The sequence below is a fragment of the Entelurus aequoreus genome, linkage group LG07 (genome assembly GCF_033978785.1).
Source record: "Entelurus aequoreus isolate RoL-2023_Sb linkage group LG07, RoL_Eaeq_v1.1, whole genome shotgun sequence".
Taxonomy (NCBI): domain Eukaryota; kingdom Metazoa; phylum Chordata; class Actinopteri; order Syngnathiformes; family Syngnathidae; genus Entelurus; species Entelurus aequoreus.
This window is the reverse complement of record NC_084737.1, coordinates 11,435,540-11,579,718: the sequence shown is the minus strand read 5'-3', so window position 1 is coordinate 11,579,718 and position 144,179 is coordinate 11,435,540. Positions and strand designations below refer to the sequence as shown.

Sequence of the window (144,179 nt, the reverse complement as noted above, 5' to 3'; positions counted from 1 at the left end):
AAGTAAATGTATTTTTTTTTATTGTAAAGAATAATAAATACATTTTAATTTAATTCTTCATTTTAGCTTCTGTTTTTTTGACGAAGAATATTTGTGAAATATTTCTTCAAACTTATTATGATTAAAATTCAAAAAAATTATTCTGGCAAATCTAGAAAATCTGTAGAATCAAATTTAAATCTTATTTCAAAGTCTTTTGAATTTCTTTTAAAATGTTTGTTCTGGAAAATCTAGAAGAAATAATGATTTGTCTTTATTAGAAATATAGCTTGGTCCCATTTGTTATATATTCTAACAAAGTGCAGATTGGATTTTAACCTATTTAAAACATGTCATCAAAATTCTAAAATTAATCTTAATCAGGAAAAATTACTAATGATGTTCCATAAATTCTTTTTTAAATTTTTTCCAAAAGATTCGAATTAGCTAGTTTTTCTCTTCTTTTTTTCGGTTGAATTTAGAATTTTAAAGAGTCGAAATTGAAGATGAACTATGTTTAAAAATGTAATTGCCATTTTTTTCGTGTTTTCTCCTCTTTTAAACCGTTCAATTAAGTGTAAATATCATTAATTATTAATAATAACATAGAGTTAAAGGTAAATTGAGCAAATTGGCAATTTCTGGCAATTTATTTAAGTGTGTATCAAACTGGTAGCCCTTCGCATTAATCAGTACCCAAGAAGTAGCTCTTGGTTTCAAAAAGGTTGGTGACCCCTGATTTAAAGACTCTTACTTGCATGTCGTCTCCTGTCTCTTGCGTCTTCAGGTCACAACTACTGCAGCGATGCGTGTTCATGACAAAATGGCTCGTTTCAAAGTACCACAAATATAAAGGGTCACGCAACAGAGTCCGAACACGAGGACGTGAGGTATTTGTATCAAGATAAGCCAGCGCAGGAGCCGTTGCCATGAACACTGGAGTAATGTAGTAAACAAGTTCAATAGTTTTTTGTTGTAAATGTTGGTCCTAAATTGGCTGTTGATATCCCAGACAATGGAGTTACAAAATCAACTATTGAACAGAATTCTTCGTCATTCTTCCTCTCAGCTACAAATGAGCAGGAAGTGACAAACATTGCGCGGAAGTGTAAAAGTAAGTGCTCCACTGACTGCCATGATATCAACATGATATTGGTTCAAAAAGTTATACTTGTCAGAGTTGTCCCTGACAGTTTTTTCTCTGTTTGTTGTATTTCCTGTCAGCACTCTTATTTTGGTTCAGTTCCCTGTTTGTCTCTCTGAGCGCTGTCCCCTCAGCTGTGGCTGATTGGCACCGGGCCACACCTGGTGCCAATCAGCCAGCTGCTATTTATACCTGCCCTGCCCTCCAGTCACTGCTGGATTATTCAAAACAAAATTGTTGTTAAAAGCGGTCACCAAACATCAAACATTATCTCCTATGAGCGCGTTTGTCGTTTCGGCTTCAAACTACTACAGGAGAGAGATTGAACCCTTCGGATTAAAAGTTGACGGAAGAGTTTAGGTAAGTGCTACTGTTTTGATTTTACGCGCCTTCAAAGAAAACAACCACTGTGCCGCAGCACCTAGGAAAAAAACACAGACACAACTTCCTCTAACTCCCAGTACGAATATCGTAGAGACATGAAACAAAAACCTCTATGTAGGTCTCACTCAGGACTACCACTGGACAAAAGTATTGGGACACTTAGGACTAGTTAGGGTCCGCACAGGACCATTGTCAAAAGGAATCCCAAAGGGAGTCCTTTTGCAATGGGACGAAAGGACCCTATTGAATTTGTAAGGTTTTATTATTATTTCTTTATTATTATTCCGCACCGTTGCGCACTACTTTTCCCCCCCTTAACATGCTTCAAAACTCACCAAATTTTTTACACACATACAACAACTGAGACAGCACACTTTAGTCAAAAAACCAAACCCCAAAAATCAAAATTGCGCTCCAGCGCCCCCTAGGAAAAAACAAACTTCCTGTAACTCCCACTAGGAAGGTCGTAGAGACATGAAACAAAAACCTGTATGTAGGTCTCCATTTTAGACAAAAATGTACTAAAAACACTCCTTTTTACGTCTTTGACCTCTAATTTGACCCCCTTAAAATACTTCAAAACTCACCAAACTTCTTACACACATTGGGACAGTTGGAAATTGCGATCTAAAAAAAAAAAACGAACCCCAAAACTCAAAATTGCGCTCAATTTTTGAATAAAACAGAGAAAAAACTGCTTCTCAGAGGAAAACTCAGACAAAACTGCTTGTAACTTCCGGTAGGAACGTCTTAGAGACATGAAACAAATACCTCTATGTAGGTCTCACCTAGAAGTACATTTTATAGATTGACATCCTCAGCAAAAATCAACAGGAAGTTTGCAATCACTCCTTCAAAACAAAATTTTTGTTAAAAGCGGTCACCAAACATCAAACATTATCTCCTCTGAGCGCGTTTGTCTTTTCGGCTTCAAACTACTACAGGAGAGAGATTGAACCCTTCTGATTAAAAGTTGACGGAAGAGTTTAGGTAAGTGCTAGCGTTTTGATTTTACGAGCCTTCAAAGAACCACTGCGCTGATGCTGCTCCGTTGCTGTGATTTTACGCGCCTTCAAAGAAAACAACCACTGTGCCGCAGCACCTAGGAAAAAATCACAGACACAACTTCCTCTAACTCCCAGTACGAATATCGTAGAGACATGAAACAAAAACCTCTATGTAGGTCTCACTCAGGACTACCACTGGACAAAAGTATTGGGACACTTAGGACTAGTAAGGGTCCGCACAGGACCATTGTCAAAGGAATCCCAAAGGGAGTCCTTTTGCAATGGGACGAAAGGACCCTATTGAATTTGTAAGGTTTTATTATTATTTCTTTATTATTATTCCGCACTACTACTACTTTTCCCCCCTTAACATGCTTCAAAACTCACCAAACTTTAGTCAAAAAACCAAACCCCAAAAATCAAAATTGCGCTCTAGCGCCCCCTAGGAAAAAACAAACTTCCTGTAACTCCCACTAGGAAGGTCGTAGAGACATGAAACAAAAACCTGTATGTAGGTCTCACTTAGACCTACAATTTATAATGACACATCCTCGGGCAAAAACCAACAGGAAGTTGGCAATTTCCCATTTTAGACAAAAATGTACTAAAAACACTCCTTTTTACGTCTTTGACCTCTAATTTGACCCCCTTAAAATACTTCAAAACTCACCAAACTTCTTACACACATTGGGACAGTTGGAAATTGCGATCTAAAAAAAAAAACCGAACCCCAAAACTCAAAATTGCAATCAATTTTTGAATAAAACAGAGAAAAAAACTGCTTCTCAGAGGAAAACTCAGACAAAACTGCTTGTAACTTCCGGTAGGAACGTCTTAGAGACATGAAACAAATACCTCTATGTAGGTCTCACTCAGGACTACCACTGGACAAAAGTATTGGGACACTTAGGACTAGTTAGGGTCCGCACAGGACCATTGTCAAAAGGAATCCCAAAGGGAGTCCTTTTGCAATGGGACGAAAGGACCCTATTGAATTTGTAAGGTTTTATTATTACTTCTTTATTATTATTCCGCACCGTTGCGCACTACTTTTCCCCCCTTAACATGCTTCAAAACTCACCAAATTTTTTACACACATACAACAACTGAGACAGCACACTTTAGTCAAAAAACCAAACCCCAAAAATCAAAATTGCGCTCTAGCGCCCCCTAGGAAAAAACAAACTTCCTGTAACTCCCACTAGGAAGGTCGTAGAGACATGAAACAAAAACCTGTATGTAGGTCTCACTTAGACCTACAATTTATAATGACACATCCTCGGGCAAAAACCAACAGAAGGTTGGCAATTTCCCATTTTAGACAAAAATGTACTAAAAACACTCCTTTTTACGTCTTTGACCTCTAATTTGACCCCCTTAAAATACTTCAAAACTCACCAAACTTCTTACACACATTGGGACAGTTGGAAATTGCGATCTAAAAAAAAAAAAACCGAACCCCAAAACTCAAAATTGCGCTCAATTTTTGAATAAAACAGAGAAAAAACTGCTTCTCAGAGGAAAACTCAGACAAAACTGCTTGTAACTTCCGGTAGGAACGTCTTAGAGACATGAAACAAATACCTCTATGTAGGTCTCACTCAGGACTACCACTGGACAAAAGTATTGGGACACTTAGGACTAGTTAGGGTCCGCACAGGACCATTGTCGAAAGGAATCCCAAAGGGAGTCCTTTTGAAATGGGACGAAAGGACCCTATTGAATTTGTAAGGTTTTATTATTATTTCTTTATTATTATTCCGCACCGTTGCGCACTACTTTTCCCCCCTTAACATGCTTCAAAACTCACCAAATTTTTTACACACATACAACAAAAAACCAAACCCCAAAAATCAAAATTGCGCTCTAGCGCCCCCTAGGAAAAAACAAAAACAAACTGCCTGTAACTCCCACTAGGAAGGTCGTAGAGACATGAAACAAAAACCTGTATGTAGGTCTCACTTAGACCTACAATTTATAATGACACATCCTCGGGCAAAAACCAACATGAAGTTGGCAATTTCCCATTTTACACAAAAATCTACTAAAAACACTCCTTTTTACGTCTTTGACCTCTAATTTGACCCCCTTAAAATACTTCAAAACTCACCAAACTTCTTACACACATTGGGACAGTTGGAAATTGCGATCTAAAAAAAAAAACGAACCCCAAAACTCAAAATTGCGCTCAATTTTTGAATAAAACAGAGAAAAAACTGCTTCTCAGAGGAAAACTCAGACAAAACTGCTTGTAACTTCCGGTAGGAACGTCTTAGAGACATGAAACAAATACCTCTATGTAGGTCTCACTCAGGACTATCACTGGACAAAAGTATTGGGACACCTAGGACTAGCACCAGCCAAAATGCGGACCCGACCAACGCTGCTTGCAGCTTTAATTTATACTTGTCTTTGTAGCTCTGTCTACTTCTGTCCTCTCTGCTCGTTTCTTGCCACGTGAGTTTTGTTTATTCGTGTCACAGTAAGTGTTTTTGTTTCTTGTCCATAGTTTAGCTTTTGTGCTAGTTTCTGTTCCTAGCCAAGTTTGTTCTCCGCCTTGTGCGCGCCTTTTGTTTGTACCCTTTTGTTTGTTTTTTGGTTATAGAGTTGAATTAAATCATGTTTCCTCGCACAATGCCTGCCGCCTTCTCTGCATCTTGGGGTTTGTCACCAACAAACTCTGACAATACTGAATATTGTAAAACCCCTGACTTATATATAGGGATGATGTTTGATAAGAAATTATCGAGTTCGAGCCTATTATCGAATCCTATTATCGAACCGATTCCTTATCGATTCTCTTATCGAGTCCAGATAGGTTGTTGTATATGGGAAAAAAAACAATATTTGGTGTAACAAATCACTTCACATTCTCTACTGCTCGCTACTATAGTATTACCATATCTGAGTTATTGTGCAGAAATGTGGGGAAATTACTACAAATGTGCGCTGCACTTGTAGTAATTTCCCCACATTTCTGCACAATAACTCAGATATGGTCATACTATAGTAGCGAGCAGTAGAGAATGTGAAGTGATTTTGTTACAAAAAAGATCAATTAGACTGATACATAATGTTGGATATAGAGAACATACAAACACTTTATTTATTGAGTCAAAAATATTAAAGTTCGATGATTTGGTAAAATTGCAAACAGCTAAAATGATGTGGAATTAAATGATGGAATGGATAAAGTAAAGAAGTTAAACATTGTACTGATATGATCCAGTTTAAAGGCCTACTGAAATGAATTTTTTTTAATTTAAACGGGGATAGCAGATCCATTCTATGTGTCATACTTGATCATTTCGCGATATTGCCATATTTTTGCTGAAAGGATTTAGTAGAGAACAACGACGATAAAGTTCGCAACTTTTGGTCGCTGATAAAAAAAAGCCTTGCCTGTACCGGAAGTAGCGTGACGTCACAGATTGAAGGGCTCCTCACATTTCCCCATTGTTTACACCAGCAGCGAGAGCGATTCAGACCGAAAAAGCGACGATTACCCCATTAATTTGAGCGAGGATGAAAGATTTGTGGATGAGGAAAGTGAGAGTGAAGGACTAGAGTGCAGTGCAGGACGTATCTTTTTTCGCTCTGACCCTAACTTAGGTACAAGGACTCATTGGATTCCACACTTTCTCCTTTTTCTATTGTGGATCACGGATTTGTATTTTAAACCACCTCGGATACTATATCCTCTTGAAAATGAGAGTCGAGAACGCGAAATGGACATTCACAGTGACTTTTATCTCCACGACAATACATCGGCGAAGCACTTTAGCTACGGAGCTAACGTGATAGCATCGTGCTTAAATGCAGATAGAAACAAAAGAAATAAACCCCTGACTGGAAGGATAGACAGAAGATCAACAATACTACCAAACTCTGGACCTGTAACTACACGGTTAATGCTGTACCGCCTGGCAAAGCCTAGCAATGCTATTGCTAACGACGCCATTGAAGCTAACTTAGCTACGGGACCTCGACAGAGCTATGCTAAAAACATTAGCTATCCACCTACACCAGCCCTCATCTGCTCATCAACACCCGTGCTCACCTGCGTTCCAGCGATAGACGGCGCGACGAAGGACTTCACCCGATCATCGATGCGGTCGGCGGTTAGCGTCGGTTAGCACGTCTGCTATCCAACTCAAAGTCCGCCTGGTTGTGTTGCTGCAGCCAGCCGCTAATACACCGATCCCACCTACAGCTTTCTTCTTTGCAGTCTTCATTGTTCATTAAACAAATTGCAAAAGATTCACCAACACAGATGTCCAGAATACTGTGGAATTTTGCGATGAAAACAGAGCTTTTTGTATTGGATACAATACTTCCGCACACGCATACGTCATCATACATAGACGTTTTCAACCGGAAGTTTCGCGGGAAATTTAAAATTTCACTTTATAAGTTAACCCGGCCGTATTGGCATGTGTTGCAATGTTAAGATTTCATCATTGATATATAAACTATCAGACTGCGTGGTCGGTAGTAGTGGCTTTCAGTAGGCCTTTAAGAGGTTGTTCAAATGAATAGTGCTTACAAAGTACAAAGAAGAAGAATTATGAGAAATACTTTCAACCTTATTGAAAATAAGATATTCTTCATCTCAGTATATTAATAATGACTGAATTAATTAATTACATATTACCAAACTGTTGTATATACTAATTCACAGATATTTTATTATAAAAAGGTCAGTAAATGATGTATATATTTGTAAACGCTATGAAGTGGGAAAGGGGTAGGATTAAATAAGCTTTACTTCTTCCTACTCCTGTAAAGTGAAATGATATGAAACTGTGATGTATTATGATGTGGTCGGATCATGTTTTGTTTAGTTATGTTCTGTTAGTTTTGGACTTCCTTAGTTGTTTTGTGCACTTCGGGGGTTTGTTTTAGTCACCATGGTTACTTATGATTTTCCCCTGCCTTGTACGCGCACCTGTTGCTCATCAGAGACTCTATTTAAGCCTGCCTTTTCCGGTCACTCGTCGTGGCTTCATTGTTTGCATTTGCAACAATTCTGCTTTTCAAGCACACGATTACTGTGCTAAAGTTACCTTAGCTTCTAGTATTCCTGTGCTAAGTTTTTGCTTTAGCTAGGCTGACCATATTCTGAAATCCCAAAAAGAGGACACATATATGCGTGCCAAGGCGGGTAGCACGCTAGGTGAAAATTTACCAATGATACTTGAACTTGCTTTATAAATAATTTTTTTTTTTTAAATAAAGCATTTTGTCTCCTCTGTTGACAGCAGTGTTGGCGCTAGGAATTTTCAAAATGGGGTCCCAGGGACCCCATCAAGTCATAAAAATGGAGTCCCACAGTAAATTTTTTGGGTCCCACTTTTTTGTAAGCGTTTTGAAAACAAATGACAAATGTATGCATTATCCTGTTATATCTCACATTCTATATTGTGTTTTGGAAAAAGGTTGTCATAAACGTTACTTAATTCATTAAAAAAGATAATACAAAAGAAAACAAATGTGTATACATATGTAAATGTATTCCATACTTGCCAACCCTCCCGTTTTTAGCGGGAGAATCCCGGTATTCAGCGCCTCTCCCGACAACCTCCCGGCAGAGATTTTCTCCCGACAAACTCCCGGTATTCAGCCGGAGCTGGAGGCCACGCCCCCTCCGGCTCAATGCGGACCTGAGACTGAGTGAGGACAGCCTGTTGTCACGTCCGCTTTCCCACAATATAAACAGCTTGCCTGCCCAATGAACGGAGAAGTTAAACAGGACAATACTGCCATCTAATGGATAGCCACCAGAACACTGAAATTCAAGTTTTTTGTTTTTTTTCTATGTAAATAAAATAAAAAATAAAAAAATAAAAAATAAAAAAAAAAATATATATATATATATATATATATGAAATACTCGAGTTGGTGAATTCTAGCTGTAAATAACCACGCCCCCAAACCCCCCACCCCCCCCACCCCCGACCAAGTGACCAGATATACACGTTCCTGCTTTGCACACAGTGCATTCTGCTTCCCATGTGTCACGGCCAGGACGAAAACACGAATACTTTTCCCGCAAATCATCCGTGAAGTTGCATTTACTTTTCGGCATTTCTTGTTCTCATGTCTGTCTCCACTCACTAGCTCTCTCGCTCTGTGTCTCTGCCCCTCCCTCACGAATGTTGCTACGTGCGCGCACCTTCAGGTTTTTGTTTTTTTTAACCCCTTCTTAACTTAACCCTGGACGTACATTGAAAATACACGCAACCCTAATTCAAAATGCCGGACATTTGAGGCATTTAAGAAACCCCGCCCGGACAGCCCGGACACCCCCGCAAAAGAGGACATGTCCGGGGAAAAGAGGACGTATGGTCAGCCTACTTTAGCTTCTCGTGTGAACGGCACGCTTTCCTTTTGTTTCGTTCCTGTCTGTTGTAATGTGTATGATTTATGAGAAATCTGGAGCCGTCAGTTTTGCGTCCCGGGAACGAACCGCAGCACGCTGCACCCCACTGTGACAAATGACTGAGCTACGTGACGTCATTTCTTGTGATGTCCCACTGGGCATTTCTTGTCGGGATGAGATTCGTTCCCAGGGATTCGAATAAAGAACCAACTCTTTTTCTTTACTATAGTGGTCTCGAAAACGGGTACCGGTTCTCAAAAAGGGATTCGAGTCCGAGGACTCGGTTCTTTTCTTATCGAACAACCGGGAAAACCGGGTTCGAGCATCATCCCTACTTATATATGTAACCTATCATTCCAGACTGGCTGCTTTCCAAGTCAAATGAAAATGGCTGAGGTAACTCCGCTCTTCAAAAGTGACAGCAAACACGCTTTCACCAATTACAGACCAATCTCTCTTTTGCCTCAGTTCTCAAAAATCTTAGAGAAACTATTTAACTCTCGACTTGAATCTTTTCTTGAGAAGCATCATATAATCAATGACGGTCAGTATGGCTTTAGGTCCAAACGAACAACCTCAATGGCGATAAATAAGCTATTGAGGAAATGACTAATGCACTGGAGCATAAAAGATATGCAGTTGGTATTTTTATTGACCTAAAGAAAGCCTTTGATACCATTAATCATTCAATTCTACTAGATAAAATGGGAAGGTATGGAATTAGGGGGCTGGCTGGTGACTGGTTAAAAAGTTATTTAACAGGGAGGGTACAGTTTGTTAAAATGGGTCAATTTTTATCTGATACTCTTGGCATTGCTTGTGGTGTCCCCCAAGGGTCCGTGTTGGGGCCAAAACTGTTTAATGTATAAATTAATTATATGTTTAATACATGCAAAATACTGAAATTTATACTATTTGCAGACGACACAAATATATTCTACAGTAGTGATGACTATACTGAGCTCATAAATACTGTAAACACAGAACTAAACATAGTAAAAAAAAAAATGGATGGACACAAATAAATTATCTTTGAATATAAATAAAACTAAGATAGTGATGTTTGGAAATCGCAACGTAACGTCTGAACAGAAAATAAGTATTGATGGTACCCAAATTGGAATCGTAAATGAGAATACATTTTTGGGATTAATAATTGATAGTAAACTATCATGGAAACCTCATGTCAGACACATTAAAACACAAATCTCCAAAAGCCTATCCATTATAAACAAAGCAAAACTATACCTCAATGAAAATGCACTCCGTATTCTGTACTGCACCTTGGTACTTACATACTGTGTTGAAGTATGGGGGAATACTTACCACAACACAATTCATCCTCTGGTCATATTACAGAAAAGAGCAGTTCGGATCATTCACAACGTTGGTTATTTAGAACATACTCATAATCTGTTTATGCAATCAATGTTGCTCAAATTTGATGACCTTGTTAAATATAACACATTAATAATCTTATATAAAGCATTTAACAAATTATTGCCGCCTAATCTACAACGTTTTTTTATAAGACAAGTGCAGGCTCGTAACTTGAGATGCTTTGGAAATTATTATTGCCGAGAGCTCAAACCACTCGTAAACGTTTTTGTGTGTCTGTATGCGGAGTAAAACTATGGAACAAACTGGACTTACAACACAAGCAATGCCAAACTATTAATCCATTTAAACTATTATACAAACATGGGGTCTGGTTCAAATATAGATGTGAGGGTTTTTAATTAGGGTCCGCATGTACGAAGGACACTATTGAAATTGTAAGGTTTTATTATTACTATTATTATTATTATTCCGCAGCTTTGCGCATTACTTTGCCCCCTTAACATGCTTCAAAAATCACCAAATTTTACACACACATAGAAAAACGTGCCCCAAACACTTTAATAAAAAAACCTAACCCCAAAAATCAAAATTGCGCTCTAGCGCCCCCTAGGGAAAAAAAACATAAACAAACTGCCTTTAACTCCCACTAGGAAGGTCGTAGAGACATGAAACAAAAACTTCTATGTAGGTCTCACTTAGACCTACATTTCATAATTTCACATCCTCGGGCAAAAACCAACAGGAAGTTGGCAATTTCCCCTTCAAGACAAAAAATGACTAAAAACAGTCACTTTTGCCTCTTTGACCTGTAATTTGACCCCCTTAAAATACTTCAAAACTCACCAAACTTTTCACACACATCAGGACTGGTGGAAATTGCGATCTAATAAAAAAAAACGAACCCCAAAACTCAAAAATTGCGCTCTAATAAAACAGAGATAAAACTGCTCCTCAGAGGAAAACAGACAAAACTGCTTGTAACTTCCGGTAGGAACGTCTTAGAGACATGAAACAAAAACCTCTATGTAGGTCTCACTTAGACCTACATTTCATAGATTAAGACCCTTCAGCAAAAATCAACAGGAAGTTTGATATCCCCCCTTCAAAACAAATTATTTGTACAGATTGAACCCTTCTGATTAAAAGTTGACGAAAGAGTTTGGATAAGTGCTACGGTTTTGATTTTACGAGCCTTCAAAGAACCACTGCGCTGATGCTGCTCCGCTGCTGTTGTTTCAAGATGGCTGCTTAAAAGCAGAAAGCACCAGCGTGAGCACAGAATGCAGAGAAGGTAGGTACACTACACAAAAGTATTGGGACACCTAGGACTTACACTGGACAAAAGTATTGGGCAGTGGCGTGCAGTCACTAGAGGCAGGGGAAGCACGGCCTCACCTGCCATCATGGAAAGAAAAAAAAAAGTAAAAAGAAAAAAAATGTATTAAATTGTTATATGTATCCAGTGATTATACTAAAGTTATTTTCCATTTAACTTCACCAGTTTTAGATTATTTCTATTTTTATTTTCACATTTGCCGTTCAAATACTGAGAAGAGACGGTGGGTTGATCAGCAGCCAGTTGAGGCACGTCACTGATTTGTGCCTCAACATGGATTGTGCGCAATGACTCGGCTAACTGCTGGCCTGCTGTGCAGTGAGACTGTATTGCTATATGAATTATATTATACATTTCCATAGTTGAGTTAGCTGAGGTAAATAATGCACAGTGTATTTTGTCAACAACTGTATGTGTGTAACGTATTTCTTGTGCTGAGCGATCATAAAACTGGAGGCTCGTCTCATAACCCCGCCTCCTGGTGCCAAGCACCTCCGCCGCAGAATGCATCGCCCGACCAAAGCCCACACCCAAACCCTCCACGTGCAAGACCGAATCCACCCAAAAAAAGTCACTTAACAAGAAGCCAAAAAGTGCAAAAACAACAATGCTCGCGCGGCGGACACAACATTAGGTACACCTGCAGACTGCAGCGCGGATTTCATATTTCATTAATTCACAAACTCCTCCAACACGAACACCACTGCTTCCGCACTTATAAGTAAAGGTAAGACCATAATAAAGTTTTTTTTATTAAATGTGCTTTTTTTTGTGTGCTACAGTTTGTAAGTGTAAAGTTAAAGTTAAGTATATACCAATGATTGTCACACACACACTAGGTGTGGTGAAATTTGTCCTCTGCATTTGACCCATCCCCTTGTTCACCCCCTGGGAGGTGAGGGGAGCAGTGGGCAGCAGCGGCGCCGTGCCTGGGAATAATTTTTGGTGATTTAACCCCCAATTCCAACCCTTGATGCTGAGTGCCAAGCAGGGAAGAATGCTGGTATGAGCTTTTAAACATAACCCGTTAACTGCTGCCAATCAAATGGTGAATATGATACTCTTTAGGGTTCATATGTTTGTAAATCTGACTGTGATGAAGTCAGTGCCTCACCTGACATGAACCTCACCGCACGCCACTGGTATTGGGACACTTAGGACTAGCACCAGCCAAAGATGCGGGCCCGACCAACGCTTTAATTTGACCTGCTGCTATACCTGTGGCCATGAGAGTATTGTATTTCTTGCCTTCAAACAATCACACGGTAAACTAAATCTAAGACGGTGAATCTGAAAGTTGATGTCTTGTTGAGCTTTATTAGAGATGGAACGCACTAAAGAGAAAATGTTTTCCTCCCTTCAACACCAACCGGTTTGTTAATAGGTGCGTCATTTATTGGGTAAATGAGTCATGTTAAATGTCAGTAATTAGCTAAGGTGTGGTGGCCATTCCACTGTGGACTTTTTGATCAAGTTTGTCTGGCACATGACCTCACATGATAGTGTTTGCCTTCGCTCACATGGCCTCACACGGTTGTACGTTTTCATGTCTCAAAATGGAGGATTATATATATACTCCACAAGCTCAAAGACTTATCCAAACTAGACTTTCAGACAAAACAAAAGATGATCATACTTTGACAACAAAGTAAGTTTTACAAATAAAAGGTAAGACTATAAATATTTGTAGTGTTGTAAAAGTAGATAAATGTGACCAAGAAGTACAAACCCCGTTTCCATATGAGTTGGGAAATTGTGTTAGATGTAAATATAAACGGAATACAATGATTTGCAAATCATGTTCAACCCATATTCAATTGAATGCACTACAAAGACAACATATTTGATGTTCAAACTCATAAACTTTATTTATTTTTTTGCAAATAATAATTAACTTAGAATTTCATGGCTGCAACACGTGCCAAAGTAGTTGGGAAAGGGCATGTTCACCACTGTGTTACATGGCCTTTCCTTTTAACAACCCTCAGTAAACGTTTGGGAACTGAGGAGACACATTTTTGAAGCTTCTCAGGTGGAATTCTTTCCCATTCTTGCTTGATGTACAGCTTAAGTTGTTCAACAGTCCGGGGGTCTCCCTTGTGCTATTTTAGGCTTCATAATGCGCCACACATTTTCAATGGGAGACAGGTCTGGACTACAGGCAGGCCAGTCTAGTACCCGCACTCTTTTACTATGAAGCCACGTTGATGTAACACGTGGCTTGGCATTGTCTCGCTGAAATAAGCAGGGGCGTCCATGGTAACGTTGCTTGGATGGCAACATATGTTGCTCCAAAACCTGTATGTACCTTTCAGCATTAATGGCGCCTTCACAGATGTGTAAGTTACCCATGTCTTGGGCACTAATACACCCCCATACCATCTCACACTTTTACACTTTGCGCCTATAACAATCCGGATGGTTCTTTTCCTCTTTGGTCCGGAGGACACCGACGTCCACAGTTTCCAAAAACAATTTGAAATGTGGACTCCTCAGACCACAGAACACTTTTCCACTTTGTATCAGTCCATCTTAGATGAGCTCAGGCCCAGCGAAGCCGACGGCGTTTCTGGGTGTTGTTGATAAACGGTTTTCGCCTTGCATAGGAGAGTTTTAACTTGCACTTACAGATGTAGCGACCAACTGTAGTTACTGACAGTGGGTTTCTGAAGTGTTCCTGAGCCCATGTGGTGATATCCTTTACTTGACTTGAGGTCACAACTACCGCAGTGATGCGTGTTCATGACAAAACGTTTCGTTTTAAAAGTAACACATATATTAAAGGTCAGACAATACAGCCTGACCACGAGGGTGTGAGGTATTTGCGAGTGGCAATACTCATCAAGATGAGCCAGCGCAGGAGCCGTTGCCATGGACACTGGAGTCAAATGGGACAAGGACAACCCAACACCCCTTTGGAAAAGTATTTCAGTCCCGGGGAGAAGGAAGAGACAGACATTCTGCAAGGAGACATAGGTGGCCGGATGTCTTCTTTTCCCTACCTGTGGCCATGAGGGTGTTGTATTGCTTGCCTTCAAACAATCACACGGTAAACTAAATCTAAGACGGTGAATCTGAAAGTTGATGTCATGGTGAGCTTTATTAGATAATAAACAAACACGCTAAGGAGAAAAAGTTCTCCTCCCTTCAACACCAACCGATTCGTTACAGTAACAGGTAATTAATTTGGTAAATGAGGCACGATAAATGTCAGTAATTAGCTAAGGTGTGGTGGCCATTCCACTGTGGACTTTTTGTTCAAGTTTGTCTGGCACATGACCTCACATGATTGTGTTTGTCTTCTCTCACATGGCCTCACACAGTTGTACGTTTTCATGTCTCCTGATGACACAAAACAAAATTATGTTTTTTTAAATGCATTTTAGATATGACATTTTTGGTGGTGCAAACTTGAAAAAGTAAATGCAGAGATGCATCATGGGCCCATTTTTGTTCGGACTATTGTAAAAAAAAATTCTGGTACGCTTGGTGGTCAACACAGGAGCGGACAAACAAACAAAGGAAGGACAAAAGGAACGAACGAAGGACCCAACAAACGAAAGAAGGACCCAACAAATGAAAGAAGAACTCCAACAAATGAAAGAAGGATCCAACGAACGAAGGAAGGACCCAACAAACGAAAGAAGGACCCAACGAACGAAAGAAGGATCCAACAAACGAAAGAAGGATCCAACGAACGAAGGATCCAATGAACGAAGGATCCAACGAATGAAGGAAGGACCCAACAAATGAAAGAAGGACCGAACGAAAGAAGGATCCAACAAACGAAAGAAGGATCCAACGAACGAAGGATCCAACGAACGAAGGAAGGACCCAACAAATGAAAGAAGGACCCAACAAACGAAAGAAGGATCCAACAAACGAAAGAAGGATCCAACGAATGAAGGATCCAACGAACGAAGGATCCAACGAACAAAGGAAGGACCCAACAAATGAAAGAAGGACCCAACAAACGAAAGAAGGATCCAACAAACGAAAGAAGGATCCAACGAACGAAGGAAGGATCCAACGAACGAAGGAAGGACCCAACGAACGAAGGAAGGACCCAACGAACGAAAGAAGGACCCAACGAACGAAAGAAGGATCCAACAAACGAAAGAAGGATCCAACGAACTAAGGAAGGACCCAACAAATGAAAGAAGGACCCAACGAACGAAAGAAGGATCCAACAAACGAAAGAAGGACCCAACGAACGAAGGAAGGACCCAACGAATGAAAGAAGGACCCAACGAACGAAAGAAGGATCCAACAAACGAAAGAAGGATCCAACGAACGAAGGATCCAACGAACGAAGGATCCAACGAATGAAGGAAGGACCCAACAAATGAAAGAAGGACCGAACGAAAGAAGGATCCAACAAACGAAAGAAGGATCCAACGAACAAAGGATCCAACGAACGAAGGATCCAACGAACGAAGGAAGGACCCAACAAATGAAAGAAGGACCCAACAAACGAAAGAAGGATCCAACAAACGAAAGAAGGATCCAACGAACGAAGGAAGGATCCAACGAACGAAGGAAGGACCCAACGAACGAAAGAAGGACCCAACGAACGAAAGAAGGATCCAACAAACGAAAGAAGGATCCAACAAACGAAAGAAGGATCCAACAAACGAAAGAAGGATCCAACGAACGAAGGATCCAACGAATGAAGGATGGACCCAACAAACGAAAGAAGGACCCAACGAACGAAAGAAGGATCCAACAAACGAAAGAAGGATCCAACAAACGAAAGAAGGATCCAACAAACGAAAGAAGGATCCAACGAACGAAGGATCCAACAAACGAAAGAAGGATCCAACGAACGAAGGATCCAACGAACGAAAGAAGGACCCAACGAACGAAAGAAGGACCCAACGAACGAAAGAAGGATCCAACGAACGAAAGAAGGATCCAACGAACGAAAGAAGGATCCAACGAACGAAGGAACAAACGAAGGAACAAACAAAGGAATGAACCAACAAAGGAACAAACGAAGGAACAGCTTGCTTTCATTCAATGACATGACTAAACATTTTAGCTAGTGTTGATGTTATTGGAACACGGAGAACGTTTGCAATTAAATAAAAGATGAGTGAACATCCCAGTAAAGAAACTAAAGACTTTACAAACAAGTTGTAGCAACGTTCCCGACACAACACCCGCTGCATGTTTCCTCACATCATTAACTCGCAGTCACAGAAAAGTTAAGAAAATGAAAGCAACATCAAGTATTTTTCTCCGCGCACGCCGAGATTCTACACTATGGAAGTGGGACAAGGACAACCCAACACCCCTTTGGAAAAGTATTTCAGTCCCGGGGAGAAGGAAGAGACAGACATTCTGCAAGGAGACATAGGTGGCCGGATGTCTTCTTTTCCCTACCTGTGGCCATGAGGGTGTTGTATTGCTTGCCTTCAAACAATCACACGGTAAACTAAATCTAAGACGGTGAATCTGAAAGTTGATGTCATGGTGAGCTTTATTAGATAATAAACAAACACGCTAAGGAGAAAAAGTTCTCCTCCCTTCAACACCAACCGATTCGTTACAATAACAGGTATGTCATTAATTGGGTAAATGAGGCACGATAAATGTCAGTAATTAGCTAAGGTGTGGTGGCCATTCCACTGTGGACTTTTTGTTCAAGTTTGTCTGGCACATGACCTCACATGATTGTGTTTGCCTTCTCTCACATGGCCTCACACAGTTGTACGTTTTCATGTCTCCTGATGACACAAAACAAAATGATATTTTTTTAAATGCATTTTAGACATGACATTTTTGGTGGTGCAAACTTGAAAAAGTAAATGCAGAGATGCATCATGGGCCCATTTTTGTTCGGACTATTGTAAAAAAAAATTCTGGTACGCTTGGTGGTCAACACAGGAGCGGACAAACAAACAAAGGAAGGACAAAAGGAACGAACGAAGGACCCAACAAACGAAAGAAGGACCCAACAAATGAAAGAAGGATCCAACGAAGGAAGGAAGGACCCAACAAATGAAAGAAGGATCCAACGAACGAAGGAAGGACCCAACAAACGAAAGAAGGATCCAACGAATGAAGGAAGGACCCCACAAATGAAAGAAGGACCCAACGAACGAAGGAAGGACCCAACAAATGAAAGAAGGACCCAACGAACGAAAGAAGGATCCAACAAACGAAAGAAGGATCCAACGAACGAAGGATCCAACGAATGAAGGAAGGACCCAACAAATGAGAGAAGGACTGAACGAAAGAAGGATCCAACAAACGAAAGAAGGATCCAACGAACGAAGGATCCAACGAACGAAGGATCCAACGAACGAAGGATCCAACGAACGAAGGAAGGACCCAACAAATGAAAGAAGGACCCAACAAACGAAAGAAGGATCCAACAAACGAAAGAAGGATCCAACGAACGAAGGAAGGATCCAACGAACGAAGGAAGGACCCAACGAACGAAAGAAGGACCCAACGAACGAAAGAAGGATCCAACAAACGAAAGAAGGATCCAACAAACGAAAGAAGGATCCAACGAACGAAGGATCCAACGAACGAAGGATCCAACGAATGAAGGAAGGACCCAACAAATGAAAGAAGGACCGAACGAAAGAAGGATCCAACAAACGAAAGAAGGATCCAACGAACGAAGGATCCAACGAACGAAGGATCCAACGAACGAAGGAAGGACCCAACAAATGAAAGAAGGACCCAACAAACGAAAGAAGGATCCAACAAACGAAAGAAGGATCCAACGAACGAAGGAAGAATCCAACGAACGAAGGAAGGACCCAACGAACGAAGGAAGGACCCAACGAACGAAAGAAGGATCCAACAAACGAAAGAAGGATCCAACAAACGAAAGAAGGATCCAACGAACGAAGGATCCAACGAATGAAGGAAGGACCCAACAAACGAAAGAAGGACCCAACGAACGAAAGAAGGATCCAACAAACGAAAGAAGGATCCAACAAACGAAAGAAGGATCCAACAAACGAAAGAAGGATCCAACAAACGAAAGATGGATCCAACAAACGAAGGATCCAACAAACGAAAGAAGGATCCAACGAACGAAGGATCTAACGAACGAAGGATCCAACGAACGAAGGATCCAACGAACAAAGGATCCAACGAACGAAAGAAGGACCCAACGAACGAAAGAAGGACCCAACGAACGAAAGAAGGACTCAACGAACGAAAGAAGGACCCAACGAACGAAAGAAGGACCCAACGAACGAAAGAAGGACCCAACGAACGAAAGAAGGATCCAACGAACGAAAGAAGGATCCAACGAACGAAGGAACAAACAAAGGAATGAACCAACAAAGGAACGAACGAAGGAACCAACGAAGGAACAAACAAAGGAATGAACCAACAAAGGAACGAACGAAGGAACCAACGAACAAAGGAACAAACGAAGGAACAAACAAAGGAATAAACCAACAAAGGAACAAACGAAGGAACAGCTTGCATTCATTCAATGACATGACTAAACATTTTAGCTAGTGTTGATGTTATTGGAACACTGAGAACGTTTGCAATTAAATAAAAGATGAGTGAACATCCCAGTAAAGAAACTAAAGACTTTACAAACAAGTTGTAGCAACGTTCCCGACACAACACCCGCTGCATGTTTCCTCACATCATTAACTCGCAGTCACAGAAAAGTTAAGAAAATGAAAGCAACATCAAGTATTTTTCTCCGCGCACGCCGAGATTCTACACTATGGAAGTGAAGCGAGGGAAATAAAGTGAAACGAAGCGTTCGGCTCCGTTTAATAATCATTAATAAATGACGTTTTTTCGCTAATTAAAAATGTAAACGGAATTACTAAATGTCTGGAATTTTACCGCGGTTTATCATTATACTGTTTACCGTTACATACCTAGTTCTAACTTATATCTGACAGTAGACTCCATATGGAATCTGTCATGTCTGTGTGGTCATGTTTTGTTTTAGTCATGTCCTGTTTGGTTTTAGTCACTTAGTTCCTGCTTTTTCACACCCTCGTTTTGTTTCCATGGTTACCCATTAGTTTCACCTGTTCCACGTTTGGACTCACACACCTGTCACCAATCATGTCACTGTTATTTAAAGGCCTACCGAAATGAAATGTTTTTATTTAAACGGGGATAGCAGATCCATTCTATGTGTCATACTTGATCATTTCGCGATATTGCCATATTTTTGCTGAAAGGATTTAGTAGAGAACATCGACGATAAAGGTCGCAACTTTTGGTCGCTGATAAAAAAAAAAGCCTTGCCTGTACTGGAAGTAGCGTGACGTCACCAGAGGAAGGACTCCTCATATTCTACCATTGTTTTCAATGGGGCGAGAGAGATTCGGACAGAGAAATGAAAGATTTGTGGATGAGGAAAGTGAGAGTGAAGGACTAGAGAGGCAGTGCAGGACGTATCTTTTTTCGCTCTGACCGTAACTTAGGTACTAGGGTTCATTGGATTCCACACTTTCTCCTTTTTCTATTGTGGATCACGGATTTGTATTTTAAACCACCTCGGATACTATATCCTCTTGAAAATGAGAGTCGAGAACGCGAAATGGACATTCACAGTGACTTTTATCTCCACGACAATATATCGGCGAAACTCTTTAGCTACTGAGCTAACGTGATAGCATCTGGCTCAAATGCAGATAGAAACAAAATAAATAAATCCCTGACTGGAAGGATAGACAGAAAATCAACAATACTATTAGACCATGTACATGTAACTACACGGTTAATAATTCTTAGCCTGGCAAAGCTTAACAATGCTGTTGCTAACGACGCCATTGAAGCTAACTTAGCAACCGGACCTCACAGAGCTATTATAAAACATTAGCGCTCCACCTACGCCAGCCAGCCCTCATCTGCTCATCAACACCCGTTCTCACCTGTGTTCCAGCGATCGACGGCGCGACAAAGGACTTCACCCGATCATCCGTGCGGTCGGCGGCTAGCGTCGGCTAGCGCGTCTGCTACCCAAGTAAGTCCTCCTGGTTGTGTTGCTACAGCCAGCCGCAAATACACCGATCCCACCTACAACTTTCTTCTTTGCAGTCTCCATTGTTCATTAAACAAATTGCAAAAGATTCACCAACGCAGATGTCCAGTATACTGTGGAATTTTGAAATGAAAACAGACATTTTTTGTATTGGATTCAATGGTGTACCAATACTTCCGTTAATCTATTGACGTCACGCGCATACGTCATCATACATAGACGTTTTCAACCGGAAGTTTAGCGGGAAATTTAAAATTGCACTTTATAAGTATTGGCATGTGTTGCAATGTTAAGATTTCATCATTGATATATAAACTATCAGACTGCGTGGTCGGTAGTAGTGGCTTTCAGTAGGCCTTTAAGCCTGTCTTTTTCTGTTGGTCGGCTGGCGACATTAACTCTGTTTACCTCTGGCATTTTCATACCCTGCTTATTCCGTCGTTTATGCTTCTTGCCATGCCACGTATATTTTCGTTCTACTCATGTCACAGTAAGTGTTTATTTGTTTCACGTCCATAGTTTTTGCCCAAGTGCTAGTTTTGTTTTCTTAGCCAAGTTTGTACTTCCGCCTTCTGCGCGCCTTTTGTTTCGTTTGTTAGTGTAAAAATGAATAATGTCCTTACCTTCACGCCATGTCCACTCCAGCTTTTATTGCATCTGGGGAAAACAAACACCCCATAGTCCACGTTATGACAGAAGCACTTAAAACTACAAAAAAATATGGCTGGGAGATGACGCTGTCGAAGTGGAGGCACGTAAATAAGACGCGCCCACAAAACAGAAAGCGGCTTGAAGATGCTCTGCAAAACATAATCCATGCAACATTTTGACCACAGAACTACCATTTCATGTTATGTAGACCACAAGAAGTCTTTTACATCTGTGTACAGCTCTGGTAATGGGTACATTCGCACCCACCTGCACAAATGTACTTCAAAATGTAACAATCAAAATAAATATGACTTGTTTTTTGTTTACTAGGGCATGCATATATAATATGCATTAGTTTGACCATTTAAAATCAACGATAATAAAAAGGAGATGCTTGGAAATAGCATAAAAATGCCCCAAAAACTTGGAAAAACGCGATTCATAGCGTTACTTTTTGGTGTAACCATCATGAGCGTTCTGTTCAGGTATATTTCTTTTATATTTTGATAAATCAGCATATTTATGTATTACTAAATTTAAATAGGTATTGATCAATCTTTAAGCTGTGTGTATTTGATTTCAGTTTGCTTTTGACATCTTATTTAGAATTGTAGTTGAAACTTCTACAACCTTGTGTTGCGCTCATGATGGCGTAACCAAACTAGATTTCATTTAATGATCTTATTTTGAATATTTATTCCCTTTTTTACATTTAGTATATTTAAATATTCATTTATAAACATTGAATACATTTCAAATATCAATAAAATGCAATTGCCTTCATCTTATAGGGTAATGTTTAGTTACACCAAGTCATGAGCGTAACACTAAGCTTCATCACTTTGACTTGAAATATATCTCTAATTCTGGTGGTGTTTTATGCTTTTTTCTTTTTGGAACATGTACTATACATATAATACAATAAAGTCCCATATAAAATTATGTTTCTAGCAATACTTTAACTTTGCCTTTGAAAGTAACACTCCAATGTCCAAGTGGAGCTGTACACATCTACAAATCCCGTTTCCATATGAGTTGGGAAATTGTGTTAGATGTAAATATAAACGGAATACAATGATTTGCAAATCCTTTTCAACCCATATTCAGTTGAATGCACTACAAAGACAAGATATTTAAAGTTCAAACTCATAAACTTTATTTTTTTTTTGCAAATAATAATTAACTTAGAATTTCATGGCTACATTACATGCCAAAGTAGTTGGGAAAGGGCATGTTCACCACTGTGTTACATGGCCTTTCCTTTTAACAACCCCCAGTAAACATTTGGGAACTGAGGAGACACATTTTTGAAGCTTCTCAGGTGGAATTCTTTCCCATTCTTGCTTGATGTACAGCTTAAGTTGTTCAACAGTCCGGGGGTCTCCCTTGTGCTATTTTAGGCTTCATAATGCGCCACACATTTTCAATGGGAGACAGGTCTGGACTACAGGCAGGCCAGTCTAGTACCCGCACTCTTTTACTATGAAGCCACGTTGATGTAACACGTGGCTTGGCATTGTCTTGCTGAAATAAGCAGGGGCGTCCATGGTAACGTTGCTTGGATGGCAACATATGTTGCTCCAAAACCTGTATGTACCTTTCAGCATTAATGGCGCCTTCACAGATGTGTAAGTTACCCATGTCTTGGGCACTAATACACCCCCATACCATCACACATGCTGGCTTTTACACTTTGCGCCTAGAACAATCCGGATGGTTCTTTTCCTCTTTGGTCCGGAGGACACGACATCCACAGTTTCCAAAAACAATTTGAAATGTGGACTCGTCAGACCACAGAACACTTTTCCACTTTGTATCAGTCCATCTTAGATGAGCTCAGGCCCAGAGAAGCCGACGGCGTTTCTGGGTGTTGTTGATAAACGGTTTTCGCCTTGCATAGGAGAGTTTTAACTTGCACTTACAGATGTAGCGACCAACTGTAGTTACTGACAGTGGGTTTCTGAAGTGTTCCTGAGCCCATGTGGTGATATCCTTTACACACTGATGTCGCTTGTTGATGCAGTACAGCCTGAGGGATGGAAGGTCACGGGCTTAGCTGCTTACGTGCAGTGATTTCTCCAGACTCTCTGAACCCTTTGATGATATTACGGAGCGTAGATGGTGAAATCCCTAAATTCCTTGCAATAGCTGGTTGAGAAAGGTTTTTCTTCAACTGTTCAACAATTTGCTCACGCATTTGTTGACAAAGTGGTGACCCTCGCCCCATCCTTGTTTGTGAATGACTGAGCATTTCATGGAATCTACTTTTATACCCAATCATGGCACCCACCTGTTCCCAATTTGCCTGTTCACCTGTGGGATGTTCCAAATAAGTGTTTGATGAGCATTCCTCAACTTTATCAGTATTTATTGCCACCTTTCCCAACTTCTTTGTCACGAGTTGCTGGCATCAAATTCTAAAGTTAATGATTATTTGCACAAAAAAAAAAGTTTATGAGTTTGAACATCAAATATGTTGTCTTTGTAGCATATTCAACTGAATATGGGTTGAAAATGAATCATTGTATTCCGTTTATATTTACATCTAACACAATTTCCCAACTCATATGGAAACAGGGTTTGTAGAAACCCATCATAATATGACCACTTTAAGGTTTTTCAAACAACTGTTCACAATTGTGTTTGAGAAAGAAACCACAAACAATATTTCATTACTTATTATTTCCAAAACTTCCTCTTCACCTTAACCAACCTGTGTTTACATCCACTAGAGCACAATAATTACATGTCAGTGCCACACCCCACCGCAAGTTCCTGTTTCATGAATATCTTCGAGTTAACATTTTGAACTGCCGCTGTTTTAACTCAATTAATATAATTACATCTGACATTTAAAGTTCCTTTTTATTGTGGATAATTGTCCCATAAATAGCCTGCAAGACATTCCAGGGCTGTGTCAAGCTAGCATATAAAAGGATGGCTCGTTGTTGTCCTCAGTATCAAGCATCTTCACTGCAAAGGTAAGACGACAACTTTACATCTTACTTTTACATTTTTAATTCAACAATGTTTGTCTCTCATTGCTCAGATGGCATTTTCTCTTGGCGTCTTCCTCCTGTGTGCGATCTGTGGGGTGTTGACTCAACAGGTAAGTCCAAACCTCACCCGCTGACTTCAATAATCCAATGGTTGATGCAGTGTTGTGTTCGTGTTCGTGTTCGATGCAATGTTCTTTTCTTCTTTGCAGGCCAATGGTTGGTAGCTGTTACACCTGGACACTTTTTCCACATACTTCCTGTTCTTTTTCACATCAAATAACATTTGTGTTGCAGGTCAATACATCTACCAAATGGATCGCGAAAACTTTGCAGAGGCACAGGTACATGAAGATTTCTTTTAGAACCTTTATTTAACCAGATAAGAAAACCCATTGAGATCAAGATCTCTTTCACAAGGGTGACCTGGCCAAGAGGTCAACAGCACATGTCACAGAGCAGTTTCAAAATAAATACATTAAGACATACATTTTAAAATACATAAGAGAAGTGTAAAACAACAGAGATTGACATCTTTAAAAACACAGGCACTGTGCAAACGTCTCTCGCTGTTTGTCCCTCAGGACAGAACGGAAGGCTCCAAATGGAAGTAGTTCTGTAAGTTTCAGTTTCGTCTGCAATGCATTCCATGCCATAGGGGCAGCAATGCCAAAAGCTCTTTTGCCAAATTCAGTCCGTACATGAGGAACAGTTAAAACATACAAATTGTTAGAACGTAATGCGTAAGAGCTGCTTTTTCTTTGTAACAGAGTACACAAGTATGGAGGTATTCAACCTAAAAGAGCCTTATAAATTAAAGTCAGCCAATGTGTGTATCTGCGTGCACTCAATGAAGGTAAGTCTGACTTCATATACAGTTGACAATGGTGGGTGAGACTACGACAGCCAGTAACAAATCTTAGAGCTGAATGAAAAACAGTGTCCAAGGACTGGAGGCATTTAGATGAAGCACTAAAATAAAGCACGTCTCCATAATCAATTACAGGCAAGATAGTTGCTGTCACCAATTTCTTTCTGACTTTAAGAGAGAAGCAGTTTTTATTTCTAAAAAAGAAACCAAGCTTTACCCTAAGCTTAGAGACCAAGTTGTTAATATGAGCTTTAAATGAAAGCTCCTGATCAAGAGTAAAACCCATTGATTGATTGATTGAGACTTTTATTAGTAGGTTGCACAGTGAAGTACATATTCCGTACAATTGACCACTAAATGGTAACACCCGAATAAGTTTTTCAACTTGTTTAAGTCGGGGTCCACTTAAATTGATTCATGATACAGATATATACTATCATATATACTATCATCATAATACAGTCATCACACAAGATAATCACATTGAATTATTTACATTATTTACAATCAGGAGTGTGGAGGGGGGTGGGGTGGGGGGGTGGGGTGGGTGGGGATATGGACATCAAGTAGTGGACATAGAGAGAGAGAGAGAGAGAGAGAGAGAGAACAGAAGGCATAAGAAAAAGAATCTGCATTTGATTGTTTACATTTGATTATTAGCAATCCGGGGAGGGTGTTAGTTTAGGGTTGTAGCTGCCTGGAGGTGAACTTTTATAGCGGTTTTGAAGGAGGATAGAGATGCCCTTTCTTTTATACCTGTTGGGAGCGCATTCCACATTGATGTGGCATAGAAAGAGAATGAGTTAAGACCTTTGTTAGTTCGGAATCTGGGTTTAACGTGGTTAGTGGAGCACCCCCTGGTGTTGTGGTTATGGCGGTCATTTACGTTAAGGAAGTAGTTTGACATGTACTTCGGTATCAGGGAGGTGTAGCGGATTTTATAGACTAGGCTCAGTGCAAGTTGTTTAACTCTGTCCTCCACCTTGAGCCAGCCCACTTTAGAGAAGTGGGTAGGAGTGAGGTGGGATCTGGGGTGGAGGTCTAGAAGTAACCTGACTAGCTTGTTCTGAGATGTTTGGAGTTTAGATTTGAGGGTTTTGGAGGTGCTAGGGTACCAGGAGGTGCATGCGTAATCGAAAAAGGGTTGAACGAGAGTTCCCGCCAGAATCCTCAAGGTGCTTTTGTTGACCAGAGAGGAAATTCTGTAGAGAAATCTCGTTCGTTGGTTAACCTTTTTGATTACCTTGGTTGCCATTTTATCACAGGAAAGGTTAGCCTCTAGAATGGAACCTAGGTAGGTGACCTCATCTTTCCTGGTGATGACACTGTCACCTACTTTTATGGTGAAGTGATTGACTCTCTTAAGTTTGATGTGGGACCCAAACAGGATGGATTCTGTTTTACCCAAGTGGATGGATAGCTTGTTGTCAGCGAGCCAGGTGCAAGTTCTACACAGCTCAGCAGTACTTGTAATTTAAGACCTGCTCTATAGGGTTTCCATTTGATGTTACAATATTTGGAATATTTTCCAGTAGCACCCTTGAATGAGGAAAAAACCATTACCTTGCTTTTATCTGTATTTAAAACCAATTTAAGATCAAATAAGCGAGCCTGGATGACATCAAAAGCAGCTTGTAAAAACTCAAAAGCCTGAGTGATGAAGGTTGAACAGCAATAAATAATGGTGTCGTCGGCATAAAAATGGTACATTGCATTTGACAAATTATTACAAAGATTATTTATGTAGATAGAAAATAAAATGGGCCCCAGCACTGAGCCTTGTGGAACGCCTTTGGTAATGTCCAGTAATGAAGAGGTGGTCCCAGCCACCTGTACACGTTGTAAACCGTGCTAATAAGAGGATTCAGTTGGATGATCCTGTTTTGTACTTTGTCTCATCAGGAAAAATGCTCCGCTTTTGATGCCAGTCTGGTGTCATTCCACAATGACCCGGAATACCAACGCGTTCTTGAAGTGATCCGCGAAAATGAGGAAGAAGACTTCATAGGCCCCTGGATAGGACTCAATGACATCATCCAGGTGTGACCAGTAGCAAAGTCAACTGAAGGGGAAGAGTGGGTAGAGGCGGGACTGGGTGGTGGTCTGAGGTCAAGCTGATACGGTGGTGACTCTGCCAGCACCTGTGGCTTTCTGGTCTCGGGCTAGGCTGCTTTCACAAACTCCCTGGGCTTCAAGTTGCCCAGCTAGGGAAGGTCTGCTGGCTTTGCCTTGCCTTTAACCTGCATTGTCTTCAACATCTGTAGCAGGCTGTCCATCAGGTAGTGGGTGTGTCTGTCTTTGGCTTGTGTGCATTCTTGAGGCCTATTGCTGCCTCTGCTTTCATTGGTGTCTAGTCCAGGGTGCACAAAGTGGGCGCTGTCACGACAATTTTCTTCCCATTACAAAAACCTTCCTATGCCCCATTTACTTCCGGGGTCATTTCCTCTTACGTCATTTCCTCTTACGTCATTGACAGCGATCGATAGCACTGCCCGTCGTTGTTTTTTTTTGTTTTTTTTTTATAATATAGCGTTAACAAAACGTCTGTATTAATCGGACAAATTAACTTGAGGATATTCCTGACTGCACATTTGACTCGTGGACATATGCGGAAATAGTCAAGTCAAGTCAAGTCAAGTCAAGTCAAGTCAAGTCAAGTCAAGTCAAGTCAACTTTATTTATATAGCACATTTTCAACAACTTTTTAGATTGCACCAAAGTGCTTTACAGGTTAAAAAAGCATGGAGCAAACAAAAAAAAAACAACAAAAAAAAACAACAACAACAACAACAACAACAAAAAAAAACAAAAAAAAAAAAAAAAAAACTAAGCAAAACAAAAAACAAAAAAACAAAGAACATAAACAATAAGTGTGCTAAACAAGATAATGCAAATGCAATACGGTAAAAGGGGTCGAATAAAAATAAAATAATAATAATAATAAAAATGAATAACGGTGTACAATAAGTTAATTCATTATCAATCAACATTATCAAACTTTATTAAAACTAAATGTATTCGTTCAATTCAGTTTTTTTTTAGTTCTCTGTGTCAGTGAACTAAATTAAAATGACATGTATGTGCACATATGTACCTCAGTGACGTCAGATGACATTTAACATTATTATATATTGATTAATATTAGTGAAATGGTTTCAACAATAATGTTGATTTAAAGTACAGACATTTAACAATATTATATATTAATTAATATTTTTTGCACGTTACCACGAAGACAGAAGTTCCCAGCAGCGGCCCTAACACTCCGCTTGAAATGTTGCGAAGCCTGCTGGTGTTTGACATAAGTCCCCTGGGAAAGATAAAGACAAATATCATTCAGTGACACCACCATTTTCAGGAGATTTGGATTCTATCTCAGTGACACCACCATTTTCAGGAGATTTTTTTTTTTTTTTTTTTTTTTAACTTTTATTTATAAATGTCAACATTTCAACAATCAAATAAGTACAAAAATAGTACAAAACAGTACAAAAAGAATACAAAGCAGCGCCAGGGGGTTATAAATTCAAAGTAACTAAAATAGAATGCAAAAAAAAAACATATAGGAGATTTTTTTTTTATTTTTTTTTTTTTTTAAACTTTTATTTATAAATGTCAACATTTCAACAATCAAATAAGTACAACAATAGTACAAAACAGTACCCTGCTCCCCAATGCTTATATTCTAGCGCTGCATGAATGCTGCCAACACAACGGATACACTCTGACACTCTTTTGAGGGTGTAGATACCAAGTAAGGCGGTGACTCTTTTTTTAAAAGTGATTCAATGAAATGTGATTGTCTTCCAGGAGGGTACCTTTGTTTGGTATGATCCCCCACAACCAGACACACCTTATGACCCTAATGCCTTTGCTGACTTTGCTGTCACAGGCAATACTCAATTGAACAACTGTGTGTACATTGGAAATGGTATGAAGAACAAGAACTTAAACACCGGATATGATTGATAGAAGATTTCACAAGTTGTTTTGTTTACTTACAGATGGAATGGGGCACGCTGGTGACTGCAGTGTCCAGAGACCATTTATTTGTGCCTAAGATATATAGTCTAATCGACGACCTAACCATACCAGACATGAGCAAACTATGACTCTGCATGTCATATATTGGCCAATAAGCTTTTCAATCTTCTTTCATCATCTTTGACCGCCTTCAGCATTCAATGCTATTGAATAAATGGTTCCTGAAGCTGAAGCGCGGCGGCTGGGGTCTGCAGACTAGCGTGGTGGAGGACAGAAAAACAAGATTTCTGCGACAAAGTTCTGTAGAATATTTCCATTTTGTGGGACATTTGTGAGTTTGTTTTCTTGTTTGGCTGTGTTGTTTGTCACATTTTTGCTGTGTTTGTGCTTGATGGCAAAACATGTCTAGGAGGTCGTCACTTGATGTTCAATGTTTTATTGTTCATCTACACTCTGGGTGTCTTATTCAATAAAAACCTTTAAAATCCATTTTTTGTCTGTCATTACCGTATTTTTCGGACTATAAGTCGCTCCGGAGTACAAGTCGCACCGGCCGAAAATGCACAATAAAGAAGGAAAAAAAACATATGTACGTCGCACTGGAGTATAAGTCGCATTTTTGGGGGAAATTTATTTGACAAAAGCCAACACCAAGAATAGACATTTGAAAGGCAATTTAAAATAAAGAATAGTGAACAACAGGCTGAATAAGTGTACGTTATATGAGGCATAAATAACCAACTGAGAACGTGCCTGGTATGTTAACGTAACATATTATGGTAAGAGTCATTCAAATAACTATAACATATAGAACATGCTATACGTTTACCAAACAATCTGTCACTCCTAATCGCTAAATCCCATGAAATCTTATACGTCTAGTCTCTTACGTGAATGAGCTAAATAATATTATTTGATATTTTACGGTAATGTGTTAATAATTTCACACATAAGTCGCTCCTGCATATAAGTCACACCCCCGGCCAAACTATGAAAAAAACTGTGACTTATAGTCCGAGAAATACGGCATTTTTTTTTTCTGTCAAAATTTAAAAAACAAATACATTTAGTAAAACATTTTTATAATAAAATACGTATTTTATTTAAATCCATTTTTTCCAGGCTTTCGCAGGCCACATAAAATAATGTGGTGGGCTAGAACTGGCCCCCGGGCCTTGAGTTTAACACCTGTGTTATAGTGGCTGGTTCAATAATATAATTGGCATGATCAGATAATATCAAAGTTCAAAATATGCATTTTTTTTCTGTCAAAATTGAAAAAACAAATGCGTTTAGTAAAAAAAATGTATAATAAAATAAGTATTTTATTGAAATCCATTTTTTCCAGGCTTTAGCGGGCCACATAAAATAATGTGGCCCCCGGGCCTTGAGTTTAACACCTGTGTTATAGTGGCTGGTTTAATAATATAATTGGCATGATCAGATAATATCAAAGTTCAAAATATGCATTTTTTTTCTGTCAAAATTGAAAAAACAAATGCGTTTAGTAAAAAAAATGTATAATAAAATAAGTATTTTATTGAAATCCATTTTTTCCAGGCTTTAGCGGGCCACATAAAATAATGTGGCCCCCGGGCCTTGAGTTTAACACCTGTGTTATAGTGGCTGGTTTAATAATATAATTGGCATGATCAGATAATATTAATGTTTAAAATCTGCAATTTTTTTTCTGTCAAAATTTTTTTTTTAAATTAAATTTAGTAAAAAAAAATTATGATAAAAGCAGTATTTTATTGAAATCCATTTTTTCCAGGCTTTCGCGGGTCACATAAAATAATGTGGTGGGCCAGAACTGGCCCCCGGGCCTTGAGTTTAACACCTGTGTTATAGTGTCTGGTTTAATAATATAATTGTCATGATCAGATAATATTAAAGTTTAAAATATGAATTTTTTTTCTGTCAAAATTTAAAAAACAAATACATTTAGTAAAAACAAATTATAATAAAATAAGTATTTTATTGAAATCCATTTTTTCCAGGCTTTAGCGGGCCACATAAAATAATGTGGCCCCCGGGCCTTGAGTTTAACACCTGTGTTATAGTGGCTGGTTTAATAATATAATTGGCATGATCAGATAATATTAATGTTTAAAATATGCAATTTTTTTTTCTGTCAAAATTTTAAAAAAAAAATAAATTTAGTAAAAAAAAATTATAATAAAAGCAGTATTTTATTGAAATCCATTTTTTCCAGGCTTTCGCGGGCCACATAAAATAATGTGGTGGGCCAGAACTGGCCCCTGGGCCTTGAGTTTAACACCTGTGTTATAGTGTCTGGTTTAATAATATAATTGTCATGATCAGATAATATTAAAGTTTAAAATATGAATTTTTTTTCTGTCAAAATTTAAAAAACAAATACATTTAGTAAAAACAAATTATAATAAAATAAGTATTTTATTGAAATCCATTTTTTCCAGGCTTTAGCGGGCCACATAAAATAATGTGGCCCCCGGGCCTTGAGTTTAACACCAGTGTTATAGTGGCTGGTTTAATAATATAATTGGCATGATCAGATAATATTAATGTTTAAAATATGCAAAAAAAAATTCTGTCAAAATTTTAAAAAAAAATTACATTTAGTAAAAAAAAATTATAATAAAAGCAGTATTTTATTGAAATCCATTTTTTCCAGGCTTTCACGGGCCACATAAAATAATGTGGTGGGCTAGAACTGGCCCCCAGGCCTTGAGTTTAACACCTGTGTTATAGTGGCTGGTTCAATAATATAATTGGCATGATCAGATAATATCAAAGTTCAAAATATGCATTTTTTTTCTGTCAAAATTGAAAAAACAAATGCGTTTAGTAAAAAAAAAAAATAATAAAATAAGTATTTTATTGAAATCCATTTTTTCCAGGCTTTAGCGGGCCACATAAAATAATGTGGCCCCCGGGCCTTGAGTTTAACACCTGTGTTATAGTGGCTGGTTTAATAATATAATTGGCATGATCAGATAATATTAATGTTTAAAATATGCAATTTTTTTTTCTGTCAAAAATTTTTTTTTAAATTAAATTTAGTAAAAAAAAATTATAATAAAAGCAGTATTTTATTGAAATCCATTTTTTCCAGGCTTTCGCGGGCCACATAAAATAATGTGGTGGGCCAGAACTGGCCCCTGGGCCTTGAGTTTAACACCTGTGTTATAGTGTCTGGTTTAATAATATAATTGTCATGATCAGATAATATTAAAGTTTAAAATATGCAATTTTTTTCTGTCAAAATTGAAAAAACAAATGCGTTTAGTAAAAAAAATTTATAATAAAATAAGTATTTTATTGAAATCCATTTTTTCCAGGCTTTAGCGGGCCACATAAAATAATGTGGCCCCCGGGCCTTGAGTTTAACACCTGTGTTATAGTGGCTGGTTTAATAATATAATTGGCATGATCAGATAATATTAATGTTTAAAATATGCAAATTTTTTTTCTGTCAAAAATTTTTTTTTTAATTAAATTTAGTAAAAAAAAATTATAATAAAAGCAGTATTTTATTGAAATCCATTTTTTCCAGGCTTTCGCGGGCCACATAAAATAATGTGGTGGGCCAGAACTGGCCCCTGGGCCTTGAGTTTAACACCTGTGTTATAGTGTCTGGTTTAATAATATAATTGTCATGATCAGATAATATTAAAGTTTAAAATATGAATTTTTTTCTGTCAAAATTGAAAAAACAAATGCGTTTAGTAAAAAAAAAATATAATAAAATAAGTATTTTATTGAAATCCATTTTTTCCAGGCTTTAGCGGGCCACATAAAATAACGTGGCCCCCGGGCCTTGAGTTTAACACCTGTGTTATAGTGTCTGGTTTAATAATATAATTGTCATGATCAGATAATATTAAAGTTTAAAATATGCAATTTTTTTCTGTCAAAATTGAAAAAACAAATGCGTTTAGTAAAAAAAATTTATAATAAAATAAGTATTTTATTGAAATCCATTTTTTCCAGGCTTTAGCGGGCCACATAAAATAATGTGGCCCCCGGGCCTTGAGTTTAACACCTGTGTTATAGTGGCTGGTTTAATAATATAATTGGCATGATCAGATAATATTAATGTTTAAAATATGCAATTTTTTTTTCTGTCAAAATTTTAAAAAAAAAATAAATTTAGTAAAAAAAAATTATAATAAAAGCAGTATTTTATTGAAATCCATTTTTTCCAGGCTTTCGCGGGCCACATAAAATAATGTGGTGGGCCAGAACTGGCCCCTGGGCCTTGAGTTTAACACCTGTGTTATAGTGTCTGGTTTAATAATATAATTGTCATGATCAGATAATATTAAAGTTTAAAATATGAATTTTTTTCTGTCAAAATTGAAAAAACAAATGCGTTTAGTAAAAAAAAATTATAATAAAATAAGTATTTTATTGAAATCCATTTTTTCCAGGCTTTAGCGGGCCACATAAAATAACGTGGCCCCCGGGCCTTGAGTTTAACACCTGTGTTATAGTGGCTGGTTGATTTAAAGGGCTGATTGAAACAAATTCAAATGATGTGTTTTGGTGTCTGCTCCAAAATGATGTTTGCTTGTTCATTTAGGAAACATAATCACAATATTGCTTTTATGAAAAAAAATCTTGCGATGTGCATTTTCTTACGGCTGGAGCAGTTAGTGCCAGGCAAAAAAAGTGGTTTCTGTTGTAGATGCACTGCAGGAATGCTCTGAAAGAAGTACTACATGTCGGCTGCATGTTTCAAAACATAGCATGTACATGATTGTGTAGTAAATGAGTGTCTCCATGGTGAAAGCCGCGTAGTACACGCGAAAAACCTCATTTAAATAAGGCGGTCTGCACCAGTTATCAATTATACACACGTTATACACACTTTTGGATCTTAGTAGATCAAGTCCTAAAAGTGCGTGGTTCTATTTACATCTCTGGATGACTGTTGTTTCATGAGTGGGATTTGTCTCCATCTGGTGGCCAAGCAGCATTGGTTGAAACGCAAAGGATGCTCATCATCCTCCAGCAATCAGATAGTGATTTGCTGACACATTTGCCATAATGTTTTCATAAGTAGTGTGTCTTAAATGGGCGGATTATTATGACGCAGACAATTATGTCCGACATTAAGATTTGCCCCAGAAGGTGCGGTGACATCAATGGAGGTTTTCTCTTCTCATTATCCTCTCAGTTGACATTTATGAGGATTATTATTGATTGAATGAGCGTCTTCTAGTGTATGCTCCATAATGCTGAGATGATTGACAGCTGCTAGTCAACAATGTTATTTTTTCTTACATTAGTGCAGGGGTCAGCTCTTTAGTGCCGCCCTAGTGGCTCCCTGGAGAATAAAAAAAAAAAAGGATTGTTTTAGTATGTTTTTTGTTTGAGGACAAACATGACACAAACCTTTCCTGCGTGTTAGAACTACCACTGTTTAATGTTTGTGTGTATGCGTCACTGATGAGAGTGTTTGGTGAACATCGTTTTGTCCTACTAATTTCGGCGGTTCTTGAACTCACCATAGTGTGGACTGTGATGCAAACAGTTTGTTTACATGTCAAATCTTCCACTGCTTTGTCTCATTTTGTCCACCAAACGTTTTATGCTGCATGTGAATACACAAAGGCATATTTGGTCAGTGCATGACTGCAAGCTAATCCATGCTAACATGCTATTTAGGTCAGTGTTTTTCAACCACTGTGCCGCGGCACACTGATACAGTCTGGTGTGCCGTGGGAGATTATCTAATTTCACCTATTTGGGGTAAAACATATTTTTTTCAAACCAGTAATTATAGTCTGCAAATGATGCGTTGTTGTTGAGTGGTTGGTCGTTGCTGTCTAGAGCTTGGCAGAGTAAACGTGTAATACTCTTCCATATCAGTAGGTGGCGGTGGCGGCCGATAGTTAATTGCTTTGTAGATGTCGGAAACAGCGGGAGGCAGCGTGCAGGTAAAAAGGTATTTAATGCTTTAACAAAAAATAAACAAAAGGTAAGTGCCCCTAAGAAAAGGCATTGAAGCTTCGGTAAGGCTATGCAGAACAAAACTAAAACTGAACTGGCTACAAAGTAAACAAAAACAGAATGCTGGACGACAGCAAAGACTTACTGTGGAGAAAAGACGGCGTCCACAATGTACATCCGAACATGACATGACAATCAACAATGTCCCCACAAAGAAAGATAAAAACAAATGAAATATTCTTGATTGCTAAAACAAACCTGAACTATTGGAACAGTCAGATATCATTAATGCCTAGGGGTGTCAAATGTACGGCCCGAGGGCTGGATCAGGCCCGAGAACAGGTTTTATCCGTATAAAAATGAGGCAACATTTTTAAATGAAAAACTGCTGTTCTAAATGTGTCCACTAGAGGTTTCAATAGCAATTATTTGTATCTGTAGATGACTATGTAAAAAAAATTACACAATGTTAGTGCACCAGTCGAGGAAAATGAGCAAACTACATAAATAACATCCTGTAATTTGTTTTTGATATTATTTTTTTTATCTTGATAGATTGAAAATGAACACCAATGAGTTGACTGATGAACATTATCACATAATTTGTTCAGAAAGTATAAGTAACGAAAAATAAAGATAAAATCATATTTTAAAAAACAACAACATTACGATTTGTACATTTTCAGAATGTCCTCGTTCTATTTTTAAACAAAGAAAACAATCTGAAGTTGTCTTTATTTTTAAGTTATCGTGCCATGATTTCACCAGTCCGGACCACTTGTGAGTAGATTTTTCTCCATGTGCCCCCCCCCCCCCCCCCCCCCGATCTAAAATGAGTTTGACACCCCTGGCTTAATGCATTGAATTGTGCCCAAGGGTTGCTAGCTGGAGTCAAACCTTCCAACTTCTGCCACTAGAGTTCACCATACCATCGAAAATGCTAGTTGTTTATGTTTACCTTATGTTTTACCTTTTTTTTTTTTTTTTTTTAAAGGGACAGATTAACTCACTATATAATATTTCATCGTTTATAATGTCATGTTATTTTAAAAAAAATAAAAATAAATGAAGTATTACTACTGGAAGTAGTCATACCCTCAGTGGTGTGTTTGGGTGCCTTCGAGTGTTTTGGAATTCCAACTACTCAATACAACGTTGCCAATGCGAAGCTCGAAATATCACTGTAAATATTAATTTAATCGTTATTTTAATATGTATATTATTTTGCAGACGATGTATCGCCGAGAACGTCAAAAATCGAATAGAAATCAGATTGTGTAAGCGCCCGCATATTTATCCGCGTGGTCGTTTTCCCCACGACACGTGAAGGCAGCACCAGTGGCGGGCCAGTCCACAGACTGTCATGGCGTCGATGGAGTCCAAGCTCCGACGACAACGCATCAGGCACATCAAAGTTTCACCGACGCTCCATTTGTGAGGGTTCTGTTCGGACAAACCCTGAATATTTATGCGCTCCGGGCGACCACAAACGCCGGTAAGTTGTCTTTGAAGCTCCTTGTTTAGCCGCCTAATCTCCATAGGGAGAACACTGTAGTCGACACGACAGCAACCCGTTACAAGATTGGACCGGTGACGTCACAACATTGGATCGCTGACGTCACAGGCTCCGACACACGTTTTAAACTTATAACTAACATATAAACACAGCATATCTATATGACGTCACTAACCTTAAAACGCCTAATCAACGCTTAAACTGACAAATGTTTTTAAGCTACTTCAACTATGTTGATTATGTAGCTGTTTATTTCTCACTTTGTTCGAGCTACTCGTTGTGTTTGTGCTTTGAACTTTTTTATTCTATTTTTCACTCTTAACATGGAGGCGAATGTTTATTTTTGCGATGGACATGTATGGTTACCCTGCTGAAGGAAGAGGAATGACTGGAATGTGTCGCCACCACTCCTGGGTATGTGAGATGGAATGTTAATAATACACAATGTAAAGTTGGTCAAATGTGTCAAAAATGTCATATGGAACACCGTTAACATATATAAAGCACTGCAAACTAAAGCGGAAGGAGAGTTAAGCAAAAATATTTGTTAAGATACATACCATATTTTCCAGACCATAGGGCGCACCAGACTATAAGGCGCACTGCCGATGAACGGTCTATTTTTGATTTTTTTTTTTTTCATATATAATGCGCACCGGATTATAAGGCGCACCGACGATGAATGGTCTATTTTAGTTTTTTTTCATATATAAGGCGCACCGGACTATAAGGCGCACCGCCGATGAACAGTCTATTTTAGATTTTTATTTCATATATAAGACGCACCGGAGTATAAGGCGCACTGCCGATGAATGGTCTATTTTAGATTTTTTTTTCATATATAAGGCGCACCGGATTATAAGGTGCACTGCCGATGAATGGTCTATTTTAGATTTTTTTTTCATATATAAGGCGCACCGAATTATAAAGCGCACCGCCGGTGAATGGTCTGTTTGATTTTTTTTTTCATATATAATGCGCACCGGATTATAAGGCGCACCGGCGATGAATGGGCTGTTTTAGATTTTTTTCATATATAAGGCGCACCGGACTATAAGGCGCACTGCCGATGAATGGTCTATTTTAGATTTTTTTTTCATATATAAGGCGCACCGGACTATATGGCGCACTGCAGATGAATGGTCTATTTTAGATTTTTTTTTCATATATAAGGCGCACCGGATTATAAGGTGCACTGCCGATGAATGGTCTATTTCAGATTTTTTTTTCATATATAAGGCGCACCGAATTATAAAGCGCACCGCCGGTGAATGGTCTGTTTGATTTTTTTTTTCATATATAACGCGCACCGGATTATAAGGCGCACCGGCGATGAATGGTCTGTTTTAGATTTTTTTTCATATATAAGGCGCACCGGACTATAAGGCGCACTGCCGATAAATGGTGTATTTTAGATTTTTTTTCATATATAAGGCGCACCGGATTATAAGGTGCACTGCCGATGAATGGTCTATTTTAGATTTTTTTTTCATATATAAGGCGCACCGAATTATAAAGCGCACCGCCGGTGAATGGTCTATGTTTGATTTTTTTTTTCATATATAATGCGCACCGGATTATAAGGCGCACCGGCGATGAATGGTCTGTTTTAGATTTTTTTTCATATATAAGGCGCACCGGACTATAAGGCGCACTGCCGCTGAATGGTCTATTTTAGATTTTTATTTCATATATAAGACGCACCGGAGTATAAGGCGCACTGCCGATGAATGGTCTATTTTAGATTTTTTTTTCATATATAAGGCGCACCGGATTATAAAGTGCACTGCCGATGAATGGTCTATTTTAGATTTTTTTTTTCATATATAAGGCGCACCGAATTATAAAGCGCACCGCCGATGAATGGTCTATTTTTGATTTTTTTGCCCACATATAAGGCGCACCTGATTATAAAGCGCACTGCCGATGAATGGTCTATTTTAGATTTTTTTTTCATATATACAGCGCACTGGATTATAAGGTGCACTGCCGATGAATGGTCTATGTCAGATTTTTTTTTTCATATATAAGGCGCACTGAATTATAAAGCGCACCGCCGATGAATGGTCTATTTTTGATTTTTTCCCCCACATATAAGGCGCACTGCCGATGAATGGTCTATTTTTGATTTTTTTTTTCATATATAAAGCACACTGGATTATAAGGCGCACTGCCGATGAATGGTCTATTTTAGATTTGTTTTATATATAAGGTGCACTGGAGTATAGGGCGCATTAAAGGAGTCATGCTATTATTTATTTTTTTCTAAATGTAAAACACTTCCTTGTTTTCATATATAAAAGGTGCATCGGATTATAAGGCGCACTGTCGATGAATGGTCTATTTATTTATTTATTTTTCATATATAAGTCATTAAAGGGGTCATAAGGTTCCTCGGGTGAATAATGTAAACTCACTTTACCAGTACTTTTTAGCGCTTTAATGGTGAGTTTACTGACAGATATAAGAACTTTTACACTACTTTATATTAGAAATGGCAACAGCGGAGGATGAATGTCCCATAACAAGAAGATAGAGTAAAATAAGATTATTGACTACGGTTTCGGCATGGACTACAAAGGTGGACCTACGCAATTTTTCAGGATTTATGCAGATCCCAAATGCAGAGCAGCAGGTACCAGAATCTTTTGCATAATATTGCGAAACAAAACGCCAGATAATATGTCCTACCTTATACACACACCATAATAATGCTCCTATGTTGAAGCACAGTACAATCCATCAAGCGGTGCGGCTTCATAGCTTACCAATGTTGTACTAAAACATTTTGGTAGATTTCTGTAATGTTCTATATTTTCAATGGAACATATAAAATGTTGGTGTTGTTTACTTGAGTCATATTGCCGTCATATTGCAATCTACGCTTGTCTCTTATGTTTGACTGCCATCTACTGGTCACACTTATCATTACACCATGTACCAAATAACGTAGCTTCGAGGTCGGTAAGCAAATCCAGAATTATTCCGTACATAAGGTTATAAGGACCACTGTCAAGTTTTGAGAAAAAAATAGGATTTTAAGTGCACCTTGTAGTCCGGAAATTACGGTGATTAATTAATGAAAATATTAGAAGTAAAAATGCAATTTAAAGATAACATCTAAAAGCTCTGTATATCTAAAATATTGGAATATATAAACACATGTTATGAGAAGTGCTTCTCAATTATTTTCTGATATACTAGGAAGAAAAAAAACATTTGCCCCCCTCTCCACCGCAACTAAAAATAGTATAATTTTCTCTAAAAGTGTTATAAGTACACCTCTGCATAACAATGTATGCCTATTAACATGTTAACAAATGAAAGAAAACCAGAAAGAAATACAAATCATCTTATAACAAAGAATAACTTCATTAATATTGTTGAAATACAAATCATCTTATAACAAAGAATAACTTTATTAATATTGTTTTTTAGTTTGTAACAGAAAAGATTGAAGTGCATCAATTTGCCTGAAAAAAATAAAAATAATTTTGAACTGTGAAACATTTTGACCGACGAGAACCGATTGATATTGAAAATTTGAAAAAATAACATTGTTTGTTAGTCTGAATTTTTAAAACAATAAATATATAAAAACAAAAACAATTAAATACAAAAAATTAGCCTGAAGTTCAAAACAATTGTAATCCTTATTTAAACTATAAAAAGTTTTTCGACGGACTTGAACCATCTAATACTGAAAAATAAAATGCAATAAACTCAAAAGAATAACAAAACATACATTAATTCAGGAGCACAATATATATATATATATATATATATATATATATATATATATATATATATATATATATATATATATATATATATATATATATATATATATATATATATATATATATATATAATACGCTGTTCTACAAAATAAAAAAGAATAAAACAATTTGTCCTTTTTTTAAATGTATTCTTAAAATGAGGAAGTCAGGACTAAAGGACAAAGGACAAAGCTTTTCAAAGCAGGGTTTGAAGCATGATGCTGATAAAGCCTGTTCTCCGGTGTCTAACTGTGCCCCCTCCACTATTTGAGAAGAACTGATTTAAAGAAGTACTGTTAAAATTTGTAAAAGGTGCAAATAGAATATCTTTAAAAAGTTTTTTAATTTTACTAGAGTGGTACATACACTTAAGAGTGCCCCAACCTAAGAGGGTTTTTAGAGATTAAACCTGTGTTTCGACTAATTGTTATGCTTTAAATTGCAAGCAAAAAATGTTTGACAAGCAACCACGCCATTAGTTGGCGTAGCAAAAGCTGCGGATTGTGTGTTTGACGGAGAAGATAGACTTAGACTTCCTTTTTATTGTCATTCAAATTTGAACTTTACAGTACAGATACGAACGAAATTTCGTTACATTAGCTCATGGTAGTGCAGGATAAAAAAGCAATAAGGTGCATATATAAATAAATAAATAGGTTACTGTACAGATAAATATATTGCACTTTTTCATATGCATCCACGTTTATGGATGTATGTTATATTGTCTTTTATATTCCAGCGAGTTAATCCATTTTGGGGGGAGTTGAGGGGATTATTATGATGCGTTCAAGACTAAATGATATGAAAAGACAAAAATGATACTTTCTTAGTTAAATGTTGTACATTATTATTACATTACTTCATACAACTACTGTAGTTGTGTGTACGACATTCAATTGTATTGTTTTTCATACAATCATTCTTATGTGTTTTTCTTTTGTAAAGGCATGTTACATCTTAAAATGGTGCTGTTTTGTATCCTTCTACATACCGTAGGAAGATACAATAGCTCACCGGCGTCACAATGTAAACAAACACCATGGGTGGATCTACACCTGACATCCACTGTAATGATACCACGTACAGGAGCGTATCTAGTCGTTACTACCATGATTACATCAATATTTTTTATTGTCTCACAATCTTTTTTCTTTTTTTTAATATTCATATTATGTTTATTAAGTCAGGAAATATGTCCCTGGACACATGAGAACTTAAATTATGACCAATGTATGATCCTGTAACTACTTGGTATCGGATCGATACCCAAATGTGTGGTATCATCCAAAACTAATGTAAAGTATCCAAACAACAGAAGAATAAGTGATTATTACATTTGAACAGAAGTGCAGATAGAACATGTTAAAACAGAAAATAAGCAGACATTAACAGTAAATGAACAAGTAGATTAATAATCAATTTTTACAGCTTGTCCCTCATAATTTTGACAACATAGACTGATAAATGACACAATATGTTACTGCATACGTCAGCAGACTAATTATGAGCCTTTGTTTGTTTACTTACTACTAAAAGACAAGTTGTCTAGTATGTTCACTATTTTATTTAAGAACTAAATTGTTCTTCAATTGCAATAATAAACATATGTTTAATGTACCCTAAGATTTTTTGTTAATTCATAGCCAATAATGCCATTTCTTTGTGGTCCCCCTTTTTTAGAAAAGTACAGAAAAGTATCGAAATACATTTTGGTACCGGCACCGGTACTAAAATATTGTTATCGATAGAACCCTATATGACTTAGTTTAAGAAATCAAGATATAAAAACTGGACAACATAGTTATCATTGTCAACTCACTGTAACATGTTAAACACAAAAATGAGATTTATTAGAATAGAATGTCTTTTATTGTCACTATACACAGGTACAATGAGATTAGAAGCAAATCCAGTATCAGTGCGACAGTCTACAAAAATACAAAACATAGGAAGGAAAGGAAAGAGAGAGAGTGCAAAAGGAGGTAAGGTGCATAGTCCAGTCCTGAGAACGAATGTTCTGAATGTGTTGTTTAAATATTAAATATTATACTATATACATATATACTAGAGCTGTCCGATAATGTTTTTTTGCCAATATCCGATATTCCGATATTGTCCAACTCTTAATTACCGATTCCGATATCAACCGATACCGATATATACAGTCGTGGAATTAACACATTATTATGCCTGATTTTGTTGTGATGCCCCGCTGGATGCATTAAACAATATAACAAGGTTTTCCAAAATAAATCCACTCAAGTTATGGAAAAGAATGGCAACATGGCACTGCCATATTTATTATTGTAGTCACAAAGTGCATTATTTTTTTTAACATGCCTCAAAACAGCAGCTTGGAATTTGGGACATGCTCTCCCGGAGAGAGCATGAGGAGGTTGAGGTGGGCGGGGGTGTATATTGTAGCGTCCCGGAAGAGTTAGTGCTGCAAGGGGTTCTGGGTATTTGTTCTGTTGTGTTTATGTTGTGTTACGGTGCGGATGTTCTCCCGAATAGTGTTTGTCATTCTTGTTTGGTGTGGGTTCACAGTGTGGCGCATATTTGTAACAGTGTTAAAGTTGTTTATACGGTCAGCCTCAGTGTGACCTGTATGGCTGTTAACCAAGTATGCTTTGCATTCACTTGTGTGTGTGAAAAGCCGTAGATATTATTTGATTGGGCTGGCACGGAAATGCAGTGCCAGGGTTTCCCACACATTCATTTATTTGTGGCGGCCCGCCACGAAAGAATTACGTCCGCCACAAATAAAAAAATTTAAAAAATGTTTTTTTTTTGTTTTTTTTTTTTTTTTTGTTTTTTTTCTCTCCATCTTCTCAGGCAAATCATATAGTTGATGTAGATGCCCATATCGGCTGTTCACATTTACTTTACAAAAGAGAAGTGTAGGATACTTCTCTTGTTGCCTTATTTGTATTTGACTTTATTAAATATATTTATATTAGAAACACAACATGTGTATATAACAAAGGGTGCAAAGTCTGCAGGCAGTAGGAAACACATGGTTAAGTAAAGGGAGTAAAACTGATGGCAGTCTAAAGTTCAAGATTTTTGGAGCTCTTTGTTCAGTGGATCAGATGTTTGATGAAGCTCTGTGTCTATCTACTACCACTACTATTTTCTGTTTATTTGTTACTGACTGTGGCAGGACACCTCTGCCTCTGTTTCACTTTATGTTGCTGGTAAATAATATGGTTGTAGTAGTAGGCTAAAGTTAAATTATTTAGTATGCACTAATTAAAGGGGCAGAGCTTTAAGAGACATTTTACCTTTTATATTTTATAAGATATATTTTTTGTAAGAACCACAATTAATAAATATATTTCAGTGAATAACTTATTGTTCAAATCTGTATATAAATATGTACATAAAGTGTTGTAATTATATTGTAAAATGGATGGATGGACGTTTAAAACAAAACTGTTATTATTAATTAGTAAGTATACATTTTTTGAGCCTTTTTAGAGAAAATCAAATCATTGTAGTAAATTATGCAAATTATTCGATGATGTCATGGTGACCACGCCCATGGCCACGCCCCCACCGCCACAGGTATCTTGGCAGTTTATGGGAAACACTGAGTGCCTTTAAGGCACGCCCCCAATATTGTTGTCTGGGTGGAAATCGGGAGAAATTCGGGAGAATGGTTGCCCCGGGAGATTTTCGGGAGGGTCATTGAAATTCGGGAGTCTCCTGGGAAAATCGGGAGGGTTGGCAAGTGTGACTGCTCTGTACTTCTCCCTACGTCCGTGAACCACTCCGCACAGCGGCGTTTCAAAAAGTCATAACTTTTACTTTTTGAAACCGATACCGATCATTTCCGATATTACATTTTAAAGCATTTATCGGCCGATAATATCGGCAGTCCAATATTATCGGACACATCTATTTCAGACTGGGTGGAAAGTACAAATTGCACACAGAGAGGTGCTAAACTATCAAATCAGTGCCTATGGGAGTATTAACACATGAACATAAGGAACGAAAATTAGTAGCGTTGAGTACGGTGTTGATTCCTAGGTACCAAATGTGAAAGGTACCCATGGCCACTAATAATAATGCAAACATTGAGGATGAACCATGTGGCCTTGTGATGGTCTGCTTCAGTAGGAGATGAATGTCATGGAGTGTCTTTTTATGGCCAAGGTGGACTGCAGCTGTCGCCCCTGTGGCCGGTGTCCAGTGCAGCATAGAGCTCCGTACCCCACCCCCCCTTAATCTGACATCCCTTTTGCTCCCCCTGCAAGTGGTCATGAGGTGCTTTTCTATGTAACATGTCTGTGTTCAACATGGTTGTTAAAATGTCGCATAACATTTGTGCCGCAAAGCCATTCATTTTTTAAATCACATTCATCACACTTTTCAAAAGTATATTGCCGACTTTTTGACTCCCGAGTGATGCAATGGTCACCGACTGCATTTGGCTATACTGTAGCTCCTGGCTCCGTGTGTCGAATGTTTGGCTCCTTGGCTTGAAAGTGCCTCTCCCCGTAGCTCATGCGGACTAAGGCCCTGTTTACACTTACACTAAGGTTATCCAGGGTAAATCACACCTAACCTTATCCGTGTCCACACACCACAATGCCACCGTTTAAGACCCCCGCCCCCCTCCGTCCGCCAGCGCAACGCAACCTAATACACATGCACGGAAAATACCTGCTCAGTGGCCTAGTGGTTAGAGTCTCCGCCATGAGATAGGTAGGTCGTGAGTTCAAACCCCGGTCAAGTCATACCAAAGACTATAAAAATGGGACCCATTACCTCCCTGCTTGGCTCTCAGCATCAAGGGTTGGAATTGGGGGTTAAATCACCAAAAATGATTCCCGGGCGCGGCCACCGCTGCTGCTCACTGCTCCCCTCATCTCCCAGGGGGTGAACAAGGGGATGGGTCAAATGCAGAGGACAACTTTCACCACACCTAGTGTGTGTGTGACTATCATTGGTACTTTAACTTTAACTTTAAATGCACACGTCATAGTCACCTCCAGTGTTGCTTTGTATGTAAGTTCTTAAATGTAACTTATCTGAACAATATCCAGTTGTGGTATTTCAATTACCGTATTTTTCGGAGCATAAGTCGCTCCGGAGTATAAGTCGCACCGGCCGAAAATGCATAATAAAGAAGGAAAAAAACATATATAAGTCGCACTGGAGTATAAGTCGCATTTTTGGGGGGAAATTTATTTGATAAAAGCCAACACCAAGAATAGTGAAAGGCAATTTACAATAAATAAATAGTGAACAACAGGCTGAATAAGTGTACGTTATATGAGGCATAAATAACCAACTGAGAACGTGCCTGGTATGTTAACGTAACATATTATGGTAAGAGTCATTCAAATAACTATAACATATAGAACATGCTATACGTTTACCAAACAATCTGTCACTCCTAATCGCTAAATCCCATGAAATCTTTTACGTCTAGTCTCTTACGTGAATGAGATAAATAATATTATTTGATATTTTACGCTAATGTGTTAATAATTTCACACATAAGTCGCTCCTGAGTATAAGTCGCACCCCCGGCCAAACTATGAAAAAAACTGCGACTTACAGTCTGAAAAATACGGTAACTGGAATTCAGTGTGCTGTGGGGCCCTATTGTAGTGAATCACACCTGAGCCATCATAAATTAATAACATCTTTATATTAGACACGTAAACAATGTGATAAAGAACATTTTAAAACAATCAAACTAGGGATCTAGATATCTGGTCAGGACACTCCTCAGTCTTTTGCCTTCACCTTCATTGTCCGTTCGTTTTTGGTGACTTTATATACTCTGGACCTAGACGTTGAGTCCGCGACATACATGGCGGACAATAACCGATACAGTCTGCTTTGCCAGTCCAAATGCATTCGCCGTTTTCCGTAGTCTTCCCTCGTCGGCCAGGTAATACAAAGTACACGCTACCTTTTTTATCACATCTACGGACGCTCGCATTCTCGTTGTCTCTCCTTCGACAAATGGAAAACGTTTTTCGCTAAGTAGAATCACAGCTGACATTAGAAAGTTATCTTGCCGTCTGAGAAGTGTTGTATCTCAAATAGCTGCAATCGCTTTCTCATAAGGTATTCATGTGTGATTTCCACAAGCGTCTGTACATGTAGAAGAAGGAGAAACACGGGCATGTCTGGATGACTCGCCTCCATATTACCAGTGGTTAGCTCCGAGTTACGAAACCGCTTTATTATGACCCTGGCTGTGGCACGGTCTTTCTGGCGTTACTTCCTCTCCGAACTCAGTTTGTAAACGATCAGTGAGTCCATACAAAGCTAAGAGCCGGAGATTCAATAAATACACGGCGCACTTAGCCGTGTAAAAATTTGTCCGCGGAGGGGGACCTTAAAGACTGGTTTAGTGTGGCTGAAACAGGGCTTAGGCTAAATAATTATTCGTTTAAGGGGTTAAACTAGTGGTCCCCAACCACCGGTCCGTGACGCATTTGCTACCGGGCCGCACAGAAACAATAATTCATTTATAAACTACCACATTTTCTTCGAATTAACTTTCGCCTGTCCCACTAAACCCAACATTAAGCTTGTTAATAGATGTATATAGGGCTGGGCGATATATCGAATATAGTCGATATATCGCGGGTTTGTCTCTGTGCGATATAGAAAATGACTATATCGTGATATTGGAGTATACGTTCTCACGCAGTTGCTTTTAGCTGCGGGCATTACACTACAGGCGTTTTTCACTGTTTCTTGTCTCTCCTTCTCACAGAGACATAAAACAAGCGCACCTTCTTACATACGTCACAAACTGTCGCGCGCGCAACGTCATACGCCCTCGCGGAGCAGAGAGCTAGCGGCATGGGTAACGTTAGCTGTGGTGCGAGTGGTAATACGAGAGAGAGAAGGTGCGAATCTGGTAACAAATGAAGGAAGAATTAATTCCCAAGAAAAACAGCAGGGGGTCCATCGTCTGGCGGTGGTTTAGCTTCAAGCGGGAAGATGTTGAACAGACAACAGTAATATGTCAAGTGTGGGGCAAAAGGGTTGCTACAAAAAGTAGCATTACTGCTAATTTGTAGCATCATTTGAAAAAGTCACCCGCTAGAGAATGAAGAGTGCTTGAAACTCCGCATGTCAACATCTCCGGCCGGTGCCACACCCACAAAATGCCCAAGCAACCATTTTCACATCAACACTGTATGAAACAAATAGTCAACAACAGAAGGAGATAACATCCGCAGGAACCTACCACATAGCGAAGGACGTACACTATTTGATTTCCTATTATGCAGCTCATTTTTATTTGACACTTATTGAAATATCTTGTGTGACATCATGCACAAAAGTGCACTTTATTTGTTTTTAACTATTGTAGTGGCGTTCTGTACAAAAAGTGCACTTTAATTTAGTGTTGTTTTGATACGTCATCTTAGTGACATCATGCACAAAAGTGCACTTTATTTGTTTTAAACTATTGTAGTGGTGTTCTGTAAAAAAAAAAAGTGCACTTTAATTTGGTGTTGTTTAATAGGTCATCTTAGTGACGTCATGCACAAAAGTGCACTAATAGCTTGTTTTAAAATGTCTCTGACAATCTTGCACTTTCTGTTTTGGAAATGACATGAATGTTTGTGCCACTGCTTAATATTATAACTGTTTAATAAATACAGTTTTGGTAAATTGACTTAATTGTAGTTTCCCTCTCTGCATGAAAGTTTAAAATGAGTATATATTAATGCAGTATGAAGAAGAATGTTTTAATGTAGACACATAGAATCATCATACTGCTGTGATTATATGCATCAAGTGTTCATTCAAGGCTAAGGCAAAAATATCGAGATATATATCGTGTATCGTGACATGGCCTAAACATATCGAGATATTAATAAAAGGCCATATCGTCCAGCCCTATATGTATATTACACAGTGTTTCCCATAAACTGCCAAGACACCTGTGGCGGTGGGGGCGTGGCTATGGGCGTGGTCACTATGACATCATCGAGTAATTAGTAATAATTTACTACAATGATATGATTTTCTCTAAAAAGGCTAAAAAAATGTATACTTACTAATTAATAACAGTTTTGTTTTAAACGTCCATCCATCCATCCATTTTACAATATAATTACAATACTTTATGTACATATTTATATACAGATTTGAACAATAAGTTATTCACAGAAATATATTTATTAATTGTGGTTCTTACAAAAAATATATCTTATAAAATATAAAAGCTAAAATGTCTCTTAAAGCTCTGCCCCTTTAATTAGTGCATACTAAATAATTAAACTTTAGCCTACTACTACAACCATATTATTTACCAGCAACATAAAGTGAAACAGGCAGAGGTGTCCTGCCACAGTCAGTAACAAATAAACAGAAAACAGTAGTGGTCAAATACAAATAAGGCAACAAGAGAAGTATCCTACACTTCTCTTTTGTAAAGTAAATCTGAACAGCCTATATGAGCATCTCCATCAACTATATGATTTGCATGAGAAGCTGGACAGGACAAAAATAAATAAATAAAAATTATTATTTATTTTTATTTTATTTTATTTGTGGCGGACGTAATCCTTTCGTGGCGGGCCGCCACAAATAAATGAATGTGTGGGAAACACTGCTACAATTATTTTCTTATAGTACATTGGACATTGCACATTAATGGACATATCAAATGTTAATGTGCCAGATTGTAGCCAAAGGCTAATTTTTTTTACTGTTTTTATCCGGCATACGTAGAGAGCAGGTCCGTGAAAATAATGCATACATTAAACCGGTCCGTGGTGGAAAAAAGGTTGGGGAACCCTGGGTTAAACGACTTAGTGTAGACATAGCCTAACTAGTATAGCGGCTCGGTGGCTGAACCTTTTACCGCGGTTTATTGTTGTTTGTTTGTTTATTGAATGGATCCCCATTAGTTGACGCCAAGGCGACTGCTAGTCTTCCTAGGGTCCGTATAGGAGCATACAAAATAAAAATACAAAGAATACATGCATTACCAAACACATTTATCATTAATACAGTTACCGTTACATGTCTCGTTTCCTGGTAAAACTTCTATTTATGTCTGTTTACGTTTTCAGGTTGTTGCTGTCATGGATTGAAAATACAGTTTGTACTCCGTCATGGTCTATTTTCAGCTTGAGGACAATAACAAACTGCATGTGTACAGCTCAGACAGGGTGATTGCATCATTTCAGCACGGTGCGTCATGTATGTTATGTATTCACACCACCACACGCCTTCCTGTCCTTCAGAGCCATTCCAATTCATCAGTCAGTTCTCCTCCACCTGCTACCTCCCCAAATCATGTGTCTTTTCACACGGTCAAATAAATATAACAATAACCGTTCATCAAACAAATGCACCCTACACCTGTAGCTGACTGACCAATAGTTGGCAGATCATTTTAAGATGTGTTGTGAAGCCTGCTTTTTTAGCACGTGATAGGCGTGTACAAGCAAATAGGCAACCCTCTAGCTCAGGGGTGGGCGATTAATTTTTACCGGGGGCCGCATGAGCAACCCGAGCACTGCTGGAGGGCCACACCGACAATATTTCAATTCAATTTTGCTCAAATTATTTTTGATGTACCGTAAGATAAATAATAATAATAATAATTTCATTTAACCTAACTTAACTTTATACAAAAGCAGATGGCTTTTGATGGTTTTATTTTTAACACTGTCTTACACAACAGTTCCTGATGTATAATACAATGCAAAAATGTAAATTTCTGTCACTTTATCCTGCATCCTCTTTAAAAGTCCAACATTTTTCCCCGTCAGATTTGGACAACCATCTGTTGTCACACCTACCAGCTTGTCCCATTTCAGTCCTAACATGTCCAAACACACATTTACCTATGTGAACAAGTCATTACCTGTGGTTGTCTCTTTAATTGACTGCATGGCTGCCAGCTACTCCGTGATTTGAAAGTCTGCAGTTATCCCACGTAAGAAGATGAGCAGCTGGGCGGTGTCACGTACATCGCAGCTCTCATCCAAAGCCAGCGAAAAACAGTCTAAAAGTCGGCCGTTCTGTTCTTCAGCTGAAGCTTCAAGTTTCCAGCAATGGTCTCACAGGTTACACACGGACATACGCCCATAAATAACACTTTTCAAAATAAAAGCAGCACAGTTGTATTGCACGCACGACATAGATGTTTTTTTTAAATTTATTTTGTCATTTGTGATTGCCGCTGTTCACATTCACGCACAATCGCGCACGAGCATAGTCCACATGGAAGTAATACAAATAACGCTTTTCAAAACAAAAGCAGCACCGTTGTATTGCACACTCGACATAGATACTTTTTAAAATTTATTTTGTAATTTATGATTGGACGCACAAAGGGCCGGATGTGGCCCGCGGGCCGCAGAATGCCCAGGTCTGCTCTAGCTGCATACGTATGAGTTGTGATCTGTGGGTGCCGGTTTGTCCTTGCACAGAGCCGTTTGATCCTTGGCAGAGGTCCACGCGGGGCCGCGTTGTTGAAGCGCCGCTGTGCGGAATGCGGGCTGAGTCCCTCTGGCTGCAGACCAGCAACTTTATTACGCCCTTTTAAATCAAAACCCTGCGTGAGCGGATATAGCTGCTTATTTTCAGAGGAAATGATCTCCAAATGTTAACAAGGATCTGGTGTGAGTGTGATTAACGATGCCTCATGAGCTGGGGCTTTAAAATAAGTCTGTTTTTCTTTTAAGTCACTTCGTAGAAGTTTGAACCCCACTGTCAAAAAGTCTCCTATATTCATTTTCAAACTGACTACCGTATTTTCCGGACGAAAAGGCGCACTTAAAATCCTTTTTGCTAATGTAAGCAGTAAGTTTGGTTGAGCTTACCCACCTCGAAGCTATTTTATTTGGTAAATTGTGTAATGAAACCACAACCAAAATGGTTCCGTACATTAGGCGCACCAGGTTATAAGGCGCACTGTCGAGTTTTGAGAAAATGAAAGGATTTCAAGTAGCGCCTTATAGTCCGAAAAATACGGTACATTAATTTTTGTTCCCAAAAACACAATACACCCAACCACACCTAATTTTTTTGCAAATGTATTAAAACTCAAACACTAAAATAAGTTCAGTTCAGCTATATTGGTTGGTTTTCTGACATGGACTTGTTTCTTCAGCATTGTCCACACGTTTAAGTCAGGACTTTGGGAAGGCAATTCTAAAACCTTCATTCTAGCCTGATTTAGCCATTCCTTTACCACTTTTGAAGTGTGTTTGGGGGTCATTGTCTTGTTGGAACACCCAACTGCGCCCAAGACCCAACCTCCAGGCTGATGATTTTAGCTTGTCCTGAAGAATTTGGAGGAAATCCTTTATTTTTCATTGTCCCATTTACTCTCTGTAAAGCACCAGTTCCATTGGCAGCAAAACAGGCCCAGAGTATAATACTACCACCACCATGCTTGACGGTAGGAGTGGTGTTCCTGGGATTAAAGGCCTCTCCTTTTGTACTCCAAACATATTGCTGGGTATTGTGGCCAAATAGCTCAAATTTTGTTTCATCTGACCACAGAACTTTCCTCCAGAAGGGCTTATCTTTGTCCATGTGATGTCATCAGGATTCAGGATGCTTTATTATTGTCCATTCTTTAACATGTACAAGACACATAAGAACTGAAATTACATTTTTGGCACAGTCCCACTAAGAGCAGACATACGTTACAGGGAGACAAGAACAGGACCGCCAACGGATCAGCCACTTACGGCTACGGATGATGTTTGATAAGAAATAATCCGAGTTCGAGCCTATTATCGAATCCTCTTATCGAACCGATTCCTTATCGATTCTCTTATCGAATCCAGATAGGTTGTTGTATAGGGAAAAAAACACAATATTTGGTTTAACAAAAGCTCACTTTTATTTTATAAGAAAAACATAAAATAAATACATAAATATTGACTGTTACCCCCCTAAAAAAAAAATTGACTGTTGTTACCCAAAGTATATTAAGTGGGATTTTTCAGAAAAACTAATATATACAGTAACACAAAAACAACCTGTCTCTGTGAACACTATAGGTGTATAAATAAAAATATAGTGTTAAATAAAAGTCCCATGGGCACAAAACTGAAAAGAATACAGTTCTCCAAAAAGTGCACTTCTGCTGCTATTGGAACATACGAACTACACACACAGGCAGACAGCTAACAAACAATCCAAGACGTCTAATAAAGTTCCAAAGCAGATTAATCAATTTAGGCTCTTTATTTTTGTTAATCTTGCTTTGTCTTTTCCTATCTTTACTTTTGTCTTGCACTGGACTGTTATTTTTTTTTGTTTTAAACTGAAATACACACAATGACAAATGTATAAGCTATGTGATTCAATTAACATACTGAAATGGAATACACAATATGTAAATATTAGCTTCACACAAATATACAGTACTATCATCAAACAAATACTTCTGCGTGTTGAAACTATTTCGATGGTGGAAATACACGACTGGCAGCCATTTTAAGTCCTCAAAACATCCATTGAAACAGTGCACAAAAATCGTTTTTCAATAAACATCTTACTATCCAATTTAACCACTTCCCACCTTAATATTGAGTTACATAAACAAGTTAAACAGTTTACTTACAGACTTATCTTTTCCAAGGCTTGTAAGAGCTAACACAACTTGTCTACTTCTCAATGGTCTCATGAACTGAACTTACTCGCCAACCCGGAAGTGCCCAAACTATTGACGCGTAGTATTTTCATATCGCCACAAGGTGTCAGTAAGAGTCTACAATCAAATGGGCATAACATTGCCCATTTGGGATTCGTTCCCAGGGATTCGAATAAAGAACCAACTCTTTTTCTTTACTATAGTGGCCTCGATAACAGGAACCGGTTCTCAAAAAAGGGATTCGAGTCAATGGAATCGGTTATTTTCTTATCAAACAACCGGGAGAATCGGTTTCGAACATCATCCCTACTTACGGCGCTCTTTAAAAAAGGTGGGAAAAGGGTGATATTGGGAAAGGGGGGAAGAGTAAAAAATATCAGTCAAAGGCTGGACCCTCGGGATGGGGTCCAGACTGAGTCCAACGGAAAAAAACCTAATTTGCCATAGCACACATAAACAAGTTACATATAATCACAACAACTCTCAACAGAGGGGCGGGGGGAGTTGGGGCCCTGGAGGCCGGCCTGCTGCTATAAAGCACTACTCAGCCGTCCATCACCCCGAAGGGGAATCAAGCGGTGGTGAAGGCGTTGGGTGGGGGTGGGGTGTGTGTTTGTGTATATGCCCATAGTCTTTGGGTGTAGTGGTGCTGTGGGGGCATGGTTAAGAGGAGAGTATATTTACAGCTTGAATTCACCAACTCAAGTATTTCATATATATATATATATAAATACTTGACTTTCAGTGAATTCTAGCTATATATATATACCGTAATTTCCGGACTATAAGCCGCTACTTTTTCCCCTCGTTCTGGTCCCTGCGGCTTATACAAGGGTGCGGCTTATTTACGGCCTGTTCTTCTCCGACACCGGCGAAGAGGATTTCGGTGGTTTTAGTACGCAGGAGGAAGACGATGACACAATGATTAAAGACTGACTTTTCATATACCGGTAGGCTGGTTATTTTGATAACGTACAGGCGAGCACTTGGTAGTACTTTGCACCGTTGTATTATTTGTACTCTGCACGAATGCTGTTCGCCATGTCAAAGATGTGAAAGTTTGATTGAATGATTGAAAGATTTATTGTTAATAAATGGGACACTTTGCGTTCCCAAACAGTCCTCTCTGTCCCGACAATCCCCTCCGTGGTAGCAGGAACCCCTATATACTACGGTAATTACACATCAAAACCCTGCGGCTTATAGTCGGGTGCGGCTTATATATGGAGCAATCTGTATTTTCCCCTAAATTTAGCTGGTGCGGCTTATAGTCAGGTGCGGCTTATAGTCCGGAAATTACGGTATATATTTATTTTATTATATATATAAATAAAATAAATACTTGAATTTTAGTGTTCATTTATTTACACATATACACACACAACACTCATCTACTCATTGTTGTACTTGAAAGTACAATGCTTTGTTAAGGGTTGAATTGTCCATCCTCTTTCTATTCTCTGTCACTATTTTTCGAACCATACTGAACACCCTCTCTGATGATGCATTGCTGTGTGGCACGCACAAAAGTGCTTTCATCAAATGCACGAGAGTGTGGAATCTTCCATCTCTCCCTAGCATGGCCCAAAACCGGTCAATCCTTGCTTCCTGGGGAAGATCTTCCCTGGCAAGCAATTGGTACTCCAGTACTTGTACCCGGAGGCTGGTCAGGTCCAATCGCAGCTGCGGCAGACTTTTTTTTTTTGGGGCGTGGCCTCTAGCTCCGGCTGAATACCGGGAGTTTGTCGGGAGAAAATCTCTGTCGGGAGGTTGTCGGGAGAGGCGCTGAATATCGGGATTCTCCCGCTAAAAACGGGAGGGTTGGCAAGTATGCTGTATAGATCCTTCCACTTGGTCAATTGAAAAGTAGCTGGCCTACAGAAAGAGTGTGGGCACCCCTGGTCTACATATTTGAGGTCTAGCATCAGACCAACATGGACACCGTGAGTCAAAACAAAAAGCAGAACTAAGTATAAATAGAAAGTGTGCAGCATGCAGGTGTATTAAATGTCATTGCAGCTGTCACTTTGACTCTCGTTAATATTCATATGACCACATGCAACCAGGAAGTGGGCATGTTTTGGTGGGCTGCCTTGCTAATGGCGTCGAACATTATCCCGTTATCACTGATGCATTCCTTAGAGGAGGGTTGTACAGTCACTTCCCAGAGTGCCAGCTCACAACAAGCTAGGTGTTTTTCTCAAGACCCCCCCCCCTACTTTCACTGCAAATGGACACTTCTGGTTTATTTATAGTCTCAGTCAGCACATAAGCCAACTGTCTGTCTTCAACGTGGAAGGAAACTGCTCACATGGACTCAAGCTGGCCAGCCTTCTAGACTGTTCGTGGGTTACGGAAATTAACTGTTTGGATTAGTTTCTGCTTGATTTGGACTAACCGGGATGGGGCGTGGTGAGGAATCCCATTAACGTGTTGACTTTTGTGTCTAGATGTAAACGGCGTCCCCGAGCACAAGCGCTTGAGACTCCAGTCGAGATGGAGACGCCCGTCCTACAGACGCAGCCGTCCACCCTGCCATTTTTCGATACGGCCCACGCGTTCAACCTGCTGCGAGGGATCCACGAGCTCCGCGCCGAGAGAAAGTTTTTTGACGTGACTCTGTGCGCCGAGGGCCACGAGTTCCACTGCCACCGCACGGTCTTGGCGGCCGCCAGCACCTACTTCCGCGCCATGTTCGCCGGGACGCTGCGGGAGAGCGCCATGGACAGGGTGGTTCTGCACGAGGTCTCGGCTGAGCTTTTGGGACTGTTGGTGGACTTCTGCTACACGGGACGGGTCACGGTCACGCAGGACAACGTGGACCTCCTGCTGAAAACCGCGGATCTGTTTCAGTTCCCGTCGGTCAAGGAGGCCTGTTGCGCTTTCCTGGAACAACGTCTGGATGTTTCCAACTGCTTAGAAATCCAGGACTTTGCAGAGGCCTACGCTTGCCGAGAGCTGGCGGCCAGCGCTCGCGGATTTGTCCTGAAGAACTTAATGGATCTGGCCAAAGGGACCGACTTTAAACGCTTGCCTTGGAAGCGCCTGCTTGAGTTTGTGTCGGACGACGAGCTGTGCGTGGACAAAGAGGAGACGGTTTATCAGATCGCGGTGCGCTGGGTGAAGGCCGACCTCCAGCGGAGACTCCACTACTGGCCCGAGCTCCTCCAGCAGGTGCGGCTGCCTTTCGTCAGGAGGTTCTTCCTGTTGGCCCACGTGGAGAGCGACCCGCTGGTGTACCTGTCGCCGCCCTGCCTGCGCATGGTGAACGAGGCCCGCAGCTTCCAGTCCTGCGAGTACGACCGCCACGACAGGCCGTGTCGCCGCATGCGCCCACGGCCTTCCACGGGACTGGCCGAGATCCTGGTCGTGGTGGGAGGCTGCGACCAGGATTGTGACGAGCTGGTCACCGTCGATTGTTTCAACCCGCAGACAGGCCAGTGGCGCTACCTGGCCGAGTTCCCGGACCACCTGGGAGGAGGCTACAGTATAGCGGCCCTCGGGAGCGACATGTACGTTACTGGTAAGTCTCTCTGTCCTGACACAATCTTTGAAGTATTACTGCGATCACCTGGCAAGAGTCTGAACACAGATAACACAATTAGTCATGCAAAGGTACTCGGTAAAATACCGGACTGAATGGTCAGCCCTGCATGGGACAATATGGCTTTCTAGGCCGCGCACCTTGCTAGAGACATACGAGTGAAAGATCAAAATCGGATAAATCTGCCCTCAATCGGGACTCGCAAGTTCATACTTTGTGACTGAACTATTGGTTCAAACTGGAATTAATTTACCTACTAAAGTAATCGGAAGAAAAGCATTCTTTTAAAGCTATATGCAGGACAGGCCAAAAGTTTGGACACATTTTCTCATTCAATGCGTTTTCTTTATTTTCATGGCTATTTACATTGTACAGGGCTCGAATTTAAACAAGGCATGCGTGGCAACCGCCCTCGTCTTTCACCATAATGCCCCAAAAATTGACCAACATTTGCGGCAAGAACATGCCGTGACCTCTCTTGGCTTTTTACTTGTTAATGCAGTGTTTCCCATTAACTGCCAAGATACCTGTGGCGGTGGGGGCGTGGCTATGGGCGTGGTCACCATGACATTATCGAATAATTTGCATAATTTACTACAATGATATGATTTTCTCTAAAAAGGCTAAAAAAATGTATACTTACTAATTAATAACAGTTTTGTTTCAAACGTCCATCCATCCATCCATACATTCATTTTACAATATAATTACAACACTTTGTGTACATATTTATATAAAGATTTGAACAATAAGTTAATCACTGAAATATATTTATTAATCGTGGTTCTTACAAAAAATATATCTTCTAAAATATAAAAGCTAAAATGTCTCTTAAAGCTCTGCCCCTTTAATTAGTGCATACTAAATAATTTAACTTTAGCCTACTACTACAACCATATTATTTACCAGCAACATAAAGTGAAACAGAGGCAGAGGTGTCCTGCCACAGTCAGTAACAAATAAACAGAAAACAGTAGTGGTCAAATACAAATGAGGCAACAAGAGAAGTATCCTACACTTCTCTTTTGTAAAGTAAATCTGAACAGCCTATATGGGCATCTACATCAACTATATGATTTGCCTGAGAAGCTTGTCAGGACAACAACAAAAAAAAATAAAAATAATAATAATATATTTTTTTTATTTGTGGCGGACGTAATTCTTTCGTGGCGGGCCGCCACAAATAAATGAATGTGTGGGAAACACTGTAATGAACGAGGGACATAACGGTAAACGGTATAATGATATAATTCCCGACTGTTAGTAATACCGTCTTAATTTTTTAATTACCGAAAAACCGCTGCAGAGATTTCCCCTCGGAGTAAATGGAGCCAAGCGCTTGGTTTAACGTAATTTTCCCTCTCTTCCCGCTGTGTGTTTAGGAGCGCACTGCTGTGTTTAGATGGAGACAGGTGTGGACAATATAGGAGACGGACACACTTGTCCCCGAACTGAAAGTATACAGCGAAGGAAAAAACTATTTCATGTTTTGCAGCAGGCGTTGTGTTGTGAACGTTGTCACAACTAGTTTATAAAGTTATTTACTTGTTGACTTGGACGTTCACTCCTCCTTGATATAACTGCAAACTGTATCAGTGTTCAAATAACATCAATACTAGCTCAAATGTTTTGTCATCTCATCGAACTGAACGAAGGCTGTGAAGATTGCGTATTCGATGTGAGAGGTATCACTCCGGGTATTTTTTGTTGTTGCCCAAACTGTTGTACTGAAACACTGGGGAGACGTTGGAGAAGAACAAAGCTTGTTTATTAGACTTCATCTTCATTAGCCAAACTGCTTTGTGTTTTATTTTGATATCAAAAAGTAAACGCCATGTTTGTTTTACATCACTTGTTTTTTTCATGTCACAAATGTATTACTTCAAAAAGAATTCATGTGACATCATTTTGTTAATGTTTTATTGTGTACAGTTCATTCCTATGCGACATATTTCTGCTCAAACTCTTAATGGATCTGTCCCGATACAGCATCTACATGTACATATAAATGTACATAACTTAAATAAATAATAACAAAAGAACCTCCCTCTATCAAAATGTAAAAATAGAGATAAAGGCATCATGTAATGACAAAAAGCTGACAAGTTGATATTATTAAAGAATTAAAAAACCTAATATTTGTCTTTAAATAAATGGATAACTTTTATCTATAGTCTTATTTATTAGACATTACAAAATGACATGATGGTATTACGTTCACACCCCAACACCGCTTTACCTAACAATCATGATTTCAATATTGATAAGAATAATCTTAATTATTACTTTGGCCATAATTGGCAGCCCTAGATCTCATACATGAACACTATTTTTTATCTTTATGGACAAAAAGTGCAGTTACGTCTTATGGCCATCAGGTGCCATCTTTCAAAATTATATAATATATATATATATATATATATATATATATATATATATATATATATATATATATATATATATATATATATATATATATATATATATATATATACACACTACCGTTCAAAAGTTTGGGGTCACATTGAAATGTCCTTATTTTTGAAGGAAAAGCACTGTACTTTTCAATGAAGATAACTTTAAACTAGTCTTAACTTTAAAGAAATGCACTCTATACATTGCTAATGTGGTAAATGACTATTCTAGCTGCAAATGTCTGGTTTTTGGTGCAATATCTACATAGGTGTATAGAGGCCCATTTCCAGCAACTATCACTCCAGTGTTCTAATGGTACAATGTGTTTGCTCATTGGCTCAGAAGGCTAATTGATGATTAGAAAACCCTTGTGCAATCATGTTCACACATCTGAAAACAGTTTAGCTCGTTACAGAAGCTACAAAACTGACCTTCTTTTGAGCAGATTGAGTTTCTGGAGCATCACATTTGTGGGGTCAATTAAACGCTCAAAATGGCCAGAAAAAGAGAACTTTCATCTGAAACTCGACAGTCTATTCTTGTTCTTAGAAATGAAGGCTATTCCACAAAATTGTTTGGGTGACCCCGAACTTTTGAACGGTAGTGTGTGTATATATATATATATATATATATATATATATATACATATATATATATATATATATACACAGTACGTTAGGTCAGGAAAAAACACAGAGGCTATATCATCCCTACAAGCCTGTTTCGCAGGTTTATTTATTTACATAGGGATGATATAGCCTCTGTGTTTTTTCCTGACCTAACGTATATTCCGCTGTACCCCGGTATTGGGCGCTGTATAAAGTTAAAATTTGAGGCCTGTTTGTAGATAGTCACTGAAGGCATCAAATCTATGAATGAACACATGTGGTTATGTACTTAACAAAAAAAGGTGAAATCACTGAAAACATGTTTTATATTCTAGTTTCTTCAAAATAGCCACTCTTTGCTCTGATTACTTTTTTGCACACTCATGGCATTCTCTTGATGAGCTTAAATGCTGAAATGGTTTCCACTTCACAGGTGTGCCTTATCAGGGTTGATTAGTGGAATTTCTTGCTTTATCGATGGGGTCGGGACCATCGGTTGTGTTGGGAATGAGAAGGTGTGTCCAAACTTTTGGCCTGTACTGTATATATGCATTAAATCTTGTCTGATTATGGTCATCTTCACATTTTCAACGGTCGAGTCCCACAAAAACATCCTGATTTATTATTAGTGTGTGAAATCCAAAATGAAGAAGGTGCACACACACAAAGTTACAAACTAAACCAGCCACGATTCGTTTCAGCGTACTGTAAAATTTCCATCGCCTTGTAAATAAATAAACTGCAGGCTCTTTGTGGGCGATGGCGTCAAAGTGAAGCAGGACATGTTGTGCTGCCAAGACTTCCACCATGGCGGCCATCAAACCGCGTTTCCCTTCGGAGGAAACATCTCAAACCTTTTGCTGTGGACTCCTGCAGGACACTGATACTTTCACGTAACCGTAGCAGCTTTGGCTCGCTCCACCGCTCACTCAAATAACTGCAGGGTTACGTAACACACAAGTCAGTCTTATGGCGAAATACATATTTATTTTGGAACACTCCAAGCCCTACTAGCTTGCTGCCTAATCGGGCTGCCATAAACGGCAACTATTGAAGTACCGGTACTCCTGTTTCTATATGTACTTAATTAGGCACTATTTTATTACGCCCATTTATTTGCATGTAAGTAAAGTCAGCTCAGAGACTCAAACTTTTCTATTCTGCCAGTGTTCCCCCAAAAATATTTACAAAAAACAATGTTTTTTTTTATCTTAAGCTAACATGCTAATTTGCTAATAATTCATGTTTCAGCTACTATCTTTCCATAGTAAGTATGCTTCACAGTCGTCGTCGTTCCAGACTTGACCAATATAACTGAATTCCGCTAAGTAGGAGTTATTTATTAATCAAATATTTTCATATTTGGGTAATTAAAAAAACGTTTTTTTTTTGTTTACATTCTTAGGGCCCACTAGACATAAAATAACACCTATAGGGACCTTAAAGGCCTACTGAAATGAGATTTTCTTATTTAAACGGGGATAGCAGATCCATTCTATGTGTCATACTTGATCATTTCGCGATATTGCCATATTTTTGCTGAAAGGATTTAGTAGAGAACATCGACGATAAAGTTCGCAACTTTTGGTCGCTGATAAAAAAGCCTTACCTGTACCGGAAGTAGCGTGACGTCACAGGTTGTGGAGCTCCTCACATCTGCACATTGTTTACAATCATGGGCGCCAGCAGCGAGAGCGATTCGGACCGAGAAAGCGACGATTTCCCCATTAATTTGAGCGAGGATGAAAAATTTGTGGATGAGGAAAGTGAGAGTGAAGGACTATAGAGGGCAGTGGAAGCGATTCAGATAGGGAAGATGCTGTGAAGGCGGGTGGGACCTGATATTCAGCTGGGAATGACTAAAACAGTAAATAAACACAAGACATATATATACTCTATTAGCCACAACACAACCAGGCTTATATTTAATATGCCACAAATTAATCCCGCATAACAAACACCTCCCCCCTCCCGTCCATATAACCCGCCAATACAATTCAAACACCCGCACAACACACTCAATCCCACAGCCCAAAGTACCGTTCACCTCCGCAAAGTTCATACAGCACATACATTTCCCCAAAGTTACGTACGTGACATGCACATAGCGGCACGCACGTACGGGCAAGCGATCAAATGTTTGGAAGCCGCAGCTGCGTACTCACGGTACCGCGTATCCAACTCAAAGTCCTCCTGATAAGAGTCTCTGTTGTCCCAGGCCAATGGTAAAGCTTGACTGTTCATCGTTCGGGAATGTAAACAATGAAACACCGGCTACGTGTTTGTGTTGCTGCAGCCGGCCGCTAATACACCGCTTCCCACCTTCTTTGCTATCTCCATTGTTCATTAAACAAATTGCAAAAGATTCACCAACACAGATGTCCAGTATGCTGTGGAATTTTGCGATGAAAACAGACGACTTAATAGCTGGCCACAATGGTGTCCCAAAATGTCCGCTACAATCCGTGACGCCACGCGCAAACGTCATCATACCGTTTTCAGCAGGATATTTCGCAGGAAATTTAAAATTGCACTTTACTAATCTAACCCGGCCGTACTGGCATGTGTTGCAATGTTAAGATTTCATCATTGATATATAAACTATCAGACTGCGTGGTCGGTAGTAGTGGCTTTCAGTAGGCCTTTAACACTCCATTTACCCAATACAGTAGACACAATTAAAATAATACTTTCAATCAAAACCAATAATATACAGACAAATGTTCTTTCTAATTCACTAACAGGCCTCAAATTTTTACTTTTTAAGGTCAAGGCAAGTGTTGCCTTAAAGGAGGGCTCTAATTTTAGGGCACCAAGGCAAGTTAGAAGGGCACCAAGGCGAACATTATTTTCTTTCGAGGCAGGAGAACTTTATAAACAAGTTATGACAACGTTCACGACACATTGCCTGCTGCAAAACATCAAATTGTCTTCTCCTTCGCTGTATACTTTTAGTGTGGGGACAAGTGTCTCCAATATTGTCCACACCTGTCTCCATCTAAACACAGCAGTGCGCTCTTAAACACACGGCGGGAAGCGAGGGAAAATTAGGTTTAAACCAAGGGCCTGGCTCCGTTTACTCCGAGGGGAAATCTCCGCAGCAAAGTCGGTGTCGTTGGTCCGCCATGATTATTAACTTGTACTTTATTTGTCGCCATTGTCTTCTCCTTCGCTGTATACTTTTAGTGTGGGGACAAGTGTCTCCAATATTGTCCACACCTGTCTCCATCTAAACACAGCAGTGCGCTCTTAAACACACGGCGGGAAGCGAGGGAAAATGAGGTTAAACCAAGGGCCTGGCTCCGTTTACTCCGAGGGGAAATCTCCGCAGCAAAGTCGGTGTCGTTGGTCCGCCATGATTATTAACTTGTACTTTATTTGTCGCCATTGTCTTCTCCTTCGCTGCATACTTTTAGTGTGGGGACAAGTGTCTCCAATATTGTCCACACCTGTCTCCATCTAAACACAGCAGTGCGCTCTTAAACACACGGCGGGAAGCGAGGGAAAATGAGGTTAAACCAAGGGCCTGGCTCCGTTTACTCCGAGGGGAAATCTCCGCAGCAAAGTCGGTGTCGCTGGTCCGCCATGATTATTAACTTGTACTTTATTTGTCGCCAGGGAGACAAGGATTAGTGATTTGAGAAGTAGCTAAAACACTGCAGACTGCGGATGGACTTTATGCGCTAGTTAGCTAGCCATGTCTTAAAGCACCTCTTCCTGAGGGTGTTTCAGTGTTATAACTTCACCTTCATCTTTACTTTTTAAGCCAAAATGCGTCCGTTCTCCCTTTTCTGTCTACACACTGTGTCTGCTTGTAAGTACTCTGTGTGCGTGCGCTGCCGAACATGCTCCTCTGCTCGTAAAACCAGCAATGTCACCACATGACGACGCGCCGTCATGCCTGTTTATAAAAAAAAAAAAAGGGAGGGGTTGGGTGGACCGGTACTTTTTAGAGACGGTATAGTACCGAATATGATTAATCAGTATTGTGGTACTATACTAGTACCACAATACTAAGTCTGGTGCAGCTGTCTTTTTAATGTAACTGCACATTGTCCTTCAGATAAACAAACATTGAGTAGATAATCGTCTCACCATACGCTGTCGTGTCCTCCGCCAGGCGGTTCCGACGGGCCGCGCCTCTACGACGGCGTGTGGCGCTACAAGTCGAGCGTGAACGAGTGGACGGAGGTGTCGCCCATGCTGAAGGCGCGCGAGTACCACAGCTCGTGCGTGCTGAAGGGCCAGCTGCACGTGGTGGCGTCGGACAGCACCGAGCGCTACGACCACACGCTGGACTGCTGGGAGGCCCTGCCGCCCATGCTGCACGCCATGGACAACTGCTCCACCGCCACCTGCGGCGGGCGCCTCTACGCCATCGGCTGTCTGGCCGGGGAGGACACCATGGCCGTGCAGAGCTACGACCCGGACAGCAAGCGTTGGTCCATCGTCAATTGTGGACAGCTGCCGCCGTGGTCCTTCACCCCGAAAACGGTGACCCTCAACGGCCTCATCTTCTTCGTCAGGTGAGGACTGAGCTCGTTTACATGACAAAGGGCGGCTTTATACAAAACCAGTGAAGTTGGCACGTTGTGTAATTCGTAAAAAAAAAACAGAATACAAATCATTTTCAACCTATATTCAATTAAATAGACTGCAAAGACAAGATATTTCATGTTTACACTGAGAAACCGACATTTTTGTGCAAATAATCATTAACTTAGAATCTAATGGCGGCGGACACGACGTCCACAGTTTCCAAAAACCATTTGATATGTGGACTCGTCAGACCACAGAACACTTTTACCACTTTGCATCAGTCCATCTTAGATGAGCTCGGGCCCAGCGAAGCCGGCGGCGTTTCTGGGTGTTGTTGATAAAGTGGCGTTCGCTTTGCATAGTAGATGTCAGGTTCAAACCCCGATGACATCTATTAAACAGACAAGAAGCAAGGAATTAAACCGAGACAGGATTCAATTTAGCTCAATGCGGAGAAACGTCTGGGCTGTACTCTTGTAGAATAGAATAGAATAGAACATATCTCTATTGTCATTGTACATTGTGCAACAAAATTGTAAGCAAAACTAACTTAGTGCAAATTCATACTACATAAAAAAACATAAGAACGTAGATAAATAGATTAAAATACATAAAATACATAAAAAATACCAAGCTCACATGCACAGTCGTTATTGTCGTCTTGTGTTCAGCGACACTATTGCTCTCGGGTAAAAAGTGTTCTTAAGTCTGTTTGTCCGGCATTTTATTGTCCTGTATCTCCTGGCCGAGGGCAGCAGTTCAAAAAGTTTATGTCCAGGGTGAGATGGGTCCCTTATGATGTCCCTACAGTCTTCCACGACGCTCTGACAAGAGAATTCGACGCCTCCTCTTTTATTTGGACTTTCCCTGATTACATAGCATCAGCTGTTTCTAAAGGGAAGGGGGTCGTAAACAGCTGTTGTCTTTGGTTACAAGACAGTTGAAAGAAAAGATGCCTGGAGCTTGCGTCAGGTCCTGCTTCCTCTCCGCTTTGCAGATCTCGAGGAATTAAACAGAGACAGGATTCAATTTAGCTCAAAGCGGAGAAACGTCTGGGCTGTACTCTTGCACAGTCTTCCAACACGCTCTGACAAGAGAATTCGACACCTCCTCTTTTATTTGGACTTTCCCTGATTACATAGCATCAGTTGTTGTTAAAGGGAGGGGGGTCGTAAACAGCTGTTGCCTTCGGTCACAAGACAGTTCAAAGAAAAGATGCCTGGAGCTTGCGTCGGGTCCTACTTCCTCTCCACTTTGTAGATCTCGAGGAATTAAACAAAAACAGGATTCAATTTAGCTCATTGCGGAGAAATGTCTGGGCTGTACTCTTGTACAGTCTTCCACCACGCTCTGACAAGAGAATTTGACGCCTCCTCTTTTATTCGGACTTTCCCTGATTACATACCATCCGCTGTTTCTAAAGGGAGGGGGGTCGTAAACAGCTGTTGCCTTCGGTCACAAAACAGTTAAAAGTAAAGATGCCTGGAGCTTGCGTCGGGTCCTGCTTCCTTCTCCGCTTTGTAGATCTCGGGTCAAGACAAGATCTTCCCGTGGATCACATTAGATCAAAGAAACCGACACCTTCCTGTCGCTTCCCATCGTACACAGTGGAGTTTTTACAAGCTTTTTGCTTGGTAAGATCAAAGACAGCTTTTGTCATGGAAACACAACATTTGTGATAACTTAGATACAATTAATCTGACAGTAGAGTTTTAACTTGCACTTACAGATGTAGTGACCAACTGTAGTTACTGACAGTGGTTTTCTGAAGTGTTCCCGAGCCCATGTGGTGATATCCTTTACACACCGATGTCGCGTTTTGATGCAGTACTGCCTGAGCGATCCTAGGTGCGTAATATCATGGCTTACGTGCAGTGATTTCTCCAGATTCTCTGAACCTTTTGATGATATTACGGAGCGTCGATGGTGAAATCCCTAAATTCCTTGCAATAGCTGGTTGAGAAATGTTGCTCTTAAACAATTTGCTCACACATTTGTTGACAAAGTGGTGACCCTCGCCCCGTCCTTGTTTGTGAATGACTGAGCATTTCATGGAAGCTGCTTCTATACCCAATCATGGCACCCACCTGTTCCCAATTAGCCTGTTCACCTGTGGGATTTTCCAAATAAGTGTTTGATGAGCATTCCTCAATTTTCTCAGTCTTTTTTGCCACTCGTGCCAGCTTTTTGGAAACATGTTGCAGGCATCAAATTCCAAATGAGCTAATATTTGCAAAAAAATAACACATTTTTCCAGTTTGCACGTTAAATATCTTGTCTTTGCAGTCTATTCAATTGAAAATAAGTTGAAAAGGATTTGCAAATCATTGTATTCTCTTTTTATTCACCATTTACACAACGTGACAACTTCACTGCTTTTGGGTTTTGTATGTCTATTTTTTTTGGACAGGTGTGTGACGCATGTGTTTGTTGTAGGGATGACTCTGCAGATGTGGACGTTTATAACCCTCAGAAGAACGAGTGGGACAAGATCAGTCCAATGAACCAGGTATGTCTTCCACTTTCAGCATCCACTCAGCAAGGAAACTTGACATTCGTCCACTCCAGTCCTGAGAACATTTCTATCCACACCCGTGGAGTTAAAAACCCATTAAAAAAAATATCACATTTATCGTGAAGTCGGCCACTTTTACAACTAGGGATGATACTCGAAACCGGTTTTCCCGGTTGTTCGATAAGAAAATAACCGAGTCCTCTGACTCGAATCCCTTTTTGAGAACCGGTACCCGTTATCGAGACCACTATAGTAAAGAAAAAGAGTTGGTTCTTTATTCGAATCCCTGGGGCCAATCCCGTCCCGACCAGAAATGCCCCGTGAGACATCACAAGAAATGACGTCACGTAGCTCAGTCATTAGGCGCAGATAGCGAAAGCAGGAAAAAAATGCACCGGAAAAAGCGCTCCAAGGTGTAATAAAGTTCAAAACAAAAGGTATAATCCAATGAATAACTTTACTGAGAGATTTGAGCAGGGTACAAACACATGACGAACACTTTTACGACCAACCGGAAACATAGCAACCAGGCTAGCAACGCACCTCCTTTACGGCAGCTGTCGCAACGTTCTTAAATCAACCGCAGCACATACATATATATACAACATATCTCCCTTTTTTAACTTTCGTTTTTCTTTCCTAGTAAACAAAACAAAATCCCACTGTATATGTGTCGTCTGTCTAATTATAAATAATGCAGACGAGGCGTGTTGGTTGAGTTCTTGACGTTTACTTTCACAGCGTGCTCATAACCTCATTCTTAGCTGCCGGGTGGCGACATGCAACAACACTTTTCGGGGCTACCGCGCATGCTTGTCACTCCCGTTGCATGCTGGGTAGTGTAGTTGTTATATTCCCTAGCTCATAACATCACATATTCCCCCCTATAAAGAAATAATGTTAAGTCAATAAAATGTATTTCTTTTTTAAGCTTTAACTATTCATTTTTTAGCATTGTAACCACATTTGCAAACAACTTTTCTCTTAATAGAATTTTCCTTCAATAAAGAAATAAAGTGCAAAAATGTCAAAGCCTCATAACAAACAGTTATGTTCCAATAGCAGCAGAAGTGCACTTTTTGGAGAGCTGTATTATTTTCAGTTTTGTGCCCAAGGGATTGATTTTATTTAACACTATATTATTATTTATACACCTATAGTGATCACAGAGACAGGTTGTTTTTGTGTTACTGTATATATTTGTTTTACTTAAAAATCCCAGGTAACAACAGTCAATATTTATTTTTTTTATTTTTTTAGGGGGGTAACAGTCAATATTTATTTATTTATTAGATTTTATTTTTTTCTTATATAATAAAAGTGAGCTTTTGTTCAACCAAATATTGTGTGTTTTTTTCATATACAACAACCTATCTGGACTCGATAAGAGAATCGATAAAGAATCGGTTCGATAAGAGGATTCGATAATAGGCTCGAACTCGATAATTTCTTATCAAACATCATCCCTATTTACAACTATGACTTTATTTACAATAAATATATCGATTATTGTGAAGTGAATTATATTTATATAGCGCTTTTCTCTAGTGACTCGAAGCGCTTTACATAGTGAAACCCAATATCTAAGTTACATTTAAACCAGTGTGGGTGGCACTGGGAGCCGGTGGGTAAAGTGTCTTGCCCAAGGACACAACGGCAGTGACTAGGTTGGCAGAAGCGGGGATCGAACCTGGAACCCTCAAGTTGCTGGCACGGCCGCTCTGCCAACCGAGCTATACCGCCCCGATTATTGATGTTTACTAATGTCTGAATTGCGATGCATGTAAAACCCAGTGACTTCCCTTCTTGGCGCAGGTGCACGTGGGCGGCAGCGTGGCGCCGCTGGGCGGAAAGCTCTTCGTGTCGGGCGGCTACGACAACACCTTCGAGCTCTCCGACGTGGTGGAGGCGTACGACCCGGCCACGCGCGCCTGGAGCGTGGCGGGCCGCCTCCCCCAGCCCACCTTCTGGCACGGCAGCGTCAGCATCTTCCGCCAGTTCATGCCGCTGGTGTCCAGCGCCTTCGAGCCCGCCGACGTCCCCGACGCCAACGCCATCCGCCTCCACCGCCACCAGCGCCAGCAGGCCCTCCACAACCTCAACAACAACCTCAACCAGAACCAGGAAGTCAACGCGGCGGCGCTCTGAGTCCGCCGACTTTGACACGGAACCGTCGTCGTCGGGAGGACGTCGGCCGCACGTTTGAAAGCCAGCATGCGCGGAAACGTCACCTCGTAATCACGGTCCGGCCGTGCGCCTTCACTTCCTGCCGCCGGAAAATGCAAACTACCATTTCAAGATCACTCCGCCTGCCAAGTCTGGGTGACGCTTGCAAAAAGTGGCGTGCTAAAAAGCTGCCCTGGTTATTATTAGCGTCGTGCTGTGTGATAATCACGCCGCCTTGTCATTGGCTGGCTTCCAACTGGTGCACTTTCTTCACTTTTAGTGCACTTCATATAAAGAGTGAGCTGTGATGATCTTGGCTACGTAGCGGTTGCAAAGTATTCACGGCGTGTACACGGTGTAATTATCAATGGAAGTATTCCATTTGGGACACTTTTGTAGGTAACATTCAATCTTAGATGGGCTTTTTGTTATTGTGGTGCTCTGCCGAGTCACATGCCCAACCCCGGCGTTCGTTTATGGCGTGGTTGCTTAGAGCAGTGTTTTTCAACCTTTTTGGAGCTAAGGCACATTTTTTTCATTGAAAGAATCTGAAAGAAACACCACCAGCAGAAATCATAAAAAAAAGGAAACTCAGTTGACAGTAAAAAGTTGTTGGATATGACTTTAAAGCAGGGGTGTCCAAACTTTTTCCACTGAGGGCCGCACACGGAAAAATTTAAGCCTGCGGGGGCCATTTTGATATTTTTCATTTTCAAACCTTAACAAAATATATGGATTTATTTATTTTTTTACTTTTAGGACTACCGGGGAGGGTCTCAGTCATTAAAATGTTAAAAATAAGTCAAATTATTATTATTTTTTATTTAACGCTTACAGTAAATCTCTATATCAACTTCAGGTTGATATAAAGTTAAAAAAAAAAAAAGGTTTTATGCCTTTTCTTTCAAAGACAACTTTGTTTTTATAGTAAAACTGAAATATGCAGTATTTAGTATTAGAGCCCTAAAAGATCAATAATGCAGGACACCATTGATTTCAATTATTTAATATTTTTGAGTAATCACAGTGAAAAGTTAAATAAAATCCTACTAAATATATTTGGGATCCAAAAGGTCCCCCACTCATAAAGTGATACATTTTTATTTTATTTTTTTTACTTTTAACACTTAAATTACGAGATCAGCTTCAGATATATCTGTCGATTTTACGTTTGAACTATTATTTTGTTTGTTGTATGCTCTTTTGTCAAAGAAAACTTTGATGTTTTTATATGGCAACCACACAATATATGCAATATTTTTTCCACATAAAACATTTTAAAGTGATATTTTTTAAGTAATAATTCATTATAACATAGATTTGTAGTCTTTTTTTTAATTTTTTTTAGCAATGGCAAAAAAAAAGAAAAATAAACAAAGACAAAAGAAAAAAAAACAGCCTGCATGGCAGCTTTGTGTCAACATTGCAACTTTTTCTTGTTAGATTTCACCTCATTCCACTTTTTTTTTAAATGTTTTCTTTTTAATTTTTGCAATATTATCAATTTTGCAATTTTTGCAGAATGTGGCGGGCCGGTAAACAGTCAGCTGCGGGCCGCAAATGGCCCCCGGGCCGCACTTTGGACACCCCTGCTTTAAAGCATAACCAAGCATGCATCAATATAGCTCTTGTCTCAAAGTAGGTGTACTGTCACCACCTGTCACATCACACCCTGACTTATTTGGACTTTTTTGCTGTTTTCCTGTGTGTAGTGTTTTACTTCTTGTCTTGCGCTCCTATTTTGGTGGCTTATTCTCTTTTTTCGGTATTTTCCTGTAGCAGTTTCATGTCTTCCTTTTGAGCGATATTTCTACTTTGTTTTAGCAATCCAGAATATTTTGGTTGTTTTTATCCTTCTTTGTGTCGACATTGTTGATTGTCACGTTTGGATGTACATTGTGGATGCCGCTTCTGCGCCACACGCTGTAAGTCTTTGCTGTCGTCCAGCATTCTGTTGTTGTTTACTTTGTAGCCAGTTCAGTTTTAGTTTTGTTTTTGCATAGCCTTCCCTAAGCTTCAATGCCTTTTCTTAGAGGCACTCACCTTTTGTTTATTTTTGGTTTAAAGGCCTACTGAAATGAAATTGTTTTTATTTAAACGGGGATAGCAGATCCATTCTATGTGTCATACTTGATCATTTCGCGATATTGCCATATTTTTGCTGAAAGGATTTAGTAGAGAACATCGACGATAAAGTTCGCAACTTTTGATAAAAAAAGCCTTGCCTGTACCGGAATTAGCGTGACATCACAGGTTGAAAAGCTCCTCACATTTCCCCATTGTTTACACCAGCAGCGAGAGCGATTCGGACCGAGAAAGCGACGATTACCCCATTAATTTGAGCCAGGATGAAAGATTCGTGGATGAGGAACGTGAGAGTGAAGGACTAGAGTGCAGTGCAGGACACATCTTTTTTCGCTCTGACCGTAACTTAGGTACAAGCTGGCTCATTGGATTCCACACTCTCTCCTTTTTCTATTGTGGATCACGGATTTGTATTTTAAACCACCTCGGATACTATATCCTCTTGAAAATGAGAGTCGAGAACGCGAAATGGACATTCACAGTGACTTTTATCTCCACGGCAATACATCGGCAAAGCACTTTAGCTACGGAGCTAACGTGATAGCATCGTGCTTAACTGCAGATAGAAACAAAATAAATAAACCCCTGACTGGAAGGATAGACAGAAGATCAACAATACTATTAAACCATGGACATGTAACTACACGGTTAATGCTTTCCAGCCTGGCGAAGCTTAACAATGCTGTTGCTAACGACGCCATTGAAGCTAACTTAGCAACGGGACCTCACAGAGCTATGCTAAAAACATTAGCTATCCACCTCCGCCAGCCAGCCCTCATCTGCTCATCAACACCCGTGCTCACCTGCGTTCCAGCGATCGACGGAGCGACGAAGGACGTCACCCGATCATCGGTGCGGTCGGCGGCTAGCGTCGGATAGCGCGTCTGCTATCCAACTCAAAGTCCTCCTGGTTGTGTTGCTGCAGCCAGCCGCTAATACACCGATCCCACCTACAGCTTTCTTCCTTGCAGTCTCCATTGTTCATTAAACAAATTGCAAACACAGATGTCCAGAATACTGTGGAAGTTTGCGATAAAAACCGAGCTTTTTGTATTGGATAGTTCTGTTTCAACCATTGACGTCACGCGCATACGTCATCATACATAGACGTTTTCAACCGGAAGTTTCCCGGGAAATTTAAAATGGCACTTTATAAGTTAACCCGGCCGTATTGGCATGTGTTGCAATGTTAAGATTTCATCATTGATATACGGTATAAACTATCAGACTGCGTGGTCGGTAGTATTGGCTTTCAGTAGGCCTTTAAGCATTAGACACCTTTTTACCTGCACTCTGCCTCCCGCTGTTCCCGACATCTACAAAGCAGTTAGCTACCTGCTGCCACCTACTGATATGGAAGAGTATTACACGGTTACTCTGCCGAGCTCTAGACAGCACCGACACTTTATTCGCGGATTATAATAACTGGTTTGGAAAAAATATTTTTAACCCAAATAGGTGAAATGACGTAATCTCCCACGGCACACCAGACTGTATCAGTGTGCCGCGGCACAGTGGTTGAAAAACACTGGCTTAGAGACCCCAAACGAGTCGCCGGCCCCCCCCCCTGGAAGCATAGCGGGATATTAGCGTACGCTTGAAGCATTCTTGTCGCCCCTTGCGTCTTTACCATGGCCATGTTTACGCCGCTAATGTTATTTAGCTGCTTGCGAAGGTTTATAATGCCAGTTTGCTGCTGGCGGACGTTAGCTGCGTGCTAATTGCGAGAGTCCAAAGTTGTTTTTGTGTTTTATTTTGTACCATACTTGTCAACCCTCCCGTTTTCAGCGCCTCTCCCGACAAACTCCCGGTATTCAGCCGGAGCTGCAGGCCACGCCCCCTCCAGCTCAATGCGGACCTGAGACTGAGTGGGGACAGCCTGTTCTCACGTCCGCTTTCCCACAATATAAACAGCTTGCCTGCCCAATGAACGGAGAAGTTAAACAGGACAATACTGCCATCTAATGGATAGCCAACGGAACACTGAAATTCAAGTATTTTTATTTTTTTTTGTATGTAAATAAAATAAATAAATATATATATATATATAGCTAGAATTCACTAAAAGTCAAGTATTTTATACATATATATATATATATATATATATATATATATATATATATATATATATATATATATATATATATACACTACCGTTCAAAAGTTTGGGGTCACATTGAAATGTCCTTATTTTTGAAGGAAAAGCACTGTACTTTTCAATGAAGAAAACTTTAAACTAGTCTTAACTTTAAAGAAGTACACTCTATACTTTGCTAATGTGGTAATTGACTATTCTAGCTGCAAATGTCTGGTTTTTGGTGCAATATCTACATAGGTGTATGGAGGCCCATTTCCAGCAACTATCACTCCAGTGTTCTAATGGTACAATGTGTTTGCTCATTGGCTCAGAAGGCTAATTGATGATTAGAAAACCCTTGTGCAATCATGTTCACACATCTGAAAACAGTTTAGCTCGTTACAGAAGCTACAAAACGGACCTTCCTTTGAGCAGATTGAGTTTCTGGAGCATCACATTTGTGGGGTCAATTAAACGCTCCAAATGGCCAGAAAAAGAGAACTTTCATCTGAAACTCGACAGTCTATTCTTGTTCTTAGAAATGAAGGCTATTCCACAAAATTGTTTGGGTGACCCCAAACTTTTGAACGGTAGTGTATGTATGAAATACTCGAGTTGGTGAATTCTAGCTGTAAATAACCACGCCCCCAACCCCCCCCACCTCCCGATATTGGAGGTCTCAAGGTTGGCAAGTATGTTTTGTACCGTGAGAGCAAGTGCATGAGTTTTGAGCAATGTACTCACCTTCTATTTAAAATAGTCCATCAGAAGACTTGTGTTCTGTTTCATTACAAATATTGTCATCAATTAAGGGGAGACTGGACATTCTTGGGGTTTGTGTGTGAGTTATTCAACAAAAGGAAGTCACTCATGTTGATTTTGTGGGGGTTTTTTGTATGTGCACTTTATTTGTCAACAGGTGTCTTTTTGGGGAGTTTTGCAGCCATTTTTGTGAAAGGTAAATCTTATTGTCACGTTTCATCTTTTTCTAACCAGTGTTGCAACATTTTGACTCCCCCCGTGTGAGCCCCCAGGTCTACTCGATGACCACGCTCACCACGCAGTCCAAGTCCAGGCCGGAGGTTGTCGGCAAGGGGGCCAACGTTTCCATGACGACCGCCGGGGTTTCCGCCGCTTTGGCGGCGTGGAAGTCGCCGTCGCCACCCGCGTCCTCGTCCTCCGCCGCCTCCTCCTCCACGACCACGTTCCTCAGCTTCCTCTGGCGCGGGTTGTAGTTCTCTGTGCGCTTGTGGATCTGGTGGTGACGACGCAGGTGTGCCTGGACAGCGGACGCAACCACTTGTCAGGTTTGAGTGATTTGGAATATTCTCTGTCCTCTCGTTTTACTCCTGATCTAGTTTGTGTGCAATGAATGGCATCAGCAGACTCATACATGCTCATTCAGTTCAAGTACCAATGACTCATACATGTTCATTCAGTTCAAGTACCAATGACTCATACATGTTCATTCAGTTCAAGTACCAATGACTCATACATGTTCATTCAGTTCAAGTACGAATGACTCATACATGTTCATTCAGTTCAAGTACCAATGACTCATGTATGTTCATTCAGTTCAAGTACCAATGACTCATGCATGTTCATTCAGTTCAAGTACCAATGACTCATACATGTTCATTCAGTTCAAGTACCAATGACTCATACATGTTCATTCAGTTCAAGTACCAATGACTCATGCATGTTCATTCAGTTCAAGTACCAATGACTCATACATGTTCATTCAGTTCAAGTACCAATGACTCGTACATGTTCATTCAGTTCAAGTACCAATGACTCGTACATGTTCATTCAGTTCAAGTACCAATGACTCATGCATGTTCATTCAGTTCAAGTACCAATGACTCATGCATGTTCATTCAGTTCAAGTACGAATGACTCATACATGTTCATTCAGTTCAAGTACCAATGACTCATGTATGTTCATTCAGTTCAAGTACCAATGACTCATGCATGTTCATTCAGTTCAAGTACCAATGACTCATACATGTTCATTCAGTTCAAGTACCAATGACTCATGTATGTTCATTCAGTTCAAGTACCAATGACTCATACATGTTCATTCAGTTCAAGTACCAATGACTCATACATGCTCATTCAGTTCAAGTACCAATGACTCATACATGTTCATTCAGTTCAAGTACCAATGACTCATACATGCTCATTCAGTTCAAGTACCAATGACTCATACATGTTCATTCAGTTCAAGTACCAATGACTCATACATGTTCATTCAGTTCAAGTACCAATGACTCATACATGTTCATTCAGTTCAAGTACGAATGACTCATACATGTTCATTCAGTTCAAGTACCAATGACTCATGTATGTTCATTCAGTTCAAGTACCAATGACTCATGCATGTTCATTCAGTTCAAGTACCAATGACTCATACATGTTCATTCAGTTCAAGTACCAATGACTCATACATGTTCATTCAGTTCAAGTACCAATGACTCATGCATGTTCATTCAGTTCAAGTACCAATGACTCATACATGTTCATTCAGTTCAAGTACCAATGACTCGTACATGTTCATTCAGTTCAAGTACCAATGACTCGTACATGTTCATTCAGTTCAAGTACCAATGACTCATGCATGTTCATTCAGTTCAAGTACCAATGACTCATGCATGTTCATTCAGTTCAAGTACGAATGACTCATACATGTTCATTCAGTTCAAGTACCAATGACTCATGTATGTTCATTCAGTTCAAGTACCAATGACTCATGCATGTTCATTCAGTTCAAGTACCAATGACTCATACATGTTCATTCAGTTCAAGTACCAATGACTCATGTTCATTCAGTTCAAGTACCAATGACTCATGCATGTTCATTCAGTTCAAGTACCAATGACTCATGCATGTTCATTCAGTTCAAGTACCAATGACTCATACATGTTCATTCAGTTCAAGTACCAATGACTCATACATGTTCATTCAGTTCAAGTACCAATGACTCATGTATGTTCATTCAGTTCAAGTACCAATGACTCATGCATGTTCATTCAGTTCAAGTACCAATGACTCATGCATGTTCATTCAGTTCAAGTACCAATGACTCATACATGTTCATTCAGTTCAAGTACCAATGACTCATACATGTTCATTCAGTTCAAGTACCAATGACTCATACATGTTCATTCAGTTCAAGTACCAATGACTCATACATGTTCATTCAGTTCAAGTACCAATGACTCATACCTGTTCATTCAGTTCAAGTACCAATGACTCATACATGTTCATTCAGTTCAAGTACCAATGACTCATGCATGTTCATTCAGTTCAAGTACCAATGACTCATACCTGTTCATTCAGTTCAAGTACCAATGACTCATACCTGTTCATTCAGTTCAAGTACCAATGACTCATACATGTTCATTCAGTTCAAGTACCAATGACTCATGCATGTTCATTCAGTTCAAGTACCAATGACTCATACCTGTTCATTCAGTTCAAGTACCAATGACTCATACATGTTCATTTAGTTCAAGTACCAATGACTCAGGCATGTTCATTCAGTTCAAGTACCAATGACTCATGCATGTTCATTCAGTTCAAGTACCAATGACTCATACCTGTTCATTCAGTTCAAGTACCAATGACTCGTACATGTTCATTCAGTTCAAGTACCAATGACTCGTACATGTTCATTCAGTTCAAGTACCAATGACTCGTACCTGTTCATTCAGTTCAAGTACCAATGACTCATACCTGTTCATTCAGTTCAAGTACCAATGACTCATACCTGTTCATTCAGTTCAAGTACCAATGACTCATGCATGTTCATTCAGTTCAAGTACCGATGACTCATACATGTTCATTCAGTTCAAGTACCAATGACTCGTACATGTTCATTCAGTTCAAGTACCAATGACTCATGCATGTTCATTCAGTTCAAGTACCGATGACTCATGCATGTTCATTCAGTTCAAGTACCAATGACTCACGCATGTTCATTCAGTTCAAGTACCAATGACTCACGCATGTTCATTCAGTTCAAGTACCAATGACTCACACATGTTCATTCAGTTCAAGTACCAATGACTCGTACATGTTCATTCAGTTCAAGTACCAATGACTGATGCATGTTCATTCAGTTCAAGTACCAATGACTCATACCTGTTCATTCAGTTCAAGTACCAATGACTCATACATGTTCATTCAGTCATTCAGTTCAAGTACCAATGACTCATACCTGTTCATTCAGTTCAAGTACCAATGACTCATGCATGTTCATTCAGTTCAAGTACCGATGACTCATACATGTTCATTCAGTTCAAGTACCAATGACTCGTACATGTTCATTCAGTTCAAGTACCAATGACTCATGCATGTTCATTCAGTTCAAGTACCGATGACTCATGCATGTTCATTCAGTTCAAGTACCAATGACTCACGCATGTTCATTCAGTTCAAGTACCAATGACTCACGCATGTTCATTCAGTTCAAGTACCAATGACTCACACATGTTCATTCAGTTCAAGTACCAATGACTCGTACATGTTCATTCAGTTCAAGTACCAATGACTGATGCATGTTCATTCAGTTCAAGTACCAATGACTCATACCTGTTCATTCAGTTCAAGTACCAATGACTCATACATGTTCATTCAGTTCAAGTACCGATGACTCATGCATGTTCATTCAGTTCAAGTACCAATGACTCATGCATGTTCATGCAGTTCAAGTACCAATGACTCATACATGTTCATTCAGTTCAAGTACCAATGACTCATGCATGTTCATTCAGTTCAAGTACCGATGACTCATGCATGTTCATTCAGTTCAAGTACCAATGACTCATGCATGTTCATTCAGTTCATGTACCAATGACTCATGCATGTTCATTCAGTTCAAGTACCAATGACTCATGCATGTTCATTCAGTTCAAGTACCAATGACTCATGCATGTTCATTCAGTTCAAGTACCAATGACTCATGCATGTTCATTTAGTTCAAGTACCAATGACTCAGGCATGTTCATTCAGTTCAAGTACCAATGACTCATACATGTTCATTCAGTTCATGTACCAATGACTCATGCATGTTCATTCAGTTCAAGTACCAATGACTCATACATGTTCATTCAGTTCAAGTACCAATGACTCATACATGTTCATTCAGTTCAAGTACCAATGACTCAGGCATGTTCATTCAGTTCAAGGACCAATGACTCATGCATGTTCATTCAGTTCAAGTACCAATGACTCATACCTGTTCATTCAGTTCAAGTACCAATGACTCATGCATGTTCATTCAGTTCAAGTACCAATGACTCATGCATGTTCATTCAGTTCAAGTACCAATGACTCGTACATGTTCATTCAGTTCAAGTACCAATGACTCATGCATGTTCATTCAGTTCAAGTACCAATGACTCATGCATGTTCATTCAGTTCAAGTACCAATGACTCATACCTGTTCATTCAGTTCAAGTACCAATGACTCATACATGTTCATTCAGTTCAAGTACCAATGACTCATGCATGTTCATTCAGTTCAAGTACCAATGACTCATACCTGTTCATTCAGTTCAAGTACCAATGACTCATACATGTTCATTTAGTTCAAGTACCAATGACTCAGGCATGTTCATTCAGTTCAAGTACCAATGACTCATGCATGTTCATTCAGTTCAAGTACCAATGACTCATACATGTTCATTCAGTTCAAGTACCAATGACTCATACATGTTCATTCAGTTCAAGTACCAATGACTCACGCATGTTCATTCAGTTCAAGTACCAATGACTCACGCATGTTCATTCAGTTCAAGTACCAATGACTCACACATGTTCATTCAGTTCAAGTACCAATGACTCGTACATGTTCATTCAGTTCAAGTACCAATGACTGATGCATGTTCATTCAGTTCAAGTACCGATGACTCATGCATGTTCATTCAGTTCAAGTACCAATGACTCATACATGTTCATTCAGTTCAAGTACCGATGACTCATGCATGTTCATTCAGTTCAAGTACCAATGACTCATGCATGTTCATGCAGTTCAAGTACCAATGACTCATACATGTTCATTCAGTTCAAGTACCAATGACTCATGCATGTTCATTCAGTTCAAGTACCGATGACTCATGCATGTTCATTCAGTTCAAGTACCAATGACTCATGCATGTTCATTCAGTTCATGTACCAATGACTCATGCATGTTCATTCAGTTCAAGTACCAATGACTCATGCATGTTCATTCAGTTCAAGTACCAATGACTCATGCATGTTCATTCAGTTCAAGTACCAATGACTCATGCATGTTCATTTAGTTCAAGTACCAATGACTCAGGCATGTTCATTCAGTTCAAGTACCAATGACTCATACATGTTCATTCAGTTCATGTACCAATGACTCATGCATGTTCATTCAGTTCAAGTACCAATGACTCATACATGTTCATTCAGTTCAAGTACCAATGACTCATACATGTTCATTCAGTTCAAGTACCAATGACTCAGGCATGTTCATTCAGTTCAAGGACCAATGACTCATGCATGTTCATTCAGTTCAAGTACCAATGACTCATACATGTTCTTTCAGTTCAAGTACCAATGACTCATGCATGTTCATTCAGTTCAAGTACCAATGACTCATGCATGTTCATTCAGTTCAAGTACCAATGACTCGTACATGTTCATTCAGTTCAAGTACCAATGACTCGTACATGTTCATTCAGTTCAAGTACCAATGACTCATGCATGTTCATTCAGTTCAAGTACCGATGACTCATGCATGTTCATTCAGTTCAAGTACCAATGACTCACGCATGTTCATTCAGTTCAAGTACCAATGACTCACGCATGTTCATTCAGTTCAAGTACCAATGACTCACACATGTTCATTCAGTTCAAGTACCAATGACTCGTACATGTTCATTCAGTTCAAGTACCAATGACTGATGCATGTTCATTCAGTTCAAGTACCGATGACTCATGCATGTTCATTCAGTTCAAGTACCAATGACTCATACATGTTCATTCAGTTCAAGTACCGATGACTCATGCATGTTCATTCAGTTCAAGTACCAATGACTCATGCATGTTCATGCAGTTCAAGTACCAATGACTCATACATGTTCATTCAGTACAAGTACCAATGACTCATGCATGTTCATTCAGTTCAAGTACCGATGACTCATGCATGTTCATTCAGTTCAAGTACCAATGACTCATGCATGTTCATTCAGTTCATGTACCAATGACTCATGCATGTTCATTCAGTTCAAGTACCAATGACTCATGCATGTTCATTCAGTTCAAGTACCAATGACTCATGCATGTTCATTCAGTTCAAGTACCAATGACTCATGCATGTTCATTTAGTTCAAGTACCAATGACTCAGGCATGTTCATTCAGTTCAAGTACCAATGACTCATACATGTTCATTCAGTTCATGTACCAATGACTCATGCATGTTCATTCAGTTCAAGTACCAATGACTCATACATGTTCATTCAGTTCAAGTACCAATGACTCATACATGTTCATTCAGTTCAAGTACCAATGACTCAGGCATGTTCATTCAGTTCAAGGACCAATGACTCATGCATGTTCATTCAGTTCAAGTACCAATGACTCATACCTGTTCATTCAGTTCAAGTACCAATGACTCATGCATGTTCATTCAGTTCAAGTACCAATGACTCATGCATGTTCATTCAGTTCAAGTACCAATGACTCGTACATGTTCATTCAGTTCAAGTACCAATGACTCATGCATGTTCATTCAGTTCAAGTACCAATGACTCATGCATGTTCATTCAGTTCAAGTACCAATGACTCATACCTGTTCATTCAGTTCAAGTACCAATGACTCATACATGTTCATTCAGTTCAAGTACCAATGACTCATGCATGTTCATTCAGTTCAAGTACCAATGACTCATACCTGTTCATTCAGTTCAAGTACCAATGACTCATACCTGTTCATTCAGTTCAAGTACCAATGACTCATACATGTTCATTCAGTTCAAGTACCAATGACTCATGCATGTTCATTCAGTTCAAGTACCAATGACTCATACCTGTTCATTCAGTTCAAGTACCAATGACTCATACATGTTCATTTAGTTCAAGTACCAATGACTCAGGCATGTTCATTCAGTTCAAGTACCAATGACTCATGCATGTTCATTCAGTTCAAGTACCAATGACTCATACCTGTTCATTCAGTTCAAGTACCAATGACTCGTACATGTTCATTCAGTTCAAGTACCAATGACTCGTACATGTTCATTCAGTTCAAGTACCAATGACTCGTACCTGTTCATTCAGTTCAAGTACCAATGACTCATACCTGTTCATTCAGTTCAAGTACCAATGACTCATACCTGTTCATTCAGTTCAAGTACCAATGACTCATGCATGTTCATTCAGTTCAAGTACCGATGACTCATACATGTTCATTCAGTTCAAGTACCAATGACTCGTACATGTTCATTCAGTTCAAGTACCAATGACTCATGCATGTTCATTCAGTTCAAGTACCGATGACTCATGCATGTTCATTCAGTTCAAGTACCAATGACTCACGCATGTTCATTCAGTTCAAGTACCAATGACTCACGCATGTTCATTCAGTTCAAGTACCAATGACTCACACATGTTCATTCAGTTCAAGTACCAATGACTCGTACATGTTCATTCAGTTCAAGTACCAATGACTGATGCATGTTCATTCAGTTCAAGTACCAATGACTCATACCTGTTCATTCAGTTCAAGTACCAATGACTCATACATGTTCATTCAGTCATTCAGTTCAAGTACCAATGACTCATACCTGTTCATTCAGTTCAAGTACCAATGACTCATGCATGTTCATTCAGTTCAAGTACCGATGACTCATACATGTTCATTCAGTTCAAGTACCAATGACTCGTACATGTTCATTCAGTTCAAGTACCAATGACTCACACATGTTCATTCAGTTCAAGTACCGATGACTCATGCATGTTCATTCAGTTCAAGTACCAATGACTGATGCATGTTCATTCAGTTCAAGTACCAATGACTCATACCTGTTCATTCAGTTCAAGTACCAATGACTCATACATGTTCATTCAGTTCAAGTACCGATGACTCGTACATGTTCATTCAGTTCAAGTACCAATGACTGATGCATGTTCATTCAGTTCAAGTACCAATGACTCATACATGTTCATTCAGTTCAAGTACCAATGACTCATGCATGTTCATTCAGTTCAAGTACCGATGACTCATGCATGTTCATTCAGTTCAAGTACCAATGACTCATGCATGTTCATTCAGTTCATGTACCAATGACTCATGCATGTTCATTCAGTTCAAGTACCAATGACTCATGCATGTTCATTCAGTTCAAGTACCAATGACTCATGCATGTTCATTCAGTTCAAGTACCAATGACTCATGCATGTTCATTTAGTTCAAGTACCAATGACTCAGGCATGTTCATTCAGTTCAAGTACCAATGACTCATACATGTTCATTCAGTTCATGTACCAATGACTCATGCATGTTCATTCAGTTCAAGTACCAATGACTCATACATGTTCATTCAGTTCAAGTACCAATGACTCATACATGTTCATTCAGTTCAAGTACCAATGACTCAGGCATGTTCATTCAGTTCAAGGACCAATGACTCATGCATGTTCATTCAGTTCAAGTACCAATGACTCATACCTGTTCATTCAGTTCAAGTACCAATGACTCATGCATGTTCATTCAGTTCAAGTACCAATGACTCATGCATGTTCATTCAGTTCAAGTACCAATGACTCGTACATGTTCATTCAGTTCAAGTACCAATGACTCATGCATGTTCATTCAGTTCAAGTACCAATGACTCATGCATGTTCATTCAGTTCAAGTACCAATGACTCATACCTGTTCATTCAGTTCAAGTACCAATGACTCATACATGTTCATTCAGTTCAAGTACCAATGACTCATGCATGTTCATTCAGTTCAAGTACCAATGACTCATACCTGTTCATTCAGTTCAAGTACCAATGACTCATACATGTTCATTTAGTTCAAGTACCAATGACTCAGGCATGTTCATTCAGTTCAAGTACCAATGACTCATGCATGTTCATTCAGTTCAAGTACCAATGACTCATACATGTTCATTCAGTTCAAGTACCAATGACTCATACATGTTCATTCAGTTCAAGTACCAATGACTCACGCATGTTCATTCAGTTCAAGTACCAATGACTCACGCATGTTCATTCAGTTCAAGTACCAATGACTCACACATGTTCATTCAGTTCAAGTACCAATGACTCGTACATGTTCATTCAGTTCAAGTACCAATGACTGATGCATGTTCATTCAGTTCAAGTACCGATGACTCATGCATGTTCATTCAGTTCAAGTACCAATGACTCATACATGTTCATTCAGTTCAAGTACCGATGACTCATGCATGTTCATTCAGTTCAAGTACCAATGACTCATGCATGTTCATGCAGTTCAAGTACCAATGACTCATACATGTTCATTCAGTTCAAGTACCAATGACTCATGCATGTTCATTCAGTTCAAGTACCGATGACTCATGCATGTTCATTCAGTTCAAGTACCAATGACTCATGCATGTTCATTCAGTTCATGTACCAATGACTCATGCATGTTCATTCAGTTCAAGTACCAATGACTCATGCATGTTCATTCAGTTCAAGTACCAATGACTCATGCATGTTCATTCAGTTCAAGTACCAATGACTCATGCATGTTCATTTAGTTCAAGTACCAATGACTCAGGCATGTTCATTCAGTTCAAGTACCAATGACTCATACATGTTCATTCAGTTCATGTACCAATGACTCATGCATGTTCATTCAGTTCAAGTACCAATGACTCATACATGTTCATTCAGTTCAAGTACCAATGACTCATACATGTTCATTCAGTTCAAGTACCAATGACTCAGGCATGTTCATTCAGTTCAAGGACCAATGACTCATGCATGTTCATTCAGTTCAAGTACCAATGACTCATACATGTTCTTTCAGTTCAAGTACCAATGACTCATGCATGTTCATTCAGTTCAAGTACCAATGACTCATGCATGTTCATTCAGTTCAAGTACCAATGACTCGTACATGTTCATTCAGTTCAAGTACCAATGACTCATGCATGTTCATTCAGTTCAAGTACCAATGACTCATGCATGTTCATTCAGTTCAAGTACCAATGACTCATACCTGTTCATTCAGTTCAAGTACCAATGACTCATACATGTTCATTCAGTTCAAGTACCAATGACTCATGCATGTTCATTCAGTTCAAGTACCAATGACTCATACCTGTTCATTCAGTTCAAGTACCAATGACTCATACATGTTCATTTAGTTCAAGTACCAATGACTCAGGCATGTTCATTCAGTTCAAGTACCAATGACTCATGCATGTTCATTCAGTTCAAGTACCAATGACTCATACATGTTCATTCAGTTCAAGTACCAATGACTCATACATGTTCATTCAGTTCAAGTACCAATGACTCACGCATGTTCATTCAGTTCAAGTACCAATGACTCACACATGTTCATTCAGTTCAAGTACCAATGACTCGTACATGTTCATTCAGTTCAAGTACCAATGACTGATGCATGTTCATTCAGTTCAAGTACCGATGACTCATGCATGTTCATTCAGTTCAAGTACCGATGACTCATGCATGTTCATTCAGTTCAAGTACCAATGACTCATACATGTTCATTCAGTTCAAGTACCGATGACTCATGCATGTTCATTCAGTTCAAGTACCAATGACTCATGCATGTTCATGCAGTTCAAGTACCAATGACTCATACATGTTCATTCAGTTCAAGTACCAATGACTCATGCATGTTCATTCAGTTCAAGTACCGATGACTCATGCATGTTCATTCAGTTCAAGTACCAATGACTCATGCATGTTCATTCAGTTCATGTACCAATGACTCATGCATGTTCATTCAGTTCAAGTACCAATGACTCATGCATGTTCATTCAGTTCAAGTACCAATGACTCATGCATGTTCATTCAGTTCAAGTACCAATGACTCATGCATGTTCATTTAGTTCAAGTACCAATGACTCAGGCATGTTCATTCAGTTCAAGTACCAATGACTCATACATGTTCATTCAGTTCATGTACCAATGACTCATGCATGTTCATTCAGTTCAAGTACCAATGACTCATACATGTTCATTCAGTTCAAGTACCAATGACTCATACATGTTCATTCAGTTCAAGTACCAATGACTCAGGCATGTTCATTCAGTTCAAGGACCAATGACTCATGCATGTTCATTCAGTTCAAGTACCAATGACTCATACATGTTCTTTCAGTTCAAGTACCAATGACTCATGCATGTTCATTCAGTTCAAGTACCAATGACTCATGCATGTTCATTCAGTTCAAGTACCAATGACTCGTACATGTTCATTCAGTTCAAGTACCAATGACTCATGCATGTTCATTCAGTTCAAGTACCAATGACTCATGCATGTTCATTCAGTTCAAGTACCAATGACTCATACCTGTTCATTCAGTTCAAGTACCAATGACTCATACATGTTCATTCAGTTCAAGTACCAATGACTCATGCATGTTCATTCAGTTCAAGTACCAATGACTCATACCTGTTCATTCAGTTCAAGTACCAATGACTCATACATGTTCATTTAGTTCAAGTACCAATGACTCAGGCATGTTCATTCAGTTCAAGTACCAATGACTCATGCATGTTCATTCAGTTCAAGTACCAATGACTCATACATGTTCATTCAGTTCAAGTACCAATGACTCATACATGTTCATTCAGTTCAAGTACCAATGACTCACGCATGTTCATTCAGTTCAAGTACCAATGACTCACACATGTTCATTCAGTTCAAGTACCAATGACTCGTACATGTTCATTCAGTTCAAGTACCAATGACTGATGCATGTTCATTCAGTTCAAGTACCGACGACTCATGCATGTTCATTCAGTTCAAGTACCAATGACTCATACATGTTCATTCAGTTCAAGTACCGATGACTCATGCATGTTCATTCAGTTCAAGTACCAATGACTCATGCATGTTCATGCAGTTCAAGTACCAATGACTCATACATGTTCATTCAGTTCAAGTACCAATGACTCATGCATGTTCATTCAGTTCAAGTACCGATGACTCATGCATGTTCATTCAGTTCAAGTACCAATGACTCATGCATGTTCATTCAGTTCATGTACCAATGACTCATGCATGTTCATTCAGTTCAAGTACCAATGACTCATGCATGTTCATTCAGTTCAAGTACCAATGACTCATGCATGTTCATTCAGTTCAAGTACCAATGACTCATGCATGTTCATTTAGTTCAAGTACCAATGACTCAGGCATGTTCATTCAGTTCAAGTACCAATGACTCATACATGTTCATTCAGTTCATGTACCAATGACTCATGCATGTTCATTCAGTTCAAGTACCAATGACTCATACATGTTCATTCAGTTCAAGTACCAATGACTCACACATGTTCATTCAGTTCAAGTACCAATGACTCATGCATGTTCATTCAGTTCAAGTACCAATGACTCATGCATGTTCATTCAGTTCAAGTACCAATGACTCATACATGTTCATTCAGTTCAAGTACCAATGACTCATACATGTTCATTCAGTTCAAGTACCAATGACTCATGCATGTTCATTCAGTTCAAGTACCAATGACTCATGCATGTTCATTCAGTTCAAGTACCAATGACTCATGCATGTTCATTCAGTTCAAGTACCAATGACTCATGCATGTTCATTCAGTTCAAGTACCAATGACTCATGCATGTTCATTCAGTTCAAGTACCAATGACTCGTACATGTTCATTCAGTTCAAGTACCAATGACTCATACATGTTCATTCAGTTCAAGTACCAATGACTCATGCATGTTCATTCAGTTCAAGTACCAATGACTCATACCTGTTCATTCAGTTCAAGTACCAATGACTCATGCATGTTCATTCAGTTCAAGTACCAATGACTCATGCATGTTCATTCAGTTCAAGTACCAATGACTCGTACATGTTCATTCAGTTCAAGTACCAATGACTCATGCATGTTCATTCAGTTCAAGTACCAATGACTCATGCATGTTCATTCAGTTCAAGTACCAATGACTCACATGTTCCTTCAGTTCAAGTACCAATGACTCGTACATGTTCATTCAGTTCAAGTACCAATGACTCGTACATGTTCATTCAGTTCAAGTACCAATGACTCATACATGTTCATTCAGTTCAAGTACCAATGACTCATGCATGTTCATTCAGTTCAAGTACCAATGACTCATGCATGTTCATTCAGTTCAAGTACCAATGACTCATACATGTTCATTCAGTTCAAGTACCAATGACTCATGCATGTTCATTCAGTTCAAGTACCAATGACTCATGCATGTTCATTCAGTTCAAGTACCAATGACTCATGCATGTTCATTCAGTTCAAGTACCAATGACTCATGCATGTTCATTCAGTTCAAGTACCAATGACTCATACATGTTCATTCAGTTCAAGTACCAATGACTCGTACATGTTCATTCGGTTCAAGTACCAATGACTCATGCATGTTCATTCAGTTCAAGTACCGATGACTCATGCATGTTCATTCAGTTCAAGTACCAATGACTCATGCATGTTCATTCAGTTCATGTACCAATGACTCATGCATGTTCATTCAGTTCAAGTACCAATGACTCATGCATGTTCATTCAGTTCAAGTACCAATGACTCATGCATGTTCATTCAGTTCAAGTACCAATGACTCATGCATGTTCATTTAGTTCAAGTACCAATGACTCAGGCATGTTCATTCAGTTCAAGTACCAATGACTCATACATGTTCATTCAGTTCATGTACCAATGACTCATGCATGTTCATTCAGTTCAAGTACCAATGACTCATACATGTTCATTCAGTTCAAGTACCAATGACTCATACATGTTCATTCAGTTCAAGTACCAATGACTCAGGCATGTTCATTCAGTTCAAGGACCAATGACTCATGCATGTTCATTCAGTTCAAGTACCAATGACTCATACATGTTCTTTCAGTTCAAGTACCAATGACTCATGCATGTTCATTCAGTTCAAGTACCAATGACTCATGCATGTTCATTCAGTTCAAGTACCAATGACTCGTACATGTTCATTCAGTTCAAGTACCAATGACTCATGCATGTTCATTCAGTTCAAGTACCAATGACTCATGCATGTTCATTCAGTTCAAGTACCAATGACTCATACCTGTTCATTCAGTTCAAGTACCAATGACTCATACATGTTCATTCAGTTCAAGTACCAATGACTCATGCATGTTCATTCAGTTCAAGTACCAATGACTCATACCTGTTCATTCAGTTCAAGTACCAATGACTCATACATGTTCATTTAGTTCAAGTACCAATGACTCAGGCATGTTCATTCAGTTCAAGTACCAATGACTCATGCATGTTCATTCAGTTCAAGTACCAATGACTCATACATGTTCATTCAGTTCAAGTACCAATGACTCATACATGTTCATTCAGTTCAAGTACCAATGACTCACGCATGTTCATTCAGTTCAAGTACCAATGACTCACACATGTTCATTCAGTTCAAGTACCAATGACTCGTACATGTTCATTCAGTTCAAGTACCAATGACTGATGCATGTTCATTCAGTTCAAGTACCGATGACTCATGCATGTTCATTCAGTTCAAGTACCGATGACTCATGCATGTTCATTCAGTTCAAGTACCAATGACTCATACATGTTCATTCAGTTCAAGTACCGATGACTCATGCATGTTCATTCAGTTCAAGTACCAATGACTCATGCATGTTCATGCAGTTCAAGTACCAATGACTCATACATGTTCATTCAGTTCAAGTACCAATGACTCATGCATGTTCATTCAGTTCAAGTACCGATGACTCATGCATGTTCATTCAGTTCAAGTACCAATGACTCATGCATGTTCATTCAGTTCATGTACCAATGACTCATGCATGTTCATTCAGTTCAAGTACCAATGACTCATGCATGTTCATTCAGTTCAAGTACCAATGACTCATGCATGTTCATTCAGTTCAAGTACCAATGACTCATGCATGTTCATTTAGTTCAAGTACCAATGACTCAGGCATGTTCATTCAGTTCAAGTACCAATGACTCATACATGTTCATTCAGTTCATGTACCAATGACTCATGCATGTTCATTCAGTTCAAGTACCAATGACTCATACATGTTCATTCAGTTCAAGTACCAATGACTCATACATGTTCATTCAGTTCAAGTACCAATGACTCAGGCATGTTCATTCAGTTCAAGGACCAATGACTCATGCATGTTCATTCAGTTCAAGTACCAATGACTCATACATGTTCTTTCAGTTCAAGTACCAATGACTCATGCATGTTCATTCAGTTCAAGTACCAATGACTCATGCATGTTCATTCAGTTCAAGTACCAATGACTCGTACATGTTCATTCAGTTCAAGTACCAATGACTCATGCATGTTCATTCAGTTCAAGTACCAATGACTCATGCATGTTCATTCAGTTCAAGTACCAATGACTCATACCTGTTCATTCAGTTCAAGTACCAATGACTCATACATGTTCATTCAGTTCAAGTACCAATGACTCATGCATGTTCATTCAGTTCAAGTACCAATGACTCATACCTGTTCATTCAGTTCAAGTACCAATGACTCATACATGTTCATTTAGTTCAAGTACCAATGACTCAGGCATGTTCATTCAGTTCAAGTACCAATGACTCATGCATGTTCATTCAGTTCAAGTACCAATGACTCATACATGTTCATTCAGTTCAAGTACCAATGACTCATACATGTTCATTCAGTTCAAGTACCAATGACTCACGCATGTTCATTCAGTTCAAGTACCAATGACTCACACATGTTCATTCAGTTCAAGTACCAATGACTCGTACATGTTCATTCAGTTCAAGTACCAATGACTGATGCATGTTCATTCAGTTCAAGTACCGACGACTCATGCATGTTCATTCAGTTCAAGTACCAATGACTCATACATGTTCATTCAGTTCAAGTACCGATGACTCATGCATGTTCATTCAGTTCAAGTACCAATGACTCATGCATGTTCATGCAGTTCAAGTACCAATGACTCATACATGTTCATTCAGTTCAAGTACCAATGACTCATGCATGTTCATTCAGTTCAAGTACCGATGACTCATGCATGTTCATTCAGTTCAAGTACCAATGACTCATGCATGTTCATTCAGTTCATGTACCAATGACTCATGCATGTTCATTCAGTTCAAGTACCAATGACTCATGCATGTTCATTCAGTTCAAGTACCAATGACTCATGCATGTTCATTCAGTTCAAGTACCAATGACTCATGCATGTTCATTTAGTTCAAGTACCAATGACTCAGGCATGTTCATTCAGTTCAAGTACCAATGACTCATACATGTTCATTCAGTTCATGTACCAATGACTCATGCATGTTCATTCAGTTCAAGTACCAATGACTCATACATGTTCATTCAGTTCAAGTACCAATGACTCACACATGTTCATTCAGTTCAAGTACCAATGACTCATGCATGTTCATTCAGTTCAAGTACCAATGACTCATGCATGTTCATTCAGTTCAAGTACCAATGACTCATACATGTTCATTCAGTTCAAGTACCAATGACTCATACATGTTCATTCAGTTCAAGTACCAATGACTCATGCATGTTCATTCAGTTCAAGTACCAATGACTCATGCATGTTCATTCAGTTCAAGTACCAATGACTCATGCATGTTCATTCAGTTCAAGTACCAATGACTCATGCATGTTCATTCAGTTCAAGTACCAATGACTCATGCATGTTCATTCAGTTCAAGTACCAATGACTCGTACATGTTCATTCAGTTCAAGTACCAATGACTCATACATGTTCATTCAGTTCAAGTACCAATGACTCATGCATGTTCATTCAGTTCAAGTACCAATGACTCATACCTGTTCATTCAGTTCAAGTACCAATGACTCATGCATGTTCATTCAGTTCAAGTACCAATGACTCATGCATGTTCATTCAGTTCAAGTACCAATGACTCGTACATGTTCATTCAGTTCAAGTACCAATGACTCATGCATGTTCATTCAGTTCAAGTACCAATGACTCATGCATGTTCATTCAGTTCAAGTACCAATGACTCACATGTTCCTTCAGTTCAAGTACCAATGACTCGTACATGTTCATTCAGTTCAAGTACCAATGACTCGTACATGTTCATTCAGTTCAAGTACCAATGACTCATACATGTTCATTCAGTTCAAGTACCAATGACTCATGCATGTTCATTCAGTTCAAGTACCAATGACTCATGCATGTTCATTCAGTTCAAGTACCAATGACTCATACATGTTCATTCAGTTCAAGTACCAATGACTCATGCATGTTCATTCAGTTCAAGTACCAATGACTCATGCATGTTCATTCAGTTCAAGTACCAATGACTCATGCATGTTCATTCAGTTCAAGTACCAATGACTCATGCATGTTCATTCAGTTCAAGTACCAATGACTCATACATGTTCATTCAGTTCAAGTACCAATGACTCGTACATGTTCATTCGGTTCAAGTACCAATGACTCATGCATGTTCATTCAGTTGTTTCCTTTTGTAGAAAAAGCCAGAGAACACATGACACAAACCTGTAGTGGCAGCTTTCTGGCTTTAAAGTAGCAGTAAAAAAATACCATCTTTGACTAGTGTTTTTGTCTTATAGAGGATCTTTGACTAGTGTTTTTGTCACAGAGGATCTTTGACTAGTGTTTTTGTCATATAGAGGATCTTTGACTCGTGTTTATGTCATATAGAGGATCTTTGACTAGTGTTTTTGTCACATAGAGGATCTTTGACTAGTGTTTTTGTCACATAGAGGATCTTTGACTAGTTTTTTTGTCATAAAGAGGATCTTTGACTAGTTTTTTTGTCATAGAGGATCTTTGACTAGTTTTTTGTCATAAAGAGGATCTTTGACTAGTGTTTTTGTCATATAGAGGATCTTTGACTAGTGTTTTTGTCATATAGAGTATCTTTGACTAGTGTTTTTGTCATATAGAGGATCTTTGAGTAGTGTTTTTGTCATAAAGAGGATATTTGACTAGTGTTTTTGTCACATGGAGGATCTTCAACTAGTGTTTTTGTCACATAGAGGATCTTTGACTAGTGTTTTTGCCATATAGAGGATCTTTGACTAGTGTTTTTGTCATAAAGAGGATCTTTGACTAGTGTTTTTGTCATATAGAGGATCTTTGACTAGTGTTTTTGTCACATAGAGGATCTTTGACTAGTGTTTTTGTCATGTAGAGGATCTTTGACTAGTGTTTTTGTCATATAGAGGATCTTTGGACTAGTGTTTTTGTCACATAGAGAATCTTTGACTAGTGTTTTTGTCATATAGAGGATATTTGACTGGTAATTTTTGTCATATAGAGGATCTTTGACTAGTGTTTTTGTCATTTAGAGGATCTTTGACTAGTGTTTTTGTCACATAGAGGATCTTTGACTAGAGTTTTTGTCACATAGAGGATCTTTGACTAGTGTTTTTGTCATGATATAGAGGACTGTTGATTAGTGTTTTTGCTGTAGCTTCCTAAAGACAGCAGAGGACTCTGGTGTTATATAGAGGATCTTTGACTAGAGTTTTTGTCATATAAAGGATCTTTTTTTAATATAGAGGATCTTTGACTAGTGATTGTGTCATATAGAGGATATTTGACTAGTGTTTTTGTCATATAGAGGATGTTTGACTAGTGTTTTTGTCACAGAGGATCTTTGACTAGTGTTTTGTCACATAGAGGATCTTTGACTAGTGTTTTTGTCATATAGACGATATTTGACTAGTAATTTTTGTCATATAGAGGATCTTTGACTAGTGTTTTTGTCATAGAGGATCTTTGGACTAGTGTTTTTGTCACATAGAGGATCTTTGACTAGTGTTTTTGTCATATAGACGATATTTGACTAGTAATTTTTGTCATATAGAGGATCTTTGACTAGTGTTTTTGTCATTTACAGGATCTTTGACTAGTGTTTTTGTCATATAGAGGATCTTTGATTAGTGTTTTTGTCACATAGAGGTTCCTTGACTAGTGTTTTTGTCATATAGAGGATCTTTGACTTGTGTTTTTGTCACATAGAGGATCTTTGACTAGTGTTTTCGGACATAATGTAAAGTGAAATAATATGAGATTGTGTGATGTATTATACTGTAAGTGTGTTCATGTTCGAAATAAACTAAAGAAAGAAAGAAGTTTGGCTGCAGTTTACCTGTCGGGTGAACTTGTATCCGCAGTCGCCACATTCAAACTTCCGCATGCCTTTATGGCGCCGCAGGTGAACGCTCAGTTGCTCTTTGGCTGGCAGGGAGGACACATGATCCTATTATTGGAGCCAAAATGGAGGCTGTGTTGTTGGTGTGTTTTTACCCTTAAAGGTCTTGCTACAAATATGGCAGCAGTGGGGCCGACCCTCCTCGTGCTTGCTGGCCTTGTGGCGGAGGAGCGCGCCCTTCTCGGAGAAGCGCCGCTCGCACGCGTCGCACGGGAAGGGACGCTCGCCCGTGTGCGTGCGGTGATGTTTGTCCAGGCTGGCTGGCGTCCGGCAGAAGGCAAACGTTAGTGCGGGAAACAGGCGGGAGGCGAGGGTGGTTGTGGTTCACCTTGCGTTCGGAAGGTTTTGCCGCACAGGTGACACTGGTAGGGCCGCTCGCCGCTGTGCACGCGCAGGTGCATGTTGAGGTTGTTCTTCTGGGAGAAGGCGTGGTTGCAGACGCTGCACACGAAGGGACGCTCGTTCCTGCCGGGACAATTCAAGTCATGCGCTTTCAATTCTAGCATTCAAAAATGACATTAAAGATTATAGCTCACATGCTAACTGTGTTTTGTAGCCTGAAAACAAACTAAAGAGTGACAAAAAAATAAAAGTGACACGCAAATGACACAGGTGTGCTTTTAAAAACACACCGTGGTCATGGTCCAACTTCTACTTGTATCATATTGTACTCAATACATAATCTCCCTGTCTGGTCAAAGCTACTTCAGTTGGAGCTGTGGCGCCCTCTAGTGGCATCCAGGTGCACAGCGCCTACCTGTGGTCAATACATACTTCTCCCTGTCTGGTCAAAGCTACTTCAGTTGGAGCTGTGGCGCCCTCTAGTGGCGTCCAGGTGCACAGCGCCTACCTGTGGTCAATACATAATCTCCCTGTCTGGTCAAAGCTACTTGAGTTGGAGCTGTGGTGCCCTCTAGTGGCGTCCAGGTGCACAGTGCCTACCTGTGGATGGCTTTGATGTGCATCTGCAGGCCGTTGCGACTGGAGGCTCGATGGCCGCACTCCTCGCACACAAACGGCTTCTCGCCACGATGTTTGGACGCCTCGTGCACGCGCAGCTCCGAGCGCGTTAGGAAGGTTTTGGGGCACTGAGGGCACTGAAAGACACGTGGAGTTTGTCATATAGAGGATCTTTGGTTAGGGTTTTTGTCATAATATAGAGGACTGCTGACTAGTGTTTTTGCTGTCGCTTCCTAAAGACAGCAGAGGACTCTGGTGGTATATAGAGGATCTTTGACTAGTGTTTTTGTCATATAGAGGATCTTTGACTAGTGTTTTTGTCATATAGAGGATATTTGACTAGTGTTTTTGTCATGATATAGAGGATCTTTGACTAGAGTTTTTCTCATGATATAGAGGACTGTTGACTATAGTGTTTTTGTTGTCGCTTCCTAAAGACAGCAGAAGACTCTGGTGTTATATAGAGGATCTTTGACTAGAGTTTTTGTCATATAGAGGATCTTTGACTAGTGTTTTTGTCATGATATAGAGGACTGTTGACTAGTGTTTTTGCTGTAGCTTCCTAAAGACAGCAGAGGACTCTGGTGTTATATAGAGGATCTTTGACTAGTGTTTTTGTCATAATATAGAGGACTGTTGACTAGTGTTTTTGCTGTAGCTTCCTATAAAACAGCAGAGGGCTTTGGTGTTATATAGAGGATCTTTGACTAGTGTTTTTGTCACATAGAGGACTGTTGACTCGTGTTTTTGCTGTAGCTTCCTAAAGACAGCAGAGGACTCTGGTGTTATATAGAGGATCTTTGACTAGTGTTTTTGTCATGATATAGAGGACTGTTGACTAGTGTTTTTGCTGTAGCTTCCTAAAGACAGCAGAGGACTCTGGTGTTATATAGAGGATCTTTGACTAGTGTTTTTGTCATAATATAGAGGACTGTTGACTAGTGTTTTTGCTGTAGCTTCCTATAAAACAGCAGAGGGCTTTGGTGTTATATAGAGGATCTTTGACTGGAGTTTTTGTCATAATATAGAGGACTGTTGACTCGTGTTTTTGCTGTAGCTTCTTATAAAACAGCAGATGACTCTGGTGTTGTATAGAGGATCTTTGACTAGTGTTTTTGTCATAATATAGAGGACTGTTGACTCGTGTTTTTGCTGTAGCTTCCTAAAGACCGCAAAGGACTCTGGTGTCATATAGAGGATCTTTGACTCGTGTTTTTGTCATTATATAGAGGATCTTTGACTAGTGTTTTTGCTATAGCTTCCTAAAGACAGCAAATGACTCTGGTGTTAAATAGAGGATTTTTGACTAGAGGTTTTGTCATATAGACGACTGTTGACTAGTGTTTTTGTCATGATATAGAGGATCTTTGACTAGTGTTTTTGCTGTAGCTTCCTAAAGACAGCAAAGGACTCTGGTGGCATATAGAGGATCTTTGAATAGTGTTTTTGTCATGATATAGAGGATCTTTGACTAGTGTTTTTGCTATAGGTTCCTAAAGACAGCAAATGACTCTGGTGTTATATAGAGGATTTTTGACTAGAGGTTTTGTCATATAGAGGATCTTTGACTAGTGTTTTTGTCATATAGAGGGGTGTTGACTAGTGTTTTTGTCATAATATAGAGGATCTTTAACTAGTGTTTTTGCTGTAGCTTCCTAAAAACAGCAGAGGACTCTTGTGTTATATAGAGGATCTTTGACTAGTGTTTTTGTCATTAAATAGAGGATCTTTGAGTAGTGTTTTTGTCACTATATAGAGGATCTTTGACTAGTGTTTTTGCTGTCGCTTCTTAAAAACCGCATAGGGCTCCTGTCAATAAAGAGAATATTTGACTATAATTTTTGTCATATAGAGGATCTTTGTCTGGAGCTTTGGCAGTACATCCTTGAAAACAGCTGATCACTCCTGTCACATAGAGGATCTTTGACTAGTGTTTTTGTCATAATATAGAGGACTGTTGACTCGTGTTTTTGCTGTAGCTTCCTAAACACAGCAGAGGACTCTGGTGATATATAGAAGATGTTTGACTAGTGTTTTTGTCATAATATAGAGGATCTTTGACTAGTATTTTTGCTGTAGCTTCCTAAAAACAGCACAGGGCTCCTGTCAATAAAGACAATCTTTGACTATAATTTTTGTCATATAGAGGATTTTTGTCTGGAGTTTTTGCAGTACATCCTTGAAAACAGCCGATCACTCCTGTGATATAAAGGATCTTTGACTAGTGTTTTTGTCATAATATAGAGGACTGTTAACTAGTGTTTTTGCTGTAGCTTCCTAAAAACAGCAGAGGACTCTGGTGTCATATAGAGGATCTTTGAGGTCCACTGGTGGCATCAATGATTGCCTAAATGGACTCACAGCGTGTGGTTTGGGGTGTCCGTGGACCTTCATCATGTGAGCCGTCAGGTTCTTCTTGTACATGAAGTGTTCGGCGCACGTCGAACACTAGAAGACAAAAAGACAACACTAGAAGACAAAAAGACAACACTAGAAGACAAAAAGACCACAAAGTCCAGCAGCACTAAGCGGCGTGACATCACCTGCACGTACCTTGTAGGGTGTGTGTCCCGTGTGTGACACCACGTGTGCACGCAGCTCCTCTTTGCCTGGAAACGTGGTCGAGCACGTGGGACAGGCGTAGGTCTGTGGCGCACACGGAAAACACCAACGCATCACCGATCACATTTCAAAGACATGGCTGGAACAGGTGGGTGCCATGATTGGGTATAAAAGCAGCTTCCATGAAATGCTCAGTCATTCACAAACAAGGACGGGGCGAGGGTCACCACTTTGTCAACAAATGTGTGAGCAAATTGTTTAAGAACAACATTTCTCAACCAGCTATTGCAAGGAATTTAGGGATTTAACCATCTACGCTCCGTAATATCATCAAAAGGAATCTGGAGAAATCACTGCACGTAAGCGAAAATGCCCGTGACCTTCGATCCCTCAGGCTGTACTGCATCAAAAAGCGACATCAGTGTGTAAAGGATATCACCACATGGGCTCAGGAACACTTCAGAAAACCACTGTCAGTAACTACAGTTGGTCGCTACATCTGTAAGTGCAAGTTAAAACTCTACAATGCAAAGCGAAAGCCATTTATCAACAACACCCAGAAACGCCGCCAGCTTGGCTGGGCCCGAGCTCATCTAAGATGGACTGATGCAAAGTGGAAAAGTGTTCTGTGGTCTGACAAGTCCACATTTCAAATTGTTTTTGGAAACGTTGGACATCGTGTCCTCCGGACCAAAGAGGAAAAGAACCATCCGGATTGTTATAGGCGCAAAGTGTAAAAGCCAGCATGTGTGATGGTATGGGGGTGTATTAGTGCCCAAGACATGGGTAACTTACACATCTGTGAAGGCACCATTAATGCTGAAAGGTACATACAGGTTTTGGAGCAACATATGTTGCCATCCAAGCAACGTATTTCAGCAAGACAACACCAAGCCACGTGTTACATCAACGTGGCTTCATAGTAAAAGAGTGTGGGTACTAGACTGGCCTGCCTGTAGTCCAGACCTGTCTCCAATTGAAAATGTGTGGCGCATTATGAAGCCTAAAATACCACAATGGAGACCCCCGGACTGTTGAACAACTTAAGCTGTACATCAAGCAAGAATGGGAAAGAATTCCACCTGAGAAGCTTCAAAAATGTGTCTCCTCAGTTCCCAAACCTTTACTGAGTGTTGTTAAAAGGAAAGGCCATGTAACACAGTGTTGAACATGCCCCTGTGACAACTTTTTTGCAATGTGTTGCTGCCATTAAATTCTAAGTTGATGATTATTTGCCAAAAAAAGCGAAGTTTCTCAGTGTGAACATGAAATATCTTTGCAGTATATTCAATTGAATATAAGTTGAACAGGATTTGCAAATCATTGTATTCTCTTTTTATTTACCATTTTACACAACGTGACAACTTCACTGCTTTTGGGTTTTGTATATACACTATATTACCAAAAGTATTTGGCCACCCATCCAAATGTTCAGAATTAGGTGTCCTAATCACTTGGCCCGGTGTATCAAATCAAGCACTTAGGCATGGAGACTGTTTCTACAAACATTTGTGAAAGAATGGGCCGCTCTCAGTGATTTCCAGCATGGAACTGTCATAGGATGCAACAAATCCAGTCGTGAAATTTCCTCGCTCCTAAATATTTCAAAGTCAACTTTATTATAAGAAAATGGAAGAGTTTGGGGAACAACAGCAACTCAGCCACCAAGTGGTAGGCCACGTAAACTGACAGAGGTCAGCATAGTGCAAAGACTTTCTGCACCGTCAGTTGCTACAGAGCTCCAAACTTCATGTGACCTTCCAATTAGCCCACGTGCAGTACGCAGAGAGCTTCGTGGAATGGGTTTCCATGGCCGAGCAGCTGCATCTAAGCCATACATCACCAAGTCCAATACAGAGCGTGGGATGCAGTGGAGACGCCTTCTCTGGACTGATGAATCACGCTTTTCTATTTGATGGACCAGTCTGGGTTTGGAGGTTGCCGGGACAACGCTACATTTCGGACGAGTGGGAAATTTGGTGGAGGAGGAATTATGGTGTGGGGTTGTTTTTTAGGAGTTGGGCTTGGCCCCTTAGTTCCAGTGAAAGGAACGTTGAATGCTCCAGGATAGCAAAACATTTTGGACAATTCCATGCTCCCAACCTGGTGGGAGCAGTTTGGAGCGTGTCCCCTTCCTTTTCCAACATGACTGTGCACAAAGCAAGGTCCATAAAGACATGGTGTGGATGAACTTGACTGGCCTGCACAGAGTCCTGACCTGAACCCAATATAACACATTTGGGATGAATTAGAACGGAGACTGAGAGCCAACATCAGTGTGTGACCTCACCAATGCGCTTTTGAAATTCCTACAAACACACTCGGCAACCTTGTGGACAGCCCTCAGAGAAGAGTTGAAGCTGTAATAGCTGCAAAAGGCGGACCCACATCATATTGAACCCTATGGGTTAGGAATGGGATGGCACTTCAAGTTCATATGGCCATATAGCGTATAAACGACGTGGTTGTCCTCACCTGTGGTGTGGTGCAATGTCTGACCTCATGGATCATCAGATTCTCCTTCCGGAAGTAACGCTTCCCACATTTCTGGCAACCAAAGGGTTTCTCTCCAGTGTGTCGTCTTGGACAAAAAAAACAACATGAGACTTTTCAGTTCCACAATGCTAACAACACGGTCCTCTACCTGTTGTGGACTTTGAGGTAGTATTTGCTCTTGAAGACTTTGCGGCAGACGGGACACTGCACAGAACTGCTCGACTCGTCCTCCGGCGCTTCGCCGTCGTCCCCGTTGGTCTCCAGCTGGGAGGCTGCGAGGGACGCGGTCTCGCCGGGACCGGACTGGCGGACGGGAACGTACTCCTCGTCGGAGTCCGGGACGGTCGTGTCAAAGTCCTCACCCGCGTCTGTGTCGCTCGGCGGCCCGCTGGCCTGCAAGTAGCATTGTGTCATTGTGTGTTGTGTCCACATGGTGGCGCTGTAGTCTCATGGAGACCTTTTACACATTTTAAAACAGCAGATTGAAATATAACATAAAAGTTTTTAGAAATAACTTCCTGTCTGCCAAATCACTCCTGTCACATGGAGGATCTTTGACTAGCATTTCTACAGTAGATCTTTAAAACTCCTGTCATATAAAGGATCTTTGACTAGTGTTTTTGTCATAATATAGACTGTTGACTCATGTTTTTGCTGTAGCTTCCTAAAGACAGCAGAGGACTCTGGTGATATATATATAGGATCTTTGACTGTTTTTGTCATATAAAGGATCTTTGACTAGTGTTTTTGTCATATAGAGGATCTTTGACTAGTTTGTCATATAGAGGATCTTTGACTGTTTTTGTCATATAAAGGATCTTTGACTAGTGTTTTTGTCATAGAGGATCTTTGACTAGTTTGTCATATAGAGGATCTTTGACTAGTGTTTTTGTCATATAGAGGATATTTGACTAGTGTTTTTGTCATATAGAGGATCTTTGACTAGTGTTTTTGTCATATAGAGGATCTTTGACTAGTGTTTTGTCATATAGAGGATATTTGACTAGTGTTTTTGTCATATAGAGGATCTTTGACTAGTGTTCTTGTCATATAGAGGATATTTGACTAGTTTGTCATATAGGGGATCTTTGACTAGTGTTTTTGTCATATAGAGGATCTTTGACTAGTGTTTTGTCATATAGAGGATATTTGACTAGTGTTTTTGTCATATAGAGGATCTTTGACTAGTGTTCTTGTCATATAGAGGATATTTGACTAGTTTGTCATATAGGGGATCTTTGACTAGTGTTTTTGTCATATAGAGGATATTTGACTAGTGTTTATGTCATATAGAGGATCTTTCACTAGTGTTTTTGTCATATAGAGGATCTTTGACTAGTGTTGTTGTCATATAAAGGATCTTTGACTAGTGTTTTTGTCATATAGAGGATCTTTGACTAGTGTTTTTGTCATATAGAGGATCTTTGACTAGTGTTTTTGTCATATAGAGGATCTTTGACTAGTGTTTTTGTCATATAGAGGATCTTTGACTAGTTTGTCATATAGGGGATCTTTGACTAGTGTTTTTGTCATATAGAGGATATTTGACTAGTGTTTATGTCATATAGAGGATCTTTGACTAGTTTGTCATGTAGAGGATCTTTGACTAGTGTTTTTGTCATATAGAGGATCTTTCACTAGTGTTTTTGTCATATAGGGGATCTTTGACTAGTGTTGTTGTCATATAAAGGATCTTTGACTAGTGTTTTTGTCATATAGAGGATCTTTGACTAGTGTTTTTGTCATATAGAGGATCTTTGACTAGTGTTTTTGTCATATAGAGGATCTTTGACTAGTGTTTTTGTCATATAGAGGATCTTTGACTAGTTTGTCATATAGGGGATCTTTGACTAGTGTTTTTGTCATATAGAGGATCTTTGACTAGTGTTTTTGTCATATAGAGGATCTTTGACTAGTTTGTCATTTAGGGGATCTTTGACTAGTGTTTTTGTCATATAGAGGATATTTGACTAGTGTTTTTGTCATATAGAGGATCTTTGACTAGTTTGTCATATAGAGGATCTTTGACTAGTGTTTTTGTCATATAGAGGATATTTGACTAGTGTTTTTGTCATATAGAGGATCTTTGACTAGTGTTTTTGTCATATAGAGGATCTTTGACTAGTGTTTTTGTCATGATATAGAGGATCTTTGACTAGTGTTTTTGTCATATAGAGGATCTTTGACTAGTGTTTTTGTCATAATATAGAGGACTGTTGACTCATGTTTTTGCTGTAGCTTCCTAAAGACAGCAGAGGACTCTGGTGATATATATAGGATCTTTGACTAGTGTTTTTGTCATATAGAGGATCTTTGACTAGTTTGTCATATAGAGGATCTTTGACTAGTGTTTTTGTCATATAGAGGATATTTGACTAGTGTTTTTGTCATATAGAGGATCTTTGACTAGTGTTTTTGTCATAATATAGAGGACTGTTGACTCATGTTTTTGCTGTAACTTCCCAAAGACAGCAGAGGACTCTGGTGATATATATAGGATCTTTGACTAGTGTTTTTGTCATATAAAGGATCTTTGACTAGTGTTTTTGTCATATAGAGGATCTTTGACTAGTGTTTTTGTCATATAGAGGATCTTTGACTAGTGTTTTTGTCATATAGAGGATATTTGACTAGTGTTTTTGTCATATAGAGGATCTTTGACTAGTGTTTTTGTCATATAGAGGATCTTTGACTAGTGTTTTTGTCATATAGAGGATATTTGACTAGTGTTTTTGTCATATAGAGGATCTTTGACTAGTTTTTTTGTCATATAGAGGATCTTTGACTAGTGTTTGTCATATAAAGGATCTTTGACTAGTGTTTTTGTCATATAGAGGATCTTTGACTAGTGTTTTTGTCATATAGAGGATCTTTGACTAGTGTTTTTGTCATATAGAGGATCTTTGACTAGTGTTTTTGTCATATAGAGGATCTTTGACTAGTTTGTCATATAGGGGATCTTTGACTAGTGTTTTTGTCATATAGAGGATCTTTGACTAGTGTTTTTGTCATATAGAGGATCTTTGACTAGTTTGTCATTTAGGGGATCTTTGACTAGTGTTTTTGTCATATAGAGGATATTTGACTAGTGTTTTTGTCATATAGAGGATCTTTGACTAGTTTGTCATGTAGAGGACCTTTGACTAGTGTTTTTGTCATATAGAGGATCTTTGACTAGTGTTTTTGTCATATAGAGGATCTTTGACTAGTGTTTTTGTCATATAAAGGATCTTTGACTAGTGTTTTTGTCATATAGAGGATCTTTGACTAGTGTTTTTGTCATATAGAGGATCTTTGACTAGTTTGTCATTTAGGGGATCTTTGACTAGTGTTTTTGTCATATAGAGGATATTTGACTAGTGTTTTTGTCATATAGAGGATCTTTGACTAGTTTGTCATGTAGAGGATCTTTGACTAGTGTTTTTGTCATATAGAGGATCTTTGACTAGTGTTTTTGTCATATAGAGGATCTTTGACTAGTGTTTTTGTCATATAAAGGATCTTTGACTAGTGTTTTTGTCATATAGAGGATCTTTGACTAGTGTTTTTGTCATATAGAGGATCTTTGACTAGTGTTTTTGTCATATAGAGGATCTTTGACTAGTTTGTCATTTAGGGGATCTTTGACTAGTGTTTTTGTCATATAGAGGATATTTGACTAGTGTTTTTGTCATATAGAGGATCTTTGACTAGTTTGTCATGTAGAGGATCTTTGACTAGTGTTTTTGTCATATAGAGGATCTTTGACTAGTGTTTTTGTCATATAGAGGATCTTTGACTAGTGTTTTTGTCATATAAAGGATCTTTGACTAGTGTTTTTGTCATATAGAGGATCTTTGACTAGTGTTTTTGTCATATAGAGGATCTTTGACTAGTGTTTTTGTCATATAGAGCAGTGGTCCCCAACCTTTTTGTAGCTGCGGACCGGTCAACGCTTGAAAATTTGTCCCACGGACCGGTGGGGGGGTATTTAAAAAAAAAAAAAAATTTTTTTACATAAATAAATACAATCATGTGTGCTTACGGACTGTATCCCTGCAGACTGTATTGATCTATATTGATATATAATGTATATATTGTGTTTTTTATGTTGATTTCATTAAAAAAAAAAAAAAAAAAAAAATTTTAATTCTTGTGCGGCCCGGTACCAGTCGGTCCGCGGCCCGGTGGTTGGGGACCACTGATATAGAGGATCTTTGTCTGGTGTTTTTGCAGTACATCCTTAAAAACGACAGATCACTCTCATGTTAGAGGATCTTTGACCAGCATTTTTACAGTAGATCATTAAAAACAGTAAAACCCTCTTGTCATATAGAGGATCTTTGACTAGTGTTTTTGCAGTACATCCTTAAATACAACAGATCACTCTTATTTTACAGAGGATCACTAACTATAACTAACAATAATTCTTCAAAGTCATAATTACTAAGACTTTGCGATAAAAAGTTGTATTACGAGAATATACTCATGTATTGTAAAATAGTAAATGGAAAAAAATATATTTTAAAAAGTCAAAACATAAAAATTGTTTTTTTCCAGAATAGGATTGTAAATTTACAAGACTTTTGTCATAAAATTACAAGACAACTAACGATAGTTATTCTAAGTCGTAATTTAATGAAACTCATAATCCATAACATTACGGAGAAAAAAAGACAAGATTAAATTTACAAGAAAACATGAAGAGCATAAAGTACCTATCGTAATGTTATGACAAATCTTGTAAAATTGAAATTTTATACAGAACAGTGCTGCTAGGATCCTGATGAGAATGCGGAGATACGACCATATCACACCAATTCTCAAATCCCTTCACTGGCTTCCTGTTCCACTCAAAGTCTCCCTACTAACCCACCAGTGCCTCCATGGTAATGCGCCCCTCTACCTCAAAGAACTACTCACCCCCAAATCCTCCACACACCACCTCCAACCTCCGAGGACAAAGCTGCGAACAATGGGAGACCGGGCTTTCTGCTCCACCACTCCCAGTCTGTGGAACGCTCTCCCTGACCACCTGAGGGCACCACAGACTGTGGATGCTTTTAAAAAAGGCTTAAAAATACTTTTTTTTTTTTTAGATATATGCATACTAGTTCTAGCTATTTGGCTGTTCTATTTTTAATTTTAATTTAATTATTTATTTAATGTTTATTATCTTTATTTTTTTAATACACTGTAGCACTTTGAGGTTTTTTACTCAATGTAAAGTGCTTTTTACAAATAAAATCTATTATTATTATTATTCATGTGAAATATTTTTTTGTACAACGTTAGGACTTTGACTTAATATTCATATTTTTCTAATACACAATTTTATTCTTGTATAATTAAACATGTTTTTATCATATTATGACACAAGTCTCATTAAGTTACAACTTTTCTTCGAAGAATTATGCTTGTTTTTTTTTTTGGTAATGTCATGACGAGTCATTCATGTGAAAAGTTTTGAATGTTATGACTTGAAAATGACATTATTAATGAATTCCCTTTTTTGTAATACAATATTTTGTATTCTTGTATAAAAAATAAAAAAAATCGTAATATACGAGTTGATTCTTATAAAATGGAAAATGATCATTTGCTGGGTTGCCACACCCCTTGGCAGCATTTGGCGAAGACTTCCTACCAAACAGGTTGAAATGATGTCTTTGATGCACTTACCTGACTCTCACCCGTCGTCTGCTCAGCGATGTCATGGCAAAATGTAGGCGGGGCTTCATCGTCCTCGTCCGCCATCAGCCGTCTGGGACCTTTGACCACTCGACCGGAGCGGGTGGTGGCGAGCGCGTTCACGCTTCCTGCGAGCGCGTTCACGCTTCCTGCGAGCGCGTCCGAGCCGCACTCCTCTTTGGCGCTCGTCGCCGTTTTATCCTCGAGACAGACGTCAGTCTCCGTCTTTCTTGGCCTGCCTCGCCCCCGCTTGAGAGGAGCGTCCGCGGGCGTGTCGCGGAATCGCTGACACAGCGCCAGCGCCTCGGGGACGCACAGGCTGGCCGCCGCGCTCTGCACCTTGTCCAGGACGCCGGGGTCCAGCTTGAGTTGTCCCGTGTAGACAAAGTCCAGCAGCACCTCCAGGCCCTCGCCGCAGCACTCCTGGAGGCTCAGCTCTTTGGCGGCGGACATGTCGGCGCCCTGGAAGGCGCGGCTGAAGCAGGCGAGGACGCCGCGGTGGGCGGCGTAGATGGCACCGTCCGACACTTTCAGCAGGGTGTCGCAGAAACTCCCTGCCGCCCTCTGCTGGTTCAAGGTGGACAGGACACGCTGGGCGTGCGTGGCAGCGCGCATTTCCACTGAAACAAATGCACTTTTTTTTATATTACCTCAACATATGTTTATATATTAACACAGGGGGTCAAACTGGTTTTCATTGAGGGCCACAATGCAGTTATGGTTGTCGCTTTTAACAATGAGGAATATATGAATATACATACAGTGTATATATATATATATATATGTATATATATATATATATATGTATATATATATATATATACGTATATGTATATGTATATATATATATATATATATAGAGGGCTGCAACAACTAATCGATTAAATCGATTATAAAAATATTGGCGATTAATTTAGTCATCGATTCGTTGGATCTATGCTATGCGCAGAGGCAATTTTTTTTTTAATATATATTTTTTTATAAACCTTTATTTATAAACTGCAACATTTACAAACAGCTGAGAAACAATAATCAAAATAAGTATGGTGCCGGTATGCTGTTTTTTTCCCAATAAAATACTGTAAAGGATAGAAATGTAGTATGTCTCTTTTATCCGATTATTAATCGATTAATCGATTTGCTGGAAGAGAGCATATATATATATATACACATGTGTGTATATATATATATATATATATATATATATATATATATATATATATATATATATATATATATATATATATATATATTAGGGCTGCAACTAACTAATTTTAATAATCGATTAATCTGTCGATTATTACTTCGATTAATCGATTAATAATCGGATAAAAGAGACATGTGTATATATATATATACACACACATATATGTATATATACACACACACACATATATATATATGTATATATATATATATATATATATATATATATATATATATATATATATATATATATATATATATATATATATATATATATACACATATATTAGGGCTGCAACTAACGATTAATTTTAATAATCTATTAATCTGTCGATTATTACTTCGATTAATCAATTGGATAAAAGAGACAAACTACATTTCTATCCTGTCTAGTATTTTATTGAAAAAAAACAGCATACTGGCACCATACTTATTTTGATTATTGTTTCTCAGCTGTTTGCAAATGTTGCAGTTTATAAATAAAGGTTTATAAAAATAAAAAAAAGATTTAAAAAATTTAAAAAAAAGTAGCCTCTGCGCATGCGCATAGCATAGATCCAACAAATCGATGACTAAATTAATTACCAACTAGTTTTATAATCTATTTTAATCAATTAGTTGTTGCAGCCCTAATATATATATATATATATATATATATATATATATATATATATATATATATATATATATATATATATATATATATATAATAACAATATATTTTTTTTTACATAAGCTGCAAAAAAAATATTTACATTTTACTTTAAAAACTGGCAGCTCAGTCACCAGAATTTTACAGTAAAAGTGTTTTTTTTTTTACAGTATATACATTTTTTTAATAAATGTAAAAACAATACCACTGTTTCTAGCGGGAAAAATCAAGCAACAGAGCTGCCAGTTTAGTTTAGTTTTTACCGTAAAATCTTGCTGTTTTAATGTTTATTTTTTAATGTTTTAGTGTATATGGAAAAAAAACTGTTCCAAAGTTGATTTTATGGTTAAAAACTCATGTCTCGGACACATCCGACCGGTAGGAGGCCACGGGGAAGACCCAGGACACGTTGGGAAGACTATATCTCCCGGCTGGCCTGGGAACGCCTCGGGATCCCCCGGGAGGAGCTGGACGAAGTGGCTGGGGAGAGGGGAAGTCTGGGCTTCCCCTGCTTAGGCTGCTGCCCCCGCGACCCCACCTCGGATAAGCGGAAGAAGATGGACGGATGGATGGAACTCAAAGTCAGCGGAATTTAGCCGCTCCCAGTCTGTGGAATGCTCTCCCTGACCACCTGAGGGCACCACAGACTGTGGATGCTTTTAAAAAAGGCTTAAAAACCTTTCTTTAAAAAAAAGCCTTTTTATAGATATATGCATAATAGTTCTAGCTATTAGGCTGTTCTGGTTTTTATTTATTTTTTATTATTTTTTTCAATACACTGTAGCACTTTGAGGTTGTTTGCTCAAAGTAAAGTGCTTTTTACAAATAAAATGTATTATTATTATTAACCATAACATCTATTGTCAATTTTACATTCTACAATTTGATTGATTTGTTTTTAAATCATAAGTAATGCAGATATTTAAGTACAGTATTTTATCTTTATTTTAACAAAGAATATTTTTGGAATACATGATAATATATTTTTTAACCAGAAACATAACTCTCTACCATGTTTGTTTACTCGGGGGAGTTTTACGACAGGCAGTTTACGGCACGGGCTAGGGAAAGGGAGCGCCTGATTTGCTCACCTCGCCTCACCCACGCACAGCACAATCTTGTTAGGTCGTACATTTTCATGTTATCGGTGTTATGACGTAATTGCTTCATATCAGCCTAATATTTATCGTACATCTCTATTATACAGATACAAAAAATAACGGGAAACCTCGACGTTTATTTCGTAGCATGCATTTTTCAAGACGCTCCCTTGGCTATTATGGCGCGCAGCAGTTGCTTTTTAAAAGCTCTACAAACACGGACGAAACCTTAACGTCGACTTGTAACTACTTATAAGCTGCGCGGTAACACTCAACGCAACAACGACGGCGTTATTTGCTGGAAGAGAGCAAAACTAGCTCCATTTACCTTCTTGTCGGCTCACAACTGTAACCGGAAGAGGAAGTGACGTCACGACTGGCCGAACTCCGGAATAGAAATGACGGGTTTAGTAGTTGTACCACAGTAGAGATACTCATACAAAAATATAATTTTTAAAAAGCTGCACGGTAACACTTAACGCGGTAACGACGGTGTACTTTGCTGAAAGAGAGCAAAACTAACTTAATTTACCTTCTTTTCCTTCTTGTCGGCTCGCAACTGGAACCGGAAAAGGAAATGACGTCACGACTGGCCGAACTCCGGAATAGAAATGACGGGTTTACACGGAGGCTCCAGTTTTACACGAGGACCACTTTATTTTCTTTCTTTCCAAAACCTCCGCTCCACTACACATAACGCCTTCAAAATAAGAGCTCAAAGCATATACTGTATAACAGCGTATAACAGGAACTTAACATCACAAAGAGGAAAGCCCATAAAAATAGGTTACACTCACACAAAAATATAATTTTTAAAAAGCTGCACGGTGACACTTAACGCGGCTGAAAGAGCGCAAAACTAGCTCCATTTACCTTATTTTCCTTCATGTCGGCTCGCAACTGTAACCGGAAAAGCTTTGTACTTTGCAAAGGCGCTGTTTTGTACTGTTTTTGTACTTATTTTGATTATTATTATTTCTCAGTTGTTTGTAAATGTTGCAATTCATAAATAAAGGTTTATACAATTAAAAAAATAAAAAGCTTTTCAGCTCGCAACTGGAACCTGGAAAAGGAAGTGACGTCACGACTGGCCGAACTCCGGAATAGAAATGAAGGGTTTAGTAGTCGCACCGCAGTTAAAAGATACTCATACAAAAATATAATTAAACAAAAAAAGTGAGTGCGTTTCTGACTTTTAATTCGGGTATTTAATACCGCGACACGGCAGGGGAAAACGCGACAATTACGCTGATTAGTCCCATCTTGTAACGACTGTCACTCCGTGAAGAGTCCTAGTTGGCCATCGACAAAACAGTAGGCTGCACACATGTTAGCTCGTCGGCTAACTTTGGTTAAAAAAACAACATTTAAAGTGCTTTAGTAGCGGCAAAATACTCTATTGTTATATTATTAATATTTTATTTTTGACGTCGTTTCCCTCAGTGGGAGTCTTAACAGCATTATCAGGCAATGCAACGTTAGCTTAGCCCGGCTATTTCTGTTGTTGTCGCCATATTGTTCCTCCTCGAAGGTAAGTTGATATAACGTCAACTATGACTCAAAACTAATAATGCTTAATATGTTTATGGGGAAAACTAATAATGCATAATATGTTTATGACCCAAACTAATAATGCATGAGATGTGCAGCTGAGATGGGCTCCAGCACCCCCCTGCGACCCCGAAAGGGAAAAGCGGTAGAAAATGGATGTTTAATAATATGTGAATTGTTACACAGCGTCCACTCGGCATAATGAAGGCAAAGCGAGGCAATCATTCAAAGGTCAGCAGGAAATCCCAGAAGTGGAAGGACGTGAGGGGCAAACGCTGCAGACCCCCCATCGAGCCATCTGACCTCCAGTCCAGTCCCGTCATGGCCAGCGTGATCAAGGAGCACCAGGAGACCACCAGGAAGAAGCCCGCCGTGAAGAGGCTGAAGACCAAGGCCAAGCCGGTGGCCGTGAGCAAGTCCGTCGCCAATGGCGCCATGGAGCTGGATTCTGATGAGTCTCGGGAGTGGAAGGAGTATTCCCAAACCGTGCAAGCAAACGGGGTCCGGACGCCGAGCGCCTCCAAGGACGCGCAGACTTGTCGGCTGGACGGGAATTCCCTCCACCACTGTGCGGCGAGGGATGACCAGAGGAAGCACGCGGTGCTGGTCATGCAGCAGGGACAGGTGAGCTTCAGCGCTTTCAATCAAAGTTTATTTATGTAGCCCTAAAATCACAAGTGTCTCAAAGGGTTGCACAAGCCACAACGACATCCTCGGCTCAGATCCCACATCAGGGCAAGAAAAAAACTCAACCCAATGGGATGACAATGAGAAACCTTGGAGGGGACCGCAGATGTGGGGACGCTCTATAGCCCGCAGACTTGAGCGCAGATTTCTTGCCGAGACATATGGTACAATACAGTCAGCAAGATAGGATGGAGCTAGACCGTGTAGTACAAACCCCGTTTCCATATGAGTTGGGAAATGGTGTTAGATGTAAATATAAACGGAATACAAAGATTTGCAAATCCTTTTCAACCCATATTCAATTAAATGCACTACAAAGACAAGATATTTCATGTTCAAACTCATAAACTTTATTTTTTTTTTGCAAATAATAATTAACTTAGAATTTCATTGCTGCAACACGTGACAAAGTAGTTGGGAAAGGGCATGTTCACCACTGTGTTACATGGCCTTTCCTTTTAACAACACTCAATAAACGTTTGGGAACTGAGGAGACACATTTTTGAAGCTTCTCAGGTGGAATTCTATCCCATTCTTGCTTGATGTACAGCTTAAGTTGTTCAACAGTCCGGGGGTCTCCCTTGTGCTATTTTAGGCTTCATAATGCGCCACACATTTTCAATGGGAGACAGGTCTGGACTACAGGCAGGCCAGTCTAGTACCCGCACTCATTTACTATGAAGCCACGCTGATGTGACACGTGGCTTGGCATTGTCTTGCTGAAATAAGCAGGGGCGTCCCATGGTAACGTTGCTTGGATGGCAACATATGTTGCTCCAAAACCTGTATGTACCTTTCAGCATTAATGGTGCCTTCACAGATGTGTAAGTTACCCATGTCTTGGGCACTAATACACCCCCATACCATCACACATGCTGGCTTTTACACTTCGCGCCTATAACAATCCGGATGGTTCTTTTCCTCTTTGGTCCGGAGGACACGACGTCCACAGTTCCCAAAAACAATTTGAAATGTGGACTCGTCAGACCACAGAACACTTTTCCACTTTGTATCAGTCCATCTTAGATGAGCTCAGGCCCAGCGAAGCCGACGGCGTTTCTGGGTGTTGTTGATAAACGGTTTTCGCCTTGCATAGGAGAGTTTTAACTTGCACTTACAGATGTAGCGGCCAACTGTAGTTACTGACAGTGGGTTTCTGAAGTGTTCCTGAGCCCATGTGATGATATCCTTTACACACTGATGTCGCTTGTTGATGCAGTACAGCCTGAGGGATGGAAGGTCACGGGCTTAGCTGCTTACGTGCAGTGATTTCTCCAGATTCTCTGAACCCTTTGATGATATTACAGAGCATAGATGGTGAAATCCCTAAATTCCTTGCAATAGCTGGTTGAGAAAGGTTTTTCTTAAACTGTTCAACAATTTGCTCACGCATTTGTTGACAAAGTGGTGACCCTCGCCCCATCCTTGTTTGTGAATGACTGAGCATTTCATGGAATCTACTTTTATACCCAATCATGGCACCCACCTGTTCCCAATTTGCCTGTTCACCTGTGGGATGTTCCAAATAAGTGTTTGATGAGCATTCCTCAACTTTATCAGTATTTATTGCCACCTTTCCCAACTTCTTTGTCACGTGTTGCTGGCATCAAATTCTAAAGTTAATGATTATTTGCAAAAAAAAAAAATGTTTATCAGTTTGAACATCAAATATGTTGTCTTTGTAGCATATTCAACTGAATATGGGTTGAAAATGATTTGCAAATCATTGTATTCCGTTTATATTTACATCTAACACAATTTCCCAACTCATATGGAAACGGGGTTTGTATTTTATACGTAAGTAGTAAAACCTTAAAGTTGCATCTTAAGTGCACAGGAAGCCGGTGCATGTGAGCCAGTATAGGTATATATGTTTATAAAGGTATATACAGTATAGGCGTAATATGAGCAAACTTTCTTGTTCTTGTCTAAAGTCTTGCAGCGTCGAGTCCACTCCACTCATGTGTTCTCTTCCAGACGCTGTGTTTCCGCGGGAAGTGCTTTCTGACCTGCCTGTACGGGCGCGTGGAAGTGATGGGCTTCACCATCGAAGAGGGCCAGCAGTCCTACCCGCTCTTCTCTCCCGCCTCGCATTCCCCGCTGACCGTCAGAGCCGAGGACGGCTGCCGCGACGCTGAGGACCACAGGAGCGACGCCGAGGACATCCTGAACAATTACCTTTCGCCCGGTAAGTGACGGATGTCGGACAAGAAACCCTTGTCTATCTGTACAATCTGTTTGTACTAAAAAGTTAAGTTAAAGTACCACTGATAGTCACACACACTAGGTGTGGTGAAATTACTCTCTGCATTTGACCCATCCCCTTGTTCCACCCCCTGGGAGGGGAGGTGAGGGGAGCAGTGAGCAGCACCGGTGGCCGCGCTCGGGAATCATTTTTGGTGATTTAACCCCCAATTCCAACCCTTGATGCCGAGTGCCAAGCAGGGAGGTAATGACTCCCATTTTTATAGTCTTTGCAGGGTTTGAACTCACAACCTACCGATCTCAGGGCGCACACTCTACCTCAATCAATTAGATATAGGGGGAACCCTGGAGGGGCCTTTTTTAATTATATTTTAACATTTTCAACAGTCACAAATGGTAAAAAGTGAATATACAGTACAGTGTTTCCCATAAACTGGCAAGATACCTGTGGCGGTGGGGGGCGTGGCTATGGGCGTGGTCACCATGACATGATCGAGTAATTTGCATAATTTACTACAATGATATGATTTTCTCTAAAAAGGCTAAAAAAATGTATACTTACTAATTAATTATAACAGTTTTGTTTTAAACGTCCATTCATCCATCCATTTTGCAATATAATTACAACGCTTTATGTACATATTTATATACAGATTTGAACAATAAGTTATTCACTGAAATATATTTATTAATTGTGGTTCTTACAAAAAATATATCTTATAAAATATAAAAGCTAAAATGTCTCTTATAGCTCTGCCCCTTTAATTAGTGCATACTAAATAATTTAACTTTAGCCTACTACTACAACCATATTATTTACCAGCAACATAAAGTGAAACAGAGGCAGAGGTGTCCTGCCACAGTCAGTAACAAATAAACAGAAAACAGTAGTGGTGGTAGATAGTCACTGAGCTTCATCAAACATCTGATCCACTGAACAAAGAGCCCCAAAAATCTTGAACTTTAGACTGCCATCAGTTTTACTCCCTACACTTAACCATGTGTTTCCTACTGCCTGCAGACTTTGCACCCTTTGTTATATACACATGTTGTGTTTCTAATATAAATACATTTAATAATAAAGTCAAATACAAATAAGGCAACAAGAGAAGTATCCTACACTTCTCTTTTGTAAAGTAAATCTGAACAGCCGATATGGGCATCTACATCAACTATATGATTTGCCTGTGAAGCTGGACAAGACAAAAAAAACAACCAAAAAAAATTTAAATTTTTTTATTTGTGGCGGACGTAATTCTTTCGTGGCGGGCCGCCACAAATAAATGAATGTGTGGGAAACACTGCAGTATCATTGAGAAAAAATACAGTCCTGACTTTGTCTCGACAGCATCTCGGAAGAAGCTGCTTAAGAAAGTGCTTCCCAACTCCGCCATCATCCTGCTGGAGCCTATGGAGACGCCGCTGACGCGCTTCCTCTCCAGCTTCTCCGAACTCGGAGGACTCTTCAACCCCCCGATGGTAAGTGACACCAAACTTTGTTGTCGTAATTACTTGATAAATAACAACATGAATGCAAATTTTCAGAATTTCTATTTTCAAGCCCAAAATGTTTGTTTCTTTAGATTGCAGGCCAGTCGAGACTGAATTAATAGCACATCTGTGTACTCTATTTTTCCTCAATTCATTGACAATCCTCCTAATTTATCTATTATTATTTATTTAAGTTATGTACATTTATATGTACATGTGGATGCCAGGTTTTTCCCGCAGCGCCTTGTTGTTAAGGCAGCCGCCTTAACAACAAAGCGTAACGTTATCTCACCGTGCGTGCGTGCGTGCGTGCGTGCGTGCGTGCGTGCGTGCGTGCGTGCGTGCGTGCGTGCGTGCGTGCGTGCGTGCGTGCGTGAAACGGACAGCAAAGCCCTGTCTGTCTGACAGAAAGACAAGCATTATTGACCTACAGTTAACAACTAAGATATTTCACTTTACCTTTTTCTGTGTTGATTGAGCTGTGTTGAAGCAGCAAAAAAGGACATTATGTTAAATGAAGAGTTTCTGTCTCTGATAGTTGATATAATAATGTAACTGCATCATAAAGCCTACATGAACTCCATGGTGTTCAGGGATGAATAGTCTCTCCTATTGCTATTGTACTATTTTTTCAGTTATAGTTTGATTTGATTTGATTTTTATTAAGGATCCCCATTAGCTGGTTGCCTCAACAACCCACTAGTCTTCCTGGGGTCCACAATTCAATACAATTACAAGTAAAAGCATATAATTATAACTACACAATACAGAAAAAAATAAAAGCATCAATAAAAAACAAGCAAACAATTTACAGTCACAGAATAATAATTACCATATAAATATAACTACACAATATACGTAGTTACATTAATCATTAGTAATGTAGCAGCCTAGTTTTGAATGGCAGGGTCCCTGCTATCACGTGTTGATAAAAATATAACATTTACATAATACAAATCAACTACAGGCTTCCCAAATGCTGTTATAAATTAAGCATGATGAGTTGAACACATGTCAGCATGTGGCCCCACTTTTAACTGTTTTTTTTTTTCAAACGCTTATTGCTAACGCTTACTTACAGTAAGTCATTGATTTGACTTAGTAAGTCATTATTTTGTCATTATTTTGACTTGGTAAATTACTAAGTCAAAATATTGACTTACTAAGTCATAATAATGACATACTTAGTATCTCAGGTACCTAGGACTGTTTTGTGTTGTGTTTTTACTTTACGGAAAAAATATCGAGATATATATCGTATATCGCCATTCAGCAAATGGAGCGGAAAAGACAACCAAAAATTGTAGGCTTCTTCACGTGATGAAGCCGGCCTACTTCACCACAGTCTGTAGTTTATTGGCCCCCCAGGCTGTGGTGGCAGCGATGAGGTGGAGACGGGATGGCGACAGGCCGAGTTACTGTTCCTTACATCCACAATTAACTAGACACAATAAAACATTAACAAAATGATGTGTCAGATGAATGGTTTTTGAAGTAATACTTTTGTGACATTAAAAATAACACAAGTAATGTAAAAAAAAAACCTGGTGTTTACGTTTTGATATCAAAATAAAAGCAATTTGGCTAATGAAGATAAGGTCAAATAAACAAGCTTTGTTCTTCTCCAACGCCTCCCATCAGTACAACTGTTTGGCCAACAAAAATAAAGAGGACGGACACCATACACATCGAATACACAATCTTCCCAGCCTCCGTTCAATTCGGTGAGAAGACAAAACATTTGAGCTAGTATTGATGTTATTTGAACACTGATGCAGTTTGCAGTTAAATAAAGGAGGAGTGAACATCCCAGTCAACAATCTAAAGACTTTATAAACTACCGTCATTTTCGGACTATAAGTCACAGTTTTTTTCATAGTTTGGCCGGGGGTGCGACTTATACTCAGGAGCGACTTATGTGTGAAATGATTAACACATTACCGTAAATTATCTAATAATATTATTTAGCTCGTTCACGTAAGAGACTAGACATGTAAGATTTCATGGGATTTAGCGATTAGTAGTGACAGATTGTTTGGTAAACGTATAGCATGTTCTATATGTTATAGTTATTTGAATGACTCTTACCATAATATGTTACGTTAACATACCAGGCACGTTCTCAGTTGGTTATTTATGCCTCATATAACGTACACTTATTCAGCCTGTTGTTCACTATTCTTTATTTATTTTAAATTGCCTTTCAAATGTCTATTTTTGGTGTTGGGTTTTATCAAATACATTTCCCCAAAAAATGCGACTTATACTCCAGTGCGACTTATGTTTTTTCCCTCTTTATTATGCATTTTCGGCCGGTGCGACTTATACTCCGAAAAATACGGTAGTTGTGACAACGTTCACGACACATCAACTGCTGCTTGTTTCCTCACATCATTAACTCTCAGTCACAGCAGCTGATGAACGCTGTATTGAGAAAATAAAAGCAACATGAAATGGTTTTTCTCCTTCGCTGTATACTTTTAGTGTCGGGGATAAGTGTCTCTAATATTGTCCACACCTGTCTCCATCTAAACACAGCAGTGCGCTCTTAAACACACGGCGGGAAGCGAGGGAAAATGATGTTAAACCAAGCGCTTGGCTCCGTTTACTCCGAGGGGAAATCCCCGCAGCAAAGTCAGTGTCGTTAGTCGGGCTAGTGCGCATGCGCCTGACTTCTTGTTGCCTAAAATGCATTAATAAATGACGTTTTTTTGGTAATTAAAAAATTAGACGTATTACTAACCGTCTGGAATTTTATCGCAAATTGTCATTATACCGTTTACCGTTACATCTCTCGTCCATTAACAAGTAAAAAATCAAGGGCGGTCACGGCATGTTCTTGCCGCCGATGTTGGTCAATTTTTTTAGGACATTACGGCAAAAGACCGCGGTTGCCGTGGTTAAATTTGAGCCCTGTAATGCTGTATAAATAAATACTAAAGAATAATATGGCATAAACAATACAGTCCCTATAAATACTACAAAAAAGATATACAGTGCATAATACAATATAAATAGATAGTACAGAAAATATGGTATAAGTAAATACTACAGAAAATATATAGTATTCATAAATAACTATAATAATTGTCCTTATGTATAATATACAAATGTAAACATCTTCTCTACAGGCTGAACTCATGTCGGCCATCTTGGACACGCCCCTTAACGGTCTGGGCATGGTTCCTTTGCCCGACGACATCGAGGGCCTGAAGGTGTCCCCCAGCTGCCAGGAATCCCTCGACGCTGTGGTCGGCGCCTGCAGAGGTAAACAACCCCAAAACAATACCACCCAAAAGCTTTTGTTTACCCTGCCAAGTGTTAATGCCGCCATTGTTACACTCTCTTTACCTGCAGCTCTTCTGTAAAAACGTTAGCATCACATATGCAAAAGAGACAAGACGTTGAATTTGTTTGGATGTTCTTAACTGTCATACAAGTGTAAAAAGAAGTTAACCAGTGTAAAATATTGAAGATGCGATGGAGTGGGAACAGCAACAATACTGTCAAACTGTGTCGTGTAGTTTATCATCTGACATTAGAGTTATAGATACACATATTTGTAGTGCTTATGTTGTACTGAGCAGCCAGAACCTGTACTATGTGGCAATACGTTCAATTTCCTGTTCTATGGTTAACATCACACAGTGTTGGCACTAGGAATTTTCAAAATGGACCCCATCAAGTCATAAAAATGGGGTCCCACTTTTTTGTAAGTGTCAGGTTCAAACACTGATGACATCTTTTAAACAAGACAAGAAGAAAAGAATTAAACAGAGACAGAATTTAATTTGGCTCAATTTGAGGAGAGACGCCTGGACACTGTACCCTTGAACAGTGTCTCAACACGGTCTGGCGAAAGATTGTACGCCACCTCTTTTATTTGGACTTTCCCTGATTACATGGCAACAGCTGTTTCTAAGGGTCGGGGGTCGTAAACAGCCATCGCCTTTGGTTACAGAACAGTTCACAGAAAAGGTCCCTGTAGAGGAGTCGGGTCCTGCTTCCTCCTCGCTTTGTAGTTCTCGGGTCCAACCAATATCTTTCTGTTGATTACAATACATGAAAGAAACAGAACACCTTCATGTTGCTTCCCATCCTACACAGTGGAGTTTTACAAGCCTTCTGCTTGGTAGGATTAAAGACAGCTTTTGTCTCCTCGCCGGGAACTCATTGAAACACAAAGTTTTGTGATAACTTAGATACAATTATTCTGACAGTAAGCGTTTTGAAAACAAATGATAAATGTATGCATTATCCTGTTATATCTCACATTCTATATTGTGTTTTGGAAAAAGGTTGTCATAAATGTTACTTAATTAATTGAAAATAATAATACAAAATAAAACACATTTTTATGTATATATAAATGTTTTAAACATTCATTCACTTTTTTTCCTTCTTGGAAATACAGAGCCTGGTGACGCATGCGCGTTTATCATAACGCACAGTCAGCATCTCTGCTTCAGTAAACAATGACGGTGATGACGTCACTGTCAGCGATGCGAGCGACACTTGCTAACTTGTCAGCCACTTCTCCAAGAGACTCCTTTTGAACACTCCTCACACATTAACACTTCAAAAGGCACATATTTTCCCCGTTTGTTGACCCGCAAAGTATGTTTTTGGGGTGGAGGAGTCTGGTCGGGTGCCGATTAGCTTGATGCTAACAGCTAGCCTGTCTCCAACCTCGAACGATGAGATAAAAGTGAAGTTTCCATGGACTCACAAAGACTAAAACAAGTCATTTACTGGAGACATGGCGGCACAGGACGAAGTTAAAAAGGTTGACTTTACACTCACCTTAGTGTTTATTATGAAGTCTTCAGTGTTTCCCATAAACTGCCAAGATACCTGTGGCGGTGGGGGCGTGGCTATGGGCGTGGTCACCATGACATCATCGAGTAATTTGCATAATTTACTACAATGATATGATTTTCTCTAAAAGGCTCAAAAAATGTATACTTACTAATTAATAATAACAGTTTTGTTTTAATTGTCCTTCCATCCATCCATCCATTTTACAATATAATTATAACACTTTATGTACATATTTATATACAGATTTGAACAATAAGTTATTCACTGAAATATATTTATTAATTGTGGTTCTTACAAAAAATATATCTTATAAAATATAAAAGTTAAAATGTCTCTTAAAGCTCTGCCCCTTTAATTAGTGCATACTAAATAATTTAACTTTAGCCTACTACTACAGCCATATTATTTACCAGCAACATAAAGTGAAACAGAGGCAGAGGTGTCCTGCCACAGTCAGTAACAAATAAACAGAAAACAGTAGTGGTCAAATACAAATAAGGCAACAAGAGAAGTATCCTACACTTCTCTTTTGTAAAGTAAATCTGAACAGCCTACATGGGCATCTACATCAACTATATGATTTGCCTGAGAAGCTATTTTATTTTATTTTATTTGTGGCGGTTGTAATTCTTTCGTGGCGGGCCGCCACAAATAAATGAATGTGTGGGAAACACTGGTCTTTCTTTTGACAGCTCCTCGCGGTAAAGTTGTCCGAGTGCAAACTGAGGCAGTATTTGTCATTGATAAACCTTTCTGCGAATCAAAATTTAACAAATTGTACCGTAAAGTTCATTACTTTGTAGACGACCAATATAAACGGGGACGGGGAATTTGACCCTGCTAATATAAACAAAACAAAACACCGGCGGAAAGCAATAAACGATAAAAAAAAAACAAGCAACCCGGAGAAGGCAGGGTCGGTAAAAATTTTTAAAAAATTTTAAAAAATCTGCGGACTTCCGGAAATGTGCATCTTTTCTGATTTCAATGCGTAAAAAAACACAAAAAGTGCGTTAATGCCAACAGTATCACATTTTGGAAAAAGCAAGATCTTTTAAGTAAAGTTAAAGTACCAATGATTGTCATACGCACACTAGGTGTGGTGAAATTTGTCCTCTGCATTTGACCCTTCCCCTTGTTCACCCCCTGGGAGGTGAGGGGAGCAGTGAGCAGCAGCGGTGGCCGCGCTCGGGAATAGTTTTTGGTGATTTAACCCCCAATTCCAATGCTTGATGCTGAGTGCCAAGCAGGGAGGTAATGGGTCCCTTTTTTATAATAATAATATTAGATTTTATTTGTAAAAAGCACTTTACATTGAGTAAACAACCTCATTAAAGTGCTACAGTGTATTAAAAAAATTTAAAAAAATAAATAAAAACTAGAACAGCCAAATAGCTAAAACTAGTATGCATATATCTAAAAAAAAAAAAAAAGGCTTTTTTAAAAAGAAGGGTTTTTAAGCCTTTTTTGAAAGCATCCACAGTCTGTGGTGCCCTCATGTGGTCAGGGAGAGCGTTCCACACACTGGTAGCAGCGGAGCAGAAAGCTTTATAGTCTTTGGTATGACTCGGCCGGGGTTTGAACTCACGACCTACTGATCTCAGGGCGGACACTCTAACCACTAGGCCACTGAGCAGATGCTGACATTCATGACTCAACTATGCACGCGTGTGTGTGTGTGTGTGTGTGTGTGTGTGTGTGTGTGTGTGTGTGTGTGTGTGTGTGTGTGTGTGTGTGTGTGTGTGTGTGTGTGTGTGTGTGTGTGTGTGTGTGTGTGTGTGTGTGTGTGTGTGTGTGTGTGTGTGTGTGTGTGTGTGTGTGTCACAGGCAACATGGACGGCAGCGCTGTGGTCCTGGTGTACGGCGCCAGGAATGTGGGCAAGTCCACGTACATCCGCGTTCTCATCAATACTTTACTAAATCAGTAAGTATGTTCATCAACGTCCTTTGGGGAAAATAGCACATACTCAACTGTGTGTGTGTGTGTGTGTGTGTGTGTGTGTGTGTGTGTGTGTGTGTGTGTGTGTGTGTGTGTGTGTGTGTACAGTACCACAGGTGTAGATTATTTAGAAGCAGATCTGGGTCAAACAGAGTTCACTCCAGCTGGTTGCCTTTCTTTGCTGACCGTCAGAGATCCTCTACTAGGTATGTTGTGTACTCCTCTCCCTTCTCACCACGTGATATTTAATAACCAATCACTGGATGGTATAGAAGTTTACATAGTGACAGCCATTAAACAAGACAAGAAGCAAAGAATTAAACAGAGACGGAATTCAATTTGGCTCAATTGAGGAGAGACGCCTGGACGCTGTACCCTTGGACAGTGTCTCAACATGCTCTGGCGAAAGATTGTACGCCACCTCTTTTATTTGGACTTTCCCTGATTACATGGCAACAGCTGTGTCTAAGGGACAGAGGTCGTAAACAGCCATCGCCTTTGGTTACGGAACAGTTAAAAGATGGTTGTAAGTCGTAAGTGGTTAAGCTACATTTAAAGGAGTGCGGGTGGCACTGGCAGCAGGTGGGTCAAGTGTCTTGCTCGAGGACACGAAGGCTGTGACTAGGACTGCAGAAGCGGGAATCGAACCTGGAACACTCAAGTTGCTGGCACGGCCGCTCTACCAACCGAGCCACGCCGCCCCTATATACCACTGCCTTCAAGTACCAACGTGTCTGCAGTACACACAGTAGTATTATGTCTGTAGTACACTGTATTAAAATATTACAATAGTATTGTAGTACTGTGTAAAAAGTATTACAGTAGTATTGCAGTACACTGATATAAGTAGTAGAGTAGTACTTAACTAAACTGTGTTAAATTATTACAGTACTATTGTGTCTACAGTACAATGTGATAAAGTACTACAGTAGTATTGCAGTACATTGTGACCTAAAGTATTACAATTGAGTGTCGTAGTACATTGTGTCTACAGTAGTATTGCACTACATGGTGGGTTAAAGTATTACAGTAGTATTGTACTACACTGGGGTAAAGTGTCACAGTAATGTTGTAATACTCTGTGTTCAATTATTACACTAGTATTGTAGTACTGTGTTAAAGTCTTACAGTAGTATTGTGTACGGTGTTAAAGGATTACAGTAGTATTGCAGTGCACTGTATTAAAATATTACAATAGTATTGTACCACACAGTGTTAAATTATTACAGTAGTATTGTAGTACACTGGGGTAAAGTGTCACAGTAATATTGTAATACTCTGTGTTCAATTATTACAATAGTATTGCAGTACTATGTTAAACTATTACAGTAGTATTGTACACGGTGTTAAAGGATTAGAGTAGTATCGCAGTACACTGTATTAAAAAATTACAATAGTATTCTAATATTGTGTTAAAGTATTACAGTAGTATTGCAGTACAGAGTTTAAAAGTATTCCAGTAGTATTGCAGTACACTGATAAAAGTAATACACTGGTATTTTACTACATTGTTAAAAGTATTACAGTAGGGACAAGTGGTAGAAAAAGGTTGGATGTGTCTACAGTACACTGATTTAGTATTACAGTAGTATTGCACTACATTGTGTGTTAATGTATTACAGTAGTATTGCAGTACACTGTGATTAAAGTAGTACAGTAGTATTAACCTACACAGTGTTAAAGTAGTACAGTACTATATTGTCTACAGTACACTGTGATAAAGTACTGCAGTATAATGTGTTTAAGTATTACAGTCGAGTCGTAGTACATTGTGTTTAAGTATTACAGTACTATTGTGTCTACAGCAGGGGTGTCCAAACATTTTGACTTGGGCGCCGCATTGGGCTAAAAAATAAATAAATATATACATATATTTGTACATACATGCAAAGACACACATTATATTAATTGTAATATAATTGGATATTAAGAGTGTGCGAAAGTTTAAGTTCTACCTTGTTTACTTCTGTGACAACCTCCTTAAAGTTTTGTAATCAATCAGAACGATCAGGCAGCTAAAATGCACCAAACATGGATAAATATGGAGAGTCTTAATTAAGCATTTTCCCATCATGCTTTGTAATTTTTTGAAATTTTTATGGTGATTTGATGTTTTTTATTATATTCACAAAGTTCAGTTTACATTTTGTGTTTGTTGGATTTTTTTAATTTTTTAATTGTATTTTTGCACCATGACTAGGGAAGGTTGTTTGCATTTGGTCATATAAATAGATGCTGCACATTCCAACCATAAAAAGTCTTTGACCAGGGAAAAACTCATGTTGTCCACTAGATTGTGTCAAAATAGCGGCATTTAAAATGTTATACTTTTGACTTGGCCCGCGGGTCGTACTTTGGACACCCCTGGTCTACAGTATACTGTGTTAAAAAGTGTTACTGTAGTATTGCAGTACAGTGTGTGTTAGTATTGCAGTACAATGTGTTAAAGTATTACAGTAGTACACTCAGTAGTACTGTGTTTGTTTCCCCAGGCCCCCCCTTCACACACCAGCGTGCCCCCGATCACATGGTTTACTACGGCCAGTCCACGTGCGAGTCAGACATGATTCTCTACATGGAGAGCATCAAGTCCTTGTGGAGGAAACGCTCGCCGACCAGAGAGACGCCCGTCGTCATCAACACCATGGGCTGGGTCAAAGGTCAGCGTCCTCGGCAAAACATTGCCCAATTAAGGCCTGCCTTCAATTAACCAGACACTCTCCTGTAGTGAGTGCATCTTTAAATAGTACTGGCGTAAACAGCTGTGGCTGTAGGCAACCTCTCGACAGCTTTAATGAACTCCACTAAGATGGCGGTAGCTGCATTATTTGTTAGTATCATTAGTGGCCAGCACACAGTAACTTGTTGCTACATTTGTTGTCCTGTTGTTTACAATCAAATGTTTAGTGCTGACTCAGCAGTTTAGTGCTATTACAACATACTTACCTTCATTTTCATTTCTTCAGGTTTTGGACTGCAGCTGCTGGTGGACTTGCTGCGCTTCCTCCCGGTGTCGCATGTCGTCCAGATCTCTCACGACGGCGTGGGCCAGTGCCCCGACCTCACCCCGGACTTCCTCAGAACGGCCAACGGCGTGCAGACGCACCCGCCTGCCCAGACGGCGCTGGAGGAGTTCACCGAGAGCCACAGCCCGCCTCAAAGCTACGTCCACCTCAGCGTCAACAACCAGTACCAAGGAGCGGGCTGCCAAATAAGAACGTAAGCACTTGAAGCTCCTTTCATCCTGTTGTTGGCGATTCTTTTATCCTGTTGTTGGCGATTCTTTTATCCTGTTGTTGGCGCTCCTTTCATCCTGTTGTTGGCGATTCTTTTATCCTGTTGTTGGCGATTCTTTTATCCTGTTGTTGGCGCTCCTTTTATCCTGTTGTTGGCGCTCCTTTTATCCTGTTGTTGGCGCTCCTTTTATCCTGTTGTTGGCGCTCCTTTCATCCTGTTGTTGGCGCTCCTTTTATCCAGTTGTTGGCGCTCCTTTTATCGTGTTGTTGGCACTCCTTTTATCCTGTTGTTGGCGCTCCTTTTATCCTGTTGTTGGCGATTCTTTTATCCTGTTGTTGGCGCTCCTTTTATCCTGTTGTTGGCGATTCTTTTATCCTGTTGTTGGCGATTCTTTTATCCTGTTGTTGGCGCTCCTTTTATCCTGTTGTTGGCGCTCCTTTCTCCTTTTATCGTGTTGTTGGCGCTCCTTTTATCGTGTTGTTGGTGATCCTTTTATCCTGTTGTTGGCGCTCCTTTTATCCTGTTGTTGGCGATTCTTTTATCCTGTTGTTGGCGCTCCTTTTATCCTGTTGTTGGCGCTCCTTTTATCCTGTTGTTGGCGCTCCTTTTACCGTGTTGTTGGTGCTCCTTTTATCCTGTTGTTGGCGCTCCTTTTATCCTGTTGTTGGCGCTCCTTTTATCGTGTTGTTGGCGCTCCTTCTATCCTGTTGTTGGCGATTCTTTTATCCTGTTGTTGGCGCTCCTTTTATCGTGTTGTTGGCGATTCTTTTATCCTGTTGTTGGCGCTCCTTTTATCGTGTTGTTGGCGATTCTTTTATCCTGTTGTTGGCGCTCCTTTTATCCTGTTGTTGGCGCTCCTTTTATCGTGTTGTTGGTGCTCCTTTTATCCTGTCGTTGGCGCTCCTTTTATCGTGTTGTTGGCGATTCTTTTATCGTGTTGTTGGCGCTCCTTTTATCGTGTTGTTGGCGCTCCTTTTATCCTGTTGTTGGCGCTCCTTTTATCCTGTTGTTGGCGCTCCTTTTATCCTGTTGTTGGCGCTCCTTTTATCCTGTTGTTGGCGCTCCTTTTATCCTGTTGTTGGCGATTCCTTTATCGTGTTGTTGGCGCTCCTATTATCGTGTTGTTGGCGCTCCTATTATCGTGTTGTTGGCGCTCCTTTTATCCTGTTGTTGGCGCTCCTTTTATCCTGTTGTTATCGTGTTGTTGGCGTTCCTTTTATCGTGTTGTTGGCGCTCCTTTTATCCTGTTGTTGGCGCTCCTTTTATCCTGTTGTTGGCGCTCCTTTTATCCTGTTGTTATCGTGTTGTTGGCGTTCCTTTTATCGTGTTGTTGGCGCTCCTTTTATCCTGTTGTTGGCGCTCCTTTTATCCTGTTGTTGGCTATTATTCTATCGTGTTGTTGGCGCTCCTTTTATCGTGTTGTTGGCGCCCCTTCCTTTATTGTGTTGTTAGCGCTCTTTTTATCGTATTTGTGGCGCTCATTTTATCGTGTTGTTGGCGTTTGTTTTAACGTAATGTTGGCGTTCGTTTTATCGTGCTCTTTGTGCTCCTTTTGTCATGTTAATGGAATTCGTTTTAACGTCTTGTTGGTGGCCATTTTATCGTGTTTGCGAGTGTTTTATCATGTTGTTGGCGGCCGTTTCATCATGTTGTTGGCAGGTGTTTTATCGTGTTGTTGGCGTTAGTTTTAACGTGTTGTTTGCGGGTGTTTTATCGTGTTGTTGGCGTTCGTTTTATCCTGTTGTTGGCGCTCCTTTTATCCTGTTGTTGGCGCTCCTTTTATCCTGTTGTTGGCGCTCCTTTTATCCTGTTGTTGGCGATTCCTTTATCGTGTTGTTGGCGCTCCTATTATCGTGTTGTTGGCGCTCCTTTTATCGTGTTGTTGGCGCTCCTTTTATCCTGTTGTTATCGTGTTGTTGGCGTTCCTTTTATCGTGTTGTTGGCGCTCCTTTTATCGTATTGTTGGCGCTCCTTTTATCCTGTTGTTGGCGCTCCTTTTATCCTGTTGTTGGCTATTATTCTATCGTGTTGTTGGCTATTATTCTATCGTGTTGTTGGCGCTCCTTTTATCGTGTTGTTGGCGCCCCTTCCTTTATTGTGTTGTTAGCGCTCTTTTTATCGTATTTGTGGCGCTCATTTTATCGTGTTGTTGGCGTTTGTTTTAACGTAATGTTGGCGTTCGTTTTATCGTGCTCTTAGTGCTCCTTTTGTCATGTTAATGGGATTCGTTTTAACGTCATGTTGGTGGCCATTTTATCGTGTTTGCGAGTGTTTTATCATGTTGTTGGCGGCCGTTTCATCATGTTGTTGGCAGGTGTTTTATCGTGTTGTTGGCGTTCGTTTTGACGTGTTGTTGGTGACCATTTAATCGTGTTGTTTGTATTCGTTTTGACGTGTTGTTTGCGGGTGTTTTGTTGTAATATTGGCATTTGTTTTAACGTGTTGTTTGCGGGTGTTTTATCGTGTTGTTGGCGTTCGTTTTAACGTGTTGTTGGTGACCATTTAATCGTGTTGTTTGTATTCGTTTTGACGTGTTGTTTGCGGGTGTTTTGTTGTAATATTGGCATTCGTTTTAACGTGTTGTTGGCGTTCGTTTTAAGTTGTTGTTGGTGGCCGTTTTACCGTGTTGTTGGCGGCCGTTTCAACGGGTTGTTGGCGGCCGTTTCAACGTGTTGTTGGTCATTTCATCATGTTTGCGGGTGTTTTATCGTGTTGTTGGCGGGTGTTTTATCGTGTTGTTGGCGGGTGTTTTAACGTGTTGTTGGCGTTCGTTTTAACGTGTTTGTGTGTGATTTATCGTGTTTGCAGGAGTTTCATCGTGCTGTTGGCGGCCGATTTATCGTGTTGTTGGAGGCCGATTTATCGTGTTGTTGGCGTTCGTTTTTAACGTGTTGTTGGCGTTCGTTTTAACGTGTTGGCGTTCGTTTTAACGTGTTATTGGCGTTCGTTTTAACGTGTTGTTGGCGTTCGTTTTATCGTGTTGTTGGCGGTCGTTTTATCGTGTTGTTGGCGGTCGTTTTATCGTGTTGTTGGCGGTCGTTTTATCGTGTTGTTGGCGGCCGATTTATCGGGTTTTTGGCGGCCGATTTATCGTGTTGTTGGCGGCCGATTTATCGTGTTGTTGGCGGCCGATTTATCGTGTTGTTGGCGGCCGTTTTATCGTGTTGTTGGCGGCCGTTTTATCGTGTTGTTGGCGGCCGTTTTATCGTGTTGTTGGCGGCCGTTTTATCGTGTTGTTGGCGGCCGTTTTATCGTGTTGTTGGCGGGCGTTTTATCGTGTTGTTGGCGGGCGTTTTATCGTGTTGTTGGCGGGCGTTTTATCGTGTTGTTGGCGGCCGATTTATCGTGTTGTTGGCGGCCGATTTATCGTGTTGTTGGCGGCCGATTTATCGTGTTGTTGGCGGCCGATTTATCGTGTTGTTGGCGGCCGATTTATCGTGTTGTTGGCGGCCGATTTATCGTGTTGTTGGCGGCCGATTTATCGTGTTGTTGGCGGCCGTTTTATCGTGTTGTTGGCGGCCGTTTTATCGTGTTGTTGGCGGCCGTTTTATCGTGTTGTTGGCGTTCGTTTTAACGTGTTGTTGGCGTTCGTTTTAATGTGTTGGTGGCGGCCGATTTATCGTGTTTTTGCCGGCCGATTTAACGTGTTGTTGGCGGGTGTTTTATCGTGTTGTTGGCGTTCGTTTTAACGTGTTGTTGGCGGCCGATTTATCGTGTTGTTGGCGGGTGTTTTATCGTGTTGTTGGCGGGTGTTTTATCGTGTTGTTGGCGTTCGTTTTAATGTGTTGGTGGCAGCCGATTTATCGTGTTTTTGCCGGCCGATTTAACGTGTTGTTGGCGGGTGTTTTATCGTGTTGTTGGCGTTCGTTTTAACGTGTTGTTGGCGGCCGATTTATCGTGTTGTTGGCGGCCGATTTATCGTGTTGTTGGCGGCCGATTTATCGTGTTGTTGGCGTTTGTTTTAACGTGTTTTTGCCGGACGATTTATCGTGTTGTTGGCGGCCGATTTATCGTGTTGTTGGCGTTCGTTTTAACGTGTTGTTTGCGGGTGTTTTGTTGTAATATTGGCATTCGTTTTAACGTGTTGTTGGCGTTCGTTTTAAGTTGTTGTTGGTGGCCATTTTACCGTGTTGTTGGCGGCCGTTTCAACGGGTTGTTGGCGGCCGTTTCAACGGGTTGTTGGCGGCCGTTTCAACGGGTTGTTGGCGGCCGTTTCAACGGGTTGTTGGCGGCCGTTTCAACGTGTTGTTGGTGGTCATTTTATCATGTTTGCGGGTGTTTTATCGTGTTGTTGGCGGGTGTTTTAACGTGTTGTTGGCGTTCGTTTTAACGTGTTTGTGGGTGATTTATCGTGTTTGCAGGAGTTTCATCGTGCTGTTGGCGGCCGATTTATCGTGTTGTTGGCGTTCGTTTTAACGTGTTGTTGGCGTTTGTTTTATCGTGTTGTTGGCGGCCGATTTATCGTGTTGTTGGCGGCCGATTTATCGTGTTGTTGCCAGCCGTTTTATCGTGTTGTTGGCGGGTGTTTTATCGTGTTGTTGGCGGGTGTTTTATCGTGTTGTTGGCGGGTGTTTTATCGTGTTGTTGGCGGGTGTTTTAACGTGTTGTTGGCGGCCGATTTATCGTGTTGTTGGCGGCCGTTTTAACGTGTTGTTGGCGGCCGTTTTAACGTGTTGTTGGCGGCCGATTTATCGTGTTGTTGGCGGCCGATTTATCGTGTTGTTGGCGGCCGATTTATCGTGTTGTTGGCGGCCGATTTATCGTGTTGTTGGCGGCCGATTTATCGTGTTGTTGGCGGCCGTTTTATCGTGTTGTTGGCGGCCGTTTTATCGTGTTGTTGGCGGCCGTTTTATCGTGTCGTTGGCGGGTGTTTTAACGTGTCGTTGGCGTTCGTTTTAACGTGTCGTTGGCGTTCGTTTTAATGTGTTGGTGGTGGCCGATTTATCGTGTTTTTGCCGGCCGATTTAACGTGTTGTTGGCGGCCGATTTATCGTGTTGTTGGCGGCCGATTTATCGTGTTGTTGGCGGCCGATTTATCGTGTTGTTGGCGGCCGTTTTATCGTGTTGTTGGCGGCCGTTTTATCGTGTCGTTGGCGGGTGTTTTAACGTGTCGTTGGCGTTCGTTTTAACGTGTTGGTGGTGGCCGATTTATCGTGTTTTTGCCGGCCGATTTAACGTGTTGTTGGCGGGTGTTTTATCGTGTTGTTGGCGTTCGTTTTAACGTGTTGTTGGCGGCCGATTTATCGTGTTGTTTGCGGGTGTTTTATCGTGTTGTTGGCATTTGTTTTAACGTGTTTTTGCCGACCGATTTATCGTGTTGTTGGCGGCCGATTTAACGTGTTGTTGGCGGCCGATTTAACGTGTTGTTTGCGGGTGTTTTATCGTGTTGTTGGCATTTGTTTTAACGTGTTTTTGCCGACCGATTTATCGTGTTGTTGGCGGCCGATTTATCGTGTTGTTGGCGGTCGATTTAACGTGTTGTTGGCGGCCGATTTAACGTGTTGTTGGCGGCCGATTTATCGTGTTGTTTGCGGGTGTTTTATCGTGTTGTTGGCGTTTGTTTTAACGTGTTTTTGCCGGCCGATTTATCGTGTTGTTGGCGGGTGTTTTATCGTGTTGTTGGCGTTAGTTTTAACGTGTTTTTGGCGGCCGATTTATCGTGTTGTTGGCGGCCGTTTTAACGTGTTGGCTGCCGATTTATTGTGTTGTTAGCTGCCGTTTTATCGTGTTGACGTTTGTGACTTGCGTTTGTGTTGTGTGGACAGGAGGCTCCAGCGGTCCAATGAGCTGAGAGACATGGCACTGTTGGCTTACCTCAGTCAGCTGCAGTCTGCTGATCCAGGACCTGTTAGACCTCTACACTCTCTCACACCTTACCAGGTAAGAAGTACTACAGCTGTACCAGGTACTACCCAACTAAGTACTAGCTATACAAGTACTAAAGCTGTAAAAGGTATGACTAAGCTAAGTACCTTTTACAAACCCTGCTACCACAGGTGGCGCACACAGCGGTGGCGTTGGGCGTGCTGCACTTCGAGGTGGCGCCCAGCGACATGTTGTACGCCGCCAACGCCGGCGTGGTGGGCCTGTGCTGCATGGCGGACAAGGTGACCAGCAATGGACGTCCCGTCCTGCTGTCCCGTCCTCCCGTCTGTCCCTGTGTGGGTCTGGGTAGGAACCTCCTTATTGCTCTGCCTGCTGGGATACGCTGTGGGGGTCTTACCTCTTCACACCACGCCATCTTTGCAGGCGTGCTGCGAGGCATCGACATGGCCAGGGGGCTCTACTTTGTCTTGACCCCGCTGGACCCCGCCCTCCTCCGCAAGGTCAACTGTCTCCTGCTGGGCACCACCACGCTGCCCTCCTACGTGCTGACCACGCAGGTCAGTCGAACTCTGCAACCTGCATACCTTTTAAAGTGCTTATTGTTGACGTACTGTCATTCTGATATGGTATGTCACTCATGAATACATCATACATTTAAGCATTAAAAAAAATATTTAAAAAAGGCTTTGCTACACATCTTAAAATTCAGCTCTGCCAACTGTTTATTTGTTGGTCCATCAGATGTAGGAGTTGTAAGTTTGATCTAGTTGATAGGTTTTTTTCTATACTTACCTAGCGTGATTTTAAAGTGTGCTGTTAGCATGTAGTTCACATGGCAGCGCTAATGTTGCTAACCGAGCATGATCCGTCCATTTGCTACCGCTTGTTCCTCTCGAATTTGGAGGGGTGGCTGGATCCTACACAAGCTGCGTTCGAGTGAAAGATGTTAAAAAATTTAATGTTAGCACGAGGTTCACATGTTGCTAACCTGGCATGGTGCTAAAATGTAATGTTAGCATGTATTTCACATAGGTATGCTAATGTTGCTAACCCGGCGTGATGTTAAAATGTAATGTTAGCATGTAGTTCACATAGCTATGCTAATGTTGCTAACCCAGCATGGCGTTAAAATGTAATGTTTGCATGTAGTTCACATAGCTGTGCTAATGTTGTTTACCTAGCATTATGTTTGCATGTAATGTTAGCTTGTAGCTTCCATAGCTATGCTGTTGTTGCTAACCTAGCAAGATGTCAAAATGTAATGTTAGCATGTAACGCACATAGCTGTGCTAATGTTGCTAACCTAGCAAGATGTCAAAATGTAATGTTAGCATGTAACGCACATAGCTGTGCTAATGTTGCTAACCTAGCATGATGTTAAAATGTAATGTTAGCATGTAGTTCACATAGCTATGCTAATGTTGCTAACCTAGCATGATGTTAAAATGTAATGTTAGCATGTAGTTTACATAGCTATGCTAATGTTGCTAATTTAGAATTATGTTAAAATGTAATGTTAGCCTGTAACTCACGTAGCCATGCTAGTGTTGCTAACCTAGCATGATGTTAAAATGTAATGTTAGCATGTAGCTCACGTAGCCATGCTAGTGTTGCTAACCTCGCATGACGTTAAAATGTAATGTCTGCATGTAGCTCAAGTAGCTATGCTAGTGTTAATCTAGCATGATGTTAAAATGTAATTTTAGCATGTAGCTCACGTAGCCATGCTAGTGTTGCTAACCTAGCATGATGTTAAAATGTAATGTTAGCATGTAGCTCACAAAGCCATGCTAGTGTTGCTAACCTCGCATGATGTTAAAATGTTATGTCTGCATGTAGCTCAAGTAGCTATGCTAGTGTTAATCTAGCATGATGTTAAAATGTAATTTTAGCATGTAGCTCACGTAGCCATGCTAGTGTTGCTAACCTAGCATGATGTTAAAATGTAATGTTAGCATGTAGCTCACGTAGCCATGCTAGTGTTGCTAACCTCGCATGACGTTAAAATGTAATGTCTGCATGTAGCTCAAGTAGCTATGCTAGTGTTAACCTAGCATGATGTTAAAATGTAATTTTAGCATGTAGCTCACGTAGCCATGCTAGTGTTATTAACCTAGCATGATGTTAAAATGTAATGTTAGCGTGTAGCTCACATAGCTATGCTAGTGTTGCTAACCTAGCATGATGTTAAAATGTATTGTTAGCATGCAATTCACACAGCTATGCTAGTGTTGCTACCATAGCATCATGTCAAAATGTAATGTTAGCATGTTGCTCACATAGCCAAGCTTACATTGCTAACCTAGAATTATGTTAAAATGTGATGTTAGCATGCAGCTCACATACCCATGCTTGTGTTGCTAACCGAGCTTGATGTTAAAATGTAATGTTAGCATGTAATTTATGTAGCTATGCTAGTGTTGCTAACCTAGCATGATGTTAAAATGTAATGTTAGCATGTAGCTCACATAGCCAAACTTACATTGCTAACCTAGAATTATGTTAAAATGTGATGTTAGCATGCAGCTCACATAGCCATGCTCGTGTTGCTAACCTAGCTTGATGTTCAAATGTAATGTTAGCATGTTGAGACACTTGTGATTTAGGGCTATATAAATAAACATTGATTGATTGATTGATGTAATTTATGTAGCTATGCTAGTGTTGCTAACCTAGCATGATGTTAAAATGTAATGTTAGCATGTAGTTAACGTAGCTATGTTAGTGTTTGGATGTGAGGTTGTTGTATGTGATATATATTAGGTCACGCACGCACGCACGCACGCACGCACGCACGCACGCACGCGCGCACACACACACACACACACACACACACACACACAGTAGTGTTTACTCCAAGTATTTTGAAAGTGTGTAAATTCCAGCATGAAGACTAATGACAGACAATGAAGTAGCTATTATTAGTTACATGTCCAATAATAATGATGTGTGTGTTCAGGAGGGTGTTGAGGGAGACCCTCCCTACGTGACTTCAGACTACAGTTTCGAGTTGACGGGAGCAGGAAAGCTGCGAGTCTTCAAGGGCTTGCAGAGGCCGAGTCAAATGGTGACACACTGACCGACGCTCCAAGTCTCCATCCTGGTCTCGGCTCTGGGGGATCGGATTGTACAGGACTGAGATTTTTTAACGTCAGCAACACGGTTGGTTATTTTGTACAGGCGCCATTCCCACACTCTAACTCTTGTAATAAATACACAAATTATTTGTTAGCACTCTGCTTTTTTTTTTTTTGGAGAGAACACATTTACATTAACTGGATTGTTTCAGGGTGCAGCTCTGTTGTTTGGCCTCTAGGGGACAGCAAATGTAACATCATGTCAGGTTAGCTACATGGTAACATTACCTTTTAACATCATGCTAGGTTAGCAACATGAGCATAGCTACATGCTAACATTACATTTTAACATCATGCTAGGTTAGCACTTAACAACATTAGCATAGCTATGGGAGCTTCATGGTAACAATACATTTTAACATCATGCTAGGTTACAAACATTAACATATCTATATGAGCTACATGCTAACATTACATTTTAACCCCATGCTAGGTTAGCACTTAGCAACATTTTGAGGTTTATTTTTCCATTTACAGTAATATACACTACATTTTGAGGTTTATTTTTCCATTTACAGTAATATACACTATATTTTGAGGTTTATTTTTCCATTTTTTATTTTTCCATTTGCAGTAATATACACTATATTTTGAGGTTTATTTTTCTATTTTTTTTCCATTTACAGTAATATACACTATATTTTGAGGTTTATTTTTTACATTTTTTATTTTCCCATTTACAGTAATATACACTACATTTTGAGGTTTATTTTTCCACTTTTTATTTTTCCATTTACAGTAATATACACTACATTTTAAGGTTTATTTTTCCACTTTTTATTTTTCCATTTACAGTAATATACACTACATTTTGAGGTTTATTTTTCCATTTTTTATTTTTCCATTTACAGTAATATACACTACATTTTGAGGCTTATTTTTCCATTTTTTTATTTTTCCCTTTACAGTAATATACACTACATTTTGAGGCTTATTTTTCCATTTTTTTATTTTTCCCTTTACATTAATATACACTACATGTTGAGGTTTATTTTTCCATGTTTTATTTTTCCATTTACAGTAATATACACTACATTTTGAAGTTTATTTTTCCACTTATTATTCCATTTACAGTAATATACACTACATTTTGATGTTTATTTTTTCACTTGTTATTTTTCCATTTACAGTAATATACACTACATTTTGAGGTTTATTTTTCCACTTTTTATTTTTCTATTTACAGTAATATACACTACATTTTGAGGTTTATTTTCCCATTTACAGTAATATACACTACATTTTGAGGTTTATTTTTAACATTTTTTATTTTCCCATTTACAGTAATATACACTACATTTTGAAGTTTATTTTTCCACTTATTATTCCATTTACAGTAATATACACTACATTTTGAGGTTTATTTTTCCACTTTTTATTTTTCTATTTACAGTAATATACACTACATTTTGAGGTTTATTTTTCCACTTTTTATTTTTCTATTTACAGTAATATACACTACATTTTGAGGTTTATTTTCCCATTTACAGTAATATACACTACATTTTGCGGTTTATTTTTCCACTTTTTATTTTTCATTTACAGTAATATACACTACATTTTAAGGTTTATTTTTCCACTTTTTATTTTTCCATTTACAGTAATATACACTACATTTTGAGGCTTATTTTTCTATTTTTCCCTTTACAGTAATATACACTACATGTTGGTTTATTTTTCCATTTTTTATTTTTCCATTTACAGTAATATACACTACATTTTGAGATTTATTTTTCCACTTATTTTTCCATTTACAGTAATATACACTACATTTTGAGATTTAATTTTCCATTTTTTTTATTTTTCCATTTACAGTAATATACACTACATTTTGAGGTTTATTTTTCCAGTTATTTTTCCATTTATAGTAATATACACTACATTTTGATGTTTATTTTTCCACTTGTTATTTTTCCATTTACAGTAATATACACTACATTTTGAGGTTTAATTTTCCATTTTTTTATTTTTCCATTTACAGTAATATACACTACATTTTGATGTTTATTTTTCCATTTACAGTAATATACACTACATTTTGAGGTTTAATTTTCCATTTTTTTATTTTTCCATTTACAGTAATATACACTACATTTTGAGGTTTTTCCATTTTTTATTTTTCCATTTACAGTAATTACACTACATTTTGAGGTTTATTCTTCCATTTTTTATTTTTCCATTTACAGTAATATACACTACATTTTGAGGTTTATTTTCCCATTTACAGTAATATACACTACATTTTGATGTTTATTTTTCCACTTGTTATTTTTCCATTTACAGTAATACACTACATTTTGAGGTTTAATTTTTTATTTTTCCATTTACAGTAATATACACTACATTTTGAGGTTTTTCCATTTTTTATTTTTCCATTTACAGTAATTACACTACATTTTGAGGTTTATTCTTCCATTTTTTTTATTTTTCCATTTACAGTAATATACACTACATTTTGAGGTTTATTTTTCCATTTACAGTAATATACACTACATTTTGAGGTGAAATTATTGCAACTTACCATATTTTTTTTACATTTAGTTAAAAAAACAAACTAATAAAATGCATTAAAAAATTGCGTAATAAAAGTATTCACTGTTAGAAGCGGCCCTCTGGGGCCAAACATAACTGCCATGTGGCCCTCAGTGAAAACCACTTTGACACCTCTGCTCTAGATGATCATATCTGTTGTACACATTTACTTTGGACAAGAGAAGTGTGGGATACTTCTCTTGCTGACTTATTTGTATTTGACTTTATTAAATGTTTAAGTGGAATTTTATTAAACAAAACCCGTTTTCTTTTAAGTAATATAGACATGTATCAAATCTGTTTATCTATTTTATGTAGTTAATCACAGAACTGGCACCCAATGTTATTAAAAAAAGTATTGATTTTGAATGGAATAGATTCTGAATCAAATAGTTAGCCCAAAAGATTCACAGCCCTAATATTTTATGACTTGAGAGTACATTTTACAATTACAGTCGGGCATGTAAAGGACTAAAAATTATCTTGAATGGAAGACAGTTAAAAATATATATTTTGAATAAACAAACCCATTAAGACACTTAAAAATACACTATATTGACAAAAGTATTTGGCCACCTGCCTTGACTAAGCTTGAAGTGCCATCCCATTCCTAACCCATAGGGTTCAATATGATGTGGATCCACCTTTTGCAGCTATTACAGCTTCAACTCTTCTAAGAAGGCTGTCCACAAGGTTGCGGAGTGTGTTTATAGGAATTTTTTTACCTTTGTTCTAAAAGCGCATTGGTGAGGTCACACACTGATGTTGGTGGAGAAGGCCTGGCTCTCAGTCTCCGTTCTAATTCATCCCCAAGGTGTTCTATCGGGTTCAGGTCAGGACTCTGTGCAGGCCAGTCAAGTTCATCCACACCAGACTGTGTCATCCATGTCTTTATGGACCTTGCTTTGTGCACTGGTGCACAGTCATGCTCCAAACTGTTGAGTATGGAATTTTCCAAAATGTTTTGGTATCCTGGAGCATTCAAAGTTCCTTTCACTGGAACTAAGGGGCCAAGGCCAGCTCCTGAAAAACAACCCCACACCATAATTCCTCCTCCACCAAATTTCCCACTCGGCACAATGCAGTCCGAAATGTAGCGTTCTCCTGGCAACCTCCAAACCCAGACTGGTCCATCAGAAAGTTCAGGACTGGATTTGTGGCATCCTGTGACAGTTCCACACTGGAAATCACTGAAAGCGGCCCATTCTTTCACAAATGTTTGTAGAAACAGTCTCCATGCCTAAGTGCTTGATTTTATGCACCTGTGAATTATTTATTTATTTACATTTATTGATTAGGACACCTGTTTCTGATCACTTGGATGGGTGGCCAAATACTTTTGTCAATATAGTGTAGCTTTTAAAAATGAGAAATGTATAAAATAATCAAAAGTCATGTTATATTTTTGGGTAATATGGCAATGATAATGCTTATACTTTATTTACTTTCTTACTAAAGGTATTGTTTTTTTTCCCCATTTTGACAGGGAAAAAAATAGTGTCAAATATTGCAACAAATATGTAGCTTTTTTGTTCAAAATTCAAATAAATACTTTAAATATCTGCTTAACTTAGGATTTCGAAGCAAGTTATCCATTAAATTGTACACCATAAAAATGAGCGATAGATTTTACTGTACAATTTATTGAGGTTTTTCAGTAGGGAAAAAAAACTACCAATGTTTGTTTTTTTTTACAGTAAAATTTTGTCGACTTAGCTGTCAGTTTTTGTTAGTTTTTTTACCGTAAAATCCACGGTTTATTTTAGAGTGCATTACTGTAAATGGAATAACAGTACCACATTTTATTATGGTAAAAAAAAAACCTGGCAGCTGAGTTGCCAAAATAAAATAAACAGTGGTACTGTTTTTCTATTTACAGTAATATGTTGTAAAAAAACAAAACAACAAAAAACATCTATTTTACAGTAAAAGTCTGGCAACTAAGCTGCCAGATTTTTCAGTAAAAACAGTGGTAAAAACAACCATTGTTTTTTTTTTTTTACAGTAAAATTCTGTTGACTAAGCTGTAAGTTTTTGGTTGTTTTTTTTTCCCGTAAAATTCTCGATTGAGGATTTTACAGTGTATTATTGTAAATGGAATAACATCACATTTTATTATGGTTAAAAAAAATGGCAGCTGAGTTGCTAAAATAAAATTAAACAGTGGTACTATTTTTTATTTACAGTAATATGTTGTAAAAAAACAAAATACTATTTTACAGTAAAAGTCTGGCAACTAAGCTGCCAGATTTTTCCGTAAAAACGACCAATGTTTTGTTTGTTTTTTACAGTAAAATTATATCGTCTGAGCTGTGTTTTAATTTTTTAATTCTTAAAAAAAAACCTGTGTTACTGTAAATGCAATCCACATTTCATTTTGGTAAATAAATGGCAGCTGAGTTGCCAAAATAAAATCAAACAGTGGTACTGTTTTTCTATTTGCAGTAATATGTTGTAAAAAAACAACAATAAAAAACCCATCTATTTTACAGTAAAAGTCTGGCAACTAAGCGTCCATATTTTCCCCTAAAAACGACAATTTTTTTTTTTTTTACAGTAAAATTCTGTCGACTGAGCTGTCAAGGTTGTTGTTGTTGTTTTTTTTAAACTGTAAATGCAATCCACATTTCATTTTGGTAAAAAAAAACTGGCAGATGAGTTGCCAAAATAAAATTAAACAGTGGTACTGTTTTTCTATTTACAGTAATATGAAAAAAACAACATCTATTTCACAGTAGAAGTCTGGCAACTAAGCGTCCATATTTTTCCGTAAAAACGATCAAGGTTTTTTTTTTTTTGACAGTAAAATTCTCTCTGAGCCGTCCGGTTTGTTTTTTTTACCGTAAAATCCACGGTTGATGATTTTACAGTGTATTACTGTAAATGGAATAACAGTACCACATTTTATTATGGTAAAAAAAACCTGTCAGCTGAGTTGCCAAAATAAAAATAAACAGTGGTACTGTTTTTCTATTTACAGTAATGTTGTATAAAAAAAAAACTATAAAAAAAAAATCTATTTTACAATAAAAGTCCGGCAACTAAGCGTCCATATTTTTCCGTAAAAATGACCGTTTTGGGGTTTTTTTACAGTAAAATTCTGTCTGAGCCGTCAGGTTTTTTTGTTTTTTTACCGTAAAATCCACGGTTGATGATTTTACAGTGTATTACTGTAAATGGTATAACAGTACCACATTTTTTTATGGTAAAAAAAACTGTCCGCTGAGTTGCCAAAATAAAATTAAACAGTGGTACTGTTTTTCTATTTACAGTAATATGGGGGGGAAAAAACATCTATTTTACAGTAAAAGTCTGGCAAATAAGCTGCCAGATTTTTCCGTAAAAACGACCAATGTTTGGGTTTTTTACAGTAAAATTGTGTCAACAGAGCTGTCAGGTTTTAATTTTTTTATTTAAAAAAAACAACCTGTATTACTGTTATTGCAATCCACATTTCATTTTGGTAAAACACTAGCAGATGAGTTGCCAAAATAAAATTAAACAGTGGTACTGTTTTTCTATTTACAGTAATATGAAAAAAACCCCATCTATTTTACAGTAAAAGTCTGGCAACTAAGCGTCCATATTTTTCCGTAAAAATGACCGTTTGTTTTTGTTTTTTTACAGTAAAATTCTGTCTGAGCCGTCAGGTTTTTGTTTTTTTTACCGTAAAATCCACGATTGATTATTTTACAGTGTGTTACTGTAAATGGAATAACAGTACCACATTTTATTATGTAAAAAAACTGTCAACTGAGTTGCCAAAATAAAAATAAACAGTGGTACTGTTTTTATATTTACAGTAATATGGGGGGGGGGGGCCATCTATTTTTCCGTAAAAACGACCAATGTTTTTTTTTTTTACCGTAAAATTCTTGTCGATGAGCTGTCAGATTTTTTCAATTTTTATTTTTTTTAAAAACCTGTAATACTGTAAATTAAATCCACATTTCATTTTGGTAAAAAACTGGCAGATGAGTTGCCAAAATAAAATAAAACAGTGGTACTGTTTTTCTATTTACAGTAATATGTTGTAAAAAAAAAAAGAAAAAAATCTATTTTACAATATGTGGGCTCTGTACCGAGGATGTCGTTGTGGCTTGTACAGCCCTTTGAGACACTTGTGATTTAGGGCTATATAAATAAACATTGATTGATTGATTGATTGAATAAAAGTCTGGCAACTAAGTCCATATTTTTCCGTAAAAACGACCAATGTTTGTTTTTTTTACAGTAAAATTATGTTGACTGAGCCGTCAGGTTGTTTTTACCGTAAAATCCACGGTTGATGATTTTACAGTGTATTACTGGAAATGGAATAACAGTACCACATTTTATTATTTGCCAAAATAAAACTAAGCAGTGGTATTGTTTTTCTATTTACAGTAATATGTTGTAAAAAAACAAAAAAAAAACATTTATTTTACAGTAAAAGTCTGGCAACTATGCTGCCAGTTTTTTCTGCAAAAACAGTGGTAAAAACGACCAATGTTTTTTTTTTATACAGTAAAATTCTGCCGACCAAGCTGTCAGGTTTTTTTATTTAATTTTTATTTATTTATTTTTTTAACCGTAAAATCCTCGGTTGAAGATTTTACAGTGTAATACTGTAAATGGAATAACAGTACCACATTTTATTATGGTAAAAAAAAAAAACTGGCAGCGGGGTTGCCAAAATAAAATTAAACCATGTTACTGTTTTTCTATTTACAGTAATATGTTGTAAAAAACAAACAAAAAAACATCTATTTTACAGTAAAAGTCTGGCAATTAAGTTGCCATATTTTTGCGTAAAAACGACCAATGTTAAAAAAAAAAAATACAGTAAAATTCTGTCGACTGGCCTGTCAGGTTTTTTTTTATTTTTTTTAATTTTTTTTTTTAAACCTGTATTACTGTAAATGCAATCCACATTTCATTTTGGTAAAAAAAAACTGGTAGATGAGTTGCCAAAATAAAATTAAACAGTGGTACTGTTTTTTATATTTATGTAATATGTTGTAAAAAATAAAAAATAAACGTCTATTTTACAGTAAAAGTTTGGCAACTAAGCTGTCATTTGTTAGCGTAAAAAAGTGGTAAAATACACACATTTTTGTTGTTTTTACACTACATGTAAAATAATCAAATTCATTAATTATTTGGCCCTCAATGTCAAGGAGTTTGACAGCCCTGAAATGGAGCATAATCACTCCGTGTCAGCAGGTGGCGCTAACACCTAAAAGTAGCCCACAATAGGTGGAAGAAAAATAAAAGTGACGACACATACGGCACCACACTTTTGGACCAATCACGTGTGGGTTTTTTTTGGGTAGCAGAAACAAAGACAAAGGAGGGGGAAAAACGGCTCTTTTAACTTCAAAGAAGGTTCAAAGAGCCGGTTTTGAAAAAGCGGATCGTTCGCGAACGGCCCGCCATCAGTGCAGCCTCGCAGGGAATGAATGGAAGCAGCTTGCTCGTTCGGAGGGAACATTTCATAAAAAGCAGCACTTTTTATTTAATATCTATTTAAAAAGCAGCACTTTTCTTTAATATATATTTAAAAAGCAGCACTTTTGTTTAAAATATATATTTTATCTCAGGCTGCTGACGGATTTGACCAAACAAAACAGCACTCGGGTCGTTATTTCGGATTTTCCTTAAACGCATCATCAAAGGGGTTTAAAAAAAAAGTTGGACTTTTTGTGGAGTTTTGCTTCAAAAAGTGAGACTTGTGATTTTTTTTTTTTTTTTTTTGGGACAATGGAGGACGTCCGCGGACAGGACTAAGGACTGCTAAGCGAATTAGCAATTAGCGTCGGAGCGGACTGGCACGCTAACCTGCGGGAGAGAGAGAGAGGGGGGGGGGGGGATTTACCGGCTTCTAGCTGCGGTCTTCTCACCGTCCCCGGCCGGAGGAAGAAGCGCCGCATGCCTCCATGGTGCCCAACAAGTGGACCAAGAACTCCGCGCTTCACAAGTCGCCGCCTCGGAGCTGGCTGGGACTCAAGCTGCGAATCCGTAAGTCGCCCTTTTTTTTTTCTCTCATTGCTGTTAGCTCGGCTTAAATGTGCTGTTTTGTCAACGAGGTTCTGTTGTGGGTTTGGCTGCTAGCTTTGCTTAAAAGTGCGGGTTTGTCACCGCTAGCGTGGCTTAAATGTCGTGTTTTTCCAACGAGCTTCTGCACTGCAATCAAGCAGGCAATTAATCATCGCAATTGGAGGCCGGTGTGGTGGTTTTTGGGTCTTAGTCACGTGATCCTTCCCTTAGCACACTTAATATAAACGTTAGCTTAGCATCATTTCATACTTTATTTGTGCTGATTAGCAGTCGTGGACAGTAGCATGTCCACACGTCTCTAAAGACAAAATTAGAAAATAACACTTTTTTTTTTTTTTTTTTTTTACCTCTGCAGTTAAAAGAATATCAAAGAAGAATATCAAAGCATCAGCCCTTTGAGACACTTGTGATTTAGGGCTATATAAATAAACATTGATTGATTGATTGATCAAAGACCATGTGATCATACTTCTCAGTTTCTAACTCTGGGGTGTCAAACTCATTTTAGATCGGGGGCCACATGGAAACTGTATTTATATCATTCACATGTGAATAATGCTGTATAATATTGTATTTTAATTATTAACATGTGAATAATGCTGTATAATAGACTGCATTTATATTATTCACATGTGAATTATGCTGTCTAATAGACTGCATTTATATTATTCACATGTGAATAATGCTGTCTAATAGACGGCATTTATATTATTCACATGTGAATAATGCTGTATAATAGACTGTACTTATGTTATTCACATGTGAATAATGCTGTCTAATAGACTGCATTTATATTATTCACATGTGAATAATGCTGTATAATAGACTGTACTTATGTTATTCACATGTGAATAATGCTGTCTAATAGACTGCATTTATATTATTCACATGTGAATAATGCTGTATAATAGACTGTACTTATGTTATTCACATGTGAATAATGCTGTCTAATAGACTGCATTTATATTATTCACATGTGAATAATACTGTATTTATATTATTAACGTGTGAATAATGCTGTATAATAGACTGTATTTATATTATTCACATGTGAATAATGCTGTCTAATAGACTGCATTCATATTATTCACATGTGAATAATGCTGTATAATAGACTGTACTTATGTTATTCACATGTGAATAATGCTGTAATACAGCGTTATTCGCATGTAATGATGAATATTTGTAATACAACATTATTCACATGGGAATAATATAAATAGTCTATTATACAGAATTATTCACATGTTTTATGTGAATAATGCTGTATGATAGAATGTACTTATGTTATTCACATGTGAATAATGCTGTAATACAGCGTTATTTGCATGTAATGATGAATATACGTAATACAACATTCACATGTGAATAATATAAATACAGTCCATTATACAGCATTATTCACATGTGAATAATATAAATACAGTCTATTACACAGCATTATTCACATGTGAGTAATATATTCTATTATACAGCATTATTCACATGTGAATAATATAAATACAGTCTAATTATACAGCATTATTCACATGTGAATAATATAAATACAGTCTATTATACAGCATTATTCACATGTGAACAATATAAATACAGTCTACTATACAGCATTATTCACATGTGAATAATATAAATACATTCTAGTATACAGCATTATTCACATGTGAATAATACAAATACGTCTTTTATACAGCATTATTCACATGTGAATAATATAAATACAGTCTATTATACAGCATTATTCACATGTTTTATGTGAATAATGCTGTATAATAGACTGTACTTATGTTATTCACATGTGAATAATGCTGTAATACAGCGTTATTTGCATGTAATGATGAATATATGTAATACAACATTATTCACATGTGGATAATATAAATACAGTCTATTATACAGCATTATTCACATGTGAGTAATATAGTCTATTATAGAGCATTATTCACATGTGAATAATATAAATACAGTCTATTATACAGCATGATTCTCATGTGAATAATATAAATACAGTCTATTATACAGCATTATTCACATGTGAATAATATAAATAGTCTATTATACAGCATTATTCACATGTGAATAATATAAATACAGTCTTATACAGCATTATTCACATGTGAAGGATATAAATACAGTCTACTAGACAGCATTATTCACATGTGAATAACATAAATACAGTCTATTATACAGCATTATTCACGTGTGAATAATACAAATACAGTCTAGTATACAGTATACTAGACTGTATTTGTATTATTCACATGTGAATACTGCTGTATAATATACTGTATTTATATTATTCACATGTGAATAATGCTGTATAATAGACTGTATTTATATTATTCACATGTGAATAATGCTGTATAATAGACTGTATTTATATTATTCACATGTAAATCATGCTGTATAATAGACTGTATTTATATTATTCACATGTAAATCATGCTGTATAATAGTGTTTTTTTGTTTATTGTGAGCGAACTGTGGTGCTGAATTCCCCCCCGGGATCAATAAAGTACTTTCTATTCTATTAGCACACATAATATAAACACTATGCTACTAGGACAGTAGAACGTCAAAAAGTCGTACAATTTCAACATAATATAACTTTTTTTATTTTACTTTGGCAGTTAATAATAATAATAATACCTGGGATTTATATAGCGCTTTTCTAAGTACCCAAAGTCGCTTTACATGTTAAAAACCCATCATTCATTCACACCTGGTGGTGGTAAGCTACTTTCGTAGCCACAGCTGCCC

At 39.0% G+C, this 144,179-nt stretch overlaps 5 protein-coding genes and 1 long non-coding RNA gene across 10 annotated transcripts in view; 5 read left to right on the top strand and 1 right to left on the bottom strand.

Moving 5' to 3' along the window:
* Positions 1–24,511: 24,511 nt before the first annotated feature.
* Positions 24,512–29,519, top strand: LOC133652958 (macrophage mannose receptor 1-like). Its single transcript, XM_062051917.1, has 4 exons — positions 24,512–24,553; positions 26,983–27,120; positions 28,891–29,011; positions 29,085–29,519. The coding sequence occupies exons 1-4, from the start codon at positions 24,524–24,526 to the stop codon at positions 29,138–29,140; spliced, it is 345 nt and encodes a 114-aa protein (XP_061907901.1). The 5' UTR covers positions 24,512–24,523; the 3' UTR covers positions 29,141–29,519.
* Positions 29,520–36,348: 6,829 nt separating this feature from the next.
* klhl21 (kelch-like family member 21) lies at positions 36,349–72,831 on the top strand. 2 transcript variants are annotated; one of them, XM_062052573.1, is made up of 5 exons: positions 36,349–36,499; positions 55,366–56,438; positions 63,603–64,008; positions 66,458–66,530; positions 68,352–72,831. In XM_062052573.1, exons 2-5 carry the CDS (start codon positions 55,412–55,414, stop codon positions 68,682–68,684), a joined length of 1,839 nt encoding a protein of 612 aa, XP_061908557.1. In that variant the 5' UTR covers positions 36,349–36,499; positions 55,366–55,411; the 3' UTR covers positions 68,685–72,831. The 2 variants fall into 2 exon arrangements, with proteins under 2 accessions (XP_061908557.1, XP_061908558.1); XM_062052574.1 differs by lacking the exon at positions 36,349–36,499 and adding an exon at positions 36,865–36,934.
* A 78-nt stretch (positions 72,832–72,909) lies between these two features.
* On the top strand, positions 72,910–105,217 carry LOC133653377 (uncharacterized). The gene is made up of 3 exons (XR_009826717.1): positions 72,910–73,822; positions 73,899–74,171; positions 104,074–105,217. It is a non-coding gene; the product is annotated as an uncharacterized LOC133653377 (long non-coding RNA).
* Positions 73,748–108,627, bottom strand: zbtb48 (zinc finger and BTB domain containing 48). 2 transcript variants are annotated; one of them, XM_062052572.1, is made up of 11 exons: positions 108,490–108,627; positions 104,991–105,619; positions 99,478–99,722; positions 99,309–99,414; positions 96,825–96,917; positions 96,633–96,719; positions 94,254–94,408; positions 93,640–93,776; positions 93,407–93,571; positions 93,249–93,337; positions 73,748–74,143 (listed from the first exon to the last, which is right to left on the bottom strand). In XM_062052572.1, the coding sequence occupies exons 2-11, from the start codon at positions 105,612–105,614 to the stop codon at positions 73,901–73,903; spliced, it is 1,944 nt and encodes a 647-aa protein (XP_061908556.1). In that variant the 5' UTR covers positions 105,615–105,619; positions 108,490–108,627; the 3' UTR covers positions 73,748–73,900. The 2 variants fall into 2 exon arrangements, with proteins under 2 accessions (XP_061908556.1, XP_061908555.1); XM_062052571.1 differs by lacking the exon at positions 108,490–108,627 and adding an exon at positions 108,286–108,368.
* Positions 108,512–132,953, top strand: nol9 (nucleolar protein 9). Its single transcript, XM_062052570.1, has 13 exons — positions 108,512–109,488; positions 109,695–110,132; positions 112,173–112,383; positions 113,749–113,879; positions 117,023–117,158; positions 120,540–120,636; positions 120,760–120,857; positions 123,144–123,311; positions 123,618–123,870; positions 129,654–129,768; positions 129,885–130,059; positions 130,138–130,271; positions 132,674–132,953. The coding sequence occupies exons 2-13, from the start codon at positions 109,710–109,712 to the stop codon at positions 132,791–132,793; spliced, it is 2,061 nt and encodes a 686-aa protein (XP_061908554.1). The 5' UTR covers positions 108,512–109,488; positions 109,695–109,709; the 3' UTR covers positions 132,794–132,953.
* A 7,614-nt stretch (positions 132,954–140,567) lies between these two features.
* Positions 140,568–144,179, top strand: part of plekhg5b (pleckstrin homology domain containing, family G (with RhoGef domain) member 5b) — a 215,349-nt gene continuing 211,737 nt past the window's right edge. Inside the window, exon 1 of one of the 3 annotated variants that reach the window (XM_062052558.1) lies at positions 140,568–141,383. In XM_062052558.1, the coding sequence (XP_061908542.1) occupies positions 141,302–141,383 (82 nt within the window). In that variant the 5' untranslated portion in view covers positions 140,568–141,301. The remainder of the gene's footprint in view (positions 141,384–144,179) is intronic. The other 2 variants (XM_062052555.1, XM_062052554.1) reach the window with 2 other exon arrangements.

Coding starts and splice junctions, on each gene's coding strand:
- LOC133652958 (XM_062051917.1), top strand. CDS start 24,524: ATGGATCGCGAAAACTTTGCAGAGGCACAG. Junction 24,554..26,982: donor AAAACTTTGCAGAGGCACAG/GTACATGAAGAT, acceptor TTGTCTCATCAG/GAAAAATGCTCCGCTTTTGA. Junction 29,012..29,084: donor CTGTGTGTACATTGGAAATG/GTATGAAGAACA, acceptor GTTTACTTACAG/ATGGAATGGGGCACGCTGGT.
- klhl21 (XM_062052573.1), top strand. CDS start 55,412: ATGGAGACGCCCGTCCTACAGACGCAGCCGTCCACCCTGCCATTTTTC. Junction 56,439..63,602: donor GAGCGACATGTACGTTACTG/GTAAGTCTCTCT, acceptor GTCCTCCGCCAG/GCGGTTCCGACGGGCCGCGC. Junction 66,531..68,351: donor AGATCAGTCCAATGAACCAG/GTATGTCTTCCA, acceptor TTCTTGGCGCAG/GTGCACGTGGGCGGCAGCGT.
- zbtb48 (XM_062052572.1), bottom strand. CDS start 105,614: ATGCGCGCTGCCACGCACGCCCAGCGTGTCCTGTCCACCTTGAACCAG. Junction 99,415..99,477: donor TACCTCAAAGTCCACAACAG/GTAGAGGACCGT, acceptor TTTTTGTCCAAG/ACGACACACTGGAGAGAAAC. Junction 96,720..96,824: donor CGGGACACACACCCTACAAG/GTACGTGCAGGT, acceptor TTTGTCTTCTAG/TGTTCGACGTGCGCCGAACA.
- nol9 (XM_062052570.1), top strand. CDS start 109,710: ATGAAGGCAAAGCGAGGCAATCATTCAAAGGTCAGCAGGAAATCCCAG. Junction 112,384..113,748: donor GAACAATTACCTTTCGCCCG/GTAAGTGACGGA, acceptor TTGTCTCGACAG/CATCTCGGAAGAAGCTGCTT. Junction 120,637..120,759: donor ATCAATACTTTACTAAATCA/GTAAGTATGTTC, acceptor GTGTGTGTACAG/TACCACAGGTGTAGATTATT.